At 37.2% G+C, this 144,179-nt stretch overlaps 5 protein-coding genes across 6 annotated transcripts; 2 read left to right on the forward strand and 3 right to left on the reverse strand.

The window, feature by feature from the left end:
• Window positions 1–20,290: 20,290 nt before the first annotated feature.
• On the reverse strand, window positions 20,291–47,473 carry LOC145787868 (DBH-like monooxygenase protein 1). The gene is made up of 14 exons (XM_082599706.1): window positions 47,461–47,473; window positions 45,153–45,240; window positions 43,944–44,116; window positions 43,544–43,618; window positions 43,370–43,373; window positions 42,610–42,791; window positions 41,962–42,061; window positions 41,575–41,750; window positions 40,789–40,883; window positions 40,445–40,601; window positions 24,817–24,953; window positions 24,516–24,621; window positions 23,518–23,607; window positions 20,291–20,580 (listed from the first exon to the last, which is right to left on the reverse strand). The coding sequence occupies exons 2-14, from the start codon at window positions 45,229–45,231 to the stop codon at window positions 20,452–20,454; spliced, it is 1,503 nt and encodes a 500-aa protein (XP_082455832.1). The 5' UTR covers window positions 45,232–45,240; window positions 47,461–47,473; the 3' UTR covers window positions 20,291–20,451.
• Window positions 47,474–62,016: 14,543 nt separating this feature from the next.
• LOC145787869 (DBH-like monooxygenase protein 2 homolog) lies at window positions 62,017–63,708 on the forward strand. The gene is made up of 3 exons (XM_082599707.1): window positions 62,017–62,121; window positions 62,415–62,525; window positions 63,532–63,708. Exons 1-3 carry the CDS (start codon window positions 62,017–62,019, stop codon window positions 63,706–63,708), a joined length of 393 nt encoding a protein of 130 aa, XP_082455833.1.
• A 1,678-nt stretch (window positions 63,709–65,386) lies between these two features.
• Window positions 65,387–77,624, forward strand: LOC145787986 (DBH-like monooxygenase protein 1). Its single transcript, XM_082599825.1, has 12 exons — window positions 65,387–65,485; window positions 66,926–67,098; window positions 67,453–67,527; window positions 68,038–68,142; window positions 68,751–68,850; window positions 68,950–69,119; window positions 70,960–71,054; window positions 71,455–71,611; window positions 72,900–73,036; window positions 73,487–73,592; window positions 74,286–74,375; window positions 77,329–77,624. The coding sequence occupies exons 1-12, from the start codon at window positions 65,407–65,409 to the stop codon at window positions 77,455–77,457; spliced, it is 1,416 nt and encodes a 471-aa protein (XP_082455951.1). The 5' UTR covers window positions 65,387–65,406; the 3' UTR covers window positions 77,458–77,624.
• Window positions 77,625–77,996: 372 nt separating this feature from the next.
• Window positions 77,997–80,614, reverse strand: LOC145787870 (DBH-like monooxygenase protein 2 homolog). Its single transcript, XM_082599708.1, has 5 exons — window positions 80,510–80,614; window positions 79,557–79,667; window positions 79,226–79,378; window positions 78,904–78,991; window positions 77,997–78,097 (listed from the first exon to the last, which is right to left on the reverse strand). Exons 1-5 carry the CDS (start codon window positions 80,612–80,614, stop codon window positions 77,997–77,999), a joined length of 558 nt encoding a protein of 185 aa, XP_082455834.1.
• Window positions 80,615–89,330: 8,716 nt separating this feature from the next.
• On the reverse strand, window positions 89,331–111,461 carry LOC145787464 (DBH-like monooxygenase protein 1). 2 transcript variants are annotated; one of them, XM_082599211.1, is made up of 18 exons: window positions 111,383–111,461; window positions 110,962–111,036; window positions 109,884–109,985; window positions 104,725–104,817; window positions 103,137–103,247; window positions 102,800–102,952; window positions 99,678–99,765; window positions 97,166–97,338; window positions 96,624–96,698; window positions 94,973–95,071; window positions 94,354–94,453; window positions 93,894–94,072; window positions 93,371–93,465; window positions 92,433–92,589; window positions 91,152–91,288; window positions 90,690–90,795; window positions 90,193–90,282; window positions 89,331–89,882 (listed from the first exon to the last, which is right to left on the reverse strand). In XM_082599211.1, exons 1-18 carry the CDS (start codon window positions 111,443–111,445, stop codon window positions 89,754–89,756), a joined length of 2,025 nt encoding a protein of 674 aa, XP_082455337.1. In that variant the 5' UTR covers window positions 111,446–111,461; the 3' UTR covers window positions 89,331–89,753. The 2 variants fall into 2 exon arrangements, with proteins under 2 accessions (XP_082455337.1, XP_082455338.1); XM_082599212.1 differs by lacking the exon at window positions 104,725–104,817.
• Between the last annotated feature and the right edge of the window lie 32,718 nt (window positions 111,462–144,179).

Genomic DNA, 144,179 nt, shown 5'->3' on the forward strand with positions numbered 1-144,179 from the left:
TTGCATCAACGGAAGAGCTTTTACACCTGAAAATCGCGTGTCTTTGAGAAACAAGATGAAAAGTTGATGAAACAGAACACATTTGCAAATCTTTATAGCTTTCTTTTTATTGCAGTTAGTAAACCGTTTCCTCTTTTGTGATGCCTACCCTCCACTTTGGTGAAAACACTGTGCTTTGCAGAAACCTTTTTAGAATCTTTGTCAACAAGGAAAAGGCTTATTATTGTAGTATGAATATCAACACTTAGTACACTAATGAATTGCAATGGCAAGATATTAAAAATCAACATTAACATGGCACCGTATGCTTGTTTCTGAACAACAAGAAGTTTTGTTCCTGCTTTTGCTTCGTACTCTTCAATGGATCTCATGGCATCTTCCACTGAAGGCAACCACTACAACAAAAAATAATTTATTTTTTATAAGCAATCAAAGCATTTATGCCATAGCCTAACAGTGAAGAAATGCAAATACTACACACATGCAACAAATCTGGATTTAGCGAGTATAAGGTAGCTGATAGTTTGAAGCTCCAGTTTTTCTTCTTTCCTTCTACTATAAATAGACTATTTCACCACATTTAGGTTTGTTTTATTCTGATGACAGCTCCTGATGAGTCAGTAAAAAAAAAACTGCAGCTTCGAGCTACCTTTTACTTGCTATTTTCAAGTTCTGTACTACCATTTACTATTATAGAAGAGTTCAACGTATAGGCTACCAATTGTGTGAAGTTGGAAACAGTAAAATAGTTGAGAATTGGTTGGTGAACTGTTGAAGGTCTTGTTGGGCCCTAGTATATTGCAGCAACTACATTACAAACCTGTACCAGTCCATGACTTTCAGTGTCATCACTTTCCTCAACTTCTGCAGAGCTCTGAAAATCACAAAGAACATTTGTAATGACACAATATCTTTTTAAACTTTTTAATTATGCTCTTTTTTAATCTTACTATGGACATTCACCTGACAGGGATGGCTCTGTGCATCTAGTTTAAGAAAGGTGATGCAACATCTAGTCGTACTTAAACTTGCTTTGTTTGTTTTTAAAGCCACTCGGAGTTGTTTGTTTAAGTCCTTTTTGGTTGTGGAAGTTTGTGTGGATACCTTAAAAAAGTAAAGGTAGAACACACTAGAAAAACTGGATGGTAAAATTTAAAAAAAAATTTCCTTCGTGTTAACATGATCATTTAAGCTGTAGAAAACCAATATCATTGAGTGTATAAGTTGAAGACACTTTGCAATGATACAAAAAATGTAAGAATTTAAAGATAGGCCTACTGGTGAAATCACACAATAGTATAAGTTACCTTATAATCGGGAAATTCAGCAATTTTCAGAAGTTTAACTTTGGCATTGCACTGATCCGTCACCATGACCTGTTAAACAATCTGTCATGAATCGTTATAAAATCCATAGGATAAGTTGATTTTACCTGAAGTAATGTAAGCGTGAGGCACTACATAATTTTGCTACATACCTGAGTACTTTGCTGTAAAGCTTCTTTTGGTCGACATTTGAACTGGACATATTCCAGCTTAATATATGGCGTATCACCTCGTCAATAAATCATGCTGTTTGAGATTTCTGCAATAATTGTAGTAATGTGTTTGGGTACCCGGACATTTTGCCGAAACTCATTTTGCCGAAAAGACAAATTGCTGAAATTATACAAATGTATTATCATTAACACATAAATATCATTCGCAAACAGATCAGTTCTTTCTGCAATTAGTCCTTTCGGCAAAATGTCCACACACGTGTGTTTGGCATGTTAAACAATATGCAAAATCAAAATGTTGCTTATCAATACACCCGGTAGTGCTTTTTTAATTATCATATCAATTTATTTTTTGTCATTAATGCATCCGGAATGAAAACGATACCATTAGTTGAGGTACCGTAGTCAATACCCCAGTATGTAAATGAAAAGGTGACATGGCCAGTGGCCACAAAAATCTGTCCGCCCCATTTGCTCAGTGGTTAAGCACCCTACTAAGACCAAGCGGCGCTGATTCGACTATTGAGATGTGTTCTTGAGCAACACATCGAAAGGACAACTGTCCATTCAGCAGAACCTAGTGGATGCTGCACAATCTACTTCATAAAACAATCTGCAAAAAACTCGTGGTATATACATAATGCGGTGATAGTAGCAACACTCAAATCCTGATAAAAGCACTTCTCGTTGACATATTAGCCTATAATACATTTTTATGCCACTTGAAAGTGAAGATACCACTTTTTGAAAAAATTGAGTACTTCTAAAAACGTTACTTCAAAACCAATACATCGAATTGCCGTAAAAAGATAACATTTACACAAGTTATGATAACATTATAGCCTGGCTAAATAAACTTTAAAATTTTGGATGCAACCTAGTTCGTACACTGAAAAAATAGAAAAAAAAAATAGCACAAAGCCGAAGTTGCTGATCGCAGTTTCCGCAAACAAACAAAAACTCTTAGAATCCTTACCGGAAATTTTAAAATGTTTGCGAAAACTCCGATCAACCATAACCCTTTTAAAATGTTTGTGGAAACTCCGATCAGCGACTTCATCTATTTTTAATTTTTTCTTCTTGATCTTTTCCTAACCCTAACCCTTTTAAAATGTTTGCTGAAACTGCGATCAGCGACTTCGGCGAACTCTAAGGATCATTACCGGAAATTTTAAAATGTTTGCGGAAAAAAGAAAACTCCGATCAGCAACTTCGGCTTTGTGGCAATTTTTCTCTTGATTTTTGCGATCAGTGGCTTCAGCTTTTTTTATTTTTTCTCTCGATCTTTTCAGGGTATGAACTGTTCAGGGTACGAACTAGGTTGCACCCAAAATTTCTACTGTCAACAAAGGTAAACCTCTACAGTTCAGTATGAATTTTGTAGGATGTTATGTAGCAAACAACATATACACACCATATGCTCGTTTCTGTGCAACAAGAAGTTTTGTTGCAGTTTTCTCTGCATACTCTTCAATGAACTTCATGCCATCTTCCACAGAAGTGAACCACTACAACAACAATAATAATAATTGTATGCGCTGGCAAATCAACACAGTGCAACCACATGCCATGTAGCTGACAACTGTTGAACTTCAAATACCACTACTTTAGTAAAAATATATAGCCTACTCAGTACTCATACTGTAAGATCTAAATCAAATATAAGCACTTTTTGTAGTATTAATAGTTTACCCTGAAGAATAGATCTGACTTAACTGGAACAAACCTTACCTGAGTTTCAGGATGATCATTCATGATGTGGGCTACTTGCGTTTTCCTGCACTACGCTGCCAGCTATGAAGATAATAATGCAAATGTCAGCTAATGCAAATGTCGTCACACCGCCAGCTATGAAACTAATGCAATTTTGCAAATGTCTTCCATTTGGGATTTCGCGCGTTTTTTATGATCACGTCACACAGAACGTAGCTTCTGATTGGCTCGAGGTTTTCTCGACAGTTAATGAAATTTTGCCGTTAAAGTGCTTACCAATTTGGAAGGGATATTACCAACCTGGCAACCCTACGCCAGAGTTGCCAGATCTAGATTTCACAAAACGCCAAATGTACCTCGAAAAATATTTAATCCAAGCGGTTCTTAAGCTTTCATAGACTTTCAACATTCATAGTTCCCTACTCATCAAGAAAAAAGCAAAACCTTTATTTTACCCTGTTTGCATCTATTATTGAATTTGTCAAGTTAAAGTGCAACTGCACGATCGAATTAACATTGGCTAGAATCCATTGCCAAGACATCCGGTACCTGTTGAAAAACTCACTTCCTTGCAATTGAAGCCCACAGCCGAGAAACCGACCCTTTTCCCACGCTCTCTAGCGCTTCTCTCTCACGCTACCTGGAAGTGGCAAACTCGTCAACGCCACCTAGTGATATGACGTCAGTTGGAGTCGAACTTAGTGGAGACCAAACTAGCCGAGATAGGCTTGGTTGATAATGAATGCGCAAATTTATAAGGTATCCATAATGAAGACGCATTTTTCGGCCAGCATTCTACAAATTTACAGTAGTTGTTCATGCCTGTGTGCCAGGAGTGGTTTGCAAAGCCCATCGCCGAAGGATAGTTTCGTAGATTACAACAGGCAAACTTGGTTATATCGAAAACATTTTGTACTGTATTATAGGACATAGTACAGTCGACTATCATGCGATAACGCTTTAGCATTCATTGGGACTGTCTTCGGCAGTGTTGACATCTAGATTTTTTAAAAATAATCTAGATCATGGCCACCTAAAGATACGGCCTGATTTGTCACGTTTTGCAGAAATTTCCAGGTTTTTCTAACTTTGGGCGAACGTTTAAATAAATTTTTCTAAAAATTAGATTTTTACGCTTTCTTTATACTTTTCCCCAGATGATACAATAGGTTTTAACATCCTCACATGTTGAAAAACAATGAAAATTTGATTTCGAAGATTTTAGTCAGACTGTTAATTTTCAATAACAGTCTGATTTTGCGTTTTTCAACTTACTTTTTTTCATTTGCTACTGCTTCCCCAAGGCAACAAAAAAGTTTTATGTCATTAGGAAACCGTACAAAGTAAAAACATCTCAGAAAATGTCAGTCAAGCACTAGCAGTAGCTGTAATCAAAATTTGCAAAATGTGACAAATCAGGCCACATCTCCAGGTGGCCATGTCTAAATGAAGCTAAAAAAAGACCAGAAGAAACCAAATTGAAGCAGAAATAAACTAAAAAATAAACCAACATACAATACTGATGAAAAATCGCATTACGACACACAAATCGAAAACAAACCAAAAAAAACACCAAATCGAAAAAAATAAACCAAACGGTTGCAAATAAACCAGATTTGGTTTTAAAAAGACTAAAATGGTAACACTGGTCTTCGGAACCCAGCATAATCTCCATCGTCGCTGGGGTATTTAATACTTTCTGCGGATGAAAGAGACAATGCAGGATGGCAGCACGACTCTGTTCGACTTGCCCAGAACTTCTCCATCCAACAGCCACTCCAGCACGTGCCTACAAGCGACCAACCTGAATTGCCTGGGAGATATAACAGCTTCGTGTAATAATGAATGGAACAATTACGCAACCAGCTCTTAAAAAGCTGTTGAACAGTAAACAAGCTCAAGTAAACTCACTCATTTGACAACTTTCCATCGCGTCCTCTGGACTTGCCATCTTTTTCCCAACTCTTCCTACCAACCCTGAAGAAGGTTTGTAGGACTGCTGGATTGACCATTGCATGGAAGTCGTCCAACACAGTGATGCAAGAGGTGCTCTCCGCCATGCCGTTAAGCACCCTTACACACTGCTCGATTTCGTGGTTTGAATGTCACATAACATTGGTTAGGACGTACCGTAGGCTACCTTACCTCGCATGGGCCCATGACAGCTTTGGTCTGTCACTTAACCTACAATTTCAATGGATACGTCAACAGACCTGGCTTATGTTTTTTAAACTCGAGATTGCAAAGAGCCTATAGGCTACTACCTTCCTTCACATAAAAAGCACGCGCAACAAGATCAAAGCAGCGAAAAAAAACCTCCTTCCTCTAGAGTCTAGACAGTGGTGGGCAACCTGCGGCTCCGTAGCCGCATGCGGCTCTTTAGCTCCTCTGAAGTGGCTCCCTCCAGATTTGACATGATTTGGTATAGCCTATGCGTTCGACTGTGATAATGAAACAAAAAAACGGCATCAAAACGTTGTTTACTAGTTGTGCAAGATGATGCAGCAATGAGCCAACTCTGATCGAGTGATACTCTGCCAGAAAATAATAGACTTTTTTTTACAAGTTTGTTCTTCAAGTTTTGACTTTATCAGGTCAGTTTATAGCTTTTGGCGTGAACACTGAACAGCATAACCTTTTTTATTAGTAGCCATGCACATTGCACAAACAAAAAAGAGAACAGTTTTAGGCGAAAACAGATATGTTACTCAGCATGGGCAATTGGACATAAGCATAAACTTTGCATTCAATGCAAATGATGGTGGCATATCTGCATGCTTAATAGCCTATGTGGGAAAAAATCCCAAAATAAATGACTTCAAAAGGCACTGTCAGAACAGCCATAGAGCATTAATTTTGCTGCACATTATCCCATTTTGGAGATGAGTTAAAGTAGGCAGTATTGGAGCTTATGCAAAGATCGGAGCAGAGTAAGGAAGCTTTCAATTTTGTGGCAGCTCAATAGATTGTTAAGCGAGGAAAGCCGTACATAGATAGAGATGACGGCATAAAAAAGAATTGTTCGGTAGCAAAGAAACTGTGGTCAGATCTACTTGAAACACATATATTACGTTTTGTGGCTCTCAGCTGGTCATATCTGCCAAAATATCTAACAGAATCGTTCTTTTGTTAAAAAAGGTTGCCGACCACGGCTCTAGAACAAACACAACTAAAGGACTTGCAAACAGTGCTTCCACTTTTGACAATTGATAAATCCTCTTCAGTTTCCTTTTTTATCCTGAAAAATCCCTTTTTTCTCAGTCGGAAATCCTTCAAAATTTCCTTCATAAACGAGGTTATTTTTGACGTTATTTAAGTTAAAAAAATGCCAATACAACTTTAAAGTTATTTTAATCTCACCTAAGTTACGTTTTAACCTGAAAGAACAGAAAATCAGTGAATTGAAGAAGTGGTATAGTATTCAAATCGCTACAAAAAGCAAAACCTTGCAGGCAGTAGCATGGCTGATTTAGTTGACAAACCCAATCTGATAACATAAAGTTGCTGAATAAATTAGAAAGGTTAGCTTGAATTTTTTTTCAGTAGCAACGGTATGTCGAAGCCACGCTGTTTTATTAGAACAGTACCGTAGGCTACACAAAAGCAGCACATATTTTACAATAACATGGTTTACTTCCTTTGTTCATTGTCCAGCCAAAAAACCGCTTGTCAGTTAGTCGGTTCTGGGATATTTACCACCTGGAGTCCTGGACATTATTTACCAACTCTCAGTCTCATCTTTCCCACACGGACTCTTTAACCTATCCCTAACACCGAAAATATACAGGTGGTAAATGTGCAGTAACGAATTATCCATTGATTAACAAATTTAATTTTGTGTTTAGTTCGGTTTTCCTTGATGCGCTAACTTGTTCAACTCTACAAGGCGAGGCTATCTCTTTTTTCTCCTTGCCAGTAACGTCTTCACAATCATCTAAGACTGATGAAAAACTTTAGGATACTAGGCCTATTCATGATACTGACTCAGTCTGACTGTGTACACCATACGGTACAATTATAGGCTACATGTCGTATACACAGCCTAGCTAACTCTATTATGGGTGCAACCTAATTCGTATCCTGAACACTTGGTATGGTACCCTCATTTCGTACCCTGAAAACTAACTCACTCACTGCACTCACGTCAAATTCCCAAAATGGCGAGAATAGAAATCAAGTGACGGAAAGGCGAGAATGGGAAAGAGAGTGAGAAGAGGTTTCGGATGGCGAGTGGCGATGGAAACCAGCTGATCATCGTTATTCCAGTCGTTTTTAGAACTTTTGAACGGAAATATTAATAAAATCTTCTTTAATATTGCTAAAAACAACAATTCCCTTTTTAAGACAAAATTTCCTTGTAAAATTGTTAAAAATCCCTAAAAAATCCTTCTGATCTTCATTTCCTTTTTTTATCCTTCGCAGCGTTGAAAAATCCCTTTTTCGGGATAAAATCCTTCAAAGTGGAAGCACTGCTTGCAAAAGCGATTGTCGCTTCAGTCTGACTCCAACTGACGTCATAATCCGCGTGTTGCGCAATGCAATCCGCCATTACAGAAACGTGGCCAAAAATACAAGCGCGTGGAGAACCATAGTTTTGATAATTTTTATTGAGATAAATATAGCCTTAAAAAGTAAGGGCGAGGTTGGTATTTATAGATTGAAACACGCTCTTTCAGATAAAGTGCAGTCAAAGTCATCGTGCAGTTGCACTTTAATGATAAAAAAAGCCTGTAGTGCCCAAGCACTTTCTCTGACGTCACGCGCGCTGGAATCCACTTGATTTGTTCAAATATCGTGGACTTTTAAGGCAATACCGCGTCTCGGTTAGAAATTTAGGGAATTGTAAGCAATAAATTTTTGGAAGAATGCCTAATCACATTCTGACTAGTGCTTCATGGACATGTAGTTTTGCCATTTTGTTACTTTGGTAACAAAATGACTAGGATCCTTCTCAAGCAACTATATAGCCTAACCATGGTTCCTGACTCACTGTTGTTACTTAGTCTAACTTTGCGGTATTCTGTTTTAATCAGTATTACTCAGAAGAATTCTTAATTTCTTAAGTCAAACATGTATGGGACGACAGCGTATTGCAGCCTAATCAGCACTCTTGATAACGCACCATGGCCGATCTTCATAGCAACTGTCAATACAAATCTTAAATATATCAGCTAAAGCTATGTGGGCTAATAAAGCTATAGCCTAAATATATGTTGTTTAGTTGTTTTTTTTTTTTTGTAACTTTTTATTTTTCCTTTATATCTTAAATTTTTCTGAAGGTGTGGCAACCGTGCCAAATTTCTTTCAACTCAATAACTTACTTCGGTCTCAAGCACGTTTTAACGTTCGCGTTTTGTCGCTTCTACCCTTTTCTCGACCTTTGCTATGTTGACGTGTATTGTTTTGATATGATGGTCAGAAATAAAAACAACTGAACTGAACTGGTGGTAGAATCTTTAGTTGTTCTGGTGTTTTCATTTGGTATTCTTGTTGGATTATGTCGTTCAGCCCTACTCAGTTAAAGTAAGTCAATAAACGAATCAATAGTGAAGACCTCGTGTCCCATTCACTCTTCGCTATTCAATCATGCCCAGGAGTGTCACCGTCCTACTGACGGCTGTGTAGCCTATAGCCTAGGCCTATGGCTATATGGGTGCCGGGCGGGCATGATAATCAGCAGTGTCCGCTGCAAGCCAATGAAGTAAAGTAAAGAAATAAGTGTCATTACATTCGAAAGGTGAAACCTAGCCAGCAAACAAAATGGGTCTCATCTGGGTACCAAATGGGAAATATGTTAAGCCCCAACTAGGCTGCCCAACTGGGTCCAAGATAAGTTTGTCCGTAGGCTCAAGTTCTTACAAACTGGGCAACCCAGTTCAAACATGTTTGAAACAAACGCTTCCGAGCCAGGGTTGTCAGACAGCTTTTGAGAAAAAGAGCCAAACAATGTCGAAAAAAGGGCCAAACTGGGTAAAAAAGAGCCAAATTGTTCAATAATGTTAATAACGTTGCTAATAAAACATAATAACGTTAACAACGTCAATAACGTTACAACAACATAGTCTACATTCTACAAGAACAATTCCAAATCTTCATCTTCTACAGTGTTTCCACTCGAATCTTTGGCATTGGCATAAACATTGTCAGCTAAACACTGTCTAAAAAATCGTAATAGCACTTTTCAGTCTCAATTTCCGAAAGACATTTATTTAAATAGCTAGTTTGATAGTATGTGCCAACTGCTTCCAAAAAGAGCCAAATATTGAAAACAAAGGGCCAAGGGGCCAAACAATTTTTTGGGGGGCCAACTATCTCTAAAAAGGGCCAAATTTCACAAATTTGGCCCCAAAAGGGCCAATCTGGCAAGCCTGTTCCGAGCGGTGTTGAACTCATTTCCTTTGCTATCTGGATCACAGAAAGATACGATGCGCTACTGAACCTCACGCCAAAAAACTTCGAGTTTAGAGAGGTAGCCTATGGAAAGCAGCCTTCTTGGTTGAAAGGTGAAAAAAATGCATAATATCTAAGTAACAAATGGTGCATTAATTTAAATTCCTAATTGGCCTATTCTTAACTAAAGTGGGAAATTCAAATTAGCTTAATTTAAAAACAACATTGTTCTGCAAATAGGCTGCCCAGTGCCCATGAGTGCCCACACTAAACTACATGAAATCTCCCATTAACCCTTGCAATTATTATTGGCAGTATAAAAACAATACTGACAAATTGAGTTTGAGGCTTTACGCTTTAGGCTTTAGGTTTACAGCCAATCAAAATGTTTTTTGTTTGTAAAAACATTTTTTTAATATTGAGCAACCCACCTATAGCTACCACCCATGTTTGGATGAATTTACAATTAGGCTAGCCAGACTCAACCCACATTAGTGCTCATATTTCCTGATTTTTTTTTTCAAGCAAAAAAAAAATAATAATAAGTTGACATTAAGAGATTGGGCTCGTTTTGGGGCCATTAATTAAACAAACATGGAAAATTGGACTTGTGTTAACACATTTATGGTCCATAAATAACCTATGCCCACAAGCTCAAGTGTCAACTTGATTTTTCACTGGGCTCTATAATTAGGTTTACTGGCTGGAAAAAAATTACAGTCAGTTCATTTTAAACGCAGCCAATGCGAAGCAGCTTTTTCTTGCACTCGACTAAATAGATTTGTCTACCTTCGATTCTGGCTTGCACTGAGCCAGGCGAATATTGCTGCATACGTGAATATGATTTCTAGGTTTTGTTTTCGTAAACAGCAGGCCAGATCCTGGTAGGCTATATAGGCTAGGTGCAGGGGCGCCGGAACGGTTTTTGACTGGGGGGTGGGCAGGATTATGAAAAATGGTACTTTTGTTGCTGTAAGGCCAATTTTTTTTTAAGTTTTAAGATAAGATACAGCAGTGGCCGAGTGGTTAGCGCGTTGGGCTTGCAGTCGAGAGCCTGCATGTTCGATTCCAGCCACCCGCACTGCTGTTGTTTCTCTGGGCAAGAAACTTTACGATAATTGCCTCTACCCAGTGATCGATTTCGAGTAATGGGTAGTACCAAATTTAAGTCATAAGCAGAGTAGACAACCGGAAACAGACATTGCCGTCGGCTGCAGCGTGGGTCAAGTGTACGTCGGAAGGCGTACACCGATGCATAGCGCTCAAGTCCGCTCTCCCGCAATGCAGGATAAAGATAAACAAACAAACAAACAAATAATGCTCATCCATCAGCTCATCATCGAGTAATGATACAAGTGTCCGGTATACAAAGAACAATGGCACGGAGGGCATCATACTATGTTGTGATGATGTAGGCTAATTACCTTCTGTGATACAGAATTTTGTGTCGTGAATATTATTTTGAGGAAGAAATGAAAGATTATAATTAGGCTAAAAGCTAATAGCTTAAATTGTTATATCGTATTGCGAAATGTGCAGTAGCTTACATGACTTTAAAAGGGCACCATTCCCCCCCCTGCCCCCATCCACAGAAAATTGAGGGCAGGGGGAGCATCCGCCCCCCTTGCTTCCGGCGCCCCTGGCTAGGTGCAAATTGAACAAAAATAGGCTTACCAAAAGTCTTCTTTGTAATCAGTAACCTACTAAGTTAGGCTATAGGCCTACATCGTCAATCAAGAAGAATAGTTAGAGAGCATTAGTTTTCTTATCAAATGTCAGTTTCATTTCATTTGAAACTTTGAACTACGTGTCAACTTCTTCGTTTTTGGCAATGGAGGGAATTCAATTGTAGGCTAGAACCAGTCTCGGTCTGAGCCATGAGACAGACAAGGTTGCGTCATTGAACCAATCAAAGACTCATCAAAGAGGATTTCAAGAAGCTACAGTATATGAGGCAAGTTTTGGTGTCAACTGGCAGAAGGGCAAGGGAGTAGTCCCTACGAAGTCACAACATCAATCATAAATTAAAGTTTAACTAGCGAATAGCGTATAATTAATTTTACGACACTTGCGTTTTTCAATTGTAGCTCTTGCGGCTTTTTCTTTGCGGCATTATTGTGTTCCCTTGTGTTAACGCTGGTTAGGTGCTTGTGTGCTTCTTGGGAGTTTGGAGCGCTAACTGGTAATTTTGGCGCGTTCTTGCGGTCGGTAATTTGATGCATAATACTGGTAGTTTTACGTCCTTTTAGCGTTGTGCGTCTTCTGCATGCCACAGTGCGTTTGTGTGTGGTGATTAAGTGCATCGCGTGAAGCATTCCTACCACACTGGGTTTACTCTTAAAGGCATACTAAATGAAATTTTCAAACGGGAATTAGGCATTAAAATGCGTAAACTGAACACTCAAGATAACATTTCATAAAAAATTACTGAAAAAAAATTGTTTTCAATGGCGCTGGCAAGGCGCAAAGTCCAGTGTTTTATTTGTTTTTTATTTTTTGCAAAATGATCAAAAAGTGGAAAAACTGCTCGAGAATACGTCACCAGCGACAAGCAGTAGCATTATCAAAAGTCTTGGGTTGAAGAATTCAGACGTGTTGCGTTCCAAAAATTTCACATAGATTCAAGGCTTGGACACTTTGAATCCATGTTAAAAATGCTGATTACTCCACGCCTTCTGAATTGCCTAGCTGAAATCGTTTCACATGCCTTTGTGGAGTTTGCCTTCAAAAACTTGTTTTTTACATTTTCATTTTACATTGATTGAAAGCCTGAATACGTTGAATCTATGTAAAAGAGGCTGATTTACTGATTGAAGAACCAAATCTGCCATTTGAAACTCACGCAGTAAAAACTCTTGCCCGATCAGCTGATTGCTAGTCGCTGGTGACGTAGACTGTATAATCGCACGCTTCGCTGCTCACGCCCATTCCGGTTTTGAAACCTCTGACAAAAGCACGCCCACAATGGTGGTCAGACCGCAATGGGGCAAAATTTTATTGAAAATCGTTTTATGGTAGTATGTTAAACACAAAGAACGTCGAAAATCGCCAAGTCAGGTTTTTCCTTTAGTAGGCTATGACTTTTAACCAACGTGATTAGCGTTGAATTTGATTATTATGATTTTTTTCAGTCAGTCCTACCATCACGCTTGGTTTGCAGTTATTGTACCAGTTCAGTTGTGGTGTCAGTTTAATTTACGTTACGAGTCATGATTTGACTCAGTCCATCACATTCTGTTAGTTCGGCATTTTTCGGTTGCAACCTTTTGAGTTAATGCGTCCTGATGGTTTGAAGATTTGTTTTCTGGAATAAACTCATACATGTAGACATCCAGACATCATTCTCGGATCATCCCCACCACCAACGTGCTCGGGATGTTGCTGTAATATTTACAGCTAGGTATGAACCATGGACTTCTAAATAGTAGCACCTGGACTGGACACGCAGTGGCCAACATGTGGCCAAACAGTTGGTACAACAGTGGGCCAACAGGGTTAGTTACTTGGCTGTTGGTCCACTGTTGGCTAACAGTTGTACCAACTGTTTGGCCACATGTTGGTCACTGCGTGTCCAGTCCAGATGCTACTATTTAGAAGTCAATGTATGAACGGATACTTTGGACTATTCGACGTCCGCTACACAATAGTATCATGAACAAGTTATAGCTACCAAGTGAAGACCTTTGCTCGTGGCCCTCCGAACAACGCTCCAAAGCCCTCTTGAGGGAGGCCGTAGGCCCCAGTTGAGAAGCCCTGATCTAATCTGGCCTATCTGTTGGAATAAAATATTTACAAATCTGTGAAAAAAGGTTTATAATGAGGCTGTAGTGGTGCCTTTATACGCCTACTATGGTAATTATGATCAAAATTGGTTACCATAGTGCCCATAGGCCTACTGTGAGTTTAAGACCACCAATAAAAATACTGAGATTTTGCACTGTTGTATCACATAGCAGCATCTCTTTGTTGTGACTATATCATACGTCTTGTTTTCAATTATGACACTCTTTAGGCATATTGTTTTACTGTTTTTAACATCTAAGGTGATGTCTACGTTAAGAAGTAGGGAGATCGAGTACTAAAATAACAGCACGGTGTGGTTGCAACACTCAATTTTTCTTCTTTGATTGTCATCATACAAATCACCATAGGTGGGCAAAGTTACTTTCAAAAGTAACTGAGTTACAGTTACAGTTACTTGGCCAAAATAGTAACTGAGTTACCGTTACAGTTACCGATTTTAAAAAGTAACTAGTTACCGTTACTAGTTACAGTTACTAGTTACTTTCAGTTACTCACAAATCTGAACATAAAATTCTGCACCTGGCCAGCTCTGCATGCAAGTCCAGTTTAACCGCAATGTTTGATATATGGTGTTAGAGCCATTCATGCTAACATAACAGCACAAATACAAAACCAACAAGGTTTTATTTAAAAAAAATACTCAGTGGCTTATATGTTTATTTCCTTTGAGAAATACGAGCATTTCAAAGTGCTCGTCACTCAGGCCTGCTCTTTTGGGCTTTAAAATGTCCTTTCTTGCCCAATCGTCGTCGTCGTGTGAGCCTCTGGGGCCGAGAGTCTATCCTTTTACCGCCCCAGATTCACAATGTTCCCGGACTACACTGGAAGGCTACTAGAGAGCAGTCAGTTTTTGGTTTCATCATTCATGACACGCAAACCTTCCACTCCGTTAGGTGGCTTGAAGATGTTACAGTCATTGCTGATGTCCGCCCTGATAGTTCAATTGGTTAGCGCGTCACTTCTGGAACGAAGAAGCTTCAAGATCAAGCGACACTGGTTCGACTCTCAGGGCATGCGCTTGAGCAACGCACGTTGAGGACTGCTCTCTATTTAGTGGCATCTAATAGATGGAATAATTTCCCAGCAACAAGACTTCAACAATCGGAAACTTCACTCTGTCAATCTCGGTGACCGGGCCTGCGTCAGTGATTGAAAGCCTTTAGTCTACAAGTATGCGAAACTGCCAGGATTAAGTTCTGCAAGAAGCTTTCCCAGTCCGAGGATAAAGATTTAATCAATCAATGATGTGGTTTGCGGTCTTCCTCGGCACCACATTCACAGGAGGAGGAAGAGGCCATTTCCCATTGGTGCATGGTAGAGCGGAAAAGCCCGACGCCCGTACGGAGACGGTTGAGGCGCACCCATGCCTGTCTTGGTAGTGTCAGGTCAATAGAGAGTGTGTCGGCGTCGGGGATGAACGAATAAAGTCTGGTGATGAACAAGTGCTGCAATGAAAACAATATTTCTACTGCAGCACTTGACGGAATGGGAGTGTTATGTTTTTAAAACAGTTTTTTCATCGGTCCAATTGTGAATCTGAATCCGCTTAACTTGTTCTCAGGGTCCGATTCCAAATACTCCTGTAACAGATTCAACGCGCATTGCTTTCTTTTCTAAGTTTTTGCGTAAAGTGGTGCAAAAAGTCCTCAGTGGCTCTACCTACCACCATCCACTTCAGTGTCGCTGCTACTCCCCTCTTCAGCAGAGCAGTTTGCTTCTTCAAGTGCTTGAAGCATGTTCTGTTTTATTTTGGTCTTCCATTCAGCATTGTCGCTTAATGATCAGGCATTAAACACGGATAAGTCTAAATTGTGGGTGGAATGCAGTCGCTGTCCTCGAACCAATGACCAAATCTGGTTTGTATTGCTTCCACAAGAACGTCCATCAACGGCAAACAAACAGCAATGCTGTTGCTCTGGTTTTAATGTCAGACAATCTTTTTAGAGGCATTGCAAGCGTTACACTAAATGCAATAGGCTAAATTTCAACTTCTTGAAGGTAACTATCTAACTAACTGACTATAAGCATCAACAAATTGCTTTTAATCGCTGCGTGTTTCTTGATGCTTATAGTCATTAGTCAGTTACCTTCAAGAAGTTGAAATTTACTGCATTTTTATAAATATTTTCAGGTTCCTGATGAGGGCTTAAGTTAAACCGAAAATGTTTGACTGTTAAACTCATTTGTAAATATGTACAGTAAAATATATTATTATAATGCTCAACCCTGTTGTATTGTTGTGTCTTGCCTGTCTTTGGTACATATTGATTAATCGCCAAAAACAATTAATTTAGCCAAATCAGTTATCAAAAATTGCCAAAAAAGAGCCAAATCATAAATAGGAAGCTAAACGTCTTAAAAAATCGCCAGATTTCTGGACTTTGGCGATAAATTCGCCAATATGGCAACCCTTCTCCACCAAACCACAAAACAAAAGTAGAATCGCGCATGCGCATTGCGCAGTGCTGCGCCGCTACCTGTGCGAGAAAAATGCATTATTGCGCAAAACGCAGCAAACACGCACTAAACAAGACACAAACACGTGCAGAGAAATAAACGGCAATTAAAAACTAAAATTTCAATACAAAAGTAACTTGTAACTGTAACTGTTGAAAAAGTGCTAAAATAGGAACTAGTTACCGCGTTTCGTTACTTTTGGAAAATAGTAACGAAGTTACCGTTACAGTTACTCAAAAAGTAACTAGTTACAGTAACTAGTTACTTTTGTAACTAGTTACTGCCCACCTCTGCAAATCACTTGATTGCGATTTTACGCTTGCCTCGAAAATGTATTACAAAATGTCTTACAACCATACCGTGTAGATAGGGGTGGTTGTATTCAAGGTGTAGCAGTTTTTAACCCTATTCGGACCAAGCTATTTTTGGCGTGTGGACTTATTCCATCCATACTTTCATTTTCTAATAACTTTTGATAAGCTTATAAAAACCGTTAAGAGGTTTCTTTTTTTCACAAAGTTAGATCAAAATTATTGACAAAATGGTTAAAATTTTAAATGGACACACATACTCTACTATAGTTTTTTGCTATTGCTTTTTTGCTAAAAGTAGTCAATATTTAAAAAAATTGTCTCATGTCCCCGCCATAAGCTCCTTGAAATCGCTAATCTCTTCGTTAAAAGCACGCACGGTCCAGTCATACTCTCTTGACATGACCTGCTTTCTTCTGACTAATGCTGACGCAAAATTCAGCGGTGGACTTAATCCCTCTTAATTCCTATTAAGTTTCACACTGATTAATGTTTTAGACCTACTAGTTTTGCAGACAATTTTGGGAGTAGGCTAGGGTGTCAAAAACTGCTGATAACTAAAAACTGTAGGCCTACTACAAAAAAATGTCATTTTATTATTAAACCAAAGATGAATAATGTTTAGGAAAAGTCATACAAGTGTAGTTCAGTAGCTATAGCGTAGCCAGAAATTTAGAAAGGAGAGGGGGGTTTGACGGCCGGCGGGCGAAGCCCGTCGGCGTGTTCGCTTAAGACGACACCCAGCGGCGGGGGTCTGGGAGGCTTCCCCCATAAAATTAAAAAAAAATTACTTGAATTTGGTGCATTCTGAAAACAGTTTCAACAAAAATGTTGGTATGAATATTTCTGTAAAATGGTGCTCTCCGGTGACATAGCAAAGGGATAAAATCATGTTTTCTTCGGCATTTTTCGGAAATAAAGCTAAGTCTCTATGTTTTCTTATTGCTAATTCCAGGCTGAGATATTTAAATGTTTGGTATTGGCAAAACTCGCTCTTTTAATGCAATTTCGTTTAAAATGAAGCAAACATTGTTTTAGAGACTAAAGCATCATTCTCAATATCGTGACGTCACACGCGTGCCAAAAGGGGGGGGGGGGGGGGGTGAAAACCCCCCTTAGCTACGCCACTGGTTCAGTTAATTTGAGCCAATAGCTTTTATGTTATCAATAAAAATTTTAGGTATGGACGGAATCCGTCCACCCGTCAGTCCGAATAGGGTTAAAGCGATAGCATAGACGCCATACTCACACAATCAAAAAATTAAAGGTCTCATTTTGTAGGCCTAAGCTAAGAGCAGTTGCTGTAAAGTTTTAAAAAAGGTGAACGGAAAAATTTGAAAATTGCAACGTTAATCCTATCTGTAGCGAAACAGGGTTTTATGAGGACGCCCCAATCGCCCCATTCTAGTAGTGAAATATTTCTCAGAAGGCGAATTTTTTAAACCTAAACTGGTCATTTTTCTACCTTCCTGCCCTTCACAACAAGCATTTCATCTCAGGTGGCTAAACATTTTCGTGCAATGCTAGATATATATAATTTAATGTAGGCTACAGTAAGATTAAGCACTTTTTGTAGTAGCCTACCGGTATTAATAGTTTGCATTGTATAATTTAATGTAGGCTAAGTGCAATATAAATGTTAGTACAATTACTTTGAAATCTAAAAACGCCCGAAAATGCCTTATATTTATGAGGAAAAGTATTTTGTTGTTTAGTTTAGCATTACTTTATGTTATATTTTAAAATTTTCAATTTTGAAGCTATTTTCGGGAAATTAGAATAAAAACCGACTTTCTGAGGTTTTTTCATCTCAAACACTTTATTTCAACAAATTTGTTGGGTAAAAATTTAATTTATATTCGCACAATACACATGGCTATTATCTTGTAAAATGTTTTGGCTCTGTGATTTTCATAGCTCCCGTTATTAGCGATTAATTAGCACGGGGCTAAAATAGCCCGTGACGTCCTTTCCGCGTACGAAAACAGCTCGTATTAAGATAGGGTTAAAGACAAAAAGTGTTAGTGTACTTCCATACCCGATCTCCCCTTAATATGATTGAATGTCTGCCTGGACAGCTTGGATCTCGGGAACATGCGATTAAGCAACGCATGTTTTACGACAGCTCTACATTCCCCGGCAGCAGAAGTGGGTATAGTACCGATCTACCTTTGTAGCGCCGCTTCTTTTTGTAATTGTAGCGGTAGGGGGCGCTACTTTTTGTTGCAATAGCGGTTAAAAAATTATTTCTATTGTAGCGGTAGTGTGCGCGCTGTCGTGTTCTCTTTCTTTTCTTTCAGGTCTAGGTTTATAACGCCATGCAAACAATAAGAAACAGTAGTGCGCAGTCTTCGTTTCATTTCTCCATTTTTCTCAACTGCTGGTGATAAAGAAAAAAAAACGACCGTTCCGTAACTACTGTAAACCAAACTAAAACTCTTTGAATTTTTCTCCACCTAGTCATGGACTTCTAAATAGTAGCATCTGGACTGGAAACTCAGTGGGCAACATGAGGCTAAACAGTTGGTACAACAGTTGGCCAACAGTGGGCCAACAGGGTTAGTTACTTGGCTGTTGGCCCACTGTTGGCCAATTGTTGTACCAACTGTTTGGCCTCATGTTGCCCACTGAGTTTCCAGTCCAAATGCTACTATTTAGAAGTCCATGACCTAGTCAAAAAATGAATCGAGTAACTTACAAAAAATGTGAGATCATCTGAAGGCAAGCGCGAGACTAATTTAGTTTCTCGCGCGAGCTTGCGGTGATCGAAGCCAAACGTCACAGTGGTGGAGAGGCGCTACATTTCTTCCAGTCGCACTCCCGTTACCTGCCACTTTCCAATTTAAATTTTAAAAATAACTCGCTTTTGGAGATTTTGATGGTAACAATGCGTCAAAAATCATTCGACTAGTTCAGTTCAGTTGTTTTTTTATTTCTGACCACGTTGATACCGACAAGAATAACACCAACACCAGTCACGACTTCAAGGGTGAGCTTTTGGTGTGTGAGTGCCATTGCATGAAACGTCGATACGTAGATAAAAGTCAATTGTGGATCAAGTCCTTGAGCTTTGCTGGTGCCAATTTAATACATTCTGTTCATTACATTTACATATAACACCCAATGGCAGCAGTGGCCGAGTGGTTAGCGCGTTGGGCTCGCAGTCGAGAGCCTGCATGTTCGACTCCAGCCACCCGCACTTGCTGTTGTTTCTCTGGGCAAGAAACTTTACGATAATTGCCTCTACCCAGTGATCGATTTCGAGTAATGAGTAGTACCAAATTTAAGTCATAAGTAGAGTAGACAACCGGAAACAGACATTGCCGTCGGCTGCAGCGTGGGTCAGGTGTACGTCGGAAGGCGTACGCCGATGCATAGCGCTCAAGTCCGCTTTCCAGCAATGCAGGATAAAGATATGAAAAACAAAACAAAACAAACAATTCCTTACAGGTGCTGCAGTGGAGAGACTTTTGTCCGTTGAAAAAGACGTGTCGAAGCCAAAGCGGGCAGGACTCAGCGACTCGCATTTTGAAATGCTGGTATGTTGGGAGATGCGTAGCAACAAATTTCTCCTACAACGTGTTTTCTATGACGACGTTGAAATGGCAGTGTAAACGAATGATATAATTCGTTTTCCGGCCCTGCGTCAAGAGCCTCTACAAGTATGCGAAACTACCAGGAATAACCTATCAGAGGCTTTGTCAGTCCGAGGATAAAGATTCAAAACCAAACCAAAGTCATTTTAACGTCACAAAGCTCTGTGTCAGTTTGAAATCAAAGTAGTGCGAGAGCGGTATCGCGCGCTACTTTAGTCCGAGTAGCTGTAATAGGTAGCGTGCTACTTTTAAAGTAGCGGATTACCACCTCTACCCAGCACCTAGTGGATGAAACAATCAGTGGTTTGTAGAATTTACAAGTTTACCAAACAGCCGGAAATAATTTTCAGAGGCTATTTGATTCCAAGGTTAACGATTCAAAACCAAACCAAAAAAATTTCCATGCACAACCGTATCCTGTTCAATGCAGTTTATTTTTTATTTTTACCAAAATAAAGCAAAATAATAATTAGCATAAGATTCCTAGGCCAACAACATAGTAGCCTAAGCTAAAAGCGTTGATAAAAGACAATCGCGTTTTACAGACAAAACTTTCTTTATAAACCTGCCTCTGGATATAATCTCCGATTGGTCAATCGAAAACTGCAGAAGAGGAAATGTCTTTGGTAGCACTTTTATTCACAATCTTCGAAAGTTTTAGACGTTTGAGTTTTTTTTTCCCTCAGTTGATGCCACAGGTGTCTGTTTGTACTTCTGTTGAAAATCCGGTAGACGGCGCCCTGCACACTTTGATTTCCGGTTTTTCTTCCAGTGGATATTTGATGTCGATTGGTTGACGTAAAGAAAATTTCTATAAATGAAACTATCTGGTTTAATTAACTATGATAACGCATTGGTCTCAAAATCAAAACATTTCCAGAAAAAAAAGAAGATTTTTTTACAAAAGAAAAAGAAGTGTTAGCAACGTCTTCCAGAAATAGATTTTTAGGCTATTCCCTAAAATCAGGAGGTTTTGCTAAAATTAAAAATGATTGAATGCAATGCATTAGATCCAAAAACATTACAGTGGTTCTTTTTACTTTTGGGACCCCGGAAAGTATGTGGGCCAGTGTTATCATGCCAAACAGGGTCACCGGAACAGTTTTTGACTGGGAGGTCGCAGGATTATGAAAAAAGTGCACTTTTGTTGCTGAAAGGCCAATTTTTTTAAGTTTTAAGTTAAGAAATAGCAATAATACTCATCCATCTGCTTATCATCGAGTAATGATACAAGTGTTGGGTGTACAAAGAACAATGGCACGGGAGGGCATCATGCTATGTTATGATGATGTAGGTTAATTACTTCCTCTGATACAGAATTTTGTGTCGTGAATATTATTTTGAGGCAGAAATGAAAGATTGTAATTAGGCTAAAAGCTATAATAGCTGAAGTTGTTATATCGTATTGCAAAATGTGCAGTAGCTTACATGACCTTAAAAGGGCACCATTGCCCCCCCTGCCCCCCCGCTTCCGGCGCCCCTGAGGCCAAGCTGGGATCCAAAAGTATCCTTTGGACGCCCCATTAACACTACTGAGTTTACCACATGTTATATTGGAAAAAGCCGGTTTAGTTACCGCTTTGAAATTGTAGGTTACCAATTTGAAGTTTATTAAAAGTCGCCTAAGCCTTTTAGTCAAATAAGTCTAATTAACTAGCAAGCTAAACGTATAATAATACTAATCATGTCCAGAAAATATCGAAAAAGTTCATGTGCAGTGACTTTTAGTAATCGAATATTAATTGAACTGCACAAAAGTGTACCGCCACTGATTCTCAAGACAGCTATACTGGCCTATGCCGAAAGTCAAACAACAACTAGTAATAGTAAGCATCTGTCCGCCCCCTTAGCGAAGTGATTAAACGCCCGAGCCTATATCTAGCGGCGCTGGTTGGACTCTCTGGGTGTGCACTTGTCAAAATCATGTCAGAAATCCTCTTCATTCAGTGGCATTTAGTAGATGAAATGATTCCTAGGCAATAACAGTTCCACTGCCAAACTCAATATCGTTAAGCTCACGTTTTTAATTTGTTGTATTTCTTAATTACGAATGCTTTGTTGCTTTATGGTGAATTTTTACATAACCTATCCACTAAACCAGACATGTGAAACCAGTGGCCCGCACTGCGGCCCGCCAGGTTGTCCCGTGCGGCCCGCGTGGTGCTCAGCAATATGTTGGAAGTTCATACTAGCCATCACTATTTGGTGCAGTTTTCAGCAAAGCAATGGGAATTTTCGCACGCTGTGTACAGAAATATTACATTGTGTGATGCGAGAATGCTGCGTTGCATAATTTCGCAATGCCAGATAACCACTTACCCAGACATTAAAATACGTCAGTTTTACATTGATTCAACGTCTACAAACGTTGAATCAATGTAAAACTGACGTACTTTGCTGTCTTGGTTAAAAAAAACTGTGTGGCATTGTGCAGTACCGTAGTTGATACTTAATACCGAAAAGTTTGGGTGTTCATCAGGACAATTATCGTTTCTAGCACTAGTTGCTACGTTCATCTGATGAAATTGAAAGTAAAATTAACAACAAACAAGATGGTTTATTGCTTCACTGACGTTTCGCGCACAATGACAATGCGCATCCTCAGAGCGAATAACATACAAAATACAATTTCACCAGGTTATATACTGCAGTGCGATTGAAGGCAAGAAAAAATAAAATAAATAAATAAAAATTTTTTAAAATATTGCGTGTTTTATTTTTTCTTGCCTTCAATCGCACTGCAGTATATAACCTGGTGAAATTTTATTTTGTATGTTATTCGCTCTGAGGATGCGCATTGTCATTGTGCGCGAAACGTCAGTGAAGCAATAAACCATCTTGTTTGTTGTTAATTTTACTTTCAATTTCATCAGATGAACGTAGCAACTAGTGCTAGAAACGGTAGTTGATACTTGATGGAGTTGTTGGTGCTACATAGATAGTCTACTGTTGAAAACGATTTGGTGAACTTCTATAAAAACTATGTTAGGTGGAAGCATCAGAATCTTGTCCACCATGTCTTAATAACTATTTCGCTTTTTCTGAAACTCATAAAATCTGGCAGATTGTACTAAAATGCCCTTCCATCAATGTGATCAAATTCAGCAGTGCTGTTTTTATTCAGCCTAAGTAGCCTAATCATGCTTATCCAATTCTGAATAAGATAGCTGTCTAGAGTTGGTAGATTCTTTTACTTTTTGAAGGGGCTAATTAGGTTGTACATGTGCCACTAAACAAAACATATGGTCCCAGTGTCATTGGAGCTATTAAGCAACCATTGTATCTTTAGGTGAAAAATGGAGGGCTGTGAGAGGTCACTTAATCAGCTTCAAATGACCTGAAATTTGAACTGGGTTATTTTTTTATAGATCCACAACGAATGAGAGGATGTGTAAAAGATTTTTTTTTTCTTTTAAACACCCTAGCCTACTATCCACGTGAATAGGGCCGTTGAGAAAATACCCCCTAGACCTCCCCTGTCAGCGATACTGCACGTGAACTTTTCAACTTCTTCAACGTTCTTCACATTGTATATACAAACAACCTGTTTTAGTCTGATGCTGCGGATTTGCTGTGATAATAGCGAATTACACTGGCTTTCGGAACACAGTTCCCTAGTCACGTGCTATGACGATGCTACGACGTGCTGCGTCATACTCTCATTTATTTTCAAATTTTGTTATTGTTTTTGTTGTTGTATGCAAACCTATGAGCAAGCAAATTATAGAAACAAGTGCCACTTTCGTACCTTTGCATCCAGTCGCATGCACGTTTGGAACATCTTGCTTTGACGATAAGTTTGGCTGAGATCATCTGCGGAATTTTGATCCCACTTGTACTGGAGGAATGAAGTACAATTTTACAAAGTAATACAATTTGAAATCAAGCAACATCCAACATTAATATCTATTGCAAAACGCTTGTGCTTAGTTAGTGTCTGGATTCTTTTATTTTGTTGACAAAAGGTTCGAGCGGTGAGACCGCCTTCATGATAATCCAAAAGATAGCTGTTCGACGAATGCCGAGAGCAGCCATTTATCAAGGACAGCCACGATAGAAATTGAACACGAATATTACTTTGTGTCACCTGTTTATATGTTTCTAGTTTTCAATCAGGTCGCATATATTCGGATGTGAAAAAACAACCAGTTTTGTTAAATATGTTTAGGCCTATGTAGTTTACATTGTCAATCATGGTAGTTGGCAGGTGTTATGAAAGAATCTGTTGTATCTGCTCTCGCATCATAATGATTAACGATTAGGAAGTTACTGTAAGAGTACAGAAAGTCAAGGAACACAATCTTTGTGGTCACTTTGAATGTAATTGTTTTCATGAAGACATAACCTCGTACTTTCAAAGCAACTTTGCACCAACATGAGAATGCTCCGCTAAAACATACTTATGGAGAGAATGGTGCATGCAGTAATCTGTGAGTGTGTCATTGAAAAGCAAACCAAAGAGCAAGTCATCACCAGCACTATCTACCGTGCTATAAACGTAATTCGTGGCCTTTGTCATGTAAACAACCAAACAACGTGGCCTGTTCTTACATTAAATCAGGGTTAAGCTATCTTGGTTTTAAAGATGCTGAGAAGGTAATTCTCTTCTAGCCTAGGACAGCTAAAGGAGACTTAGAATTTCAACAAAGAAGAATTTAAACTACACACACGTTGCAACAATAAAACAGATAAAGTAATAAAATTTATAGTTGGCATGCAAGCTACAAATCAATTGTGTCAACTTACGTTTGTAACGACGTCACCAAAACTTTGATTTGCCATTTCTGGCGGTGACGTAACAATGAAGTCATCCAAAGTAATGTCTTTCCAATTTTTGATAGAATTCTTGAACCTAAAAAAATTAAAGAAGTTTTTGAACAGTAGCAGTAGCGTATTCTCTATGGCGCCTTTCTCATAGTTCCTTTATTTCATTGCCATGAGCAAGTGTAGTGATTAGTCAGTTCCTCATGATTATGATACAGCGTTGTCAAAGTATTTTCTGTCCGCGCTCATATTTGATCCTTGTCAAAAACTTTCCAATCCTTACTTCCAGCTTGTGATGCCCAACATTGCTTCTAAAGGTTTTAATCCGGCTGTAGGTGCAGAAAAACACTGAGACAATGGGATCTTTGGGTAGTAGTGAAGAAAAGAATCACACATTTCTTGTGTTGTTGAAATTCCTCCCTAAAACATAATATTGATTATTATTAATAATAATAAAGAAAAAAAAAATGTTGTTGATATTTATTGTAATTTTGATTCCATAAAATTATTTTGTTTTCTGCATTGAAAGGCATTTGTGGTGATTAAAAGTAGCGGCCGATGTAATCAGTTGAGCACTTGACCACGTGGCCTCGACACTGTCAAGAAACATGCAGATTTCCTCCATTATGCAAAACCTTCTCGCTTATTCAAGTCCACTTGTGATACCAACCGAAGGCATCAGGCACGCACGGTTTCAACAATGAATTTAAAGGGATACAACGTTTTTCACTTCCCTTTCAAAAGCTAAGAAATTAATGTTATATTCTTAACAATTAATTTAACACAAAGTTCGTAGAGGAATGAAGTAAAATGTGCCTTGTACAAATGTACACTATATAAGAAAAGATTGGATGCCTTAAGCGGAATTTCAAAATTATACTGAAAGACTAAAACAACACCATGCAAAGGGTCAACAAATGAACGATTGAAATCCTTTAAACCAGGGGTGTGCAACCTTTATTACAGGAGGGCCACATATAAATATCTGTGTGAAACCGCAGGCCGCACGTTTATTTAACATATGCTTACTAGTAGTTGCAGGCACAAAAAGTATTTTTTTTGTTATTCATGTTTTTCTTATGACATTATTAGAGGTTATCTCTTTGCAGAAATAATAAGTTAAGACGCATAAATTTTTGAAGAAAACTGCTATTCAAATTTATTGTCACACCGACTACGAGTTCAGTGAGAAATTTGCAGCTGGTTTCTTTTCCCGACGACTTTTTCCAAATTTACTTTAATGGCAGTGCTCGCAATTCGAAGTCCATATTCCAAGTGTTCGTCAGTCAGAACCGATCGATAGGAAGATTTCATGACGCATAGTTTAGGAAAAATTTGTTCGCACAAATACGTTGAGCCAAAAAGAGCCATTTTTACAGCTATGAATTTTTTCAAATGTGGAAAGTCATCTTGGATGAGATGTTTTCGGTAAAAATAAAAAAATTCACGACTTCTTTCCGCAGTTCGCAAAATCGTCGCAACATGCAGCCTTTGCTTAACCAACGCACCTCGGAATTGTACAATATAGATCTTTATGTGTCATGTTGAGGTCATCCAGAAACTTTTGAAACTGACGATGGTTGAGCCCTCGTGCTCGAATGAAACTTACTGCCTTAATAACCGGACTCAAGACGTGTTTGAACTTCAAAGATTTTACGCACAGGTTTTGCTGGTGAATAATCAGTGACGATCGGTGAGGGAAAGCAAGGAAAGCAGTGCTTACCTGAGCGAAAACTATGCAAAGTATAATGATTGAATTCTAGGTTTAACTTCTTATTATTTTTATCATGTCTATTTTAACTTGAAAATTACTGTATTCGTGACTAGAATTACTCGTAACGCTAGTGAGTAGTCTAAATCCTCACCAAACCGCATGTCTTGCCTATAAATGCCAATTAACGCAAACGCTTCTGTCAGAAACAATCACTGAGGCTCCAAGGTAAGCAACTATCAAACTTGCTTACCCAAATTCAAAAATGTCAAAAAACGCCTTCGTTTTATCCAATCATCACTCGTTTTGCAAAACGTCACCAGCTGCTTAGCCAATCAGATGTGTTATGGTGAGACCAGGTGAGTCTTGCTTTCCCAGTGACGTCAATGCATACATTCGCTAGAGCGGCTAGACTAACTCGTCAGAATGGTGCTCGTCACGGTACACCGCACAAGCATCATAATGCCGAAATAATTGTTGCTGTTTTTTGATGTCTCCTCGCCATGTACTGTACTTTAGCCTACTAGCTTTCATAGTCATGCCTTTGCCCTTTTTACAGCGTTGATGTAACGTTACTTCGCCAATGAACGTTCAGGTGCGGGTGCAATATTTAGTTTGTTAAGCTTCTATACGCAGGAGGCAAACTTATCCAGCTTTTTGTACAAATTGCTTGCGGTTGTAATGTTTAGACCTAAGTGTTAGTTTTTGTAGTGTAGGCCTAACTGAATATCTGAGAATGAATATTCATGACGAATTAAATATTTAGACAACTATTATTCCATGTCTAACACTGGATTTTGGTCCTGCAACGTTAAAATTAAGATTGTTCATGACTTCTAAACATTAAATGGATGTATGATCACGACAAAGGCGAAGCACAATTTGACAGATTTTTATTTTTGATTTGTTTTGAAAATGCTCTCAGAGCGCACCAAATTGGAAGTGTTTTTCAAAAATTTCTGGGGGAGGCCCCCCAGACCCCCCGCTGGAAGTGTTGCCTTCGGCAACACGCCTTCGGGCTTCGCCCGACGGTTACGCCCTTCGTGCCTAGGCCTACTACCTTGCTGCAGCATATTTACAAGTTGCTTTCCCAACGGTTTAAGCCACCGAACGTCACTGTGAATAATACAATGAAACATTGCTATGTCATCATCGATTTTTCTCTTCCTCAAGGCAGACTTCAAGAGACCTATGAATCGAATGCCAGTTCCGGACATGAATCGAGCACCATCAGTTGCGATTCCGCATAAGCTGGACAAGTCCAGTTCGAACTTGTCAAAAGCATCAATTACTTCAGCGAAGATGTCAGCACCAGTTGTCGTGCCCTTCATTGACTGTAGTGACAGAATCTATTCCGTTTCTTTCAAGTCTTTCTCCACTCCTTTTACAAATATGGCCAACTGTGCTGTGTCCTTCTGGTCCGTACTTCCATCGATCGCAAAACTCCATAAAACAAAGTTCTTCACCTTATCCCTGAGTTTTTTTTTGTTTGTTGTGTCCAGGCTTACACCCAGTGGTTGAAGATTTAGATTAAGTGGAAGAGAAGGCAAGGAAGCCAATCTTCGTGACCACCTTCAGGCATGCCTTTAAGTGTCCTGCCAAAGACACAGTCGCATGCTCTTGAGCGGTGTCGAACAGGCGCCCTTTCGATTGCCGTTCCAGTGTTCTCACCACTCGGCTATGCAGCCGGGTTACTGAGTGTGTCACTAATATCACAAGGAAGATCATCGATAGCCTACACCTCGCTATCGTCCACCGTGACAGACTTATTTTTTCGCTTACTCTTCATTTTAGGACACATTTCTTCTGCGACATCGATAAGACACTGCTTCACAAAATTACCGTCAGAATACGGTTTCATAGTTCAGCTATTCTCTGTTCAATTTTGTGCCTCTGATCTACTGACGTTCCAAATAATTAAATACAATCGGATTAGCGGTGGCCGGTGGGAGATTTCTAAAATGGTTAACAGAAGGTGCAAAATCTACAATAATCCACTCCACAATGAATTGTTCACACGTACCAGACTAAATTAAATTATAGACACGTTTTGCGGGCCGCACACAATTCAACATTAGCACATATTCGCGGGTTGCGAAATATTTTTTCCCACGAGATTTCTGTCTCATTTACATATTTTGGTAAAACTTTGTATTAAAACCGTGTGAATGCAACATTCTCTCGTTGGCACGGTTGGTTCAGTGGTATCATCCTCTGCCTAGTAATCGTGAGAACGAGGGTTCGACGCCATCGAAGTCAAACTTTTTTTTTTCTTTAAATTAATTTTTCGGTGCACAACAGCTTTTCAAAAAAGTAGGGTTAGGGAAAGCTTATATTTTATTATCATTGCAGAATTTTATTGGCAAATAGTTATTTCGCAATCTGAATCAACCAATCTCTCAAACACTTTCGGAAAATCTTACTTTTAACCCTTAAACGCCTATGTGGGTCTCTAGTGACCCGAGCTGTCTTTATTTCCCCCATATCTCTTGGGACGTCTAGCCATATTCTATGTGACTTCCAGTATTCTCAAAGCATTTATTCTTCTCCCATTTCACATTTATAATTTTAAAAATATTCCACTGGTAAAATAGTTACTGCTGTTTTAGAAGAAAAAACTTATAGGGTCTCTAGAGACCCATGTTAGGTAATAGTGCAACTTTTTTTGAATAACAGTTTATTTTACCAGCAATTACTCTTTAAAGTAGGCTACCACAAACATTAAACTTAATTCGTATAATCAATAAACCATAAAGCAACTTCCTATCTTTTCAATTATTGGTGAAGGTTTTGTATAGTTGAAAATAGGCGAGAACTTCCCGTTGAATTTGCAACAAGAAAAACGAAAAGGGTTGGATCAAGCTTGTTTGGTTTTAGTGACAGGCAAGCGTTAGTATTGTATGTGCCAAGGAAAAACAAAGTTGTAGTTTTACTATCAACTATGCATAATGATAGCCAGAGCCGGATTTAGCTGATGGGGGGCCTGGGGCACTTTTAGATTGGGGGGCTCCGCGCAAAACAAAACACCTCTACGTCTACAGTAGCATTAATCCAGCACTGCACTGCACAGCATTTTGAAGAAACTTCAAAGGCTGAAAAAAAAAATAGTAATAACATAAAATCACATTTTTTCCACGTAGGGGGCCCTTCAAAAGTCGTGGGGCCCGGGGCACCTGCACCCTCTGCCCCCCTAAATCCGGGCTTGATGATAGCAAAGTTGATGCAGAAAAAGGTTTACCTGACATGATACAAGACTATAATGCTACTAAAGCAGCTGTTGACAAAGTTGACCAATTTTGTCACAACTACAGTGTGCAGAAAAGGACAAATCGCTGGCCACTTGACTACTTCTACAACTGCCTCAATATTGCGAGTATCAATAGCATGGTGGTCTTCCGAGCTAAATTTCCAGGAAGGGAAAAAGAAGCAAGTCATCGACACCGAATATTTCTGGCAAACTTAGGTATGAGTTTGCTTCATCCATGGCTACAACGTCGAGTGCAAGTAAAACAGCATCCAAAAGCTGCTAAACTATCGCTGCAAAAATGTGGATACAAAATGGAAATCGACTCTTTTCAATCATCAGCTACACATGGGGGTGGAAAGCGTAAAAGACGGCGGTGCCACATCTGTTCATCTTCTCTGGATCGTAAAACAACTCATGTGTGCGAGGAATGTAATGAGCCGTGTTGTATTGATCACCTACAAGTCACGGTTTTATGCCCCTATTGTGCAGCATGATTCTTGTGCTTAGTGTCATCATGGCTAGGCTACCACATTAGAGCACCTAGTAGCCTAGTAGAAAATTGCAATTAATTGCTTTTCTTTCACTAACTTTAGCATTTGTTGAGTTTTGAAGTTATAAGTTATAATATTTGAAGTTACATTATTTCAATTCTTTTCTGTTGTTAATAGTTTGCAGTGTTGATCTTAAATTCGGTTACTTTTGCACATAAAAAAATGTTGCATTTGCAATTATATATTGCAAATTTTGTTAGTTCTTTTCGAAGTATTATGCTTTGGAGTGTATAATAGTGAACTTGCAACACAGTGATTTCTTTCATAACCATATTTAAGAAAGATGTACAAATTGAAAGATAAAGCAATACCCTTTAACAGGCCGGGTCATTTGAGACCCAGATAGGTAACAATGGTTGGTGAAACACATAGGCGTTTAAGGGTTAAAGTGACTAAAATCAATGAGACAGAAATCTCGTGGGAAAAAAAATTTCGCTCGCGGGCCGCACAATTTTTCTTCGCGGGCCGCATTTGGCCTGCGGGCAGCACGTTGCACACCCCTGCTCTAAACCAAAACTTGTAACTCAAATTTTTGAAAAAAATCAGTTTTAAGTCAATGAATTTAGGCAAACACTAAGTGTGCGTCATAATCAAAAAGATTATATAACCCAAAAATGCACAAAAACAACCAAAAATGAGATTTAATGTGTGAAATTTTAAAAGAGGCAAGTCCCTTGACTTTCTATCGGGTTGTTTTTGTTGTAGGACTTCAAATTTTACATTGTTCATTGCCCACTGCCAAAATCAGTTTCTCAGATCTCCATGACTACTTAAGAGATACAGCCTGATTTGTCACATTTTGTAGAATTTTCCAGATTTTGCCAATTTTTGGCGACTGTTTAAATGAATTTTTCAAACATTTATATTTTTACGCCTTTTTTACTGTCTTCTCCAAGTGACAGTATAGGTTTTAACAACATCAGAAACAAAGACAGTTTGATTTTGAAAATTTTAGTCAGACTGTTAATTTCTCAATAACAGTCTCATTGAGCGTTTTTCAACTTACTTTTTCTCATTTTTTACTAATTTCCCAAGGTAACAAAAAGCTTTTCTATCATTACGAGACAGCAAATAGTAAAAAAAATCTCAGAAAATTTTAGTCAGATACTAGCAGTATAGCGGTAATCATAATCTACAAAATGTGGCAAATCAGGCCGCATCTCCAGGTGGCTATGGAATCCTCTACTGCATGTCAGGTTAATTAGTTTACGCAGTAGGACTACCCTTGTGGTACTCGATTTTAGACGTTTCTGTCCTGAGGCGCTTTGCACTGACGCTAATAACTTTGCACGCTTACTTTGTTTGCCACAGTTGAGTTCTGTCTTGTATGCTGAGCTGCAGTTGCTTTGTTTAGTTTAGATTTTAGTAGAAGTGTTGTTTGTTGAGTTTTGTGAGTTAACTTTAGTGTTTGAGGTTATGCAACTTCTTGGTTAATTAAAACCAACTTTGTTTGTGTGACTAAATGTGTGGTAGGCTACTACAAGCCAATTGAATAAAATGCTGAATTCTACTCCTAAAACAACACAACAGCTATAGTACAGTCGTGGGAGGTTTTTTGTGGGAAAATTTTTTTATCAAGCTGATACTTTTCTCAGACCTTCCCCATACTATGCAAATGGCTCAGAAAAAAATCCCCATCAATCGGATGATGGGAAACCCCCTTTTGGGCCCATTTTCCAAATGACGTCACAATCCCTTTATGAAAATTTCAAGTTTTTCAAAATAGGACATATTATACATAATTTTTTAGCTCTTTTTTCAAGGGGAATAACTTTTTCTATTAACAAGAACCCTGAAAATGTACAGAAAAAGAGTTATTACCGATTAAGCAAAAGGATAAATCCATGAATTCCAGGCAAATTTAAAATTATTCGTCACTGTTGGACTTATTCTTCTACATTCGTTAACAAGAATTAAACAAAGTAAGCGAAATGTAAATTGAAGCTATCATCAAAAACGACAAAGATGTTGCTTTCCTCCTCGTCTTGTCCCGTTTCATCTTTATTGTAAGAGCACTCCTCTTCGGTACCAACATCGACGTTATGCAAAAGTGAAAAAAACCCTTCATTCTTAAGTTTTTCGTCTAGTCTCTGGAGTATGTCGTTCATACTAATTATACTTAGATACGAAAAAGATGTGAAACTATCTTTGTATTTGAAGCATACTTAGGCTACTATGACTCCAGATATTGCTGATAATTGCAGAATTCTCTTTTCATTTATGGTTGTAGGCCTACGATCAACTCCTAACCGAGCAGCACACAGTAAAGAGGACAGCAAAAAGCTTCACCGGAATTTGGAAAGATCTTGCGATCGAGCAAGCTCTTATGCGCTCAATTAAGTCGCGTGGAAGATTGACGGAAGGAAAAGTATGCAGAAAGTGTTCGACATCTTTGGGTTTTTAGTGTGAGTCACTCGGCAAGTATTCATGAAGCAATGACGCAACTAAACAAGGCTCAGTTTATATGAAGTAGGCTAACCAGCATGAAGAGTTGGGTGCTTCAAGAAAAAAGAGGGATTACAAAGATTGTGAAAATTTCTGGCCTGGTTAACAACGAAAAACCCATTCTTGGTACCATATGTAAACCTATCTTCTCTTTCAAACGGTCTAGTGTCCATCGCTGGAAAAGATGACGTCAATTGTGAACAAGCGGAGCAAATTGGTCAAAATATCCAAAAAGGTTTAAATGGGGTAGCAATTACTATCGCATCAATCAAACCATTAGAATCCTTAATGGAAGTAAATAAAACAAAAAGTGGTGCAAGTGGTATTGGTTCGAAAGTCATGTTCAGTAGGATGTTTGCTGTTGCTGAAAGCGAGGAAAGCCTTGAGCAATTTTTCGAATTCGAGTTGACTTCAGAGCCAATGTCGATGTTCAAGGAAGGCATAATGAGAAAGCCTGACAAAACCTCTCTTCGAAAAGTTCTTTTGCCTGGTTCTTCGTCGCATGCCTTAGAGCAGGGCTTCCCAAACTGGGGGTCGCGACCCCTTGAGGGGTCGTGTAACGAACTTCGGGGTCGCAGAAAGTATACAAATTTTGCACAAAGCACTGCATATTAACACTTATGTGTAAGATGCTGTGAAAGTTATTAACTTTATTAAGAGTCGTGCACTCTATAGGCTACCCGTATTTTGTAAATTTATATAGTAAAATATGGAGTAGGAGTTTAAATCCTTCTTTGCTGCATTGTAAACGTGGATTTCAAAACTAAAGCCAATGCTTTAAAAAGTTATTAGGGTTAAAAAATTAAGTCGTGATTTTTCCAACGGAAAAAAGTTTAAACTTTGTCCGCCGTTTTGGTAAAGACGTTTTTGGAAAGGCTTTTCAAATGATGCTATTTATCAGGTTTGCTTGAAATAGGGGAACGAATTTAATTTGTCTTTCCAAAGAGAAAACATCTATATTTTTACATTGAAATCTAAAGTTGGAGCGTTCATCAAAAAATTAAATATCTAGAAACAAAAGATTGAAAATGATTTATATGAAATATTCTCATTTACTGAAAAGTTTTTGGCTAACAATGGCGTGGAATCATACGTTATTAAGCTTCTGGTTACCGACACTTGTCAAGACTGAATTGAAAGAGTTTAAAAAGTATTTTTATCTAGAATTGGACAATACCAATTTAGATTGGATCCAGAACCCATTTGCAATGCAAAAATAAAGTACTGAGCACCTCTCTTGCAAACCTCAGGAAAAATTTGTAGATCTATCTTTTGACTCTAAGTCAGTGGTTCCCAACCTGGGGTCCGCGGACCCCTTGGAGATCCGTGAGAAAGCATTTGGGGGTCCGTGATTACCTTGATGAATTTTGGAGAGAAAAAAAAACGAAAAGCAATCTTTTTACTTTCATTTCTCTCATTAAATTTGCTTACGTTGAAAAAGTTTCGGCATGGCACTTTGGGTCACCTTAATAATTAATATTTAAATACTACTGACATTTTTTGAACAAATCATTCATTTTCTTATTTGAGCAACTGTTTAACACTTTGCTCCTCAAAGGGAGGCCAGATTTGGCCCCCCCCTCATATTTCCTTTAATTATTTGAAGCACAGTAACGCCATGCACTTGGTTTTTCTTGACTTTTCCTAAAATTGCCAGGCGGATCTGATGATATTAAATTTGATGCTAAAAGTTGTGTAGTTTTCTTGTAAATTCAAGATTTTGGTGAATTTTTACTATTTCTAGCTAACTTCCAGCAAAGCGTGAAATGGATTACATTGCGATGACAAGCCATAAGCTCATAATTGCTTCGTGTATCGATATGCGCGAGCAGAGAGAAGCATCCTCTTGCTTTCTTTTGTTTGATTTGACCTCAATAATACAAAGCGCGTTATTTCTTATGCTACAAAGAAAAGCCAGTGATCGCAAAGCTGTTAATTAGAAACAATAATAGCAAGCTTTTTTGCGTTATCAGCTCTACAAAGAAGAATAGCAATCCACGATCAAAATAGTAGGCTATGGAGGCCACAAACTATTCAAAACAGTTGTTTCAAGCAGATAATATTCATTGACGAATAAAAAACGTTACAATAAGAAATCTTCTCTTGGATAAAGACACGAAAACCTGGTTTCGAAATAAACGTTCTATGGAAATGCTCTCATTGACAAAACTTGCAATTGAGGAAATGTATCACTGCAAATGCTTTTGGGAGAAGCCGGAGAAATAGCGTTTTTGCAAACAGTAATTGTGAGATACACTCAAAATTATGAGATAGGCTCCCTTTACACGTAGCAGCTAACTCGATGGCGTCCCTTCACTGCTTTATGTCGCCTACTTGTTGTTATGTCCTGTATTTTTGTTTCACAGTGCACTGTGTTTTGTTCCAAAGAGCGCAAAATAAAGATGATAATGCCTCATCTACATTACAAAATATTTTGTAATGTAGGCCTACAAACAAAATGTACAATGTACACAATGTACATTACAAAATATTTTGTACTGTAGACGAGGCATAAATTTAGGCGTCACATAAGACAAACAACAAATCAGCTTTCTTCATCATTGATTCAACATCTGAATACGTTGCGCCAATGTATAAGAGGCCGGCTATTGTGAAGACCCGCCATTTATAAACGATCCGATTATACCAAAAGTGGGACAAACTAGTGGATCAAAGAATGAATAAATAATGCTGAGAAAACTAAATCTAAGTGACGAACAATACCGATGTCTTCATTTATCTTGGAAAAATGCTGCCTAAACTTATCAACAAAAAATACAGTAAATAACGGCAAGGATCCCGAAAGCAGAATTTGCTCGACTTTGGCATGAATTTAGTCAGACATCTACAGTAATAATTCCACACATGATACATAATAATCAACCTGGTTCAAGGCGATTTGTGTAACAGTTTAGGGGAAGACACTACTTGAAATGATGCACCACACAAAAGATTTTCAATGAAGACTGAGTCTAAAAACCGATGTGGATAGTGCTGCACAATAACTTCAAGTTTAGGACAGAAGAGGCACAAAATATCACGATAAAAATAAAGACCTTGTGGGAAATTTTCGAGAATCATAACACGATGCAAATACCATAAACGCTTAGTTTGCATGCTGCTCTAAGCTGGCCGGCAACCACAAAGGTAGACAATAGCCTACAGGCAGTTTATAATTCGATAACAGCGCAATAAACATTATAAATACGTAAACCGACAATTTTCTTTTACAAACGTTTTACGTCTAATAGTAAATTTTCCCCCAACAATTTTTTGTGAAGCACTTGCAAACCACGGTTTTGTAAAATAATTCATCATTATTATTTTTTACTTCTCGGATATTGTAAAACGTCATCAGCAAAATCACAAAAAAAATTTCATTACTTCAATGTAGTAGGCCTAAGAATTTTTTATAGAATTGTAGCCACGTTGTTTCAACAAAGAAGACATTTTTTAGCAATGTAAAGTTATAGAAAATAATTTGCAATCATGCAAATGGTTGGAAAGAATCTAGGAAGTCTTCTCACAATCTGGCACAAAATGATTATGTTTATTGTATCTCAGTAAAATGTTTTTTTTTGGCCAGAAACATAATCACTGCCTTGCTGACGTTGTCACTTTTACGCGTATTTTTAGTGCTTCAAACAATAAGGACCCAGTCAGCAATCCAGTTCTTTTACATTGATTCAACATTTGTAAACGTTAAATTTATGTAGATTTGCTGACTGTGGGTTATTTCACATTTCCTTTGTTTACGCATGTTCCTCAATTCGCTGTTGCATTATTTCGACGCTGGCTGACTAAAAATGTATTTTCAAATTGATTGACACAATCTTCAATAAAAAGTGAGCTTCGAACTTAGCTTTGTTGATGTAAATGCTGTATTTTTTGTGGATGTAATTTATGAGTCATGTTTATAAACACCCGTAAGCGAAATGACTTATGATGTGGCCTGCATGATATTTGTGTTGCGACTTGACACAAATCCACAATTTCAAAAGCACCTAATTTGAACTTAGAAATTTCAGATTATTTCAACAACTTGTTCAATTGTCTTCTTTCTACTAAAAATATTCATTCTACAAACTCAATTGTAGACCTAAAATACACAAACGAAGATGTAAACAGCTATTCAAGCAGGCTAAGGTGTTACTTATGAGAAATTTGGTTCCATAAAACTAGAAGCTAGCCATGAGTTTCGGAATGCATTAGTTTAGGATAAAAATGTAAGACAACAAACGCAGTTTTGTTTTTTCAAATTCGTGTAACAATATTACTCTGATTGTAACTATTTTAGAATCAGTGAGTAGCTTACAATAAGATTTGCTCGCAAGTCGTAAATTCTAATCAATGCAATGATTCGGCACACCGCACACACACTTCGTGCGTTCGATCGAGCTCTTTGTTATTTAGAAGTTTGCATGAAATCGGATTAGCACGGTAATTAAATAGCGGCGAGTTAAATCAAAATTGTCGTTTTTGGGTACCTTTGCAAAAATTGAAATATCAAGTTTAACATATAAAATTTTAAAATAATGAGTTTTCAAACTTATAGACAAATGATTTGTTTTCACACCAGTGCAACTTCTGTTGAAATAGCATCAGCGGATAACTCGTAACAGCTGATTGAATTTGATCCAAAAACGGCCCCCCCTTGAGCAGTTAACTTCCAAAAAAACGTTGAAAAGCAAAGGGTTAACCTGATATTTGCCGCAGGAGTCATAGCGACAATGCATAATTATTACAATAGTCAATAGTATGTTAATTGAGATTCAGGCAAAATTTAGGTAGGGGTCCATAGAATTAATAATTTGTCTAAAGGGTTCTGTGACAACCAAAAGGTTGGGAACTACTGCTCTAAGTAGTGGCTTGAATTTTCTGGAAAAAAGTTTCACACTTTTTGGCTTAGACTAACGTTAGAGCGGAATATTCACCATTATAGGCTATGGCTTAGCAGCAACCGCACTTCTGCCGTTTGTCTCCACGTATATGTGCGTGTCAGTGTTTTCAATATTGATAAAATACCGTTCCAGCGGAAGTAACATTAAAACCGCCTTGAGACCAGCATTGACAAACAAACAAACATAGAGCGACTGCTAGACTTGCTTTGTAGCAGCGGAATGGCACGTTTCGGTGAGTCCGATTCGGTGAGTCCAATTCGGTGAGTCTGATCCCTTAACGGGGGATTTTTTCAATTTTTTTTTTTAATTATTGGTTACCGTAGCCTAATTATCATTGCCGTTTTAGGGTTAGGGGTTAGGGTTAAAGGTTAGGGACTCACCGAATCGGACTCAACGAATAGTAGCAGACCCTGTAGCAGAGAGCAGTCGCACCCATCACACTGAGTAAATGTGTTTACTTTTTGGTTTTGTTTCCAGCAGGCTACATGTAGCAAAGCAGTAAGCTTTGATTACGGATAGCTTGTTTTTAGTTTTCGTTTAAATTAAGCCTTTCAATAAATATCACAAACGTATATTTCGCATTGTTTGTCCTTTTAACCTTAAAGGGTCGCGGAAAATTTTAGGAGATTAAAAGGGGTCGCGAGCAGAAAAGTTTGGGAAGCCCTGCCTTAGAGGAAATCAACAAGCAACTTTTTTATCGACGGTAGTGCATTAGGCCTACTACATAAACTTTGCTGGAAAAAAGGAATGAAGTTTTCGGAAGTTTGAAATTGGTATCTGAAATATATCCAAAGCCATTATATCCATGCTGTTGTTGTGTTTGATGTCTGTCATGACGAAAGTAACTTACTAAAAGTCACGAGCACTTGCGCCGAAATTCCGTTCCACAGAGCACGTTTGTGAAAATTGATCCGAGTAAGTCATTTCCTTTCACTCAAGATCGCTACCTCAGCTGCATCGAAACCAAGGCTGAATACATCAAATTTGTTTCTACCCTTCTGAGACAATCCGAAGTTGAAGTTCACAACTGCTCTGATGATTTTACAATAACATCTACATTGAAAATAACTGATCTACACAATGAATATTGAAAAACGAAATGCACAAGAATGAAACTGCAAAGCAGAGAAGAAAGGCACATCGCATGGCGGTTAATTACGCGAGGCAAAATGCTCTGATGATGCTGACGGTTCCATTGTAGCGAAATCCCTTGATTATGCTTCTCTTCGAAAAGGTTCAGTAAATGTCATTGCTGATGATACTCATGTAGTTACTATGTTACTGCATCATTGGAAGACTGACACTCATGATGATATTTACTTCGACCAAGGAGCGCTTCAACAAAGCCTGGAGAATCAAAGAAGCCAACCCAAGTATTAAAGATATTAAAGAAGATCTTCTTTTCCTCCATGCATGGTCAGGATGCGATACAACATCATCGATATTTGGAAATGGGAAAAGAAGTTTGCAAAAATCAGAAACGCTGAAAGAGAATTCTGCAATTATCAGCAATGTCTGGAGTTCCAAAACGAGGTCGGAGAAGCCTCTATAACTGCATTCAAGATCTGGTATTGTGGCAATGAAGATTCAACGCTTACTAAACTCAGGTATGTATTTTTACATAGGGATTATATAATAATGTTTACACTTTTAAGATATTGTCCAATTCAAGATACCCTGTATGTAATATTTATCTTTGTTTACTTTTAGACATGACAATTACATGTATATGGCATGCGAAGGGATAATTGCACGGAAAAGCTACCACCGAGCCAAAGAGCAACCTACTTCCATGGGTTACGTCTTCAGAATTTAAATTCAATGTTTGTGAATGGGGATGGAGAAACAATAGCAACAACGAACTTGTCCCAATAATGACGGATATGCATATAGCACCAGAAGCATTGACCAAAGTAATTAGATGCAGATGTAAGAAATCAACAAAAAATCCATGTGGAACGAAAACTTGCACCTGTCGCAATTATGGAATGGCATGTGTTTCTTCGTGTGGTGAATGTCATGGTGTTGAATGTAATAGTATAGTAGCCTAAGTATGCTTGAAATACAAAGATAGTTTCACATCTTTTTCGTATCCAAGTAATAATTTGTATGAACGACATATTCCAGAGACAAGACGAAAAACTTAAGAATGAAGACTTTTTTTCACTTCTGCATAACGTCGATGTTGGTACCGAAGAAAAGGAATTCTCGTACAATGAAAATATGAAACGGGACAAGACGAGGAGGAAAGCAACATCTTTGTCGTTTTTGATGATAGCTTCAATTTACGTTTCGCTTACTTTGTTTAATTTTTGTTAAAGAATATAGAAGAATAAGTTCAACAGTGACGAATAATTTCAAATTTGCCTGAAATTCACAGATTTATCCTTTTGCTTAATCGGTAATAACTCTTTTTCTGTACATTTTCAGGGTTCTTGTTAATAGAAAAAGTTGTTCTCCTTGAAAAAAGCTAAAAAGTGATGTATAATAAATCCTATTTTGAAAAACTTGACATTTTCATAAAGGGATTGTGACGTCATTTGGAAAATGGGTCGAAAAGGGGGTTTCCCATCATCCGATGGATGGGGATTTTTTTCTGAGCCATCTGCGTAATATGGGGAAGGTCTGAGAAAAGTATCAGCTTGATAAAAAAATTTTCCCACAAACACCACTTTTTAAGCTCCCACGACTGCACTACTAGGCTTATTGAGATATTGTTTCATATGGGATTGTATTTTTTTCACACTTAATCATTCCTGAGAATAGTTTTTTGGCAGTTGTTAAGTGAAATTGACTTCAGGCGTTTTTGCTGAAATTAAGCAGAATCCCCTCATAGTCATTAAAATGTTCCAACTATTGTCAATACACATTGTAATGTAGGCCTAGTTCATACGCAGTTTTCTTTTGCAACAAAACATCAGCAAGAAATTATTAAACCAAACTATCGTAAAGTAAAGGAGAAAATGTTTTGAAAGAAGTCTAACGACTTCAGAATATTTCTTTCGATATTGTTTTAATTTTTAAACATTTTTCTAACAACTGTTTTACTGCCATACCAAAGTAGGTTGAGACCTTTCTGTGCTTGAATAATCGCAGACTATTTGCAATGAATCTCCTTTTTTAAAGTCTATTCCTGGTGAAAAAAGGTGACCACGATGGAATTCGAAATTAAATTTGTCATCTTTGACGAGAGGAGGAAGTTCCGTCCCGTTTCTGAAAACAATGGAATCGATTTGTATTCTTCATCAATACAGAATTCACTTTGCTGCCTAACTTTTGACTTAGTAGGGGAGAATTTGCTGTAGCTGAAAAGAGCAACGTTTAAACTACGTATTTTCAATTTCAAAAACATTAAAAACACGACCACAAAGTTACTGATATTTTAACAACCATTTCTAACCTGATATGTCTCAACTTTATCTTTCTTGCCAACACATGACCATGCAAACCAATTCTAAAAATGTTAATAGAACTTATGTTCTCTTGTTCCATACTCTGTGGATGAAGAGTGACGTGAATCATTATAAGTCAAGAAGTCATCCTTGGTTGGTTGGTTTTGAATCTTTATCCTCAGACTTACAAAGCCTTGATAGGTTATTCCTGACAATTTCGCATACTTGTAGAGGCTCTTGACGCAGGACCGGTTACCGAGATTAAAGAGAAAGCTACCAAACTTCTTTTCAATCTCGTTTCTTCAAACTATTTTTGATACCATTGTTCAATGGAGTGGCGCCTGACTTTGATATCACAAGAACAGCACTTGATTAGTTTTTATCATGTTTGTATGATCAAATTTAGTTTGTAACAATTGAAAATGCAATATCTTCGCAAAATTAATTAGTTCCAGAGTTACCCAAAGCTCTGTCCGGGGTCGGGTGTTACTTTTCTGAATTATCAAGGAATCCCAAGATTTTTATCTATAAGCTCAGGTGCTCAGAGTCATGTCTTTTCAATCATATCTAATTATTTTGGTTAAGTTGAATTGTAATTGTCAAAATTGATAAAAATATAAGCACTTTACGTGTTTACTTTTCGTATTATTCAAAATATTGGGAACAAGCTGTAACAAAAAAAAAATATATATATATATATATATATTTTCAACCATAGCAGCATATCTTCATAAAGAGAAATGTCTCCAAGCGTTTTTTTTTATTATTTCTTATTGTGTTCGGCCAATACTTACATCTCTAAAGCAAACTTCATCACACCCAGAATAAATTTTAAAAGAATCGATTCTTGGTGGGATGATTGTATGTATTGGAGAGATTAACCGACCAACTTCCATGACTCCTGCATCATACTTCCTCAGTGTTGGAGTGTAGTAGAATCTCAGCCCTGATGAGTCTTTGATCTCCCGAACTGAATAATAGACGTGGTGTTTTGGTCATTTCTATTTAACAAAAACAACATTTTCATTAAAACTATCTACTGCCTGCTTAATCTCTAATCTCTAAACGTGAACAGTAATAATAATAATCAATGAAACTCCAAGCCATATACATACACATTATCTATAACGTACGATGCCGCGGTAGTGTATAGGTGTTTGTAAGTTAGAACTAGTGCTTACCTTTCAATTCGTGGTTATGATAATGCACCACTAGTTTTAAATATTTGAATCCACCTGGCTCCCCAATAGAATAACCGGCATTTTCAGGAAACACTTTTGTCTAAAGCGGAACAACGCACATATCACTGTCATAAGCATAGAAACCGAATAAATAGCAAAAACGATAAAATTATTATCTCGTATTGCAGGATGTATAGGTTAAACTAGGCACTTCAATTATAGCAAAGCCAGTTATGAGCACTAGCCCTTGATAAATAGATGATATATAAATGAACAATTATATTATTGTTTATCAACTATTGTTGGGATATAAACCGCCTTTTGAAACTACCACGGTATAGGACTACTACTTTTCATAAGGACATTCATTTTTGAAAGTCTGTTGAAGGTTAGTGGTTGTAGGACATGTCAAAGTAAATATATAAAACACTAAGAAATTTTCATAACAGCGATACAGTATAAAATAGCATTCGTTTAGAGCCAAATCCAAACAAAAATTTTTTCAACATTAATAGGATTTGAATCTTCCTAAAGTCCTGCAACTTTGCTGTAAGTTATGTTGAAGTACAACATAACATATCTAATCAGTGAATACAAACAACTGCCAGATATTTACATTAAAATTTAGAAGAAATAATAAACACTCACTCCCTTTCCTGGCCCCCAGCCATCAACGAAAGCATGACAACTATGAAAGTCTGGGTATGATGTCAACCCACATTCTACACTTTCACCAGCAATGCTGCTAGTCTGGGGAGAAGTAGAACAATGTAGTAAAACGTTCAGATCAACTCCGACCCGTAGAATTGTTTGATTTTTTATCACAAAAGCTACACAGTTAAGACTGTTACTACACTGTTAATTCCATTGTTAATTTTTACAAATTAAAGTGCTGGTATTGTGCTATATATTATATACCGTATGTGTTAATGTTCTTAATTTTGGGTCTTTTGTTTAAATGTTTGGGTGGCAGCTGACTTTGGTGACCTTTTGGTCTTTCGCTGCTATCCTTGTTGTGCGAATTATTTGTGTTTATTGTGTTTTTGCTTTTTGTGTCTTTCTTTTTCGCCAACAAAACAAAAAATAAACTGAACTGAAGACAAGGTGGAGATTTCCAATCTAAACACTTTAAAAAACAAATAAATCATAAAATTTAATGATTAATAAATTTTCTTTGTAGGCTGTTATGTTATGTCTGCCTTATTTATTGTCTTAACCAAGAAACTAAGGAAGGCGATGCCTTTTGCATTTGATGAATTTGTTAAAGAATTAGATTTACAGATAGCACGAATGTGGTGGTGTTCCCATATATAAGAGCAGAAAAGTTAAGATTTAAAAACGTAATTTTTCTAGAACTATCCTAAATCTATCTAAACTAATTAACAAGTTCACCAAATTAATAATTTACCTGACTGCAGCATGACAGAGCCACAGCATAAGCATTGATTTCACTATTCAGTTCATCTTGAATATAAAAATGAATCTTTAACATTTTTCTATCAACCAATGCCATCAAAAAACTAAATCGTAAAACACTTGTTTTCAATATTGACAACAAGACAAGCTTGTTTTTAAACCTCACCTGTAAGTCGATACATCCGTATGCGTTGATGTGGTGAACCACAGAGCGGTGCTTGTCTTCTATTATTGGTTCTTTCTAAAATACGTAGCAGATATAGGCTAAACGTTAAAGTATCGTGCATGATGATACGGCAGTGCTGCCTTGCAAATTACCAAACAATAAATATTTTTGTTGCCCTTTCCAAAAATCACAAAGAATAGTTCATCTGCGTGATCCAATACATAAGCTACTGTAGTATCACGGTTGAATTTACATCACATGCAGTCACCATTCGTCAATACCCTTTACAAACTGTTTCACTCTTTATACAGTAATTAGAAGGTTTTTATTCAAATAAAATCTTTATTTTTTATCCTTTTTATTTTCTGGATTTCCACAACGTTGTTACTGTAACTAATACCTTAACGACATGGTGCTTTTTGTCAAGTTGAGGAAATGGAATTAAAGTGCACTTGTAATAAGTGAGTTGAATGGGAATGGCTGAATTATTTGCTCGAAATTCGTAAGTCAAAACATCGGTTTCTGTGTATTCTTTGAAAGCTTGTGGTTGGAATACCAAAAGAAACTTTGTACCTGAAATATTATTATTACCTCAGGAATGTTTCACCATACAGCATTGCGCTGGTGTTATTCAATGAAAAAACAATAAGAAAAACGAAAAAACAACACAACGCTTTTGAATGCACTAAAACCTTATCAGAAATAGGCTACATGTAGCATAATATTGTACCATGCACGTAGAGCTACTTTTAAAATAGTTGCAACAATGCAAGAATTAATTTGTTATTAATCCATCTAAAAATTGTTACAAATTATACAGGAATCACTATGATAAACATATATATAGGTCAGTTCTGCTATATGGTTGTGAATCCTGGACTGTATGCCCACAGATAGAAAAGAAGATCAACAGTGCTGAAATTTGGTTCATTCAAAGAATGATGGGAATTAACTGGATGGATGGATTGAAGCAACCCACCTGAATATGTTAATTGTTATTATATTTTGTAGTATCTGCATTTGTTTTTTGTTTTTTGTTTTTCTGTTCTTCCTTTCTTCTTCTTTTTTGTGTCAATTTGCTACAATATTTAAAAACGCAATACTTTCTTTCGTATAACTATTTGAATGAGAGAGTGCAGACTCGACGACCTCATACGCCTTCAGGGCTACGGTCTTTCGCACTCTCTCATTGGATGCACACTGTCAGTTTTTGTTTTATGTATGTTTCGGCGTTTCGCATCCAAACAAAAATAAAATGACCATCCATCCATCCATCCAGATCACTAACGAAGAAGTATGGAGACGCTCTGGGTGCACCCCTGGCGTCCTCATCACAACTATCAAAAAAAGGCAAATGACATTTATCGGGCATATCTACCGCAAACTCGGAATTGAACACTCGGCAATGATGGGGCCATTTCCTGGTCAGAGGCACCGGGGGCGTCTACGTTTGGAAATCTTCAAAAATCTTTCAACATGGATAAACCAAAATTTTGAAAACCTGATAAGAACTATGGACAATCGATCGTTGTGGAGACTCACGGTAGCCGACGCCTTATTCCAGGCATGGCTGATGATGATTGCTATTTGTAGTTTTGAAGCAACTCACCTCTGTGTTGGAAAGTATGCTTGTTTAAATTTCCATCCTGATCTGGATCAGCGTCATCATAATCGTATATCACTCTCATTGTGTCTGTCTGTGACGTACAACAAATGGAATGATATTTTATAGTAGGCCTATAATAATCGTGTTTTTTTATTTGCGCCCATTGCTATACATACCATACAGTAACACTGCGATCACAGATGCGATAGGCTACAACAGACGACAGGAAGCAGCGAAGGGACATAGAGTCTTCGAATCAGCTGCTCCCCTTATTTTGGCTCGCCATCTTTTGGCCAAATGATATCTAAATTATGTCATCTATAAAGCGTTTGAATATTTCTGCTTGTTGCAGTGTGTTGGAAGCTGTTTTGATGACGTAGTGCATGGCAATGTTGGCGATCGATACAGAATGGTTGTCACCTGTTATTATACCCTCTGATTGCTTATAGAAACTCTCACCGTTTTGCGTGATAACATTGTCAAGACAATACAACGTCAAATCTGTGAGTGTTTCTATTGCAATCCGAGGATATGTCGTGTGTTGATCCAAAGCATATTTCAGTGCCTCTTTAATTAATGATTTTTTGACGTTAGGATAAAGAGCTTTAACATCAGCCGCGACTAAATGTAATTGAATGCTTTCAAGCTTTTCTGTGATTTGGGTTTGTTTGTCACATTGCCATTGCATGAGTGTTTGTGCATATCTCTACAGAATTCATTTACTTCATTTTGACAAAAAGTTATGCTGATGGGTTTAAGCAAATGTTCAATTAAAGCGGTGATTCGGGATGTTGTGAGGTGATTGCGATGTGCCTACATGGAAAAGTTCATATGCGCCACCGGGTGGGCAAACCTGGTTTGACACCAGACTAAACTGGATACAAAAATTGTTATAACTAATTCCTGAAAGCACAATAAATGATTTAGACGCAGTACAGCTGAGCAAAAGAAATGTCTTCAGCATACCTCGGCCTATCAATATGATTATCTCAGACTGCCTTGTAGCGCTTATTTGTATGTTGTCCAAGGTTATGCTCGTCAAAAGTACACGGTATCCTTGCCAAGTAGGCTAGGTTACCCTAATTTTTGCGCTAGCTGTGTAGGTAGGCTACTAAGTACACATCCCTTTTCAGTAGAGAGCGTTGACGCGCTTACAGAGGTTTGTCAGAATTTTTTATAAAACATTTTGTGTTTGAAAAACTTTCTTCCAAAGAAGTCCACTCACTTGGATGGGGCTACAATTTTTCTAAAATTAGGGGAGTTAATCGCCTTTTTTTTTCAAATTCAACTTTAACTCTGGCTTTAGAATACAACAGATCTCTGAAAATTTTTTTTTGAAATTTTCTTCCAAAATCTTCCTCCCTCGCCTTGAAAATTCCTTTTTGCGTTTAATTTCCTAATAGGCTATTGTATGGACGTCACTTTGTGTTTATAGCATTTAAAGTTTAAATATTATTTGCTACTGTACTAAACCAAGTTAAATAGGTTGCAAAACTGCCGTAAACATTTTTCTGGTTTTCGTTTCATCATAAAACACGGGAAAGTGGTAATTTCAATTTGTGCGCATGATTAAGCGCATGCGCAAAAGCGTGAAATTAATGCAAGCAGTTTGTATGAAGCTGGTTGTATTTGAGCTGTAAATAAATTGAAGTGAATGTAGATTGAATGTAAGCATGACAGGTGCACTTAAAAAAACATACTTGTGTGGCAAAAGCTGTACAATACCCTTGGATCAATTTAATGTGGCAGCCTATTCTTTATTTCTTCAGTACAGAATATCTGTATTTTTGGTACGCTTTTGCGCATGCGCGTAGTCATGCGCACAAATCAAAATGTTCCCTTTCCCATGTTTTATGATGAAACCAAAACCAGAAAAACTGTTTGCGGTTGTCTTGTGACATTATTAACGTCTTTGAGTGCAGTAAAAAATAATATTTGAATTTTAAATGGCATAAACAAAATTGACGTCAATGCAATACAAGGCAATTTGACGCAAAAAGAATTTTTCAAGGTAGAAGGGGACGTTTGGACTGAAATTTCGAAAAAACAAATCCAGACGTCTTAGAATATACTGCTGTATCCTAAAATCAGGGCTAAAGTTGATATTAAAATTAACTTCCTCCTTCTACTAAAATACGAGAACCATAGAATCTACGTGAAGATCATTTATATTAAATTAAAAATAAAATTATTTTAAGCATGGCAGCTATACGATCCTTCAATAACTAAGCAAACTCAGGTGGAATTTTTTACTTATTGATTTATTACAGTATTTAAGAGATAAAAATTGTTGGCTACCAACAACACTCACAGTGATGGGTCGGTCCTGCTTCTCATCACAAGCTGCCAATTGTCTTATAAACTTCAAGGATGTAACTCCATCGCATCCCAACCGTCCAAAAGTTCCACATTTTGCTCATCATCAAAGGGAGGATAACCATTGTGATCCAATCCATGTCTGTCCTAATGTAAATGAACTAATCAGTTTTTAATTTTCTTTGGCAATCTTAACGTCATAGTTTAATGATTTCACTTCGGAGAAAGCAAATTGTTCAAACAGTAGAGTTATACCAAAATACTTTTACCCAAATTTAACACAAGTACACATAGACATACCAAAACAGCACATACAGTCACTCACTGTGATATGAGCTTTTCCATCGTCCACCCAACCAAGATGGATGTCTGCATCTACCATGTCTCCATCCGGTGAAAATCCAATTGCAATCCAGCCTGTGGTGTTAACTGTAAGCTGTGACATACGAAGAAAGCAAAAAGTAAGATTGTTGTGCCGTGGATAGATGTGCAACATGTACCATCAGATTATGCAAACAGAAAAATATGAAAAGAAACCTTTATTTTTTAATTTTAAGAATCTATTATGGCGCTATTGATACTAGCTATGCTTAGGTAGTCGTTTTCTACAGCAAATGGACGTAAATAGATTTGCTACATTTCTTGTACTGGTCATACGCTATCTTAGTGTACCTTACAGTATCTCAATAACTCTTTAAATGAGTACAATTTGAGCATAATCACCAACAGGTTTGCCGCCCCCAAAAAATGACAACTACAAAAAGACTATTACTCAAAGAAAGGTAAACTACTAGAAGTTTATCCAAAAAGTGATAGTTTTCATGAAAAGTGATTGTCTTCTAAAAAGAGTCTAGAATAGATGTATCCGCTTTATATCTCAAGAGGAAGTCAAATAACACGCGGGGTTTTCCAACCCCTACAACCATTTTAGGCACGTGACCAAAAGTACCTCCTGGTCATGCTGTAGAATTTTTGTAAAACAAAAATGAAAAAGAACAAAGTTTATCTGTATTTCAACTCAATTGAACATAAAAATACGAGAGAGCCATTTTTTAAAATTACTGAAAAGCACAAAATGAGTGATTTGCCAATGAACAAGCTCTCATTTTATTGTTGAAAATCTCTGATTCCAGCCATGCCCTACACCTCAGCTTTCATCAAGTGCAATCATAGACAGATTTGTTGTTAGCTAATTATCTTGTATTATTTTTTGTCACTGCTACCGTATGTCCAATTGCCCATCAATCGTAATTCTTTACTGACATGTATCTAATGCCACCACAAACAGCAAATCAATCGTTTTTTTACATTGATTCAACATCTGCAGGCGTTGTAACAATGTAAAAAATTACTGGTTTGCTTTCTGAAATAAAAAATACCAGTTTTATGGTTGATACATAATTTGATGTTGTAGAAGCAAAATAACGCTATTGTGACGTAAATACTTTGCTTGGGTTTGTTCTGGTGTTTGATTTAATTTGATTCAGTTTTTCAATTTCTTAATTGTTTGAAAAAACAATTCATTTATTGTCATTAGAATGTTACTGATGTCATTGAAATTTATGTCGCCGATAACCTTAAATGGTAGTAATATTTTATCCTCATTTTTATAGCCATGACGTACAAAAATTCCTTAGTGACTCTCTTACCTCAAAGATAATATGTGAGGAGTTATAACTCCATGACATCCTAAAATGCTCCTCAGGATCCAAATAAGTTTCTCTTGTATCACTTAGTTTCGATTGTGATGTCAAAGAACCATAACGGGAACAAACCAACATAAACAGAAAAATTGTTTTCGTCATTGTCGCTAACACAAAACTTACTCAGTTTGCTGAAAACAAAAATAATATTAAGTTGTCTTGTTACTCGATGAAACCAGAGTTTAGATGAAACTAATATTTGATCAAAATGTATTTATAGTATTTGAAACTGAAAATATAGAGCTTCTGGCTATAAAGGGCGTTAAGTGTTTTTGTATTAAAACCCCACCTCTTTTTAAACTGTACTGCTAAGCCACAGAAGTTATAATTCTTTTCGATCTAATTTGCAAAAAGCATCGAAAAACTCCTTTATTTAACTATGGTACGTGTCGAAAATCAGTTCACATCAAAATCAAATCGAAATCTTCAAAATCATAATCTTCAAAGTCAAAATCTTCAAAATCATTTTTGCAGCAGTTTGATGCTTGTTCCATCCATTACTCTGTCTGTGCTTCAGAGAACTGTAATTTTGTTCTTTCCATGTTAGAACTTTACTATCGGATGTGAGGTTTTGGAAATATTTCACCAAACAGGAATTATCACCATATGCGTCTAAGCAAGGCCTGCGCGCCTTCTCTAACTTTTCAATCAGGCTTGCGAAACCATTCCAATACATTTCCATTACAATCTGTGTTTCACATTTAGTGTAATGACGATTTTGGTGTATCACTTTGATTTTAATTCGGTAGCCAACAGACTTGCATGTCTATTGTATGACCTCATTTTCCATTCTCTAGGAATAATTGTCAAAAATATTTTAAGCTTTGTTGCATTGTTTCTACGCAATACGCATATTATGTCAAGGTTTGTAATTGTCACAAGTGAGTGTCTGGTTTGATCTTCTGTGAATGTGCGACTGAGAGTTCTGCTCAACATGCACTTTTGGTTTTAAAGTTTCAACGATATTTAGGGCTCTTGGGATTGTAGAATAATAATAATAAATAATAATCGTGTTTTATTTGCGCCCATTGCGATAACATTCAGTGCACTGCGATCACAGATGCGATACAACAGACAACAGGAAGCAGCGAAGTGACATAGTCTTCGAGTCAGCTGCTTCCCTTATTTTGGCTTGCCTTTAAGTGTCTTTGCCGAGACACAGCCGCGTGCTCTGGAGCGGTGTCGAACCCACGTCCTTTCGAACGTCGCGCAGACGTTCTCACCACTCGGCTACGCAGCCGACAAATGACATTTTTTTCCAAATTAGCTTTACATCTTGAGATATTTTGTATTTGTATTTCAAAAAAGTGCTGAAAATACGCTAGTTTTAACAATTGCCGTTTTCTTAATGCTGCAGTATTTCTGAGGCCATTATGTCTTTTCAAACATGGCCACACAACATTCTTTCACTTTTGGTGAGATATTATGTGACTCCCGAATCATTATCCCAGAGAGACTCTGATTGATTAATTGAATTTTTATCCTCGGACTGGGAAAGCTTCTTGTAGAGCTTAATCCTGGCAGTTTCGCATACTTGTAGAGGCTTTGAATCACTGACGCAGGGCCGGTCACTGAGATTGGCAGAGTGAAGTTTCCGATTGTTGAAGTCTTGTTGCCGGGAAATTATTCCATCGAATTGATTCCGCTGAATGGAAAGCAGTCCTTAACGTGCGTTGCCCAAGCGCACACCCCGAGAGTCGAACCAGCGCAGCTTAATCTTGAAGCTTCTTCGTTCTAGAAGTGACGCGCTAACCAACTGAGCTATCCGGGCGGACTTCAATACGAAAATTACATTGTCAGTAAAATGTAAAAAAAAGTTAAAAAAATTATTCAGTGGGGAAAAGATAGTTATTCTTGATAGTCATTAAGTCATATTCGCTGAGTTTCAGTCACCATTGCTGGTGATAAGTAGGGAGTGTTTTCATATCCTGGCTTAGAGTGTTTTCTAGGCTTTCTGTAATGTTGTTTGGTGGAAAATTTTCAATTCTTCCGCGTATTGTGCGGAAGACTCTGTTTGGCAGTTCGTAGGTGGTCTGGACTTTCTTATGAGACGGAAAAGCGGAAAGGTTTTAGTTGTTATCTGCCGCAGGATCAGGGTCACTCTGCAACTGCAGAAGACTATCACTAGTCTGTCACAAGCAAGTTTTGTAGCTTACTTGGTGATGGCTTTCTTTCTACAATAGAAGAAGAAAGTGAAATAAGAATATTTGTCTTAGCGTATTAACATCCAAGTTCAGAGCGACTTATGAAACCAGAAAGCTAAAAAAATCTTAGCACTATATGCAGTATGCAAATCATTATCTACAAAATCTGTTCAAAGTAAAACCAATATCCATTGTTAAACTCAGCTTCAACCTTTTTAGAAGGATATGTGTCAGAGGAGATTTCATGTCCAAGTCCAAATCAAGTTTGCTTATCTTTGCTAGAGTTCATCATTTAGCGGTTGTAGTTAATTTTAAAACCTAAGCATGCACGTCGTTACTCCAACAACACCATCATCACTGTATTTTGTTGGAACTAACCAGTGTCGGTTTGTATAATAAGTTATCTAGACAATTGTGTTTACATCAATAATTCGTTTACGTAAGTTATCTGCTGAAACTACTGTGCACTTAAAAAAAACTGGATTTGGGTTATTCCAGAATAAATACCTACAAAAACGGTATTGGCATTCATAATACAATTATTTTAGAAAAAAATGCAAGGAATTTGCACCGTAGGTATGTCTTATCCCTGTCAATAAACTAGACCCTTTTGTGCTTCATTCACGGTTTCAACAAGTTATGTTTGCGTTTGATTAATTCTTATTGGTGGTGGCTGGTTCTGCTGACAATCATGTTCGCAATAGGTAAGTTTTATGGAAATGTATTTGCTCATTCTTTCCGTTACTAACATTTTTGTTACAAACTTTAATTTGTACATTCAAAAAACAATTCTAAAACCTAATGTGAAAGCCAGCATGGAGTGCACGTAAAATCTGAGGGTAGACGTCATGTGACCCTGGAGACTGTGTGGTAAAGGTAAAGATGAGTCCCATACTTGGTCCAAGCATCGGAAGACGAGAAGATAAAGTTTTTATTATCTACTAAGCCAGGGGTCTTTTAAGTGCTAGAGACATAGCCATATGCTTTTGAACGGTGTCGAAACGGCACTTTATCGAAGGTACAACCAGGGCTTTCACCACGCGGCTATGTAGCATCTAAATCACGCATAAACCACTAAAATATCTTTGGTACGCAATAACTAGGGAAAGTAAATGTGCTTCAGTCACCAACAACCAATTATTTCAATATAAAAAATTAACCTGTTGTGACTTCTGTACCGTTTTTAGTTGTGTAGATTTGATTAAAGCGAATACCAAGATAAAGACATTTCTCATAACAATATGATGATCTTGTGTACTTTCGCCTTTTATCTTGCCTGGTGCGCATCACGACAATTGTCGTTCGAGCCAGTTGCTCTCACTGCGCACGACATGACAAAAGTCGATTTCACTACTTTGATCTTTTATGATTAATTAATTAATTAATTGAATCTTTATCCTCGGAGTAAGAAAGCTTCTTTAAGAGCTTAATTCTGCCAGTTTTGCAGTCTTGTTGAGGCTTTGAATCCCTGACGTAAGCCCGTCACCGAGATTGACAAAGTGAAGTTTCCGATTGTTGTTAAAGTGTTGCAGTCCGTGAACTATTCTACCCACTAGATGCCGCTAAATGGAAAATTTTCTTGTCTTGGAGTTTAATTTCGGTTCGTGCTGTTGGCCTTTGCCCGGATTGTACTATGGAGAAATCGAAGAACATTGTTTACAATGACAATTGCAGTGTAACAAAAATAATACAGTGATAATGCAATGATGAAAAATGAGACTTGAGAAAACAATAGTCCAACTCCAACTGTGACTTCTCTGGAATAGTCAAGACGACAAAATGAACCAACGATTGCAAAGCAAAATTAGTCAAAAGTTTATTGCCCTGCGGGCTGGGGACTCTTCAGCACTCTACGTCCGCCCGGATAGCCCAATTGGTTGGCGCGTCACTTCTGGAACGAAGAAGCTTCAAGATCAAGCTGCGCTGGTTCGACTCTCGGGGTGTGCGCGTGAGCAACGTACGTTAAGGACTGCTCTCCATTCAGCGGCATCTAATGGATGGAATAATTTCCCGGCAACAAGACTTCAACAATTGGAAACTTCACTCTGTCAACCTCGGTGACCGGGCCTGCGTCAGTGATTCAAAGCCTCTACAAGTATGCGAAACTGCCAGGATTAAGCTCTGCAAGAAGCTTTCCCAGTCCGAGGATAAAGATTCAATGAATCAATCAATCAATAATGCGACGAAAAATAACTGCAAGTCGCCAAATTGAATTTGGACAGTAGGCTAACAAGAAAAGCAAAATATATATTCTGCACTGAACGGGTTAAAGTACAGTGAATCAAGCCATATGTTACTTTATACAATTTATCCTCTTAGATGGCTAGAGATCGTGTCATCGGATATCAAGTTGAGGAAGTTAACCGGGTAATCATTTCAATATTTGTCTGTCCACGCCAACGCTTGTGTACGGATTTGGGAAACTTTTATATTTTAAACTGACTGTTTTGTTTCGGATCAAGCACGTTATAACGTTCGCGTTTTGTCGCTTCTACCTTTTTCTAGACCTCTGCTATGTTTGGCATATTTGATGTGATGGCCAGAAATTAAGACAACCTGAAGTAAAAGTAAAGTCTGTGTCTTTGGATAAAGCACCAGAATATAAGAACTGGGTGCCATAGACAAAAACGAGATAATTGATCAATCAGACCAGGGGTCACCAACTGGCGGCCCGCAAAGCTGTTATGTGCGGCCTGCGGAAGGTATCAGCGTACAAGTATAAGCCAAAATATTTTTCTTGAGGAGGTAAACAGCATGAAGGCAAAAAATACTTTCTGGAAAGCATATTTTCGCTTTGCATACGATTCCACCGACCGATCAATCAGATTGTAGTTCTAGGTAGGGGTCGCAAAGTTATTCCAATGCGATGTCCAACCACACTGTCCCAGTGGTTAAAACGTCTGTTTTCGAATTTCGAAAATGTCTGTGAACATAGGGTTGCTTATTTTAAGTTTGTAAATGTCCTGTAAACACTAGATTCAATTGAATTCAATTTATTTTTCTTTGTCAGAATGCAAAAGAAATGATATTATGAAAAAGAAATACAGTAACAAAACCAACAAAAGGAAAAGGTGGCGAAACCATAATGGTTTAAGACGTGCATAAAAGGATCTAATATTGCGGTAGCCTATATGCATCGATAAGTATAGTTAAGCACGGCCACCAAACCTGACACTAGTGTGCGTTTCACTGTTATTGGGTTTCACGAGCAGTGTTCTCTTTATGCAAGTTTTGTTGGCAAAATAGGTCGGTGTGCCAACTCAATTTATAATAAATTGGAAAAATATTATATATAAATTTAAAGACTTTTTCTGGTATGAATATATTTAGCTTAGTACTGCAAAATTTTGTTAATCAACAATCTTGCCATGCTGATGGGCACTGCAAGTGACAGTTACCTAATAAACAAGGAAAGACGGTTTTATAGACTCTCACAAAAAGGATGAAAAACCAACTCATTGCTTTTTTAGAGGGAACACTGTTCATGAGTTACGATATAAACGTTTTTTCGCTGATTTCCACAAGCGTTTGTTTCATGGTGCCTGGTTTCTTTCTCTCTGTTATTGGAGCCTATTTTTCACTGATATGTTTGCAGATCACTATTGTTGTTTGAATGCTTGTATTGCAATGTGTCAAACATTTCCATGTTTACTGAAACTGTTAACAACAAGATTTTTTTTGTGAAGCGAGGTGACGACACCACTCTTGCTTTGCGATAAATATTCTGATGAAACCGGTCGCCTCGCTATAAGTGCGCAAAACAATTAAAGTGGCCTCGTTTGTTAGGCAATGTTATTAAAGAAGTCAAAAGTGTTGTTGAAGGAGCTTAGCCTGGCAGTAGCCTTGTTTGACTAATTTTTTTTCTGCGGTATTCTAAGAAAAATATGAAAAACATGTAACGCTGGATACTGGGTACGAAATGCGTTCTTTTCTAGCATAAGAGTAAACCTACCTAAAATTTTATTAGTGCGGCCGCCACAGCCCTCCTAAGTGCCAAAGTGGCCCGCATGCAAAAAAGGTTGGTGACCCCTAAATTAGACCATTGGTCGAAACACAAGAATCTTCTTCGATTCATCTGAGATCCCACTGATATTGCCATCCAAGCACTTATTGTAATTAAAAGCGGATTTGGTGTTAGAAGTCTTGTTTCAGATTTCATAGAATTTAGACATATGAAGGCGAATTTATAAACACATCTACATTTATATTTATAAGAATCTGAAATTTGTAAGCTCTTTCAGAGCAATGATAAAGCGCCCGGCTCAAGATCACGCGGCGGTGATTTGGCTCTCAGAGTGCGCGCTTGAGCAACACATTTCAGGACTGCTTTCCATTCAGCGGCACCTAGTGGATAGAATAATTTCCCGGCAACAACAATTCAACAACAATCGGAAAACTTCACTCTGCCAATCTCGATAGCTGGCCTTGCGCCGAAAACCCTTACAAGTATGCGAAACTACCAGGAATGACCTATCAAAAACTTCATCAATCGGAAGATTAAGGTTCAAAACCAACCAACATCGTTTAAGGAACCGTTGGGCACCCTTTATATACTTGCAGGCATCTAACCGCTAAGTATCGTGGCTAAGAATAAACGCTGTCAGTTAATCAACAAACACTGATACCAAACCACATGTTTCATGTATATTCTTTAATATTCATTTACATCCGCTAGTGCTATTTGTCACGGTTGGATGTCATTTCGTTGCCTTGAACTGTTTCCAAAAATCTTGTTCTTTAGCTCTTCTCAGCCTCTACAATACAGTACAAGATAAGAAAGCCCAAAAATTTATCTCTCTAAATTTCTCTCTATCCTCTTTTACATCCTTTCCATCTATTACACCACCAACCAGAGCTTGATGCCGCTTGCTCGCTAATTCTCAAGATTGTCGGCAGCCGTGGCCGAGTGGTTAGCGTGTTGGGCTCGCAGTCGAGAGCCTGCATGTTCGACTCCAGCCACCCGCACTTGCTGTTGTTTCTCTGGGCAAGAAACTTTACGATAATTGCCTCTACCTAGTGATCGATTTCGAGTAATGGGTAGTACCAAATTGAAGTCATAAGTAGAGTAGACAACCGGAAACAGACATTGCCGTCGGCTGCAGCGTGGGTCAGATGCACGTCGGAAGGCGTACACCGATGCATAGCGCTCAAGTCCGCTTTCCGCAATGCAGGATAAAGATAAACAAACAAACAAACAAACAAAATTGTGTTTTTTAACAGGTGCTTTAGCGTTTGTTTTTAGATTCTGTGTACACACTCCATTGATGGGTAGTATTTTCTGTTAAATCTATCTTAATTCACTTGAACTGTCCATTTCTGCGTGAGGAAATTGTGCGAAATTTAAGCACTATAACACACAAATCCTGCTGAGAAGTGTTAGCTTCGTGCTTTTGATTTCAGTAGAATGAACATTTGAGCGTCTTGATTTGATAAGCACCGACTGAGTTTGTTTGCTTTTTTGTTTTGTTTTGTTCTACTTACACTTCAAAGGTTGAAATAATAAAAAGAAACTCTGTTTGAATTTTAGAAACATTTAAATCGATTGTAAAATATTGTTTCATGCAGTTTACTTTGTCGTCAGACCGTGCTATAAGATTTCCTGCACTACAGTGCATCAGTTCAAGACGGTTGGTATGACAAGACGGTGTATCGACAAGATCCTTCAAGACGAGGTTGAAGCTCAGCACATTAACTGTGTTTTTACCAATTTAAATTCTGGAGCATTTAAATTAGATCCTCAATCACTGCTCAAAACTTTGAATGCAATATAATGATGCTACTTTTATTGAGAAAGCGACTAGTTGACTGTGGCTTCTTATGTTTGAAAGTGCGTTAAATGGCAGCAAAGTGAAAGTAAGAGACGTTTTGAATTCACAAGTTTGTATTTTGATAATCGTATTTATGAAACAAAAAACAAGGATAAATTCAAGGATAAATCTATTCGTCATTACCTCCAAAATCTAAAAAAGGGTTATTGATTTAAAGGATTCTGATTGGTCAAAATCTTTGATGACGTAGTTGGTTGTTCAGGCAGAATTTAGATCCACCATTTTGTATACAAATAAACTATAAACAAGTGGGCTGCATATAGCCTACAGAGAACAATTTTATACTTGAGCTTTACGCGTTGAGATGTTGTTTTAGCCTATATGGCCCCCGGTTGTAGTAACGAAAGAAACGTGAAAGGGGTACACTTTCATCGTTTACCTTTGAATAATCAAGACAAGCTTAAGAAATGGATCTATGCGATGAAACTCAAAAATCCACCAGTCAACAAGCACTGCAGTGTGTACAACGACCATTTTCTGGCCAGCGATTACCAGCGTGATCTACGCGCAAAGCTACAGGGCACCACATCTAAACAGTTGCTCATCCCTGAAGCTATCTGTTCTGTCTTTGATTTTTCAAGGTTAGTAAAAGCTTCTGTTACTGCGGTGCCCACAAAACTTGATCAACTTGGGTCCCATGGGTCCACATCTCTGAGTAAGAGTGGGCGTTCGGATCGAATAACAAAGTGGGAAATGAACAAAGCTTTAAAACAGGTCAGTAAAACATTGGCAGGGTAGGCAACTCTAAACGCATAGTTTTGTTTCATATAAACTATTTGGTTCCAGCCAACTATTTTCTTGCACTTTTTGCAGCTTCACCAGTCAGTGGATCAACAATTGATAGCTACACCAATCCCAGATCCTGAACCAGTATCTTCAGTAGACTTCTGTATCCAGGCATATCTTTTCAAAGCTAGTGACCTGGTTCATGCATTGGAGGGCTATGTCCGTTTTAGCTACCACGACGTCAATCTCCTTACAACATTCATTTTCCATCATTGTTGGCATGATGACACAATTTCCACACCTACATTATTTCAAATTCTCCATCCGACTGCTGTTGGAGCTAGCGCAGTGGGAGCTCGAATCAGAATCACAGTCATCTCTGTCAAGGCGCTGTCTTTTTGGTTCAAACAAACATCCTTTTCTGGCTTCAGTCGTCTTTAAAGATTATGACTTGTGCAACACTTCCAGTGTTAATGTATGAAGTTGCCAACTGAGTGAACAACCAACTACGTCATAAGGCACATAGCGCCATCCGGTGGACGGTTTTCATTTCGTTATATCTACGAAACGGAAAGATATATCAAACAATTCTTTCAAAAAAGATGGTACTTTCGTAATAAATAATCACTCAAAAAATTTAAATTTTTCACTCCAGGTCTCCTTTAATATTTACGATAATAAAATATCAATCTGACTTTGGTTGTATTGAATTTACTCTTACAAATCTGCAAAGTAAACGGACCTTATCATGCCACAATTTGACTAAAATAATAGCAAATTAACTTGCCAAACTTCAACTTATAAACTCCAGCACAAATGAACTATGATTGCAACTCTCAGTCATGATTGATATTAAAACGCATCGCAAGAAAATCCAAAGTTTTCATTGTAATTTTTCATGCATTGTTGGTTATCGCCGACGTAGAATTTTGGCAACATTAATGAAATTACACAGTAACATCGCACCAGCAGAATTTGCACAATTGAACGGTTTTCCATAGCATGACGTCAGTAGCATGACGTCAGTAGCATGACGTCTTTAATGAGGTGATATTTTACCAAATTCTTCGTTGCTAGTTCATGAGTCGAGGGACTCTGTCTTTTATTATTCTTGAGACAGTGGCTGTGATTAGGGCTAGATGCTGGTACAAGTGGCGAGCAGCCACTGTGTACAGTGGCCATTCACTAGCCTACATACATTTCAAAGATGAAGCAGCTGAGCTGACAGCTACTCAAACCTGTCATTCAACTTTTTTGAGATATACAAACGTATGAAGTACAATATGTCAATTGAGCTACATTTGCTGGATTTTGACGTTAATGGTTTCACCAAGATCTGGAGCAGTTAGAAATGAAAAATGTATTCAGTATCTTAAAAGGAAAAAGTATACTTCCCAGGTAAATAGTTCAAACTATGATTCAATGCTTGGTGACTTTTGCTGAAGGGCTATGGGCGATTCTCAATAAATCTCATACTTGTGGCTGGTCAAAAGGCAAATTTTGTATCCAGTAGAGTAGCCTGCATCAAAAACTTGTATGTGGCAAATACTAGCATTTGTTGCCACACTGTGCTGGATTCTCAAAGCAAAAAGTGATTTCAGTGATTGTTGAAAAGTACTTCTCTGCTGTTCAACGAAGGGCATCGAGACGTTCCACGATGGACATTTGCACAAACTAATTAAAACTTTTGTGTCGTTTTAAACAAAAGTTATTTGGCACATTTAATTGACATTTTGGAATCATAAAAAATATGGAAGAAATACACAATAATCGTCTACTTTTTCTACGTAGAAAATAATATTGTAACAGCTGCTTTTTCATCTTTAAAACCATAAAAATAGTTCTTAGTGAATGATACAACCACATTGTTACAAGAAACTGATGCCAGCATCTCAGCTCAGGCGTTTGATGAGCAATTTCCTGAACTTAACATCCGACAATAAACTGTAAATGAAACAGATCAACTCCATACAGCCAGATTATCAGCTGCAGAAGCACCAGATTGCAAATAGTGGAAAAAATTAATTATTTTAGCATACCGTACAGCTTTCGGTTTGAAGTTGAAAAGGTTACGAAGCAGTTATTGTATTAAAAAAGAGCACAATTCAAAACAAAACCGTATAATAATATTATGTTTGAAGTTTGTAAAATCATTTGTGCGGACTGAAGAAGCATTGGAATTAGGCAACAATTCACTTTCGTTTCATCATCTCGTGGAAGACTAGTTTTTAGTCACTACAAGAGAACAAGAAACTTTAAGATGAACTTTTTGCCAAATAATCTCATTGTATTATTGCGCATTGTGCAAGTTTATTAATTAAAAGGAATCTTTTACAGAAAAAGAGCTTAGCCTACATCTTGATTGGTGTACGGTCGTTTGGTCGACAGACATTTGGTCGACAGGACGTTTGGTCGACAAGACATTTGGTCGACAGGACGTTAGGTCGACAGAACTATTCATTTTAGGGTTAGGGTTGGAGTTAGGGTTTGGTTAGGGTTACGGTTAGTTAACTAACCCTAACCCTAAAATGAATCGTTCTGTCGACCTAACGTCCTGTCGACCAAACGTCCTGTCGACCAAATGTCTGTCGACCAAACGTCCTGTCGACCAAATGACCGGGTACCATCTTGATTAGGGGTTTTCGGTATTCAATAAAATAAATAGTTGAAATATAAATCACTTTTTAAGCTAAAAATCTTAAAAACTAAAAACAACGTAAAACTTTGAACAATGGACAAGACATGAACTGAAAGCTTGCCATGTTGCAGTAGGAACCTTTACAACTTCTTAAAACGTTTATTCTGTAAAACAAATGCACCAAAAGACAATCAAACCTGCGAGCTATCAAGTCTTGTTATAAGTAGTTTTACTTTAGTGACAATAGGCGCGACAATTAACTTTGTGACCGTTTCCAGTTCTCAATAGACCTTCGAAAATACAAAAAGAAGTTTGCAAGACCATGTTTGAATAACGCTCTTCAATATTTTGAGTGAAATGGGCTAATTATCAAAACAAATAACAAAACTGTGTTTCTTTCGTTAAGCTCGTAAAAAGTTGCACATGTTGTATAATTTTGTAAAAGAAGCAATTTATATTCAAGTATCAAACCAAACATCAGAATTCAAGAAATAATAGTTAGGTTTGGCGTTCTCGATTATTTACGAGACTGCTTCTAATAGAAACAATCAGGAATAATTGCAAAAACAAGTTGGAAAGCTTTCAGACAAATCAGCAAGCAGCAATAATGTTCTTGTCTTTAGAAATCTAAGTTATGATTATAATTAAATAGATTATTCCATAAAATCACCATTTTGAAACAAAAATTATTCGAAAACCAAACGACATTTATCAAAACTTTCAACGTTGAAATCTCAAAGACATTTTTTAAATTTTCTCTGATGTTAAGAGTTGCTGAAAATTTGGATAAAATTGTTTAAAATGTTCATACGTTGTTTTTTAGTAAAACCTGGTTGTGTACCGTTACATTGACAAGTAGCTATGAGACCTTTAAGAAATATAGAAACAGTCTTCCTACTTAGTTTGCACATTATCTTAGCGTCGTTTCTTTGTCGTCATATGTGAAGCTGCTGATTGTTTTCAACGTTGATAAAATTGACACAAGATATATTAAAAATATGTTTCTTACTGTTGAACATCAAGCAAATATGGGAAGTTTAGCACGGTCTGTAAACGTGTTGGAAGTTATGTTTCAAAACTTTTTCATGTTCGAAATATATTTTAAAATTCAATAAACGAGCAGTGAAGAATAAGATATATGCAATAAACGTTGATAAACATTCAAATTACATCATGACAACTTCTAAATAATTAACCAATGCTCGCACATAACGATCGTTTCTTATCACAACTTCAAAAAAAAAATTACCAACTTTAAAACATTTTTTACGAAGTGTGGATTATGTTTGAAGAATTTGTGTATTTTTACGCTTTTGACTTTTTTGGAAACTTAAGGGACACCATTGTCAATACAAACATTCGGAGCAAAATTTAGTTTTGTGCAAACTTTAGTTTTCCACAATAAATTAACATTGTTTTAAGCTTCAAATGTAGAAAAGCTAAATATCTCTGTAAGCGATGATTGTGAAAAGTATTTTTTCATTGTTGCTATTTTGTTTGCATTGTATCGTTATGACGACACAATCTAACTTAGTCTATACAAGAGATACATACTTGGATCCGGAGGAGCAGTTTCAGATGGTATGGAGTTACAACTCTTCACATATTATCTTCGAGGTATGAACACTGATAAGGAATACATATTCAATAACAAGTTTGAAATTAGAGATCGAAATTTATTTCGGTTTATTCTTGTTTATCTAATCGAAATATAGAGAAACGTCCAGAGGGACATCAGTTCGAAACCCAATAAGAACACGATGCTACCGTTTCTCAATACCAATGATATTTTTGATAGAAGAAACAGAAATTATCTTCTTTCCACTTCATCTGATGTTTCATACTTCACGATTACGTTAAGATACGACAAACTACTGTCTTTCTGTATCTGCTTTTCTTACTTGTCACAGCTTAAAGTTAAAACCACTGGTTGGGTTGCAATTGGGTTTTCTCCGAATTATGACATAATAGATGCGGACATCTATCTTGGTTGGGTGGATAATGGAAAAGCTTATATCACAGTGAGTGACTACAAGTACTTTTGTGATTCTTTTCAAGGTTTGGATAAAAATATTTTGTTTCAACAGCATTTTAAATACGTTTCTGTCGATGGTATAATAACTTGATGAGCGAAGAGAAAAATAATTTATTGACTTTGAAAGGTCTTGAAAGAATATGATACTAATGTAGAGGAAACAAATTTGACAAGAACTAGCAGTAGGCTACAGAAGAAAGCTGCGGTGTGTTTGCCATTCAAAATTATTCTTGACTACAAGCAGAGGCGTTGACAGGGGGGTCTAGGTGGTACTTTTGGACCCGGGCCTGGAATATTTAGGGGGCCCGGAGTTAAACGATTCCCCGCGACTTCAAACATTATCAAGATCTTAATATAATCAGATTTAAAGGAATTACTATCAGAGCTTAAAGCAGCCACTTCAATCGTCAGATGGTAAAGTACCGGGCCCCCTTCCGGGTATTGTGATTTCCCTAACCACTAACTTTTTCAAAAACACGAAACATTTTTCTTCACCCATTCTTAAATTCTGAATATATACCGTATATATTTTTGGTGATAATCACTTCTAGTTACTTGCGTCTACTTTAAAAAGAATTAATTTCAGCAGAAAACTCCAACAACTTGAAACATACGGTACCGACAAAATCGTGATTGAGAGCAAGGATTTCGCGGTTCCTCTTAATTTTCTACTTTGAACGGCATGTGTCATCCTCATTTTAACAGCACATCAATAAAAGTTTGTACACAAACTTTATGTTCATAACATTGTCGATGAAGGGGTCCCGAAAATAACTTGATACCGGGCCCGAGAAATCCTGTCAACGGCCTTGACTACAAGACTCTATCTAATCACAAATTGCTTTGTTACATTAAATCGTTGACAGACGCCTACAATGAAAAAAGTAATTTTCTAATAATAGAAAGTTTATGATATTGTCGATTGTCACAAGGCAAATGCGAATCTAGCATCATAACAAGAATAATAAAATTCATCAATCTATTTGTATCAGGATAGGCATGGATTGGTTCACAATGGTTATCCTCCTCTTGATGATGAGCAAAATGTGGAACTTTTGGAAGGTTGGGAATGCGATGGAGTTACATCCTTGAAATTTGTCAGACAATTGGCTGCTTGTGATGAGAAACAAGACCGACCCATCACTGTGAGTGTTGTTAGAAGACAATAAATTTTACTTACGCAAATGCAATTCATCGACTATAATACAATGGTTTTTAACCTTTTTTTTTTATCGCGACCCTTATTTGTAGCAGCGGCGTTAACCCAAGTGGTGACCTCTTTAGTGGTTTTATAAAAGAATGTTTGGAGGGTACCAAAGTTTCAGAAAAATAAACTTTGAAAGACAAATGCATAATGTAAAAGGTATTGTGAGAAAAACAAGAAAGTGCAGCAAAAGTTTTGGGACTTGGCTCCAGAAAACGTTGAAATATTAACTTTGGTTTAGCGGATTTTTGGTTATATTTTTACCTAATTAGGCCTAGGTATTTTTGATCAAGACCTTCACTTTGTATTTGACCAATCCATAAACTCGGGACTTTCGTAAAAGTTCGAGTTACAAATTTTTGGTTTGAAATGATGTTACATTTCAAACTGTTTCACAATCGCAAAAGGATTTCAACACATTAATTGTTGATGTATCGTGTATCGCGTTGTGTAGTATTTCAATAAAATTTCAAAAATTCGATGGTAATCTCATCTTTCCTCGTAGGCTAAAGTATAAGACACGTTTTACCTCAACTCATATCTTACACTAAAGTACATAAATTTTATTGTTTGACTCGTTGAGTGAGTAGCCCAAAGCGTTGACTTCGGAATTTCGTATTACTATTTTATATTCTATGGGGCACGCAAATAATCTTCATCCCTTCAATTCACTGCTGAAACTGCGCTCATCTAATGTGGCCCACTTGATTAATAGCATTGGATGGAGCGAGTGAAGCAAGAGAGAAAATTTGCGATTTTAACAGATGCAGAAATATCTACTTCAATGTCATAACCAGGACCCAGTCACAACTGATTTTCGAGCGCTCCGCAACCCGACCTTGGATCGCGACCAGCGTTGATAGGGAGGTAAAGAGGATACTTTTGGACTCGGCCGCGGAATGATTTTAGGACCCCATAACCTTTCCAAGAGGGTTTGACAAAACTATGATTTTGTTGTTGAATAGTTTCCGTTTTTCTTAGAAATGTCTTGATTTGAGGCCCTCGAATGTCATTGGTACCAGGATCAAATTATTCTCTGAACAGCCCTGGTTGCGACCCAAGAGTTTAGATTTAATGATCTAATAAGTTCCTCAGAAATGTTAAGGAAAAGCATTCAAGATGAGAAATTGCGCAAATTTTGTTGTTATCATTTAATGTAAAGTCTGTTTTATTCATCGTTTTGCTAAAGGTCGTTTATAAAAATATATGTTTTGTAAACATGAGATGTGTTCCGTCAACATTCTGTTTGCTCAAGTGGAAAACAAGATTTGCCCAGTTATAGATGGATCATCCACTACTGCACTTCATTGCTTACTGCAAGTAACTTACTTTGCATGGAAAGTTCATTTTTGCCCTCTCGAAAATCCTGTGTCCGACTCAAAAATCTTCATGTTTCACCAAAAAGAAAATAGCCCATTAACTGCTGACGAACTGAGTTTATTGCATAGCGTAAATAGTAGATCTGTTTACATTTATTAACAATATTTATTGACAAAGATAGAAATTAAAGTGTTTTTTTAAAGCAACTTACGAAATTTCTTAACTAGTTTTCAATAACTGTTAGCAACTTAACAGGATTGAATTGCATAGTTCAAAAACAATACTTGTGTATAGTTTTCAATAAATATCATTCTATACGTGTCTTACGTCGCAGACAGATACAATGAGAGTGATATACGCTTATGATGACAATGATCCAGATCAGGATGGAAATTTAAACAAAAAAACTTTCCAACACAGTGGTGAGTCGGTCTTGGAAATCAGTCATTGTTTGAAATATTTGTTCCAATTAAGACATGAAGTCCTAGTAAAACTTTTTTGTTTTTTTCTGTCATCAATGCAATAACTCAAATGCGTAACCAACGTTTTTACATCTTAATTTTACAAAATTGCTGATACACTGATACAATGAGATAAACGGATGATGTTTATTTAAAGTTATTATATTGATAAAACATCGCCTGTAAACTGTACAGTAAGAACTGAAGGCTACAAAATTTTACAAATCTATACCAAGTATAGTTGGTTGATTTTGAATTTTGTCCTTGAACTGACAAAACATCTGATAGATCATTCCTTGCAATTTCGCATACTTGTACAGTAGAGGGTTTGAACCTCTGGGGCATGCCCGATAATCGAGATTGACAGAGGAAAGTTTCCGATAGTTGTTGAAGTGTTATTGTCTGTGAATTATTCCATCCACTGGACTCCACTGAATGGGGTCCAGTGAGTCTCAGAGAGTAGCCCTTGAAATACGTTGCTCAAGCTCACATCTCGAGAACCGAACCACCGTCACTTGATGTTTAGTCGAGTGCTTAACTTCTGAATCCAAATGTAACTCAAATGTAGATTTTGCTCAATAGCTATCCTCAAGGCATAATCAAGCACAATAATAAACCAATATGGTGCAAGGGTGCCCCCTTGTTGTACACCATTGGGGATTGTACAAAGGTCTGTTTGGCCATATTCGGTAAAAACTTCTGCTTTGGTAGTATGATATGACGCTGTTAAACATTTTTTGTCTCTTAATTGTATCAAATGCTTTTTATAAAATCTACAAATGTGAGAATAACACCAAGTATCCTGGCTTTGATTTCTTCAATGATTCTTCTTAGTGTTAGAAGTTGGCTTACAGTTGATGTTGATCGGCCTTTTCAGAAACATTCTAATTGTTTCTCAGGATAGGTTCGATTTGAGGTTTTATTCGAAAGAATCATATCATTGAAGACTTTAGCAGCAGTGGGTGTGAAACTGATACTACGGTGGTTCTTATCCAATTAAATTATTTAAATAAAGTAGTTCTGTTTGAAAAAGAACCTTCCAACCACCCCAACTAAGATATAATATGCTGTTAAAGTTTTCAGGTGACTAACAACTATTATCGATATAATTCATTCTACTTGGGTTTTGTGTTTGACATAAAACACTTTTTGTTCTTTATTGTTGACAATATTCTACAAACTAATAAAAAGATTTCTTTTTTCTTTGGTTTTACTCCCCGGATGTCGAGTCACTTGTAGCCTACATGATTTGATATTTACAATGTTTTATTTTGCCCATCTTACTTCAAATTTTCCAGATCTTCTTTTCTTTCCACCATTAGGTCTTTCTGTTGAAACGTTTTTCCTGTGCACTCCTCCTCCAAGTTTATTTATGTTGTTATTGTGACTTTGGTCTTTCAGGTTCAAAGTTCTTATTTCTCCTTCAGCCACAATGGAGCACAGAAATAAAGGATTCTAATGTTTCGACGTTTGATCTTCGATCGAATAAATCTCTCATTCCAATTCAACTCACTTATTACAAATGCACCTTAGTCGAGTTGCCTGATCTTGTTGCAAAGCATCACGTTATCAAGGTTGGTTGTTAGTGTGGGAATATCCTCAGTGGAATTCTCATCTGTTTATATAAGAAAATTCTCTGAATTCCTTACAAGACCACACGTAACGTTATGTCAGTGTAAAAAAAATTAAAACCAAGGAATTTGAATGGTGACGTATAACAGAATTATATTTCAGATTTGAGGCTTAATAATTCTCCCGCAAGCGGTTTTACTGTGGAAGGGATGGAAAGTTTCACCATCAAATAATCTTTGTTCAATTTGTTAAGTTTTGCCTGGTCTGTCTTTTCCTATCTAGTAGCCGGCACTTAGAAACACGTTTTGTGGCAATGCTCCGTGAATGCTTAAACTCCTATGTGCTACATCTTTTAGAAAGAGTCAATAATTGATGAAGAATACAGCTCTGTAGTTCACCACATGAACATATACGCTTGTACAGACTTGAAGGTGAGATAACAACATATTACTTTGTCAATAATTTTAATTTTACCAGAAGCCATTTTGAATTTGTAAATTGATTTCACTACTTTTTAAAATGACAAAACTTTGATACTATAAAGTAAATGTAAAATACAATATGTACATTATAACATAATCATAAAACATAAACAAGTTATGATTTTCAATTTATGAATCCATTTTGTTATAATTCTTAACGTATTTCATTAATTGAGCTCGTCTCAATACATTAAGGAAGAATTGTCGATTCATGTTTACTTCTGAAACTCTCACACTGAGGCTTCATGGGTACTATGGAAAGCCTCAATCGAGCCGAAGTAATCTTACAGGTTCTGTGTATTAAACATTTTCAATCTCATTGATCCTAATCTTATTTTGATAATTTTTGGCTTGGTTTAACTCTGTTGTAGGCTGTAAACAATAAATAAACAAATAAACAGATTCTTTTCAGATAGAGCCAAACTGAAATTATTATCACACGATTTCTATTTGTTTCAGGATAGCAGCTTTGTTGGGCAGTATGGACCGTGCTTCTTGGATCCACATCCCGACTTTAAAAGTTGTCACTTAATGATTTATGGATGGGCTATTGGCTCAGTAAAGGTGAGTGTTGGATGTTTGTTACCAAATTCTACTGTGGATTAAACGTTCTTTGTATTTACTTGTTCAACTCACTTGATTATTTATTAGATTCACTTCAAAAAGCATTTGAAATCAAGTATCAGTGTGACCCATAATTTGGACTTGTCAAATTCAGTGCTCTAATCTTTACTTGTAATAAAAGATAATGGCCCTTACACTTTTAAAATTAATAATAAAATTAATATGCAGGGAGTGAAATTTTGATGATGAAGGAAACGACTCTTCATGAAAAAAGAATATTAACAATTTTTTTACTCTTAATGAAAATAACGCGAAGTGATCGAAAACATCCCAAAATAAATGAAGAGTTGTTTGACTTAGAAGAGTATCTCTATACCAAAGTTACCAGTTTTTAAACAATGATTTAAACAATGGTTGAAGCGCCAAAGACACTGCATATAAGATGTGCACACTAAACGACTCTACTGTACTACTAGATCTTATATCGCAATATTTTTTTTTTCCATTTTGGAAGAGACCTTTTAATTAACGTTACACTGTTAATTTAGGAAAAAATTTGTGTCTTGCGGTTTTTATGCATATTTATATTATGGTTTGGAACATTTCAGGAACACACATTCCCAGAAAATGTGGGCTTCCCCATTGGAGGACCACATGGTTACAAATACATCAAAGTTTCAATTCATTACCATAATCCTCAACTGAAAGGTTTGTTGTGATTTCTTGCAATATATCAGATATTCGAATTTCTTCAAAGTTTAGTTTATTTGAATGTTTCAAATGATTGCTTTTCATCATCTGAATCAGAGATTAGAGATTCATCGGGAATGAGACTTCACTTCACACCAAAGTTGAGACAGTATGATGCTGGAATCCTTAAGGTTGGCCGATTACCCTCTCCAATACAAACCTTCATCCCACCAAGAACTGATTCTTATAAACTTTACACTGGATGTGATAAAAAATGCCTTGGAAATGTAAGTATTGCCTAGATATTGTCAGTAATAAAGAACTAAAAAGTTTGTTCAAGAACAAAGACTTTACCTTTGTATAATCATAACCATGTTTCATTTTTCTCCCATTGTGACAACACAGTACAAACACAACAGACCGCTGGAAGCAAGTAAGGGACCTGTATTCATCGAGTCAGCTTGCAAAACAGAATTATTCGAGCCATAACATTCAGCGAACTATAGCAGCTCCGCTCTATCACAAGTGTTGTGTACTACCCCTACACCTAATTGCCAAAATGATGTTTAAATACAAAGGTGAACTTCTGTCATCAATCTTTATTACGTACTTTTAAACATAAAATGAAATACACTACTATAACGCTCGATCTTCACAATAACGCACGATCTTCTCCAAAACCCACGATCTTCTTAACAGATGAATTATTTTTTGCCAAGACTTGGAACAAAGAAATCAAGCTCTAGCCTAAAAGTACAAAGTCTAAAAGCATTTAATGAAACCGCACACGAAACCTTCAGTGACAAATGTAAAGTACATTATCTAAAAACGATAACAAATCAGTTCCCAACAAGTAAAACAACTTGGGATACCACTACAAAATCTCATGCTGTTGGAGATGATTAAATCACACACTGATACGTCGTAATAATTTTGTTGCCATGAGCCAACTCGAGTGTTTTATTTAGTTCATTTTGTATTTTATGGATATGATCAGGCGCGTAGTTAGGGGGAGAGGGGCACAGAGGACAATTGTCTTACCCGAAATTGCTTAAATAAAAATTTCACAGTCTGTTACAGCATCATTTAGCAAGGTTTTACTATGGATTTAGGCTGAAAGTAAGCTACTCTCAGAACGCGCATTTCAAAGATATTTTTTTTTCAAATTTTTCTAATGGATGTCCCCAGATTTTCTATGGTGCCTTCGATGATTCGTTGCCAGACTCGTTTACATCTGCAAAAATACTTATTTGCGTCCCACGAAATTTTGTTCTGGTTACGGCCCTAGATATGACCAACTGGAAGCAGCTGACTAGATGTCCAAATGGTCTTTTGCTGCTGCAAACTAATCAGATTGAATTATTCTACACTGAGCGTACTTATACTTTCCTTTGTGTTTATAAAATTGTATTTTATTGTGATGTAAGCTTATTGTGTACCATACTATTATAAAATTTGATTGGAAAATGAAGTTATTGCTCTCTCTCAGCTGCCCCATATTATTTTGACATGTCATTAAATGCCTTGCGGAGACATGGCCACATGCTCTAAGGGGGCGTCGAATCGATATCCATTCGATCATCGTGTGAGTGCTCTTATAAATGAGCCATTCAAACATGTTACGATGTGCTGCACTGATTTAGAGATATCGAAAATTATTTCATTGGAGCTTTCAAGAAAGTTATAAACTTACAAATCTGACAAAGACAAAAATATTCTTTGAATGTCAAAAATTATAAATCTCTCACCTGCTTGCTTATAGTGTTGTTATAACATATTTTACTTTTATGTTTCACTCCTCCTGCAATGTCTTGAACAATATCATAAAATGAAGAAGTACTTTAACAGGTGAAACCTACCACAACGCTTCAGAGAATCAACCCGATTGCAAATCATTCACGCAAATATAATATATCCACACGTTTTGGTTCAATTTTGTTGTACTAAATTAGAAATTACAGGTTTCAATCTGCTGGGCAGGTTTAGTAACTATGTCAGCAACAAAAGACATCAACACGTATGAGATACAAACCTTGGCAACATTTTAGTAAAATTTTATAAATAGCTTGATTTTTTCGTTAACAACCATAAGCTAAGGTTCATTGTTCAATCATATGTCTTGTTTAGGGTATGGAAAAAAGTCGTTTAAATTTCCTCAAGGTTTTCCAAGTTGGTTTACATGCTCATGCGTTGGGAAGGAAAGTGACTTTAAGACATATCAGGTTACAAACAAGCCGTTAATGTTACAGTGTTGTATTTAAAAAAAATTGGTAAATTATTTGTGATTTATCCGATACATCTTTTTCTACTACACAGTGGTGCTATTGCAAATAAAGAATCACTAGAGCACTATTAGATCTCTTTTACAGCAACATTCATGTATATTAAAATACAGCTCATAACGTTTTTACCATAGTAAGAAATTATCGAATTTGTACGTAGCCTTTTAAAGTCATTTTTATTTTAAAAATCCCGTTATTAAATGCTATTAGAATTTAAACAACTGTTTTTCTAAAAAGCTTAGCAAACAGCTTGAACATTGTTCTCTCAAGTTGGTTAAGTCATTTAAAAGAATAAGCGTCATTTGAATGAATGTCAACAATCGACTGCATTATTCTTTAGGAATGGAAAGGAACTACCTTATGTAGCCCAAGATAATAATTTTATGTTCGAATTCCATCAAGGACACATTTTATCACCGGAAGTGGAATTTAAGAAAGGAGATTCTTTTCAATTGGTTTGTGATTATTCCAGCACAAATAGGTCCCAAGCTACTTTGGTATGTTAGTGAAAGATTCTATTACATAACTCTTTGTTTTGATGGGTATCTAGTGTGAATGTAACGTTTGCTTAACAAAAAATTATCTTAGAAACAATCTACTGTTAGCCAGCATGTGATCATGTAAGAAATATGTAAGCAAGCAATATAGCATGTGATCTGTTTTTTGTTTGTCGTATCCAGGCGTACACTTGGTGGTTGAAGATTTAGATTAAGTGGACGAGAAGGCAAGGAAGCCAATCTTCGTGTCCACCTTCAGGCATGCCTTAAAGTGTCCTGCCAAAGACACAGCTGCATGCTCATGAGCGGTGTCGAACCGGCGCCCTTTCGAGGGCCGTTCCAGCGCTCTCACCACTCGGCTATGCAGCCGACGCTATGTGATCTGAGACATGACGCTATGTGACGACGCTATGTGATCTGAACGGCTATGTGATCTGTTACAAGTCGAGACAGAATCGGCACGGACAACAACATAAAATTTTGCCTTTAACTCACGCTTCTTTCAATTCATTTGATATGTAATTGATCAATTTATAAATATAAAAATAATGGTATATCAAGTGATAATATGATAATATGATAATATATGATAATATATTGATAATATGATTTAAATATTTTTAGCGCAGAGCAAGCAGACATTGGTGTAGCAATTACAGGCATTGTTTACATGAAAGAACACTTTTTATAATTACATTTGGAAGTAATTATAATTATTATTATAATTAAAACCACTTCCAATGTAATTAATTACACGTTTCAACTACATAAATTAAATTTTTCAGTATTTATGTTTATCGAAGAATTTTCACTGTTTGATGTGATCAACGACAAATAGAATTGTATTTGATAAATATAAAGTTGCAATGTAAAAGTTCCTTTGAACCCAACTAGCAGCTTAACAGAAGCACTGATATCATGCGTGAAACTTACCTAATGCATTTTTATTTGGATCAAATTTGTTTTTAAGTACAATTCCTAAACAAAACAAAACAACAACAACAAAAAGACTCATTTACAATAATTACAATTACATGAAAATTTGTAGTTAATTCATTCAATTACAATTGTACATGTAATTGATATAACTCTGTTGCTTATACCAAATTTTGTTCATTGTCTCATTCAGGCTTGACTTTTTTTCAACTTCATTTGCAATCAATATTTTTCCAAGATATCACATGCAGAACTCTTCAAAATATAATAAAAAGTAACAAAATCATTTTCAAGGTTTCGGAAGTACAACAAAACATGTGCTTCGAATAATAATTGTTTTCATATTCTCAAGGGTGGTCCTGGATCTACACAAGAAATGTGTTTGTCTTTCATTTACTACTACCCAGAAATGTCAGTATCCGAATGTTATTCTGCACCAACAAATGGATTGACGCCTGTCAAGAAAATTATGGGTGTCACAAGTCTCAGGTAGGACATCATTTACTTATGTCATAATAATGTGCAGTAATATATCATTGTTACTTATGACGATGTTTCTACTTCATAGTACCATTAGAGATTTACCTTCGTTGTTTTGTGTGCTAACAATATAAACAGTTCTTAATAGATTTTAGTTGTTCTGCCAGGTGTAAACTTGTGAAATAGTTGTGCTTATTGATTACATTACAACCTTTCTTCAAACATCTATTTATCAGCTACAGCAGGAAGGTTTTGTGTAGAATTGCTGATAATGTAGTGTAGTGGTAATAAACCATTGCAGCAAAGCAAACTGATACGATTTCTAATTAACTGAACAAAACTACTTCAACATATGAAAATAAGTAGTGAATTGTGGGAATCATTTGCATGACTTGCATGATACATTATATTCTGCAATTATCTTCCATATAATAGCAACTGTACTATCTTATACTTTAGGAAAATCGATTCAAACAAGTTTATTAGTGAAGTTAATCTGAATGACTATATTGTCACGTCACCACCCGAAATGGAAAATCAAACTTTCGAAGACGTCGTCAATAACGTAAGTTGACTCATTTCATTAGTAGTTTTCAGAAAAACCACACCGCTATTTGGTGTGCGTGTTTCAGCATGCGTGTGCAGTTTTAAATCTCCCAAGTGAAACAGCAAATTTTTGAGAGTAAAGTATTTTTGTATTTTAATTACTTCCTCTTAACATCAAAGCATTGTCATATTTGTGATGTACAGTATAAAAAAGTGAAAATTTTTGAATGTCTTATGCAAGCTTTTGCCTATTTATCTGTAAATAGACGACCTAGATCCCATTATTTTCTAAGTTTGTTCATGTCTTTCTGAGTAAGCTCATCCTTACAACAGAAAACAGCCTGCTTTCGATAGATGATATAACAGAGATAGCTGCAGTGATGTGTGGCAATCATTCGACGTCGAAGCCCACAAATAAACGATTTCAAGAAAAAAACATTTTGCTTTGTTCCAGCAATTTTAACACTTCTTTTGTTTTTGTTTTTTGTCGACAATATTTCTGAGTGGTGAGAGCCCTGGTACGGCACTCAAAAGGACGCTGGTTCGACACTGCTCAAAAGCATGAGCCGGTGATTTTGGCAGAACAATTAAAAATATGCCCGAAAGTGGACACGAAGATTGGCTTCCTTGCCTTCTCATCCACAATCTAAATCTTCAACCACTGCGCGTGAGGTTGGATGAGATAAAAAGCTATTAATTTCAATTTCTTCAGTACAAGTGGGACCAACAATCTGCGGATAAGCTGAACCAAGCTGTGAATCGAAGCAAAAGACTCCAAGTGTGCGTCAAAACTAAATCGACGGTACGAATATAACAATCATGATACAACTTTTTTGTACGCAAATATTTAAACTGACAATGTTTATTAATCCTAATAAAGGAGAAGGAAAATAGGAAAAACACATAAAATTCAATAAAAGAAATATGAGTTGGTTTTATTCACATTTGGTTTGACGTTGGAATTGAACCAGTAATTAGGTAACTAGTTAGCCACTTAGCAAACTACCCAGACACCGTACCCGACCTGGTAAAGATTTGGACCTGATACAGTGGCTGTCCCAGTGTGGTCATCATCATCTTTGCAAGGGTGAAAGGGTGGATCCCTGGCTCTACATTCTCACACAAAAAGGAATACACAATAGAAAACTAAAACAATGAAAACTATTAATACTACAAAAAGTGCTCAATGCCAAGCAAAAAGGCAAAGCAGAGCGAATTAAATCAAATATAGTTATTACTATCTGAAGCCTTTACAAATTGTTTCACCTAACGGATCATCAGAAGGTCTGAAAAAACATGCAAACAGTAAAGAATCGATAATTCTGAAAAGATATTAAATATTACAACTGTAATTTAATCTGCCAAAAAAAATCTCTAAACCTGTACTTCCTGAGAAGATATTAAATATTACAGCTGTAATTTAATCTGCAAAAAAAACCTCTAAACCTGAATTCCTGAAAAGATATTAAATATTATAACCGTAATCCAATCTGCAGAAAAAAAACTTCAGAATTACTAAGGACAACCTCCATCCGCCACGACAAATTTTCAATCAATTTGTCCAATGGAAACCAAGCAACATGATGGCAACATCTATGACATCACAAAGAAGCAGAATGCATGTGTGATGATCAGCGCAACCTGTAGTAACCTGAACAAAATGAATAAAAATTGTTTTTAAACCTGTAAAAATTAAATGAGATTTATAACCTGTAAAAATCAAATGAAATTTCAAAATTATAACCTGTGAAAATCCCAAGGAATTGTGATGATGTAATCTGTAGTGACCTGAACAAATGAAATAAAATCTGTTTATAAACCTGTAAAAATTAAATGAGATTTATAGCCTGTAAAAATCAAATGAAATTTTTTAAAAAAACCTGTGTAAATCAAAAGGAATTTATTTAATTTGAAGTACTTGAGTTTAAATTTGTTTCTATGACGACATTTGCCGACCAGTTCCGAACGCTTGTTCAAAAGGTGGCCACTATCAGCCTTCAGAATGGCCAGCTTTTCAGCCAAACATAGGCCACAATTGTTACGACCACCTCCACTATAAGACCGAGCACAGCTGTGGATGGACCAAGTTATTTTAGGATCAACACCCTTGTCCTTAAGGTCCCAAACTGCCCTAGATAGTTCGGTGCTGTTTCGTTTAGACCTATCCATGAAGGTACATTTATGGTTGGAAAAACGTTTTTTAAAAGTAGTTTCACGACAACCAATGTAATTAAGAACCTTCGGGCTGTTATCAATGGTGGCTTTTTAAGCAACGGCCTTCTGCAAGCATTGCCCATTCAAAGGACAATCTGGCCTCACCCTACAATTGCAACCAGGCTGCGATGGTACATTATCAGCCTGCAATATTGCTTTATAATTGTGGGAAGATATGACACTTGCAACATTCGGAGTACAACTGTAGCTCAGCTTAATAGTATTACGGTTGAATATTTTGTGCAATCTATGATGGGGTGGAAAGTGTATAGAAACAAGTTTGAAAAATTCCTTAGCAATATTGCTATCAACCTGCAAGCTGAAAGGAGGGTTAAACCATAAAATTTTTCGGCTCCTTTTCCTAGATGTTCGTAAGTTATTAGCAGGGTTGTAGCAAACTCTCTCCGCAAAACCACTTTTCAAAAGGGCATCATTATAAACAGATGCGGTCTTATCAAATTCATTTTGGCAAAATGATGTGGCGGACAATCGCTTTGAAATCATAGTCGGGATGTGTCTCTTAATGTTGGGTGGGTGATTCTGAAGCTGGTCATTCTGAAGGCTGATAGTGGCCACCTTTTGAACAAGCGTTCGGAACTGGTCGGCAAATGTTGTCATAGAAACAAATTTAAACTCAAGTACTTCAAATTAAATAAATTCCTTTTGATTTACACAGGTTTTTTTAAAAAATTTCATTTGATTTTTACAGGCTATAAATTTCATTTAATTTTTACAGGTTTATAAACAGATTTTATTTCATTTGTTCAGGTCACTACAGGTTACATCATCACAATTCCTTGGGATTTTCACAGGTTATAATTTTGAAATTTCATTTGATTTTTACAGGTTATAAATATCATTTAATTTTTACAGGTTTTAAAAAACAATTTTTATTCATTTTGTTCAGGTTACTACAGGTTGCGCTGATCATCACACATGCATTTTGCTTCTTTGTGATGTCATAGATGTTGCCATCATGTTGCTTGGTTTCCATTGGGACAAATTGATTGAAACTTTGTCGTGGCGGATGGAGGTTGTCCTTAGTAATTCTGAAGTTTTTTTTCTGCAGATTGGATTTCGGTTATAATAATTAATATCTTTTCAGGAATTTAGGTTTAGAAATTTTTTTTGCAGATTAAATTACAGCTGTAATATTTAATATCTTCTCAGGAAGTACAGGTTTAGAGATTTTTTTTGGCAGATTAAAGTACAGTTGTAATATTTAATATCTTTTCAGAATTATCGATTCTTTACTGTTTGCATGTTTTTTCAGACCAATAGAAAATTAAGTATTCTATTTACAGTTTATAATATTGCTTGTAGAAAAAATCTTGCCTCAAGTGTTGGCACTCTGGCATGGGTGAAGTTCAATCGGATTGCAAATGAGATGTTTACTTCGTCTTGAATGGCTTCATTTGTTTGTGAAAGAATACTTGCAAAACTTTCACTGTAAAAATTCAACGCTAAATGAATTCTCGCAGACGCTTCCTATTAAACATGAGCACATTTTAAAAATCATAACAAATCATTTCATTTCTCAGAAAGTGTCTTTTCGTCGACCAATCGCCAACACATATCCAATGGAAGATAAACCAGTAATCAAAGTGTGCAAGACGCCATCTAGCGGATTTCCCACGGAAGTACAAACAAACACTTGTCGAGTCAACTGAGAAAGCATTGGTGGATGTTTGAACTTTGTTTGAAGTTTTAATGAAAATGTTTGAACTTTTGCAAACATTTGTCTTTTTAAGTCAATATGGTGCGATATTAATACAATTCTATACGAATAATTATTATTTTTATTTATTTGGATTGCACAAGGATGTTTAAAAACGAATAAAAAATAAACAAAACTAAAAAGGCATTCAGTTGTACACAAACAGTAGCAACGCAAAAGTAGCTAGAAAACAATTTAGCGCAATCACAGGCGGATACAAGACATGCGATAGGTTCAGCAAAACTTGACAAACTAACCTTATTATAATGTTTGTCGTATCCAGGCTTACACCCGGTGGTTGAAGATTTAGATTAAGTGGACGGGAAGGCAAGGAAACCAATCTTCATGTCTACCTTCAGGCATGCCTTTGTGTCCTGCCAAAGACACGGCTACATGCTCTTGAGCGGTGTCGAACCGGCGCCCTTTCGGTTGCCGTTCCAGTGTTCTCACCACTCGGCTATGCAGCCGACATTATAACATGAAGGCAATGACTTAATCACAAAGAACAAAAGTCACATATATGGCACGTGGAGCACATGTCGTTGCAGTGTTTAAAGTAGTTTGATTTATACAAAGTGTCAAAGGAATTAAATCTTTAAGTAGAGAATTGCAAGATTATAACAATTTTGTACAAAAGCATAAAGTGATTTTCGCAAGGCCGCTTCCAACGTTGTAACATCTGCTGCATCTTAACTAACTAAACTACAGATATGGTAAGAAACAAAAAACAAAGGTCAACAAAACTGGCGAGAGGTTTTTAAATTAATTATCCTCAGTTTTTCTCGCAATTCGTTGCATACTTCCTATTACATTTCAACCGCTTATTGTATTAAAAGTTACTCTATTGATCTCAGCAGAGATGTACGCGCATACAAAAAATATTGACGTCGTCAGCGTAAACGCAAACGTTCGAAAAACCATACGCTGTATGCGTCAACGTAACTTGTAAAAAAGTTGACGGCGTCAGCGTCAGCGCATACACTAGCGTAAACTCATTTTGTTTGCAAGGTGCCAAACATTTACACGGTATAAACCACTCGAAACAAACAAGTTTTATTTTGAATTTCCACGAAGAAACACAAGCATCTGAAAGGGTTCATCTGACATTTTGCTGCATTTTGGTTTCAATATGGTTTGTCCATTGAAAACATTCTTTCAACTGTTGCGCTGGAAGGTATTGACGTGTTATAGCGAAAAAAAGACATTAAAAAGTATGCGTTGACGCTATGCGCTAAAAAACCGCGAAAACTTTACGGCGTAGCCTCAAGCGCAAACTATCCAAAAAAATGTGGCCGCAAGCGTTAGCGTAAACAAAAAGTCTACGCCACAAGTATGCGGCGTAGAATTTGCGGCGTATACGTACATCTCTGGATCTCAGTAATATCCTTAAAGGACTCACCTCTGTGTTGGAAAGTGTGTTTGTTAAAATTTCCATCCTGATCTGGATCATCGTCATCATAAGCGTATATCACTCTCATTGTGTCTGTCTGTGACGTATAACAAATGGAATGATACCTTACTAGTTAAGATGTAGACGATTTTAACGTAGATATGTACCCCATAAACATTGGCTCGTAAAAACACGAGAAATATACGTGTATTACACGAGTTTCCTCAAAATTTTACGTGTTTTTCACGACCAATGTTTATGGGGTAGACATTCAGTAAGATTTAAAGTAGATTAATTGCTTTTACATGAGCTTTTACAAAAAAATACTCACAGTGATGGGTTGGTCTTGCTTCTCATCACAAGCTGCCAATTGCCTGACAAACTTTAAGGATGTAACTCCATCGCATTCCCAACCTTCCAAAAGTTCCACATTTTGCTCATCATCAAGAGGAGGATAACCATTGTGATCCAACCCATGTCTGTCCTGATGCAAATAGATTCATTAATTGTTGCATTTACTTTGTTTTCCATGATTAAACTTCGCATCAAATGAACTTACTTCAGACACTCCAAACGCAGTTGTAGTTAAATGCTTGATTTAAATCTTAATCAAAACAACAACGTTAGGCATATCAACAAAACACAATCATGCTGTCACTCACTGTGATATGAACTTTTCCATTATCCACCCAACCAAGATGGATGTCCGCATCTACCATGTTTCCATTCGGTGAAAACCCAATTGCAATCCATCCAATGGTGATAACTGTAAGCTGTGACCAATAAGGAAAGCAATAGAACAACAGTGATTTGTTTCTGTCTGGACATGCCTAGATTATTTTTGAGCATAAATAAGGTTGCGCAATTTTATTTCAACCATAAAATGTTTTTTGTTAGACGTAAATAGTGCATTTTATTATTCTTGCTAAATTGATTACTCTCCAATCACATTTCAAATTATATTTTCTTTATAATAGAAATCAAGTTTAAATCCTTGAGAAGCCTCGATAGGATAGGAAGGAAATCCCCACGCTTGTTTTTGGGAAAATTGACAATACAGCATTTGGTCCTCGTAGAGGAGTCGTCAGGGACCTACAGTGTTTCCAGCAGGATGGTGCCCCCCCAATCCCAAATTAATCATTGTCATGGCTACAGCAGTGTTTTTCTGACCGACTGATCAGCCGCAGGTGAGACCCGGAGTGGTCGCTGCATTCACTGGACTTGAACGCCCCAGATTTTTATCTGTAGAGATACCTTAATGGCAGGGTGTATGGCAACAATCCCCAGACTATCCCTGATATGAAGGCTGCAATCACAGCAGCAATAAAACAATTCCAAGGCAAGAATGCGGGAGGGTCATCAAGAACTTTTTCTTCTGGATTAAAATGTGCTTGCAGCACCGGGAAGCTCATTTAGAACATTTTTAGAGCGCCAGTTAAAGAGTTTTTGTGGTCCAGACTTGAAACTTTGGAGATATCTGCTACATAGACTTAACCTAACGGAGCTGAATTTTTGTGTTAATCTTAATAAATTTTGAAAGTTATTCGACTTTTATTGATGAACGTTTTTTTGTGTCACCAGGTATGATAATGTTACTCTTTAGTGATTCTCTTACCTCAAAGATAATATGTGAGGAGTTATAACTCCATGACATCCGAAAATGCTCCTCAGGATCCAAGTAAGTATCCTTTGTATAGATTAAGTTGGATTGTGACGTCATTAGGATACAATGCGAACAAAATAGCAAAAATAGAAGAACTATTTTTGCCATCGTTTCTTACAGAAAAGAAACGATGTTTGAAACGATGGCAAAAATAAAAGAGTAAGAAACTTCTCAAGTTTGCTGACTTTAAAAGTTAAAAGACGTAGGGGAGATGCAGGACCTATTATACAGAAGGACCTATTATACAGTGCTGTATTTTCTTTACTTCAAAATAAATGTTTTCGGTTTTTATGGTTTTGAATCGAGATTTTAGTCCAACTAAGTTGTATGAAGTTTCGTGTGATAAAAGCTTTCGGTTCAAGAGAAACATAGGATTTTCCATTTTAGGGTCAAAATGTAAATTTTTGGAAGTTTAGCAATAAGGCAATAAATTGTGTTATTAAAGCTCTTTGCAAAAGTTTGCAGTTATTTACGGTTGTGTGGTGATTAAGCTAGGTTGTCACAAAATTTCAGAGTGATTGCTTGTGTAGGTACTTTTGTATTAACTAAGAAATAAAAATGATTCCTTGAAGGACCTATTATACAGTAACGTCCAGGACCTATTATACAATGAGTTAAGGCACTTGAAGAATTAACTTTTGTATGTTTTAAAATTAAGCCTTACTTTTCTAGCAACATTATATTACACGTAAGCTCCAAAAGTCATTTCAACAAAAATAGTGAATTTTGGCCGTGGTGGAAAAGAGTTTAACACCCCCTTTATGAAGACGCCTCTCCCCCAATTAAGAGCTATTGATGTAATGCTAATCGATCTTACTTTGGCAATTAAAGTGTTTATAAACACTAAGTATTATTATTTCACATTTGTATGTGCTTGTTTTTGATATGAAAGTGAAAAAACATGTTTTGTTTTTCAATGTTCGCTTGTGTATAATAGGTCCTGCAGGGGCAGGACCTATTATACACTCTTCAAAAAAGTTTGTATAAGCTCTAACTTCACAAAATTAAATTCGATTATCAAGATATTTATACAGTCAATAACCATTGACCTTGGCCGTATTCTGTAAAAAACTTGTCTAATTTTGATGTGAGCTGAAGAAATGAGAGCAAAAAAGAAAAAAATGTATAATAGGTCCTGCATCTCCCCTAGGGTATTAAGTTATTCTGTTTTTCCTTGAGTTCAAAAATTCAACTAAAGAGCTTGAGAGAACAAATATATGGTTGATTAAATACCACATTTCGTCCTGATAGCTCAGTTGGTTTAGTATCTGCCTTTGACAAATAAAGTTGTAGCCTAAGTTCAAGCAGAGCTGGTTCAACTTTTGGGGTACCGTACATTTTAACGATAGCTCTCCATTCGGTGGAACCTCGTAAATGGAATATTTTACAGACTACAACGTTTTAACAATCAGAAACTTTATTCTATTTATCTCGACAACTAGGCTTGCGTAAGTTGGATGTCGCGACCGTGCCAAATTTCTTTTAACTCAATAACTTACTTCGGTCACAAGCACGTTTTAACGTTCGCGTTTTGTCGCTTCTACCTTTTTCTCGACCTTTGCTATGTTGACGTGTATTGTTTTTTGCAATGATGGTCGGAAATAAAAACAACTGAGCTGAAGTTGTTCAAAGCCACTACAAGTAACAAGTAACAAGCGAAACTGCCAGCATCAAGCTCTCACAGGATTTCTCTATGCAAAGATAAGGATTCTCACAATGAAACATGACACTAGACCAAACTACCCAGTACTCCACAACCTCCATAAGTAGCAGTCTGACGCTTTTTATTGATGGTTTCACCATCGGTCAAACAGCTTTAGTTCTTGTAAAACGGAAAAATTCGTTGTCGGATGTGAATTACAGGAAATTTCTCATTATAACGGAAAGTATTGTGGGACAGCTGTTAACATATGTATTGCATCTACGCTAAGATAGTGAATTGAATTTATTGTAACAATGTAAGTTTGCATTTTTTACCGCTCTAGCTACAATCTGGGACTTGCAATATTGTAGTAAATGAAAACATTCAGCTGGTATTCTGCCTAATCCCAAGACACTCAAACCTAATGGCGATCAATAGCCAAATGCACAACGGAAACAGGCATGCGAAAGCTCGAAGTTGCTAGTGCGGACTCGGCACGTTAGTGGTGGTAACTTGATTCAGTTGCTCTATCTTCGGATGAAGCTGGAAAGATACTAGAAAGCAGTTATCACGACTGCGCAGCCCTTGTTAAAACCCAGTCTACTCACTCTGAATGGAGAAAAACATAATCTGCTTCAACAACCTGTGTGGAAAGCCGCTCCAGAAGGTTCACCTTACTTGCGGTCGAAAAACGAAATATTAACCGTTACCATGAAGATTGGAACCTGGAATGTTAGATCATTAATGGATAATTCCAACTCTGATAGACCGGAAAGACGTAATTCTATCATTGCTCGTAACCTACAGTGTTTCAATTTGGACATCGTGGCTTTTAGCGAAACCAGGAGAGCTGGAGAAGATCAACCAAGAAAAAAATGAGTTAATTTAACTTTTTTCTGGAAGGATCATGATCGCTTACATCCGAGAATCCACGGCGTCAGTTTTTGCGATTAAGAATTGTCTCCTTTCAAAATTGACAGAACAGCCAGTTGGAATAAACGCTCGTCTGATGGCGCTCCGAATTTAACTAGTCAACAATCAACACGTAACTCTTTAGTGCTTCTGCCCCCACACTTGGTGGAGAGGATGAAGTCAAGGAAGCTTTCTATAGACAACTTGATTAAGTTCTGTCTCACACATTACGAGAAGATAAAGTTATTCTTCAGGCAGATTTTAATGCAGGAATCCTAAAAAAATTGGATCTTTGGAGAGGTACAACTGGAAACGAAGGAGTGGGGAAGGTCAACTCTAACGGAACCCGTCTTCTCACAAAGTGTGCAAAGCACAACCTGGTGATAACCAACACTTTATGTCGCCAAAGAAACCGCCTGAAAGTTTCTTGGCAACATCCGCGGTCAAAACACTGGCATCTCATCGACTATGTAATTGTAAGATCTCACGACCAACAAGATGTGCTCCTTACAAAAGCTGTCACTGGAGCCGAGGAGTGCTAGACAGACCATCGTCTCATTGCATCATGATTAAGCAACCTCATTGCAACCCCCACATTACAACCTCACTGGCAGATCACGTGCCTCTCGTCGCCAATGCCCCATTTCAGCAAATGCCATCGCCTCACAACTTGTGAAAAATGGAGTGCACAGAACGAGAGACCGTGAATCAGACAAGTCCGTCCTCAAGGAAATGACGGACCTCTGGAAGGTCCCAACACCTGTCGAGGGTAACATTTCTGGTGAGTTTACCCCAGAAGAATTTGCCTCCGCCCTCCAGCACCTAAAGCCAGGCAAATCCCCGGGCCTTGACCACCTATGCCCGGAACTAATACTCCAAGCTGCCCCCTCTATGAAGTCTTGGTTAAAAGAATTCCTTTCTTGCTGCTTGCGTCACCTGCGCATCCCAAGAATCTGGAGAAGAGCCCTAGTGGTTGCAGTCCCAAAGCCGAAGAACCCCCCAAGGGATCCGAAGAGCTACCGCCCCATCTCTCTCTGTATCCTCTTTGTAAAACGAAATCTCTCTCTGTATCCTCTTCAAGATACTCGAAAGACTTATCTACGCCCGTGTCGAACCGATAATAGACCCTCAGCTCCCTCGGAAACAAGCCGGCTTTCGCCACGGAAGATCAACTGTAGACCAGGTCACTCTGATGACCCAAGACATCGAGGACAGCTTCTCGGCAAAAAAGAAGGCTGGCGCCGTGTTTGTCGATCTCACGGCTGCCTACGACACTGTATGGCACAGCGGCCTTACCTGCAAACTACTCCGTCTCCTTCCTGACAGGCACATGGTCCATATGATTATGGAACTTGTGCAAAACCGCAGCTTTACTCTTTCCACCGGTAGCGGCCGACGAAGTAGACTACGTCGACTCAGGAACGGCGTCCCACAGGGCTCTGTCCTGGCTCCCCTCCTCTTTAACACTTACATCTATGACCTGCCTGACACCATCTCCAGGAAGTATGCTTATGCAGACGATCTGGCTCTCCTGCATCCAGCCGGAGATTGGCAGTCAATGGAGAGGAACCTAAGCCAGGACATGTCAACTATATCAACATATCTCCAGAAATGGAAGCTACAGCTCAGCAAGGCAAAGACAGTGTCGGCGGCCTTCCACCTAAACAACAAGGAAGCAAAACGTGAGATCAACATTACCACCGATGACGAACACCTCCCCTACTACGCCGAACCCACCTACCTCGGCGTAACCCTGGACAAGTCACTCACGTACCGACGACACCTGGAGTCACTGCGCAAAAAACTATCTGCGCGCGTTGCACTTTTGAGGCGGCTGGCGGGTTCCGGCTGGGGAGCTGATGCGAAAACCCTTCGCACAGCTACCTTGGCCCTTGTCCATTCTACCGCTGAGTACTGCGCACCAGTGTGGTGCCGCAGCTCTCACACCCGCCACATTGACACCGCCATCAATGACGCACTACGCACTGTGACTGGATGCCTGTGTCCCACTCCAACGGACTGCCTTCCCATCCTTGCAGGCATCCAACCTGCTGAGCTTCGCCGTAAAGGAGCCATGATTTCCCTTGCTCGTCGCGCACTGGACCCCGACCACCTCCTCCACAGTACATTCCAGCGCCCACCTGGAGGACAGCAGCGACTGAAATCAAGACGCCCATTTGTGCCCGCCGCACGACAGCTTCTGAACAACGTTGAAGATCTTGGAATAAGTGCGGCACACTGGACGAACTACACATGGAACATGGAGTGGCAAAACAACACCTCCCGACTCCGTGATTTCCTACCCGACGTCGATCCCCACCCTCAGGGAATGTCCCTCGCAAGACTTGCGTGGGTCCGGCTTAACCGCCTACGAACCGGCGTCGGTCGCTTTCGTTCAGACATGTGCAGATGGGGCCTGGCTCCCTCACCGGGATGCGAGTGTGGCGCCACAGACCAGACAGTAGATCATGTCGTCCATGACTGCCCAATCCATCAACCACCACATGGAGCGCTTGGACTGAAGGCCCTGGATGACGAGACTGTCGAGTGGCTGATGACATCATGCCCAAACATATAGTCCAGAAGAACAGCTCATACGACGAAGAAGAATGATTAAGCAAAAGTTCCACAAAAATAAAATATTCAAGCTCTTTCGGATATGAAGTCACGTGAGGCATTTCAACAGTGTCTTCAGACAAGTCTTCAGAAAAATTCGATCTCTGACTCTGTTGAAGACTGTTGGAATCACCTTAACCGTATTCGGACCAAGCTATTTTTGGCAGCTAATGGCCTGACGTGTGGACTTATTCCATCCACACTTTCATTTTCTAATAAGTTTTGATATACTGTAAAAACATTACGAGGTTGCTATTTTCGCAAAGTTAGAGCAAAATTATTGACAAACTGGTTAAAATTAAAGTGGACACACATACTCTACCAGTTATTTGCTATTGCTTTTCTGTTGGAAGTAGTCGATTTTTTTTTTTTTTTAATTTGTCTGATGTCTCCCCCATAATCTCCTTTAAAGAGTTTTGCAGACAATTTTGAGAGTATTGTGTAAAAACGGCTAATAACTAAAAAACTACACTACAAAAATGTCATTTTATTACTAAACCAAACATGAATAGGGAAAGTCATAAAACTTCAGTTTATTTGAGCCAGTAGCTTTTATGTAATCGATGAAAGTTTGAGGTATGGACGGAACCCGTCCACCCGTTAGTCCGAATAAGATTAAAGTGGCTATTTTCGACACATGCAAAGAAAATATTGGTCATAAGAACCACCGAAACTGTTTTAATGAGAAGGACAATGTTCTTAGGGAACTAATCAATAGAAAGCGAGAAGCCTTTATCACGCTCCAGAATGACTCTCAATATGATATAAACCGTGACTTATAGAAAAAATGTAAGGATGGAGTCCAAAGAAATACTCGCACTCTTAAGGATCAGTGGTGGTAAAAGCAAGCTCATGAGATGCAACAGCTGGTAGATTCCAATAACACACGTTCAAGCATGGACAATCCCCTCTGAGAAGTAAGTATAGAGAAACGATACTTAAGAGTGAAGCCGAAATACGATCTCGACGGAAAGAACATTTGGGGGCTTCTCTACCATACAGTTGTTATCGACAAATGTGTGATTGACATCTTAACATGATGCAAGAAGATTCTCTTTATCAGACACCATCTCTCGGAGAGGTCAAAACTTCCATCATGGCCAGGCCCGGATTTAAGGGGGGGGGGCAGAGGGGGCAGTTTCCCCGGGCCCCCCGACTTTTGAAGGGCCCCCCTATGTGGAAAAAATGTGATTTTGTGCTATTTTTTCCTTTTGGCCTTTAAAGTTTCTGCAAAATGCTGTGCAGTACCGGACTGATGCTACTGTAGACGTAGAGATGGTTTTTCGCGCCGTAGGCGCGAAAAATTTTTTTGCACGGGGGCCCCCCGATCTAAAAGTGCCCCGGACCCCCTATCAGCTAAATCCGGCCCTGATCATGGCCATGAAAACCAACAAAGCAACAGGCCCTGATGGAATTCCAGCAGAGATTTACAAACTAGGTGGAAGTTTAATCCAACATGACCTTCATCAAGCCCTGATCTGAACAATTAAAATTGTTCCATCTGATGCCAATATCCTCACCATATACAAACGCAAAGGTGATCACAATGTGGAAATTATCGTGGAATTTCTTTGTGAGCAGCTGCTGGCAAGATCTTAGCACGTTTTTTGAACAATTTCTTTAACTGATTTGCAAGAAGATTCTTCCAGAATCCCAGGCGAGCTTCGGGCCAGGCCATTGCGTAGCACCAGGGACATGCTACTGTATTTTTTCTCAGACAATCGCAAAAAAAGTGTTGTAAACAACATCAACCACTGTATATGGCTTTTATTGACCTCTCTAAGGCCTTCGCCCGCATCTCAAGAGCTCTTGTAGAGTGTACTTTCTAAATAGGAATGTTATAACAAATTTCTTCGTATCTTGTGTCTTCTTCGTGACGGTATGATTTCCAGATTCCAGACCAGCAACAACAGTTCTGAACCTTTCCTGGTTAACTCTAGAGTGAAACAAGGCTGCGTAATAGCACCAACTATTTCTGTAATTTTCATTGCATTTATCTTGAAAATAGTCCCCAATGACCTCCCATCTGGCATTGACATATCTTACCGCATGGATGGAAAGCTTTTTAACCTCGCTCGCCTCAAAAGTAAATCAAAGACTACAACACGGAGTATCATGGAATTTCAATATGCCGATGATAACTGTGTAAAAGCACTGAGTGAAAACCACCTATACAGCAGACATTGGAGGTTTTCCTTCAAGCATACAAGAGGATTGGACTTAGCGTCAATATTAACAAGACTCAAGTTCTCTTTCAACCACTTTTTAAAGATCGTAAATGTGCTCTGCCAGAAGTCCTTCTTGATGGTACACCTCTAATGAATGTGAAACACTTTTATTATCTAGCAAGTGAAATTTCAGATAGCGTTGACTTTCAGGTAGAAATACAACATCATTTAAAATGTGCTTGAACTGCCTTTTGAAAACTTCAATAACCAATGTTTGACAACCAGAACGTGCAAAAAGATATAAAGCTTACTGTCTACAATGCAATAGTTATCACGATATTACTATATGCTTCCGAAACCTGGACCACCTATCGAAACCATATTACAATTCTTGCAAGCTTTCAACAACGCTGTCTGCGCAAAATTCTGAATATTAGCTGGAAAAAAAAAGAACAAATTTGAGCGTGCTAAAAGCGGCTGAAGCAACAAGCAATGAGTCCGCATTATTCAAAATCAACTCATGTAGTGTCACATCAACAAACTACAACTCAGTTTGTTGATGTCTGGGGAGGATGCGGTGTGTCAACTACACCGCATCCTACCCAGAGATCACTTCCTACACAACATGTTGATGGAAAAAAGGAATACCGAGGAACTTATGAACTTGCTTGGGTTGAATAAGAATGTTGATAAGCTGGCAAAGGCAAATGGAGTGAGATGGTATGGATATGTTTTGAGGAGGGAAGAAGACGATGTTTTGAGAAAAGCACTGGAGTTGCGAGTGGATAGTCGTAGGAAAGAAGGAAGACCCAAGAAAACGTGGAAAAAGCCAGTTGCGGAGGAAAGCAGCAAGGCTGGCTTGATAAGAGAGGATGCTTTAGACAGGTTGATGTGGAAGCAGGGTGTAAAGACGATTGAGGAGATCTGTGGAGCACGTGGAAGAGATCCGCCACCCATGGTAACCTGGAGTCACCGAATTAAAACTGGACAACTACTAATGCTACATGTTCCTTTAGGAATACGATTATACCACTAACCAATGCAGACGGAAGTACATGAATGCAATAAGTTGCGAAATGACTGGATGCAAGAGAAAGTCCCGGTTGAAGTGCTGCAAGTAGGCCTATCAGTTGTGTCTGTGCGTTGTAGGTTCTTCATATTGCTTTATCAACTTTAATGTAAATTAAAGCACTACTTTGCGTTTATTTGTGTTCAAAGCTGTGTTCACAAAAATAAACGCTTTAGATGTTGACATAACTTTCAAGTTGTTCTCTTTTTTAGCAATTACAGGATAAACAAATAAAATCATTACCTTGGTTTACAATAGAAAAATTTTCTAGCGTCAAACGACCAATGTCCACATATGTAGACGATTTTCATCTCTTTTATTTCGATAAATTTTGTCATTGTAAAAGCTAAAATCTTGTCACTAAGTGTGTCAAACTTGATTGAACTTGTTTCAACGAACGTAAAATGCCAGGAAAGTACCACAAGCACTTAAGGGTTAACATAGGACAATTATCCCTTTGAGCCAGCTGACTGTACCAATGTAAGCTATCTAGTACTCCACCATAAAGTTGATTCTTGCTTTGAACTTTATTGAGTAGTTGCAGAAGAAAAAAAAGTATCAACAATGGTGGGAATGGAACCCACGTTATCAAATTGGCTACTTTCCTAACTCTCCAACAGCTAGACCACGCTGCTGACGGCGAACGTTCAGTTAATTTAGTCACATTACTGCAGTCAGCTAATTTAAAAAATGACTTTTGATTGGTTGATAAACCTCATCCGCTGCAAATACGTTAGCTGAGTGGGTTAGGTATGCGAAGGTTCGGACTTTTGAGTTTGCAGTGTTTGTTCAATTGACGTCACAAATGTTAGTTTGTAGATCCGTGGGAAATCCAGTAGATGGCGCCTTGCACACTTTGATTTTAGGCTTCTCTTCCAATGGATGTTTGATTGGAATTGCTCCCCGCAAGGAAAAATGCTGTGAAACAAAATCATATATGTCGGCATACGTTCAGGAAGGTAACGCCTCGGACATTTCAAATAATCGTAAATGCTTCTAGAAGAAGATTTTCAACTTCTAGTTTAACAGTCAACTCAAGATAAACTATGATTGTCTTTATTTTTCGATTGTTTTGATCCAATCGTGCTGTGAAAAAAATGTGCAGTATTCACGTAAAAGAAGATGAATGTTAAAAAGTTTAGATGTTCATTAGAAATATTGTTTTTTCTGGCAATAATTGAAGCTAAAATTCAAGGTTGTTATTCGTTTCATCATAAAGCTTTCATACCTTTGAGGTGGGATGGACGCACACTTGAAACCTTTTGCTTTGACGCATAACTTCGCTGAGGGAATCGGCAGATTTTCTGTCCCACTTGTACTGGATAATCGAAAGAAAAAGCAATGTAAATTAAATAAAGTAAGAACAAAGCCTCCTGCACAATAACATCAACATATAATTTATCAACATTTATCAAAAACTTGTAGTAGTGATATGGCCGACATTTTAATGACACGTTTGAAGGTGGCCAAAAATTTTGATTTTTTTTCTTTTTCATTTAGTCCATAACACTTTTAAACTATCAGATATGAGTTTGCACATAAAACTTCCACTAACTGTTGTAGAGCAACTTTGAAATACCTGCACAAAGACAACAATGTCTTGTTACAAAAGGAAGCATTTGCAAGATAAAACATGCTTCACACTCAAACGTTTTCTTCAACTAGAAATGGTCAAAACTTCATACACATTGCAACATGATTGCAAACAAAAATAACTTAACTTACGTTTGTGACGACATCATCGAGACTTTGATTTGCCATTTCTGGTGGTGACGTAATAATGACATTACTTAAACTGAACTTACTGACATGATGGCTCAAATTGGTGTAGCTAAAATATATATCAAAAGTTAATATATAGCAGTCTAGCAGGTGTTATGGGTAACTTGCGCAATTGCTACTTCATTTCGCCAAATTTGGTTACACCAAAATGCACTCGTTGATACGGTCAATAACTAAGATTTATAAGCAATGCCAGTTTAAGCGTTTATTGTCATCTATAGCAAGACTTTTCAATCTTTGCTATTGCGCGACATAATTTTAGAAAATATTTTTTATGCCAACTTTTAATTTGTCTGGCGACCTTAAAATTGTAATTTGTTACCTCGTTCAAGTGTCGCCCGCTATAGTTTGGAATGTCCCGATCTATGATACCACGTGCTTTGATCAATACTTTCTACTACTTACGTCCAACTTTCAACGCCCATCATTGTCGTGAGTGGCCTCAATCCAGCTGTTGGAGCAGAATAACACTGAGTCACTGGGATTTTAGGATAGTAGTGAATGTAAAAGAGACACATTTCTTGTGTTGTTGCTGGACCTCCCTTCAAATAGAACAACACATAAAAATATACAATAGATGCTAAACAATAAATACTATTAATACTACAAAAAGTGCTCAATGCCAAGCAAAAAGTCAAGCGAACTAGATTCTATTTGAATAAGGACCTTTTGATGATCCTCCTTTTAGGGTGAAACAGGCTGTCAAGGGTTTAGAGACTAATAACTATATTTGATACAACAAATGATATTAATACTACTAAGTGCTAAATGCTAGGCAAAAACATAAGCGGAGCGAATTACATCAACTACAGATGCTATTCACTGAACACCTTGACAGCCAGTTTCTTCTATATTAGGTTCATCTGAAGGTTCTTATTCAAGTAGAATTCTATTTGAATAAGAACCTTGTGATGATCCTATTAGATATAGGTGAAACTGGCTGGTGAGTTGATTAATGAATGATATCTGTAATTGATATAAAAATATACAGATGATATCATACGTGTCAAGTCAATTTATTTTGTTTTAATATCGCGACATATAAACAAAACAATCAGAGTAAACGATAAGTAAAAAAAAGTAAATGCAACCGCTATTATCCACGTAATATTAATAACTTGCTTCACCCTTGGTGGGATTACTCGTCTTTTATATAAAATATTATTGCATCACAAAACTTTTTGTTCACGAAGATTCATCAAATCATTTCAAAGATAAAAATTATCGGTTAGAAACTTTTTGTGCTAAAAATAAAACAAAATTTTAGTGCATGGAAAGTGGTTAGAAAGGAAACAATTTTTTCGGGTAAGTATTAAACGAAGACTAAACAAAATATAACATGGCTCATTGATTTAAAAAACCCAACTACTTATTCTGTGCTTGTTCTGTAAACTACACTAACAAGTTTCTTTGTGGCGAGTTCAAGGCACATTTTCATACAAGCTGAATTCAAAGTTCTGAAATCACTCATTGTGATTTATATTAGAGATGCCAATTCGATAAAGTGACGACTATCCCACGCGAAACAAGCATTTGAGCACATTTCTTGGCATTATTCATTTCATACTTAGTGTAGGATTAAAATGTCAACCTTTTTGTTAGCTTTAACATCTTCAATAACCTGCACATACTTGGCTGTATCATGAACATTGTAAGGCCTTGTTTGCAACTATTGCATAAACATACCAAAGTGGCTCGAGATCTTCCGGCGGTTGAATATTCGCAAACTAATTGAAAATCGTCTTCTTTCCTAAATTCTACTTCCTGTGGTAAAATGAAACCTTCATGAAATTCAAATTGAAAATTGTCATTTTTGGCTGGAAGAGGAAGTTCTGTTCCATTTCTAAACACAAGCGTATCCATTCATGTCATCAGTTGTTCATTATTTAGTTAATATTTGTTTATTAGGTAACGTTCAGTAATTAGTTCAAGCCTCCTCTGTGACTCAGTGGCGCCTCCAAACTGGAAACATGGGTTCAATACCTCATCGTATCATACCAAAGACTTTTCAAAAGTAGTAATCGGTCTTGTTTCTGTTTTGAGATACAGAAAAGGAACGGATTATTCAACGGATATACTCACTTATCACACTATTATAACATTTTTAATTTATTTCCCAATTTTGGAGTAGTTCTTGGAGAGGTTTAGCCAGCTGTAGCGCAACCTTTAAGTTATTTGTTAGTTCTAAATAAAACTAGCTGAAACTTAAACCCTTCGTTATGTACAGTAATAAAGAATACCTTAGGCCTTACTATCTCATCTAAATTATACGAAAGCATCAATATAATAACATAACTGAAATTACAGAAAACAAAATTGATCATGTACGTTTCAGATTTGGAGTTTACAGACTGCGAAAGAATATGTTTGAGAGAGATGTTCAGAAACACATGAGAGTTCGGATGAAAAAGATTCAAAAGCGTTTTACAGATTTACAATATTCTAACACTAATATTAAAATCAAGAAAATAAATATAACCTTGTCTCAAAGAAATAAGATGTTTGGTTAACAATATATACTGTATATATAATATATAAAATAATAATATCAAAGATTATATATAATGCACAAAATCAAATTAAAATACACAAAATTTAATGACATGTGAAAACGCATTTCAAACCTGACATGTCTTAACGTCAGTTTCCGACCTGCAGTGTGGGCATGCAAACCTATTCTGTAGATTTTGATGGAATTTATATTCTCTTTTTCCATACCCTAATAATAAAATATAACCTAAATTTGCCAGGTTTGGGAACTTGTATAATACATTGAGAAAGCTTTCGTCGTCGTGAAAGTAGATTCTTCAGTATTTGGAAAACCACAAGCAAGTAAAACCCCAAAAAATATTTAACTAGAGAAATCTACTGTGAAAACCATTAGAACAACTTTGAAAACTATTTAACACAACAACGTCTTAACAGCCCTAAGCTGCATAAGATTCATTGCGAAAGATATCATGGAACAGTTTTACGGAATGATATTCATAGAATCAAGGTTTTTGACTTTTTCATTGTATGTTTTTTGTGTATTGACTAGAAAGCATCAAGAAAATAGTATTATTTGGTATCTTTAAACAAAATCAACTATTTAACTAAGGAAAAACTGTCTGTCTTATCCCTTATCTGTGATTATCCAACACTTACATTTCCAAAGCAAGCATGGTCACAGCCAGTATAAAGTTTATAGGAATCCATTTGTGGAGGGATAAACGTATGTAGTTGAGATAATAAGACTAGTCGACCAATTTCCATCATTCCACCATCGTACTTCCTCAACGTTGGAGTGTAGTAGATTCTTAGTCCAGACGAGTCTTTGATCATCTCTGAGATAATATAATAAAACATTGGTCACTTTTATCGTACCCCATTCTGTAAGAACCACTGCGCAACAAAATGTGTGGAACACAATCTGTTAATTATGAGCCGGTAGACGCACAGGGGCAGCTAAAGGGGCAATGGAAGGTCAAGATGGTGCCACCAACAAGTGCGCACATTTTTCCGACATTCTGCAGCACATTTTCCTTCAGATGGCTTAAATTTCATACGGCCATACAATAAAAAAACAAAATAAGATACTTTATGTTTGTAAGAATTTTCTACAAACCTTTCAATTCGGGATTATGATAATGAACCACCACTTTTATATATTTGAATCCATCTGGTCCTCCAATAGGGTTACCTGCATTTTCAGGGAGGAGTTTTGGCTGAAATGAACAGGGCACAAATCACTTCAAAGCCAGAGAGTAAGAGACAATATGACTGATCAGCTGGTGACATAGCCTACTGCATGATCTTATGTTTGGTGTGTTGCATTGTAGATAGCTAAGTCCCAAACAATATCACAATAATACTAAGAGGGTGAGAAAATAAACACAACCAGTCAAAAAAATGACTCTTTATTTAGTGACATTTTAATAAGAGTAGAATAATAAGGTTCAACTGACTGAAAAGAGCTATAGCAATTTGCAATAAACTATTAAACCAGGTGGTTTATTTAAGTGTGATTTGCATTTAAGTAAGTTAGTTTTGTTACATAACTGCAGACAAGACGCCACTGTTTCGACCTTTAAAGTCTCAGTGCAGTAAATCGTTAGTACAATATAAATAATGCAGGGTGGGGATTTTTTCCAGTTGTGGTACGCAAGGAACAACATTTGTTGTGTCCAAGTAAATGCAACAAACCAAAAATTATTAAAACTTAGGAAAGAATGGGAAATACTCACTCCTCCTCCAACGGCCCAACCATCAATCATTGTATTGCAACTTTGAAAGTCTGGATGTTTGTCCGAACAATCTACACCATGACCAGCTATTTCGCTACTCTGCAGAACATATAATATTGCATCAAGTTTCCATTCCAACGTTGAAATAAAACTGTATAATTGTGTAACGTTATTAAGATCACGATCGAACGAAAATGGAAGTCGATGTTCTCGAGTTTTATCATTGTTTCGTCATTGTTTCATCATTGTTTCATGATTGTTTCGTCATTGTTTCATCATTGTTTCGTCATTGTTTCGTGATTGTTTCGTCATTGTTTCGGATCATCAGTGGTGCATATGTCTTGGCGGGAATCGATGGTTCAGACCAAGGAACAGAGAGTGTCTATTGACTTGTGCTTCAACTGGTGAAAGGTATTACTCATCCAGAGTTGTCATACTCATGTTTCATTTCTGTTTGCCAGTGCCACTTCCATTTTTGTTCGATTGTGGTCTACATGACTTCTACAATTCTTAATGACTTCCACAATCCACATCCCTATAATTATTAATGTTAGCACAAAAGGAAACGATAGATAAAACACACCGGAAAATCATAAGCAATAAAATTCAAGAATGCACGCACACACAAATGTCAGCAACAATGAAATGCTGACGATAAAATATTTTTAAGGACTCATCCGTAAATCTATTGTCATAGACTTTATTATCAAATAAAAGTACAAGGCATCCAGGCCGGATAGCGACTGTCAAAACAGCGACTGTCATAATGGCGACTTCATAATAGCGACGTAATGAAGTGAGCGACTGTCAAAACAGCGACTGTCATAATGGCGACTGCATTAAAACAGCGACTGTTATGATAGCGACTTAACACTTTAAACCGAACCAAACCGAACCCAGCTACTACAAGGCAGAGACCTGACTCAGCGAATGAAAAGATACGTGACAATGAACACACGAATCACTGTTGTACAGCAAAATCGAGGCCAGTATGATCTGCGGCAGTTCCTTCGAGCCCTTGCTCACAATTTAGAAATAAACGTGGCTTGATTTTTATTGCAAGACTTTTGGTTGTTTTAAAGTCCCTTTTGGTTTCAATCTTTTTCTAGACCCTGAATTTTATTGCAAGGCTTGACGACTTTCTGTTGTTTGGCTTGACTAGCCTATTTCTTTTTAAATCATGTGACTTCTATGGATAGTCCAAATAAAATGTTGTTTTAAAGTCCCTTTTGGTTTCAATCTTTCACTACGCAGTGTTTGCCTATTTGTGCGTGCATACGTGTGTAGAGAGGTGTGGGGGATGGAAGGTATGTGTGGAGGGGGTGAAAGAGTGCGTGTGCGCGTAAGCCTTGGATTTAATAAAAGAAGTGAGGTCGCTGTTGTGGCAGTCGCTGTTTTTGATGAATCGCTGTCGTGTAGTCGCTCTATTGACAGTCGCTGTTTTAAATGAATCGCTGTCGTGTGGTCGCTCTATTGACAGTCGCTGTTCTGACAGTCGCTATTTGGAACCCGAGCCAAGTACAAGCACCCTCATCTTGTTAGAGAAAATGCAGACGTCACTTCAATTTTAACAAGCAATAAAGTAATTCATTATTGCTAACGCCATGTGACAAATATGACCAACCAATCAAACAATGTCTTTGGTTCTTACCTGCAGGTCATTGCAGGCGTATGTGTCTATATGGTGAACTATCAAGCGATAGTCTTCGTCTATTATTGCTTCTTGCTAAAATATATCACAGATAAACTAATAATGAAACAATACTTTAAATATATTACAAGCATCACTATGCATTTCTTAATTTGTTATATGAAAGGGAAAAAGCTAGCTGCAAATTAAGTAAATTGATACATTTTTTAGACAGGTAAATTTTTTCGGCACAAAATATTTTAAAGCATGTTTATTAACTTGCAATTTCAAACGAGAAAGCAGCTTATCTGCATCACCGAATTGACATTTGCTTTGCTTTTAACGTACAGTCCGTAGTTCAAATTTCAAAGATCCCTCATTTTCGAGATTGTTTTGGATATTTGTAGAATATCAAAGCAATTTTCTAACATGTACAGATGAACCTTCTTGTCACGGTGTTGTACCAGACAACCACTTTATCTGGTTTAGATCTGGTGAAGATCTCACAAAGATCTGGACCAGATAAAGTGGCTGTCCGGAATGTTTCCAAAGTAACAACCAACCTTAACAACATGGTGCTTTTTATCAAATTTAGGAACTTCAAGCAAAGTGCATTTGTGATAAGTAAGTTGTGTTGGAATCACTGAGTTGTTCGATCGAAAATCATGAATCAAAATGTCGGTTTCTTTGAACTCGTCGCTTATTTGCGGTTGCAACAGAAAGATAAACTTTGAACCTGAAATATAATAATAATAGTCCTATTTTTACTTGCGCCCATTGTGATAACATACAGTACACTGCAATCACAGATGCGATACAACAGACGACAGGAAGCAGCAAAGTGATATATGGTCTTCGAGTCAGCTGCTCCCCTTGGTTTGGTTTGCCATTCAGTGTCTTTGCCGAGACACAGCCGCGTGCTCTGGAGCGGTGTCGAACCCACGTCCTTTCGAACGTCGAGCATACGTTCTCACCACTTGGCTACGCAGCCGACATTAATAGATCTTATATTATGAAATTATTTGAGATGCTGTTAACATATCTTATTAATTTACCTCTACCTTCTATCCTCTACGACCCCGCATTGGAAGAAAACAGGCTACGTAGCAGTTAACCTATAGCTTCTATCAAAATATTACGAACATGGCTATCCTAAAATAATCCTGAATTGCTACGTAGTTGACAAGTGAAGGGTGAGTATCGTGGATTCTGTCAGATATGGCCTATACAGAGTTGTCAAAAATTGAGCTGCTGTGTACGATAGAGCTCTTCAATAAAGGTTCTGCAGAACATGGTTGGATTCACCGAAAGTTTCTTGTTATATTATGGAAAGCTATTTGCTTCAGTATATTGATGGGTAATTCCCCATTCGGTTTGAAGTATATCTACCTTCTCATCGAATACAATGCATATTTTACCTCATTGCTAATAATATTGAAAAATAATAATAAAAAGCTAAATAGTTTAGTTAAAAATATACAGTAGGCTACTTACTGACAAATATTGCATTATGTTTTAGTTTCTGTCCGGCATATTAAAATATTTATTTAAAGTATACCAAATCCGGAAATAAGTCGCCGCCCTAATGGAATGGGTTGAACAAGTGAATCGCACAAAATCAAGACAAGTTGCATGTTTTTTTTTGTATTTTGGAGTCATGTGACCAAGCATCGCTCCCGGGGAAACTACTTGGTAAAAGACAATCGGGAAATATGTTTGTAACCGCAGTATATGACACTAAGTAGCCTACGCAGACAAAGACATCGTTATTTGGTATACAAAAATCAAAGCTACAGTCTGTCTCGTCATAATGTAGTTGTCTTTCAATTAAAATGAAATAATTTTCTTTTAACGTTTAGATTCAGAGACCAAATTTATTTATTAGGTTCATTGTATTCATATACATTTATATAATATCTTCAGATGGTTGCTCAAAAGTGTAATTAGGATTCTCGTTAATCTATTTCAAAGCACTGCGTTTGGTCATTGCAATGAAGGTTTTTTTAAGTTTAAACAAGGGATGGTATTAGTAAAAATACATGATTTAGATTAAACGTGTCTACTGATAAAACATTTTATTGATGAAAACTTTATGAAACTGAAAAGAAATTCATTTCCTAACCCTATCTTAGTACGAGCTGTTTTCGTACGCCGAAAGCACGTCACGGGCTATCTCAGCCTCGTGCTATTTAATCGCAAATGACGGAGCTATGAAAATCACAGAACCAAAATATTTCACAAGATAATAGCCATGTGGATTGTGTGTATAGATATTAAATTTTTACTCAACAAATTTATTGAAATAAAGTGTTTGAGATGAAAAAACGTCAGAAAATCGGTTTTTATTCTAATTTCCCAAAAAATAACTTCAAACATGAAATTTTTGAATTATAACTAAAGTAAACAAAAAATTACTTTTGATCATTAGTATAAGGCATTTTTGAACGTTTTTACATTTCAAAGTAATTGCACTACCATTTATATTGAACTAGCATTAACATATATATAACTAGCATTGCACGAAAATGTGTAGCCACCTGGGACAAAATGCTTATTGTGAAGATCAGGAAGGTAGAAAAAGGACCAGTTTAGGTTTAAAAAATTCGCAAAGAATAAAAACTAAAAGTCAAGAAATTTCACATTTTTAGCATATTTCCCTCTATGAAATATTTCACTAATAATGTGGGGCGTGCTCATAAAACCCCTTGTCGCTACAGATAGGGTTAAAGGAAAAAATCGATATCAGCAATAATTTGATGATTGTTTCCAGAAAAAAAGCAATACTTCATGTAAATTGAAAAATCTGCTTGTAAAGACTTCTTTACACTGCATCTGGGAGCTAGTAAGCTACCAACTTACCTCTGTGCTGGAAAGTATGATCATATACTAAGTAGGAACCTATACAAGTATACATTACAAATCACCAATGGGGTATGATTGGATGTCCTCACACCAAGACCAACTCACCTCTGTGCTGGAAAGTATGATCATATACTAAGTAGGATCCTACACAAGGATACATTACAAATCACCACTGGGGTATGATTGGATGTCCTCACACCAAGACCAACTCACCTCTGTGTTGGAAAGTATGTTTGTTAAAATTTCCATCCTGATCTGGATCATCGTCATCATAAGCGTATATCACTCTCATTGTGTCTGTCTGTGTCGTATAACAAGTGAAATATTTCATTGGAAATAATAATTTGATGAACAGTGCTTATTATGTTGCGACCCAGTGAGTAGCAACACGACTATACACAGCTTTAATCCTGACAGTGGCATCCCGAATACAAAGGCGGTGGGGAATGGGATGACTTCAGAATGAGGCCAGTACTTTTTGTAAATCAGTTTATTGCGGTAGAAAAGAACTAATCGTCTTCATCAGAACGTAAAAAGAGCCTGGCCGGTCTGATACAAAATACATCATGAACAGAACGTAGAACAATGAACGGCCACACCACGAACTAAACTTAAGACTAACAGTAATAATAATATAAGTTATATCCATACCAAGACATACTGGTATGCTGTTACGTGCTTCTCAGAGCATTTAGCCACGACACATTGATTGCAATGCGGCATGTAACAAAATGTGCGACGTAAAACAGACGCTAAACCATGTTTATGTATCGATGCCCCAATTGCAAGAATGCAACCAAGCACTCTATGCATTCCAATCCTGAGGAGAGTAGATAAACAAAAGTGCGTAACTGACCTATGGAGAGTCTGCAGGGGGATATACAAACTCTAGAACAATAATAAGCATAGAAAGCGACTTCAGAAAGTGTAAAAACGACATACAGTAGCTCGCAGGAACAAAGCTCGCAAGAGGTACAGTTTTGTGAAACCTTTTAAAACAAACATAATTTTTACAATAGCTTGTCCTGCACTCAAAGTGACATACCATCTCTGATAGGCAATAACTCATTTCATCAGTACAGTGTATCCTATTAGTAGGGGCATCATCTTCCAAACAAGCTATAGAATGGTTGTTGAGTGTTTTTTAATAAGAATACTGCCTATAAGCAGCTGCTGAAAATGTTGCGTGTTGTTTGAAAAGTAAGTTTCGATAAAGTTTTACAAAAGTGTAAAACTGATTTAGTTTATATTTGTGTCAACCACGAGTCCGATGAAACTCAAAGTCGAACAAAGACAAATAATCTTGTTCTACTTTTTCTTCTGGCTTTATTCCCACTTCAAGTGGAGTTTCCGGTGTAGATTGCAGTCCTCTACCACTCCTTCAGCAGCATCTTCTTCCTTCACTTCAACTATTTCAATATCTTCTATCACACAATCTCTCCATTTTCTTTTCGTCATTCTCGCTTACTTTTACCAAATTGTCTTATTCTTCTCCGACATAATATTCGTCTCTTCGTAAGACGTGACTCAACCATTTAACCCTCTGTCTACCGTGGGGTCCAATGGACCCCAAAACAAATTTTGTTCTGCGATTTCTCAGGACATATAGCAGATGCGATATTGATATACCTTGACTTTTCACAGCTTTGCTTGATCTTTAGGACAATATAATAATTATTGATCTGAAACAAAAGTTGGTAGCCTAGAAAAAAATAACAGCATCTTGTACCGTGGGGTCCAACGGACCCTAAGCCTGCTGCATTCGAAGTAATCTTGTATAACAACAGCACTAAAAGAGTAGTCGACACTATTGACAGAATGGTTAGGAAATACACTTCCAAAAGAATGACGAGAAGATGGCCGATAGCTCTATTTTACAATATGATCGATGTCACTGCTGTCGATGCTTTTGTGATATGGCATCAATTGCAAGGCAAACATAGCAGCACAACACTGAAGCATGCATGCATGAAAGAGAAAAAGCGTTTAGATCCAACTAGGAAAAGAACTTGCTGGATTACCAGCTTCGACTTCAATATCAACAAGACATCTAAATCCGCAACAAAATAAAAGAAACAGCTGTTGAAGATCAGGCGGTAAAATCAAAGAAGGCTAGATGCTATCTTTGCGAAATACACAAACATCAAAAGTGCAGACAATTCTGTTCTACTTGCAAACTCAACGTTTGCCAAGAACACTCGCAATTCATTTGCAATGAATATATAATATATATATACTCAATAATATATAAACTCACAATATTTCTTGTGAACTAATATGTAGGCCTAATATGCATTTTTTAGCCAAATGTCTCAATAGTGTGGCCATTGCTCAAGAATAGACCAATTCCGTATCCGTTTGCTTTGTGCAAGGTCTACTGTATGACTTATTTCTTAAATTTCGAGTATTTTTGGTTTTTCTACAGTGTTTATAAGTTATGATTTTTGTAGTCTGTTACGTCCTTTCCTATTGAGCTTTAATTTCATCATCGGAACTGATTTTGTTTGTTCAAAACAAGTACTTTAAAATTTGTCCATTGGACCCCAACGGTAAAACTTGCATATTTTTTTTTCGGTAGACATAGGGTTAAAGCATGTCTCTCTCAGCTTGTCTTCGACAGATGGTATTCTACTTGCAAAGTTCTATTGATGTGATTTATAGCTAGGAAAAGTCGGAGAGCTGTTTGTTTGTTTTTTGTTTGTTTTTTCATATCTTTATCCTACATTGCGGGAAAGCGGACTTGAGCGCTATGCATTGGTGTACGCCTTCCGACGTACACCTGACCCACGCTGCAGCCGACTGCAATGTCTGTTTTCGGTTGTCTACTCTACTTATGACTTAAATTTGGTACTACCCATTACTCGAAATCGATCACTGGGTAGAGGCAATTATCGTAAAGTTTCTTGCCCAGAGAAACAACAGCAAGTGCGGGTGGCTGGAGTCGAACATGCAGGCTCTCGACTGCGAGCCCAACGCGCTAACCACTCTGCTACTATCAGACTATCAGTGATGAGATTGATGTTACCTTAGACATTGGCATACGAAAGTTATTAAATGCTTAACACCTAATGATATTAACCAAATGATAGAAAATATTTTTGGAAAGCAATTAATGACTTTGGTATCAACTCCTTTCTAAACCGAAAAAACCGTAGTTCAATGCTAAAAGAATACTGTATGTATATAATTTTGAGTGACATAACTTTGACATATGTGTACTAACACTTATATATTGCTAAACTGCACATAACTGCAGCAATTACCAAAGCAGAGGACAACGCAAAATTTGAATAACAATGCATAACAAGAATGCATTGTCTTCTAACAATACTCACAGTGATGGGTCGGTCTTGCTTCTCATCACAAGCTGCCAATTGTCTGACAAACTTCAAGAATGTAACTCCATCGCATTCCCAACCTTCCAAAAGTTCCACATTTTGCTCATCATCAAGAGGAGGATAACCATTGTGATCCAATCCATGCCTATCCTGATACAAAAAAATTGATCACTCCTCACATTTCATTCACGATCCTAACATCACGTTTAAATGATTTCACTTCAAAGAAAGCAAAGTGTCCAAAAATTCTTGTAGCTTAGTCTTTCAATTTGAGTTTAATCACAAGCACACATGGACAGTACACCAAAGGAGCACATGTACAGTATCCACTCACTGTGATATGAGCTTTTCCATTATCCACCCAACCAAGATGGATGTCCGCATCTACCATGTCTCCATTAGGTGAAAATCCAATTGCAATCCAACCAGTGGTATTAACTGTAAGCTGTGGCAAAAGAAAAATAAGAAGGAACAAGCTGTTGGTATTTTCAGGCTCACGTCTGGAGCTTGATATTATAATAGCCTAATACTGCTTTTGTAACTTAAAAATATACATGTATGCAGAGATGGGCAAGATCACCAGTTTGGTGATCTTGAAGATCAAGATCACCAAGAATAGGTGATCTTGAAGATCAAGATCAAGATCACCAAACTATGTGATCTTGAAGATCAAGATCAAGATCGTGATCTTGAAGATCAAGATCACTTTTTGTGTACTTGAAAAAAAATAAAGTTTTTGATCAATGATGTTGCAAAAAATAATTGCTATAAGCAACCTGGCTAAAGGTATACAGTTGGTATTGCTAACTCTTATTTTAACTACTCGATCACTGGTCTAAGAATTGTAATAAGTTAGTGACTGTTGCTATTAGGCCTATCAATTGCTGACGTAGTTTGCGTAGAACCGCAACGTCACACCTAAGGCCGAGGTTAATTACAGTAGTACGGTACTGATAAAGTCGCAAAATTTGCAATTAGTTTTATACTTTTTATTCATAATAAATAAAAAAAAGTTTGAACTGCATCATTTTTTACCAAATTTTTGTCTGGTTCATGTGGGAGTTTTTATTCGTGTTACTAAGTAGTTTTAACTTTCACTTCATTATGTCAATGTTTATTGCACTATTTACTCATCTGGCAACATTGATACTGTTGTCTGCTTTCAAAAACGTTCAGAGGTTTGCGGTGAGACAAACCACTCCATACTCAGACCTTAAACAAGTCTTGGTCTGGTTAATTTGCTGCAATAAACCACTTTACATGCCAAAGTCGGCTAGAGTCCAGATTTTTTAACACCGCCATTCTAGACTTTTGAAACATCTAAAATTGAGTCAAAGAAAGCAAACATTTCTATAAAATTCACACATGGAAATTGTGAACAAAGTTAAATCATTTTTTATTATACGTCAACATAAAGTACACGGAAGTTGACTTCTTTATTATGACCAACACAGAAAACTTTTTCAATTTTGAAATGGTAACGCTGACCAAATTAGATGGTGATTTTAAATCGTCTTTTGTTGGACACATATTATATTAACAGTGGCTTAATGTTAATAGTTGCCACTAACTACTTTGTACAGTATGAGTTCTAAAAAAATGCCTCTATCTAGTAAGTAAACTTCAATTTTAAAGTGATCTTGATCTTATTGTTTTTCAAGATCACACAAAAAAAAGTGATCTTAGATCAAGATCAAGATCACCAAAAAAAAAGTAAGTGATCTTCAAGATCAAGATCACGCCCATCTCTGCATGTATATTATCACGTTTTGACGCAGTGAAAAATACCTATTTTGCAATCATTTTACCTTTTAAAATTCCTTAACGTTTTATTTATCTCTATTGAACGGATTTTAACATGTCATTTTTGATTTTTAAATTATGCTTTCTTATTAGATATCAGTCTTTGGTAACTCTCATACCTCAATAGTTATATGTGAAGTGTTATAGGTCCATGTCATTTGAAATTGCTTTTCATAGTCAAAGTAAGTCTCTCTTGTGTAGCGTAAGTTCGACTGTGAAGTCACAAAGATGCAATGCAAACACAATAACAAGAATACAAAAATAAAATTTACAACCATCACTTATGCAAAAGTTATACACGTTTCAAGAAAGTAGCATATCAGCAAGTAGCTGGAATTGGAAGATGATGAAAATGAGCAAGTAACAACTGAGCGAGCGGAAACTTGGCATGTCACAAGTCAGCTGCGCTAATTCAGTTTAGCAAACGATGACCAAGCAAGTCCGATGCTAGCTGAAAATTTCATTTGCTGACTTGCCAGTAGCTGAAATGTACTTGCTGAGTTGTCGCATACCGAGTGGTCAGACGACCGTTCTTTTTATTTTATCGATGAATTGAAACGGTGATAAACTGTTTTATTTAGATCAACAACGCACAAGTACAAACTAATTGACACGGCGAGAAGAACACAATAAACATAGCCAGGTCAGAGACTTTAAAGAACCGGCCTGCGCCTGCCACGCCCACGCCCGGGGGAGCGGAGTGATTTTGGGGTGGCGATGCCCCCGGAAGGGAAGTCCACCAGCACAGGTCGCGGGATCAGGCTGGGGAGTCTAGGCTTTACATCAGGGATCGGCAAACTTTCTGTACTACTGGGCCAAATCTACAAACTTCCGATAACGTGCGGGCCGCATAAATTTCAACCTATAAACAATCGCCACATTATCCTTAAAATCATGGCGCACCTGCAACTCTTATTCCTGTGTCAATTGCACAATGAGACGTGTTTGTTGCCGTTTCATATTTATTATCAAACACGTATTAAAACGCAATGCATTGTTTTTATTTACTTATCATTTATCAATGTGAAGGATGATGTTGTTTTTGTGTCATGGCCAAGGTGTTTAAACCAACTGGCAACTTTGTTGATGATATTTGCAATACGTCATTCAAATGACGATCTGACAGGCGAGTGCGAAGTTTATTCTTTGAGTAATTCATTTTTGAAAAAAGCTGCTCACAGCAGTGTGTGCTTCCAAACATGCACATTACACGTTTTACATGAGAGTTACCGAGTAATGTCGGACACATGTTAAAGGGCTTTTTGTTATGATATAAAATAAATTCATGCATAGATAATGATGAAACTTTAGTTTATGAACTAAAAGTAAGATCGTTCGAGGGCCGCAAAAAGTTTGTCCGCGGGCCGCATTTGGCCCGCGGGCCGCAGTTTGCCGACCCCTGCTTTACATGATAGTATCACTTTTCTCTGGAGTCAAGTGTAGCAAGAATTAACAGCGATAGCCACGTCTTTAGCCCATAAGGCCGGGCTCATCAGTATTGCACCACTAATTCATGCCACATAGTTCTCTACCGCTGGTTTTGTCACTGAATTGAATCCTTGCTTTTGTGAAAAGAAAACAACTAAACTAACTCTAGCCAAAGATATGCACAGTTGAGAAGAAGCGATCTTCCTGGCGTCAGCACTACCTAACTACTGCTCGCTGTTCTATAGTGAGTATAGTCAGGTAGTGCTGACGCCAGGAAGATCGCTCCTTCTCAACAATGAAAATATGAGCTATGATGAAACTGTCTGTACAGCAAATAACTTTAGATTAAAGAGCAAAAAAATGAACCGCTGAATATTTTTTTTAGCTTAAGCAGAAATTTAAAAGTTTCCGTAATGGTTTCCTTCCTTCCTTTCTTTTTTTTTTTTGTTTTTATTTTTTTTTCTCGCGCAACGCTCAGAGTTCAAGATGGATACCACTACATCTTGCAGCTTTACAAATTGTCCATATGAAATGGATTTGTTTCCTGTGTGATAGAAGATTTTCTGGAAACTTACTTCCTTTCCATTCCAAGATCCAGTATTTCATATTTCTCAGTTTTAGATTTGTATCAAATCTATTACAGTTTGTTCTTAAATCAGTGGATAGAAGTAAATGTAGGTTGCAAAAAATACCTGACAGTTAAGTCAGTGCTTTTGAATAAGACATTTTTTAGGCAATGAACACCAAAGTTTATCCTTTACTGGAAATATAACTTGTGGTATCTCCAGAAAGCAAACAAAGTACTTTGATGTAGTTCAAGCTAAAAATATCCTCAAAGCAACACAGGCTGCCGAGCGCGCTTGTTTACTTTGGTGCTATTGTGGAAAGTTAAAGTTGTAACATCTCACCATAATGAAACCTGCGAATTCAGTGCTTTGGAACTGTGTTCGTATGACAATTAAAAGGTCGTCGAACCACAGTTCTGAAAAATCTTTGTCATCAGCATAAACAACGATATCGAAACATGAACAGTGAACACCACATTTATTGAATTTTAAAGTAATGCAGCTGGGTGTCCAACGTTTTTTTCGTAAACAGTTGCAAACATGCTTCTTCACCATGCTAAGTATAAGAAATTCAAATCATTTAACTCTATTTGATTAATTTCCTTTCAGTCTGATGCTTCTTATTCGGTCTTTTTATGACAAAGAAGACTGCGGAGAATTATTTTTTATGCCAGAATTCTTCGTCGTAGGATGTGATCTTCAGGATATAACCTTGTTAATTAAACGCGAATTTTAACACGACTCTGTGACCATATGTATCTATCCTATGGCTTAAGAGGGAGAGTTGAAGTTATGTAACAAAATTATTGCCCGCATTTGTCTTGTTTATCCTTTGCCAGACCTCACTATGTTACACGCTAACAAGTCTCATGGCTGCAATTGTACTCGCATTCATTGTTTATTGAAATTCTCAAGCAACTAAAATTAATATTCCTAAGAGCATGATTGGAGAAGTCAAAGGGGCAGAAACAAACCAGATATCATCATCAGTCGTTATCTCCGCCTGCGGCAGATTGCGCATCAACATGGCTTATTTGCTTCCAAGAGTGGCGGTTTTGAGCCAACGCGCCCAGTGTCGTCAAGTGGAGTCCGGTCCATGATTGGATGTTGTCTGCCACGTTTTCTTTTTCCTTCTACTTTGCCTTCTGTGCAAACTTTGCTGATTCCGAATTGTGATCTTTTAGTGTGGCCGAACAGTTTTAAAACTTTTGATTTTATTATTGCTGCAATTGGATGTAGTTTTGTCATAGTTAGAAGATCTTCTATTTTTGTGTGATCAAGTAACCTTTTGTTGGTCATGCTTCTCATGATGTGATTTTGGAAGGTAGTGAGTTTTTTCATTGTTAATGATGTCCAATTCACGCATTCTAGACCGTACAGCACGACTGGTAAAACGTAGGTGTTGAAAATTTTTGCTTTCAGTTTGATTGGGAGTCTATTGGATGTTAGAATCTTTTTGTTCTTTTCAAATGCTGCCCAGCCTAAGCCAATTCGGTGTTGCACTGCAGTCTTTCCATTGTTGGTTGCGGATAGTCGGTGGCCAAGATATATGAATTCTGGTACTTGTTCTATTTGTTTTCCATAGAGAGTGCGATTGAGTGTGTTGTTAGTTTTGTCGGTTGTCATACATTTGGTTTTGGACACATTTATTTGGAGGCCGAATTTAGCAGCATTTTTTGACAGAGCATCTAGGTATTCCTGCATTTTCAGTTTAGAATTATTCAAAATGGCCATATCGTCTGTGTAGCTTAAGTTGGATATTACATGACCGCCGATGGTGAATCCAGTTGTACACTTATTTTCTGTTTCTGAGATTATTGCAGCCGCTACGATGCAAAACAGGATAGCAGACAAGACATCTCCTTGCTTAACACCTTTTATAATATCAATTCGTCTGGTTGTTCCGATGTCTGTTTTGATTAGTGCTTTAGAGTCGTCGTACGTTGCTTTCAAGAGGTTGATGTATTTTTTGTTGATGGAAGTTTTATCCAGAAGTTGCCAAAGGTAGGGTAATTCAACACTGTCAAACGCTTTTTTGAAGTCAATGAAGGTGATATGAACGGGATTGTTGAATTCAATAGACTTTTCTATGATTTGTTCCAACGCTAAGATTTGCTCGATTGTTCCTCTTCCTGGTTGGTAGGCTGCTTGTGTAGGGGGGAGGGATGCATATAGGTCATTTTTTACGCGTGCCGCAATGATAGTGATAAAGAGCTTGTATACATGACTGAGTAGACTTATTGGACGGTAGTTGCTGCAGTCGAGTCTATTGCCTTTCTTGTAGATTACAATTATTAGAGCTTCTTTAAAATTGCTGGGTATCTTTTTCGTTGTTAAGATAGAATTGAAGAGATGAAGCAGTGCTGTGATTAGAGGTTCGCCTCCTGCTTTGAGGTATTCCGAGTAAATGCCGTCTATACCGGGAGATTTGCCATACTTTAAGTTGCTTATAGCATTAGATATTTCGCTTCTTAAAATAGATGGGATTTTGTCAGAGGCAGAGTCATCGATGAGTATCTGTTGCGGATTGTCGTGATAGAGTTCTTCATAGAATTTTGCCCATCGTTCGAGGATACAGCTTTTGCTCGTGAGGATGTTTCCTTTTGCATCTTTAATTCCCCAACTGATGTTTTTAGGTTTTGTTTTAAGCTTCTTTATGGCAGCATAATAGATTTTGTGTGGAGGTAGGGTATTGAGTTCATCGATTTTATCTTCTAATTGCTTCATTTGATCTTTTTTCACCCAGCATCATTTTAAAATGATTTGAGGTTTAATGCTAAACGCCCAGAATCATTTTAAAATGATTTGAGGTTTAATGCTAAACGCCCAGCATCATTTTAAAATGATTTGAGGTTTGATGCTAAACGCCCAGCATCATTTTAAAATGATTTGAGGTTTAATGCTAAACGCCCAGCATCGTTTTAAAATGATTTGAGGTTTGATCCTGACCTTAGAAAATAGTAACTGAATTTGATGGATTAAATAAGCCATACTGTATACAGCAACTATAATACAACAACGTCATCATAATTGGCTAAATGTAAACTTCTTGAACTTATAGTGTGATACGAAACAACAACTAGCCCGGTCAACAAGATGCAATGTGGTTGGTATTTAAAAGATATTAATAGACACTTATGAAATGTTTATTCTGAGAGAGAAAAAAAAACAACTTGTTTTTGACAAAGTTATTAAATCTCAATAGGAATTCATGAATCCCTGGTTCTCAACTAGTTGCTAAAGTTAACAAACAACCAATCGATACTCATAAAGCAAATACTAACCTCGGTTCCAATAGCCCAGGCAAAAATCATCAAATGGCAACTGTCAAAGTCCGGATGTGGGTTTGGAAAACATGGTTCGCTGTTTCCAGCAAAGGTGCTATGCTGCAAAAAAAAAAATTATGGAAATGCTAAAGCAACTAAATTTTAAGAGGAGTTTTCTTCATTCAGCCCAATAATGACCCCTTGACTTTGCTGTCGTATTTCGATTTTTAATAAACTTGAATTGGTTAAAACGCTGCCGTTTAGGCTTCAATGTCCACAATGGTTTATTTGTTAAAGATGATATTTTGTTAGTATTTTATTTGCTTAAATGTTTTTAAGCATACAAAAATCACCTATAAAACTAACTATAAGGGATTGTCAGAAACAGGTAAATTTTCTGTAGTTTCTGTGGCAAGAACATTGCAACGATTCCAATGATGTTGTGCAATGACGTGGGAATTCAGAATACAATGGAACCATCAACGAACGTTTATGTTGCTCACGTGTGCAACTAACGACAAGCAAACTTGACAAGTTGGTTTGACTTTGTTATTGAATGATAGATGTTAGAGAAGGAAGACTTTCCCTGCTGTAGATTGTGATGTAGCCTATGTTTTGAGGGAAGACAATGTTGAGTACAGACAGAAAAGTGAAACTCATATTGGAACATGTTTGTACAGAAACAACAAGATTTAATCAGTGTGCATTGTGATGTTATAACGACGTTGATACAACACTATTGTCAAGTCAAATTACAGTTTCATGGCTACTAGAGCTGTTCAAAACAAACTTTTGTTTGTCGAAATGCAATTCGTTGCAAAAAAAAAATCCATTTAAAACAAAAGAACTTATTTTTAAATTTTAAAATATTATATAAATTTACAATCTTTGTGAGATAAAGGTATCCCGTAAACTTTAGGGTAGGCTACATTATGCATAGATTTGTCATTTATTTATTTATTTGTTTTAATCCCTTTAGAAGATTGTAGATTAAAGATTATCGTTTACATTTTAAATATTAAATCATTATGTCAGCAAACTTTAAAAATTGATGGTGAAATCTTTAAAACAAGTCAGTGTAGTGTTGGAATCTTACCTCCAAGTCAGTGCAAGCATATGCATTCATATGATGAATTATCGAGCTGTATTTTTCTTCAACTATTGGTTCTTTCTAAAAGCCATAACAGAATTTTAAGCGTCAATTATTGATCAATGATTTAGTGTTGTTGCAACCACAAGATACCAAATCCATTACCTTAACTGGAAAACTTCACATATTGAAATGAACTAGCATCTAAACAGACAAGCAAATTGTCCTTTCGCAAATATTCCTTCATAGCTTTTTTTAAATAAAATTACCATTCCAAGCTTATGTCGGCCTTCAAATTTAGAAACTATTTTCTCAGGTTTAGCACAACGTTTTAAAAGTGGTCCGAAAAGCAAAGAACCGAGTTTCTATTCTGGACAGAAAAAAAAACATCTTGGCAATACTGTTTATTACTCAAACCACAACTAACCTTGATTATGTGATGCTTCGTATCAAGTTCAGGAAGTTTGATTAAAGTGCATTTGTAATACATTGGTTGGATTGGAATTGCTGAGTTATTTGCACGAATTTCAAAAGTTATAGCGTCAGTTTCTTTGAATTCCAGGTTGGGTGGAGGTTGGAGTACAAGAAGAAATTTTGTACCTGACGCATGATTGGTTCGAATATAGCACATCATTTAGGTTTCAGGGTAACACCATATTGATAACGATATTGTGATCTTACTTTATTTCATCAAAATATACATGTTTAGTACCAACAAAGGTATTGCCTAATACAAATATTTAAAAGATATTAAGCTTGTTGGACAAATTTCCATCATATTTGAATCCAGAGCCAGTATAATGGGTTAGGGTTAGAGTACATGCCTATTGTCAGGAAGGTACCAATATAGGCTTGAGGGAACAGTATTTCTAAGCTTCCTTGAAGAACACCCGGTGAAAAGCTTCCACAAACAACCCCTGAGAAAAAGTCCGGGTGCTTTTTGTTTAATCCTACACGTGATTAGCCTAGTGTACTTCGTCTAACAACACCAGTGTTTGAATTTGAAATATTTTTGATAATTTGGATAAATTTTGTTTTGAAAAAGATTAATATGGCAGCAAAAAAGTTTGAGACGTTTCCTGGATTGTCAGATCAACAACTTTTATCTGATTTGGCGCTTCACTCAAAGATTGTTAATGACGTATGATACTAACCTCTACATTCATAATATTTAGTACAAAGAAAAGTTCCAAAGAAATCACGATATTTAAATATCGGTTATTCATATTTTTGCTCATAACACATTTGCAAGCGATTTAACAGCAGGTTGAAATTGATTACTTTCGACTGTAGCTGATAAGGTTGAACTGCGTCGAGTGAAAATAAGTTCGAGTTATTTTGTCTAACTAAAGCACTGTGGCAGGGTTAGAAGATAAATCTTTACTTTTCTTTGATGACACAATACTGTGGATGAAAGCACTCATGACAATAAGTGGCTGACAATTGATTTTGAAAACAACAAACAACTATTCAGTTTAACTGGTAGGCCTAACACGAGTAAAACATCTTCTCTTAGTATTTCCAATGTTACTCCATCCATGGTGGAAATCTAAAAATGAAACTTTAATGTGCACAGAGATTATTTAGAGAGAACGATGGTGCTATGAGAGATCTCAGCCAGTAAATCAGTTTTTATTACATTGATTCAACGTCTGCATTCAATATAAACAACCACTGATTTATTCTCTAGGATTCTCAGATGTGTCCCTGAACTACGGATCAAGTTTTTTTTATTTGTTTACAAACTGGAATGCAAATAAGCATGTAAAATCGTATTGCATTACCGATGTTGTAAAAATGATTGCCACAGGGATCGTGAGAGAAAATATAGTTAAAACAACATCAAACTACGATCACTAGACGAAATGTTAACATTGAGAAAAACTGAAGTCTCAAAGGAAGTCATTGATTCATTCGCTGCTTTCAATAAATTTCGATCATAAAAGGAAATTAGTCTTGAAATCATGAACACATTGTATGGATTACAGCAGATGTCGCTTCACAATTATTTCCCTGAGTTTGCTCTTAACCACTTCAGATGAGCAGTTATCCCAATTGGAGTCAATCAATCAAGCAACCTTTTTACCGAAGAAGAACAGATTGCTGTTGATTGACATTAACTTTTAAAACAACTCTTTTTTCAAGCATGGTTTTCCTTAAACCGCTTGGATGAGTATTAACTATTTGCGTATTGATCCTATTCTTATCAAAATAGTTTTGCCACTTGCATTTGTATGGCACTGGAAATACAGATTTTTGGCTCTGACAGTAATGAAAACAAAAAGTTAGAGAGGATCCTTGGACTTGATTGAGAAATATTGAAGTTGTTAGCAACAACAAAAAACTCGCTTCAACGTATTTGTTCCCAGAGCATGCATTTATCATAATAAAAGTTGCAGTATAAAAAATGTTAAAACACCTTTATTTTGTAGCAAGAGTGGGGTTTAATAATCGAAACAAGGATAAAAATCGAGTATGGCCTCTTCCATTGTCGATTGATCCTGGCCTTTTAATGACTTTACTAATCCTTACATCCTTTTTAATCGAGTATCACACAGAAATGTACATTTCAAACCACAACTGATATGATATGATGGGATGTACTCACATCAAGATCGACTCACCTCTGTACTAGAAAATATGATCATATACAAAGTAGGATTCTATAAAACACATGTACATTACAAATCACCACTGAGGTGTCGGCCGCATAGCCGAGTGGTGAGAGCCTTGGAACGGCAATCGAAAGGGCGCCGGTTCGACACCGCTCAAGAGCATGCGGCTGTGTCTTTGGCAGGACACTTAAAGGCATGCCAGACGGTGGACATGAAGATTGGCTTCCTTGCCTTCCCGTCCACTTAATCTAAATCTTCAATCACCAAGTGTAAGCCTGGATAAGACAAACAAAAAAACCACTGATGTATGGTTGGATGTCCTCACACCAAGATCGACTCACCTCTGTGTTGAGATGTATGTTTGTTAAAATTTCCATCCTGACTTGGATCATTGTCATCATAAGCGTATATCACTCTCATTGTGTTTGTCTGTGACGTAAAACAAAAGGATTGATATTACATATACAGCACGTCCGCACATAAAGTAATACACTATTCACAATAGACAATCACTCCTTTTGTCAGTATCGTCAGTAGCCTACATAGCATCCCATCAATGCGTTATCTTATTTCAAGCAAGTCATAGAACGGTTATTTAGCTGCCATAAAATTTATTTTTCAAACTAAGTATTGCCAGCCAGCAGCTGCTGAAAATGCTGTATGTTGAAAAACAATTTAACCCTTTGAAGGTTTGCAGGTTGGGGCTGTCAATTCAACTTTTTTGTATCAACAGCTGTATTTCTAAAACCACTGAGGCTGCGACTACGAGATTTTTTGACTTTTTCTAACTTTTATTCACCTCTATTGAGCTGAAATTTTGAGCAAATAAAGGTTATAAATTGACAGATATAAGGCATTTCTCAGCACATCCTCTGAAATATTTCATATTCTATCGTTCAAAATTTTCCCACCAGCTGAATGAAAATAATTAATTTGGCCCATGTCTCGTTAATCCTAACTGTTTCACAGCGTGAAACAGTTAGGATCAACGAGAAAAAGTACTCTACCAAAACATAATGTGTAAACTCACGCTACAATTGCCTTAATTGCAAAATAATCCAAAAGGCATAAGTCACCTCAACATTTCAACGTATATGAGCAGTTATAAATTTCACATAGTTTTAATTTTCGGATATGCTCAGCGTGAATAATTTTACAAAGTGAATCTCAAATTTTGAAATCGTGCCTTAAAAAATAACAGAGATATCACTCCTAAAGCATAAGAAGAATCGACAGCCCCCCCCCCAAAACTGAGCAAGACTCCAGGGGCCTAACCTTCTAAGGGTTAACTTCTATCCAAAGCGTAAAGAATTGTGTGAGCGTAGTTCTATCAAGCAAAAGAAAACGTCTGAAACACACTTTTTAAATAGAAACGACACCAGTTTGAAATATTTACTTGTAGCAAAACTCTTTATTATTGCTGCGCCAGTGCGCCACAAGTAGTATTTTTACAGTGATTCGTTTAATCATTTGATTATAATTGCATAACAAAAATGCATTGTTTTCTAACAATATTCACAGTGATGGGTCGGTCTTGCTTCTCATCACAAGCAGCCAATTGTCTGACAAACTTCAAGAATGTAACTCCATCGCATTCCCAACCTTCCAAAAGTTCCACATTTTGCTCATCATCAAGAGGAGGATAACCATTGTGATCCAATCCATGCCTATCCTGATACAAATAAATTGATTTGTTTTCACATATAATTGGTGATCCTAAATTAAAATTCGCATCAAGTTCTTTATTCCGAACACTGTAACATGTTGAAACGAAAGTTATACTGAATCGCTTTCTAATCCTGCAATCTTGGTTCGACTCCCGGCTTCAGCTAGTTGTTGAAAATTACTACTCCCCACTACTCAAGGTCTAATTAATTGGGTGAGTAAAGTTGCTAAAGGAAAGGCGGTCAAGAGGAAGGAACTGGCCACCGTATTCTGATTAGTGACAAAAAACTTTAATATAGTAAGTACTTTATCTTCTCGTATCCCAATGCTTAGATCAAGCATAGAACAACTTTCCCTCATAGCTAAATACTTTTACCCAAATTTAATCACAAGCACACATGGACAGTTAGACACACCCAACGGGCACATGTACAGTCACTTACTGTGATATGAGCTTTTCCATTATCCACCCAACCAAGATGGATGTCCGCATCTACCATGTCTCCATTCGGTGAAAATCCAATTGCAATCCATCCTGTGGTGTCAACTTTAAGCTGTGATCAATAAGGAAAACAATACAACAAAAGTGATTTGTTTCTGTCTGGACATGCCTGGATTACTGTAGTGTAAGTGAACGGGAAGACAAGGCACCGAATCTTCGTTTCCATCTTCAATCATGCGTGAGATGTGTTTCTACCAAATAAGGCGTGTTTTCGGTAAGTGTGATGCCGACATTCTTATGTGTCAGAAAGATTTTTGTGATAGTCGCTTTCATTAGTTAGCCTAGCAGTTTACGACACTTCTTGAAAGTGAAACATGCAACATGAAACACTTGAAACATGGCACTTCTTGACTGGAGTATCATGCAATAAGAATTGGCTTTCTTTTACTTTTAAAAAGTGAAAAACAATCTTTCTGATAACAAGACTTGTGTTTCATAAAGTTCTGCGGTAATTCCATTCATATGAATCCAGTGGATATATTTTGGCTATAATCAAACGTAAGCCTTCAAGGTCCTTAGCAGCTTATACCACCATAATGGTGAAAATAAAAATACCAAAACAAACAGGAAAAAAGTGTTAAGATCAACAGCCGCCTGATAAACAAGTTATTGAGAACAAGAAAAGACATTTGTAGCAATGATTGCTGCCAAAGTTACGTTTTTTCAAATAAGTGAAATAAACTGAAAACATGTTTGCTTTTCTACGTGGGTCAATTAATTCTGACCTGTCATTTTCTGTAGACGAAATTACGATCCACATGTGTGTTCAGCGATCCCCACCCTCCGGGAATGTCCCTCGCAAGACTTGCGTGGGTCCGGCTTAACCGCCTACGAACCGGCGTCGGTCGCTTTCGTTCAGACATGTGCAGATGGGGCCTGGCTCCCTCACCGGGATGCGAGTGTGGCGCCACAGACCAGACAGTAGATCATGTCGTCCATGACTGCCCAATCCATCAACCACCACATGGAACGCTTGGACTGAAGGCTCTGGATGACGAGACTGTCGAGTGGCTGATGACATCATGTCCAAACATATAGTCCGGAAGAACAGCTCATACGACGAAGAAGTAAGTGTCAAAATTTTGACAACAGAATAACATTGAATTCGTAGGCTAGGTCTCTTCAACTCAAGTAAGCTTTGATTTGATTTTCTTGAACATTCCCTGCGTAGTTTTTGTGAAAGCAGACATTTAGGGTTGCCACGCTCTAAACACATTATTAAACAGTGTGTTGCAATGAACTAATAAGAAACGTTTAAACGGTTGGATTGGATCCAATCAAGTCCGAAACTCAAATATTTTATTATCTTTTGAGAAAAAATGTCTTTCGATACAGATTTCACAAGAAGTGATCTTAAGCACTCCGCGCTCCTCATTGGCAAAAAGATCTCTTACTGAAACTACTCCTCGACTAAAGAACTTAGCCAGTTCTGATAACGCCAGTTCTAACACTTCTGCATGCGGTAGGTGTCAGACAGAAGGAGTTTTTTGTCTTATTCAGGCTTACACCCGGTGATTGAAGATTTAGATTAAGTGGACGGGAAGGCAAGGAAGCCAATCTTGTGTCCACTTTGGGGCATGCCTTTAAGTGTCCTGCCAAAGACACAGCTGCATTCTCTTGACCGGTGTCGAACCGGCGCCCTTTCGAGTGTCCTTCCAGGGCTCTCACCGCTCGGCAACGCAGCCGACGAGTATTGAACAAGTAAAAATACGTGTCTCGTGCTTTATTTAAACCGAATAGCACCCACAGCAGAACCGTGTTCACTGACCACAGAAATGTAGTAGGCTAGTAACAGGAGTAACACAATAGCTGTGAACAACACTATACTCGCAAAACGAGCTATTCAGTGGACTAATAGCGTATTCAACCAGCAGTCATTTGTATTAGAACTTCAAGCAGTGTTAAAATCACAGAAATAAAATAAAAAATTGTTACATAGAAATTTTATTGTTTTAATAACAGAAGAAGGCAAAAACAAATTGTGACACCTCATCAGAAGACTCGGGACGAGTTCAGCTTGGGATAGTAATCATGTTGATAATACGTAATGTAACCGTTTAAACAACGACAGCGTGTTCAAGTGTGTGAAATTTTGATTTTTTTCCCCTTCAAATCTTGTTATTTTTAACATCTGGTGTGATTCTTCAACAGTGTGACGCGGTTAACTGCGCTTAACGTTTAACTGTTAACTGACAGCAGACTAAGGTGTCTCCGTCTAGAGCAGATATTATGATGAACAGAAGAACTGTGCTTTGAAACAGTAACTAAGTTTGGAAGTGCTTTAGAATATTTGCTACAATCAGTAACAATATTTAGAGTTACGCAAACGAAATCGATACACATGGTAGTCACAGGTGGTTGCAAATGTCGGCACGTTTAGTGATCAAGCGCTTTTGCTAGCTTGGTAATATAGCTTTAGACATTTTGTGTCTTTTCTTCTTCAAAATGTAAACAACTTTACAATCAAAATTGTGTTTCACAATAAAACTACCGAAATGTTTGCACTACAGACACTTGGTTAGTTTCTTGCCAATATAAAATACAGAAGTGCTTAAAAAATTCTTTTGTTTGTTTATGGTCCAGCCGAGTCACCCCATAAGTTCATCCAAATCTTAGTGACAGTTTCTATCACTCACCTTGTATTATATATGATACAGTTTTCAAAGCATCCAACTATTTTAGGATGTTGCCATTTTCACAACCCACATAGTCAAAATGTATCGTATATGATACAAAACGTTTCTGCCTAATGTGAACTTTGCAGCGTATAAAATTTTCTGACTTTTTGTCAGTGCGCTCCAATCAGATAGTCATAAATACTTTAAATAGATACTTTACCTCAAAGATTTTATGTGAAGAGTTATAACTCCATGACATCAGAAACTTCTTTTCAAGATCCAAGTAGGTTTCGCTTTTATCGCTTTGGTTCGATTGTGATGTCACAAAGAAGAGAAAACACCATTGGAAGCAAAATAAAAATAGTTTCATCTTTACTCAGCAGAGTTTATAAAATCGCTAGGCCTATATGTCGCCCTGCTGCGCGATAAAACGCCCCTTGAATAGACCCTCTTGCTATTACATCATACTCTTGATCTGCATCACTACCAGTCTCGTCATCTTCACTTTCTTCCTCAAAAACATCTGTATCGGACAGTTCCTCCTCTTCCAAAGGCAGTTCATCAACACCTAATTTGGACTTACATTCACTACTACTTGTGGCCTCAGCATTAGTGTTGCTATCAACATCATCAGAAGTTATTTGCAGGTGTCTTAGGGCCTCTTGAAATGAAAATCTTCTTTGTCTGTCCATCAGTAAATTTGACCCTTACTGTAATTAACCAAAACAACCATTGAATTTCAAATTTCAAATTGAATTTTCAAATCTGAGTTATATCAACTGGCAATTTAACTCCTCCTAGTGACTAAAAATGGGAAAAACCAACTGAAAAAGGTGATCTGGTACTATGACACTTCCTCAAATAGGCGATCGGTTCCATAACATAAATTAAATCTTATTGAAATACTATTGTGAGTGTTAGCCTGGTCAAATGTTTTAAGGTTCAGACCAAGCAAAAAAAGCTATTGATTTATTCTCCTAGTGACTAGGAGGAGCTCTGCACTTGGACCTAGTCAGACAGCGATTTACTAAATACACGTGCAACTTTCCTGTAAGTCGCCGGTTATCACTTTGTGATAAAGCTAGCTACTGCATAGTGGCTTTAAATTCCAAACTCCTATTGTTTTTGATTGTTGACATTTTGTCAACAGATGTGCCGATTAAGTTAAAACTCAAATAACTCATTGTGGAAACAATTTAACGTTTTGAAATCGCTACAGCAGTAAGCTACTCAGAAGCTCTCCTTCGTCACTGGATGTTACTGAACTAGTGCATAAGGGGCGAGAACAATCTCACACAAAAAAGTCAATGTTGACAAAATGTCAACGCATGTGCTGATAAGGGTTAAGAAAACTTTTTCTTCTAAAATGTCCCTTCAACTCCAGGATTTACTAAGGACACTTCTATAGCTTTAACCGTATTAAGACTGGGCTCTGAAGGGATTCCCTGAGTTGGGGGGGGGGCATAAAATGCCCACGGTTTTTGAACGTTTATTACGCCTTTGATATGCATGCTGTCAGTTAGATATTTTACCAAGTGAAAGAAAATTTATCTGACTTTCCAACAAATGTAAGCTTGTCTTCGAATCATGTGTATATCTATAGCTATAATAGATTTATTAGACAGGCATCAAATCGCCAAAGTTAGATGTAAATTATAATAAAGAAACAAGGCTTTATCTTGCTCGGCTTGAGATAATGAGGTCACGGTATTCCCACGGTAATAACACTTTGCGTTATGTCTCTCAAACTAACAACCGTAACTGCTCATCAACTGCCGAGAAACTATTTATTCTGTAATCATCCAGCCGGCAAAAGTGCGACATTATTATATCGACTCAACGTTTGGCCACAGTGCTTAGACGTAAAAATTGTTTATTTGACTTCAGTTTGTTTGAAAAGATGCGAATATCGGAAACAATTGTTGCTTGAGATGTAGGCAGATTTGGCTACAAGCAGCAAAAAATATATTCTTACACTGCTAACCATTCCACTCCTTTTGCATTGATTCAACGTCTTTAGTCGTTGAATCGACGTAAAAATAACCGATTTGCCAGTGGAGAACAAGCACATGGAAACGATTTTATTTCTGTTTGTTTCAATCGCAGCAACGTTTTTACGTCGTTTGACGTTGGATCTGCGTGACAATGGTGTAACTTTATCATTGCTGTTGTTTTCCGACAAAGAAAAATAAATTTAATTGAATTGAACTATCAAATGCAAATGAAATCAAAATACGTTGATTCTATTCAATACCGTATTACAGCGAGCGAGTTATATCGATTGAACATCTGCGTTACATCAAAATCATTGAACAATAACCCCGGTTTGTTTTGTAGTTGCATGATACAAGCTAATAGAGTCGGTTTACAATGTTCTTCTCCCCGTACTGTTACCTTGCCGCGGTGGGGAGGCTTGAGTACCTCAAGAATCCTGTGGGCTATACCGAAGGGGGCTCGTAGCCCCTGGCAGGTTTAACCATGTCGGGCAGGTTAGAGGTGAGAGGCCAGACAAAAGACAGTACAACAGACGGAGCCCGTCAGCCTTGGACGGCAGTTCGTCTCGGGGAAGGCAAACCCTGATTCAAAAACCTCCGCTGTCTTGCGGCTATATCCAGTCCTGGGAAAGGCTACGGGAGACAACCCAGACAGAAAATCCGGAGTGGAGTACGTGAGGCGGTCGACTGTCAAACTCTGACATCCTTCCGGCAACTCCTGCAGCCAAACCGTCGCCGAGTGTCACGCTTTGCGTTCCCTTGGACCACGCCGGAGAGGCAGAGAGGAGGGTCCTGTTGTGTTTTTGGGCAGCGCAAGACCTCCATACAGACGCCCAGGCCAGCACTCTGGAGAGGCCACTCCAGTCGCCCCCCATCCCTGGGTGCGAAAAACAAACCGGAGGACAGCAGTCTATGGGTTATAAGTCAAACAACAATGCGTAGCGACCGCCCGCGTTGTGAAATCTTTTATTTGGCATCACAACACTCGACTAAATTAATTTTGATGGTTGTTCTCTCGCGCCAGTGTAAACCAGCTTATCCTTATGCATGGCTTGATTGGCTTGTGTACCGTAACCTCCGTTAGCTATGCATTTCAGAGTGAAAAAAGAAACAAATCACGTTGTTACTCGATCTACACGCTGATACACAGCTCGTACAATTTGTCATATTTATGTTGATTCAACGTCTAGCAACGTAGAACTAATGCCAAACTTATCGAGTTTTCGAGCTGGGTATAAATTGCAACAGTTTGCCGATGTTTAGAACAATCCAATTAGCGAAATCAGGAATTGTTTATTTACCACGTTTCTGCAGAAACAGATGCAAAACAAAAACGTAGTGCGAAAATATAAAGTTACAAACTTTTCGCATTCTATACCCACGAGTTACGTCATTTTACATCGGTTCAACCATGATGATAATAAATCAAAGCTGAAACAGCAGTGTGCTGTTCTAACGCTTATCGTTTGAAACATAACAATAAGCGACGTCCACTTGTGCAGTCATTGGAGGCAGCCAAGTTTACGATAAATCAAACTCGTCTAACGTTGATTCGATATAAGAATCCTATAGTATAAGCGATCGTGTGCAAGCATTCTCTCATCGCAAACTTGTCGATTATTAAATCGATTCAACAGCTGATGATATTGAATCGATGAAAACATGGCACTTGCTGCCATCAGGCTTGTACGAGGTTAGAGATATATCATTCATAGCATTATATACCATTCCCCAATTAGTAAAGTGATGCACTTGACTTGTATTAGACAACTTATCTAGTTCGAAATTCCTTCATATACATTTGCGAATTCATTTTCAAAATACATTTCATCAACATATTGTTATTTTTTTCTGTCGATATCTGCTTCATTTCGCCAATTTCACATTAGAGGGACATCTAAAGACTGAAAACTGATAGACAAAGCAACCAAACTTTGAAGTAGGTTATTCCAAGAAGAATATATCCGTTGCGTAAAATAAATGGTTTTGTTTCAGTCACAGACAGAAGTAATTGTATGCAATTTACACCAGACGCAAATCATCATGCAGTGTCTTCTTCACAACTAATCAAATTACACGCGCGATAAACTCATTAGGCGACTCGGCTTGGCGCCTTTGAATAAACGATCGATGATCTGTCACTCTTTTTATAAAAAAAACCAACCAAGCGCAATCTGCTCTCACTCCAGGAGCAAATCAATGAAATATTTCAAGGTACAAGCTAAAAACAGTAGAATATCTCCCAAACTGAATCAGGTATAGCCACGAAACTTTAAATACGTTTAGCCAAGTAATATTTAGGAAAAGTCAAGAAATTTCAGCTTATTAGCACGTATGCCCATTAAAATACATTCGTTTGAAATTGGGGTGGGCACATTATGCCCAACCCCAGTCTTAATACGGTTAATGATTTATACAAATTGTTGCAACTATAATCTTTCTCCTTAATTTGCTTTTAACTACAATTTTTTTGCATTTTTATCAATTCAATTTTGTTTTATTTTTTTATAATCAATTCAATTTTTTTATTTATTTTTTATAGCTATTTATTTTTTTATCACTACCTTTTTGGTAAAAATATAATTGCATTTAAATCGCCATAAAATTATTTCACTTGTAACTTTTGTAAAACTTTTGGGAAAGTGATATTGATTGAACAAAGTTTATTTGAACAGAAGTAGTATGTCTCTATTTTATTCTATCTCTATTTTCATATAACTTTTTTCTGAATCCGCATGGTCACACTGAGCCGGTTTCCTGCAATGTTTATTATTCTGAGTCTTTTGTGACATCACAACCAAGTTTTTGAATGCGAGACTCTCAAAGTAAAACTTCGGGAAACTTGTCACTTTTTGAATTTCTTTTGTGTTGAATCGCCCTTGTTGCTCTTGCAAGTGTTAATTGTAGGTCTATTTAACAATCGAAGAAATAAAAGTTTTCTTTCTTCGCTTTCTTTTCTAGGTTTGGTGGCTGTGCATTTTTATGATTATGGTTTTCAAACACTGTTTTATTGATGCATATTTTAAACCTTTTGGTTTTGTCATCTTCTCCTTTTTTTGGTGAAAAATTCGTGTGTTTACTTTATCGTTTTCTACATGTTCGCGCCAGCAATGAAAAATAAATCGAATTGTAATGAATTAGTTTTCTAAATTTGATGTGATTGGTAGAGAAGACAAAATTATTTTCTAAATGAGGAAATACTTTGAAGGGAGCATGCAGTGCAATAACACCAAAATCCAAACTCTTGAAAAATATTCACCAACAAATTTGAAAGTAGACATCGAAATTTATTTCGGTTTATTCATTTTCACCTAATCGAAATATTGAGAAACGTCCAGAGAGACATCAGTTCGAAATCCATTAAGAACATGATGCTGCAGTTTCTCAATGCCAATGACATTTTTTATAGAAGACACAGAAATTATGTTTTTTCCTCTTCATCTGATGCTTCATGCTTCACGATTACGTTAAGATACGACAAACAAACATATTTGCTTTCCTTACTTGTCACAGCTTAAAGTTCACACCACTGGTTGGATTGCAATTGGGTTTTCTCCGAATTATGATATAATAGATGCGGACATCTATCTTGGTTGGGTGGATAATGGAAAAGCTTATATCACAGTGAGTGGTTACTGTAGGCTGCATGTGTTTCTTTGTTGTGTTCTACTGTCCATGTGTGCTTGTGCTTCTGTGATTCTTGTCAAGACTTGGATAAACATATTTTTTTCAACAGAATTTTAAACACGTTTCTGTCGGTGGCAAAATAACTGGATGAGAGAAGAGAAAAATAATTTATTGACCTTTGAAAGGCCTTGAAAGAATATGATACTAATGTAGAGGAAACAAATTTGACAAGAACTGGCAGTGCAGAAGAAAGCTGCAGTGTACCATTTCAAATTATTCTTGACAACAAGACTCTATTTAATCACAAACTACTTTGTTACATTAAATCGTTGACAGATGCATACAATGAAAAAGTAATTTTCTAACAATAGAAAGTTTATGATATTGTCGATTGTCACAATGAAAATGTGAATCCGGCATCGCAACAAGAATATAGAATTAATCAATCTATTTGTATCAGGATAGACATGGATTGGATCACAATGGTTATCCTCCCCTTGATGATGAACAAAATGTGGAACTTTTGGAAGGGTGGGAATGCGATGGAATTACATTCTTGAAGTTTATCAGACAATTGGCTGCTTGTGATGAGAAGCAAGACCGACCCATCACTGTGAGTATTGTTAGAAGACAATAAATTTTACTTACTCAAATGCAATTCATCTGTTACAGTGGTTCTTAACCATTTTTTTTACCGCGACCCTTATTTGTAAAGTCAAACCAAGTGGTGACCTCGTAGGGTTTTTCTAAAAAAATTGTTTGTAGGGCAACAAAGTTTCAGTAAAATAAAATTTGAAAGACTAACGCATAATGTAAAATGTCTGAAAAACAAGAAAGTGCTGCAAAAAGTCTGGGGACTTGGCTTCCAGAAAAGTTTGAAATATTAACTTTGTTTTAGCGGATATTACGCATTTTTAAGCCCAGTTAGATATTTTTGATCAAGACCTACACTTTGTAGTTGACCAATCCATGAACTCTGGACTTTCGTAAAAGTTCGAGTTACAAGTTTTTGATTTGAAATGATGTTACATTTCAAACTGTTTCACAATCGCAAAAGGATTTCAACACATTATTTGTTGATGTATCGTGTATCGAGTTGTGTCGTGTTTCAATAAAATTTCAAAAATTCGATGGTAATCTCATCTTTCCTCGTAGGCTAAAGTAGCCTATAAGAAACGTTTTACCTCAACTCATATCTTACACTAAAGTACATAAATTTTATTGTTTGACTTGTTGAGTGAGTAGCCCAAAGCGTTGACTTCGGAATTTTGTATTACTATTTTATATTCTATGGGGCACGCAAATAATCTTCATCCCTTCAATTCACTGCTGAAACTGCGCTCATCTAATGTGGCCCACTTGATTAATAGCATTGCATGGAGCGAGTGAAGCAAGCGAGAAAATTTGCAATTTTAACAGATGCAGAAATATCTACTTTAATGTCGTAACCAGTAGGGTGGCTCGTTTTTGAACTTTTTTTTTTAGTTCTTTCGGGGTAGTGGGGAAATGGTGCCAATGAGTGAGAAAACGCTCATGACAAAATTTGAGATTCGTAAAAAATTGTCTTCAGCCTCCTCATGGGGCCCAAAAATCGAAAAATGGGGTCAAAAACGCAATTTTTTTCAAAAATATTTTTAGTTTGGGTAGATACAATATTGTTTAGATATACCTAATTAGCCTAAGAAAAAAAATTGGAGTCATTTGAACTATTCCTTCAGCTTCCTCACAGCTTCTGAAAATTTCCATTTTGCTGAAAATTTCGCATTTTTGTGGGTGGTTACATGATACATGCGGTGGGATGGCGCAACGGATAAGGCGTTGGCTTTCCAATTATGCACACCTGGTTCGACTCCCGGCTTTAGCTGGTTGTTGAAAACACCGCTCACCTCTACCCAGGGTGTAATAAATTGGGTGGGCGTAGTTGCTGAAGTAAAGGCGGCCAAGAGAAAGGAACTGGCCACCCTCCTCTCCTTAGTGCCGAAGGCTTAGTACAATGAGAACCTTATCTTCTCATACCCGACACTTGAATCAAGTATGGGACCTCCCTTTACTATGCGGTGGGATGGCGTAACGGATAAGGCGTTGGCTTTCCAATTATGCACACCTGGTTCGACTCCCGGCTTTAGCTGGTTGTTGAAAACACCGCTCACCTCTACCCAGGGTGTAATAAATTGGGTGGGCGTAGTTGCTGAAGTAAAGGCGGCCGAGAGAAAGGAACTGGCCACCCTACTCTCCTTAGTGCCGAAGGCTTAGTACAATGAGAACCTTATCTTCTCATACCCGACACTTGAATCAAGTATGGGACCCCCCTTTACCTTTACATGATACATAATTGCGTTAGACATTTTGCCAGCTATAAAACGTCATTGTATTTCTCTTTATAGACCTGCCCTGAGCTGTTGCGTCATTTTTTAATGAAATTGGGTTAATTGGTAGGAAAAAGTGACGTATTTTATTTGAATTTACGTCACTGACGAAGTTTGTAGTTATGTAACTACAAATAAAAATGCGAAATTTTCAGCAAAATGAAAATTTTCAAAAGCTGTGAGGAAGCTGAAGGAATAGTTCAAATGACTCCAATTTTTTTTTTTAGGTTATTTAGATATATCTAAACAATATTGTAACTACCCAAACTAAAAATATTTTTGAAAAAAATTGCGTTTTTGACCCCATTTTTCGATTTTTGGGCCCCATGAGGAGGCTGAAGACAATTTGCTACGAATCTCAAATTTTGTCATGATTGTTTTCTCACTCATTGGCACCATTTCCCTACTACCCCGAGAGAATTAAAAAAAAAGTTCAAAAACGAGCCACCCTAGTAACCAGGACCCAGTCACAATTGATGTTCGAGCGCTCCGCAACCCAACCTTGGATCGCGACCAGCAGAATTGACAGGGGGGATCCAGAGGGTACTTTTGGACTCGGCCTATGATTTTAGGGGCTCGTAACCTTTCCAGGGGGGTTTGAATAAACTATCACTTAGTCTATAAATATTGTTCGTTTTTCTTAGAAATGTCTTGATTTGGGGCCCGCAGATGTCATTGATACCAGGCTCAAATTATCCTCTGAACGGCCCTGGTCGCGAACCTGGGGTTAAGAATCACTGATCTAATGAGTTCCTCGGAAATGTTAAGGAAAAGCATTCAAGATAAGAAATTGCGCAAATTTTGTTGTTATCGTTAAATGTAAAGTCTGTTTTATTCATCTGTTTTTGCTAAAGGTCGTTTATGAGAAAATATGGTTTATAAAAATGAGATGTGTTTCATCAACATTCTGTTTGATCCAGTGGAAAACAAGGTTTGCTCAGTTATAGATAGAACACATATCGTTCACTACTTTACCGTATTGCCTTTTGCAAGTAACTTACTTTGCTTGGAAAGCTCATTTTTGCTCTCTCGAAATTTCTTTGTCCGACTCAAAAATCTCCATATTTCATCAAAAGAAAATAACCCACTAACTGAATGCATGTGTTGACGAACTGAGTTATTTCGTAGCGTAAATAGTAGATCTGTTTACATTTATTGACAATATTAATTGACAAAGATAGAAATTAAAGTGGTTTTTAAAACAACTTACGAAATTTCTTAACTACTTTTCAATAATTGTTAGCAACTTGACAGGATTGAATTGCATAATTCAAAAACAATACTTGTGTATAGTTTTCAATAAAATATCATTCTATACGTGTTTTACGTCACAGACAGATACAATGAGTGTGATATACGCTTATGATGACAATGATCCTGATGAGGATGAACATTTTAACAAAAAAACTTTCCAACACAGTGGTGAGTCGGTCTTGGAAATCAGTCATTGTTTGAAATATTTTTTTCATTAGAGACATGAAGTCCTAGTAAACTGTTTTGGTTTTTTTCTGTCGTCAATGCAATAACTCAAATGCGTAACCAACATTTTAAATCTTAATTTTACAAAATTGCTGCTACACTGATACAATGAGATAAACGGATATGTGTTTATCTTGACATGAAATTATCATATTGATAAAACATCGCCAGTAATCTGTAAGTACTGAAGGCTACACAATTTTACAAATCTATACCAAGTATAGTTGATTGGTTTTGAATTTTTGTCCTTGAACTGACAAAACATTTGATAGGTCATTCCTTGCAGTTTGGCATGCTTGTACAGTAGAGGGTATGAACCATTGGGGCAAGGCCGGTTATCGAGATTGACAGAGTGAAGTTTCCGATAGTTGTTGAAGTGTTGTCTGTGAATTATCCCATCCACTGGACCCCACTGAATGGAGAGTAGCCCTTGAAATGTGTTGCTCAAGCGCACATTTCGAGAACCGAACCACCGTCACTTGATCTTTAGTCGAGTGCTTAACTACTGAATCCAAATGTAACCCAAATAAAGATTTTGCTCAATATCTATCCTCAAGGCATAATCACACACAATGATAGACCAATATGGTTCAAAAGGTTCTCCATTCAGCGGCACCTAGTGAATAGAATAATTCCCGGGCAACAACATTCCAACAATCGGAAACTTCACTCTGCCAATCTTGGTAACCGGCCCTACGTCAAGAGCCTCTAAAAGGAAGCGAAACTACCAGGAATAACCAATCAAGGATTTGTCAGTCCGAGGATAAAGATTCAAAACCAACCAACCAAGAGTGTCCCCTTGTTGTACACCATTGCGGATTCTACAAAGATATGTTTGGCCATATTCGGTAACAACTTTTGCTTTGGTATTTTGATATGACGCTGTTAAACATTTTTGTCTTTTAATTGAATCAAATGCTTTTTATAAAATCTATGAATGTGAGAATAACACCAGTTTCCTGGTTTTGATTTCTTGCATGATTCTTCTTATTGTTAGAATTTGGCTTACAGTTGATCTGTCTTTTCGAAAACCATTCTGATTGTTTCTCAAGATAGGTTCGATGTTGAGTTTTTATTCGATTATCTCATTGAACACTTTAGCAGCAGTGGATGTGAAACTGATACCGCGGTAGTTCTTATCCAATTAAAATATCAACCCTTTAATGCCCAGAGTAGCCAATTGGCACACCTTAATTGAGGGGCCCCTGTTACTTTTTTAAAAACAAATATGTTTCCATGTCATGGTTTAATCCACCATTTTATCTCTTGTGAAGACAATAAAAGCAAAGAAATTTAATGGAAACACTAATTACCCACAATTCCCTCCCGAAGAAAGTATGGTGATTAGGGTGGGCCGTTTTTGACTTTTTTTCGAAATTTAAAAACGGCTAGTCATAAAAAGTGGCACATGCATGAAAAAATTACGTGTGCAAAATTTCATCAGTTTGGGGGTGCATCTTCTGCCCCGCAGGGGGGCAAACTTTCAATTTTTTTGAAAAAAAAGGGGAAATTTCACATTCCGTTTTAACATAATTTTTTTTATAATTTTTTTACTGGCTAGTTATAAATTGTAAGTGGGATGTACCCAGAACTTTCCTATGTAAAGGCATGGTCAAAGCTTAAGGTTTACTGCCCCCGCAACGACGACCAAAATACTGAATTATTACCAATTTGAAACGCTATTTTGTCATTGCTCAATAAACAAACTTGTCGCAAAAGGGCGAGATGGTGTTAACGCTGTACGCTCATTTAAGTTCTGTTCATTAACTTTGCAGGATGATACGAATGAGGTACGAACATCAGTACATATTTATGATAAAGATTTACAAAAAAAAAAAAGTATAACCTTTTGAAGTCAAATTCTAGAGGTGGGCCTAAATTTCAGCAAAATTTGGACCAAATGAAAGAATCTGCAAAGCAAAAATATTTGAAATCGGTTGTTGCAGCCTAAGTGTTCCAATTTTCTGCAATGTACTTGCCCGCAGGAAAATCGTGTCCCTGTTACAGAACAACAGTTCCTTCTTGATCAAAGAACAACTCGCATAATGGTGATTGATAAACATGATAAATCGGCCACGAAGTCTAATTTTAAACGTTTTCTGAGGAGAGTCGCAAGATCAGAACAATTTCGTTGTTTACGTGAAGACACAGGAGCAGGTACAACTAGCGCTTTGGTTAAAACACCTTTAACTTCTTATCCAAGCTCAGAAACTTTGTCATCCAATGAAGAACGCTGCGAAGATTTTGATTATCAACCCAGTTTTGCCTCGAAAAACCCCAAAAAAAGCAAGGTTACTTCCAGTTTAGTAGTATTTGCTGAATCATGCGATCGTACTGGTATTTCAGATAGGTCTACAGCACTTATTGCTTCATCATTTCTACAAGATGCGGGAGTTGTAACGGTTAGCAAATCTCAGTCAGTCATAGATAAAAGCAAAGTAAAAAAAGCGAGAAAAAAAATGAGGTTTACAACTCAAATGGAAAGTAGGCCTATCATGTGCATAAATTTGCAAAGCATATATTTTGATGGCCGAAAAGATTAAACCATCAAACAAAATGAAATTGATGGGCGACTTCGAAAACATTTCGCAGTTGAAGAACACATTACTTTACTTGAGGAGCCAAGTTATCATTTCATTGGTCATTTTACTGCTGCCAACTGATCTAATGTGTCAATAGCTACCGGTATTCTTGAATATCTTGGATCCAATAAAATTAGCTACGATAATGTAATGGCAATTGGATGCGATGGAACCGATATAAACACAGGTCAAAAAGGCGTCGTGATAAAGCTCCTGGAAGATCATTTCCAAAAGCCACTTCAATAATTAATATGCCTACTCCATAGTAATGAATTGCCTCTTAGGCATCTTACAAAAGATATGGCAATACTAGCAGACCTGATAGCTTCACTGGGCCCATTATAAAGCAGCTAGCCACTGTCACACAAATAGATGTTGTAAAATATAAAGCAGTTCCGGCACCAGAGATTGAAATTGATGGAAATGACCTCAGCACTGACCAAAAATATCTTCTACACATGCACAGAGCAGTGAAAAGTAGAGATATATCAATTCATTTGTCATATAGGAGTCCAGGTATGATGAACCACTTAAGATGGTTGAACACAGCCAATAGAATTCTACGTTTATATGTTGCATCTAACGTGTCAGCTGTATTGGTGGAACGTGTGGACTATATTATAAATAAAGTAAACAATATCACACCAAATCAGAAGAATCGGTTTATTTAAATACAGAGCTTTCGCCACACAAGTGTGGCTTCATCAGTATAAACTGCAACAATAATAAAGAATGATATACTATTAAGATGGTTATAAAATTTAATGAAAGTGTTAAAAAAGTAGATAATATAGCCTAGTAAAGAAATAGAAAAGATCAAATATTATACATAACTATAAGACTTTAGATCAATACACTAGATAATAAGATGATAATCAACATGTAAAAATTCAAATCTATTAAAATTGTAAATGGAGAGAACTTTTAACTATAAAACTAGTTTCTACGTATTGTAGCTCCTATCATTTGTCTGACTTGTCTGACTTCTAACGATGACATAGCCTACACTATTTATTATCGTGATAGCAAGGAATGAAAACAAACTGAACTGCTAATTCAAAGAATGTTGAGATGCAAACAAACTGAACCGCTAACTTAAACAGAACTAAATTCTAAGAATGTTGAGATGCAATGACATTGGCATAGCAACGATAGGTTAAAAGTAAAAATGCATTTCAATAATGATGTCATAATGAAAATTTTATATTAGAAATGAATTAAAAATGAACAAGGGAGTAGTAAAGAAAAAAACGTATTGAAATGAAAAAATGTATGTAAAATATGAAAAAAATGTATATTATAAATGTTTATATTCCAGTATGGTTTGTCATTATAAAGGAAAGCAATTTCACTAATGGCCAAAAACATTTCTTTAAAATTCTACACTCTGCTAAGAAGCTATCGAATAAAGCTCGCAATATCCTTTATAAAGTAATATAGAGGAATGCGTTTTATACCCATCCTGAAAACATTTTTATTGCAATCATATGTTATACCAAAGAGTATGTAAGGGAACCAGGATGGAGAAGAATTTTCAATTCAAGAATATTATCATCTCACAGCACTCGTCAGCAAAAATTCACCCTGTCAATATTGCAGTTCAGTTCCGAACGTTACTTTGAGATGATAGACTGGCAAAATATTTCAGTTACGGAACCCCCAGTGATGCGTGGTGTTGACAGCAATGTGATAAAAAAGCACATCAAAACAAAGATGCCTTCACAACAGTTGTTTTCTACGTTTTCTCTGCCACACACAACAGATGCTCATCACATGTGGTGGACAGCGTTGAAAGAGATGGGTAGCCTACAAGCAATATTACAATCAAGGAAAAAAAATTCTTAGGTTCCAGTCGAAACAAGATTTTATGATTCACTGGACTTCAGCCAGAACTAAACTTGAGCATTAATCTGGGCAACTGGCTAAAAGACCTTGTTGTTTGTTGTATTTTTGACACAATTTCGTTTTTTTTTTTTTTTTAACACAAGTTCTTTTTTATCGTTACATTGCTGTCAAACAAAGTTTACTCTTGTATGTGGTTCTGTAGTAGCCTATCAAGTGGACGTTTAATGGTTTGTAAATGACAAATTTGTGTAAACAAAATCATGATAACAATTCACGTGGAACTGTACAGTACATTCCATTTACGGCACCTGCAGATCATATTGCTTTTATTCTGAAGTAAATTATAGGTTGCGTTTTATAGCTGCAACTGATCAAACGTAGGCTACTATGGCTTTTAATTTAAGCAAGACTACGTCTTATAGTTTGTCATTCGTATCATCCTGCAAAGTTAGTGGACAGAACATAAATGAGCGTACAGCGTTAACACCATCTCGCCCTTTTGCGACAAGTTTGTTTATTGAGCAATGACAAAATAGCATTTCAAATTGGTGAAAATTCAGCATTTTAGTCGTCGATGCGGGGGCAGTAAACTTTAAGCTTCGACCATGCCTTTACATAAGAAAGTTCTGGGTACATCCCACTTACAATTTATAACTAGCCAGTAAAAAAATTATAAAAAAAATTATGTCAAAATGGAAAGTGAAATTTCCCCTTTTTTTTCAAAAAATTGAAAGTTTGACTCCCCTGCGGGGGCAGAAGATGCACCCCCAAACTGATGAAATTTTGCACACGTAATTTTTTCATGCATGTGCCACTTTTTATGACTAGCCGTTTTTAAATTTCGAAAAAAAAGTCAAAAACGGCCCACTCTAATGGTGATGAGGTGATCATTGAAAAGTTGAAATAGTCAGAAAATGAGGCAGCTTCAGACCACTGCAGATGTGTTTATTTGAAGAAATGATTGCACTTTTGTGTGTTTTCACAAAGTCTTTTCAACAAACAACTAGTCTAAACACTTTAATTTTGAAGTTAATGTTTTTAATCTTAGTTATGTTACCCGAAATTTTGATGTAGCCAAATGGCTACATTGGGCATAGAGAGAGTCCAAATTCCATGGAATAGAATAAATTTCTGAATTTTTTTTACTTTTTTATGCAGATAAGTTATTTTTTTGTAACTCTTCTTAAATTATTTACAATTGATGAAAATAATGTAGATTTGGTGTTGGATGGGATATTGGGATAGTTGTGCCCGCTGGTAATATTTAAGAGTATGAGGATGAGTCCGATGAAGATGCGGAATGCCTTCTTATTCATCAAGGTTATCTTCTGCGCCTTCTGCTACAAGACAGGCACAAGTTGAAGTGGTTGAGAAAAGTGTGAAAGAGGTTCAGCCGACAAAACCGACAGACAGACAGAATCCGAACCGGAGTCGGTCGCTTCCATTCCAACATGCACAAGTGGGGTTTGGCTCCCTCACCGGCCTGCGAATGCGGCGCGGAGGAACAAACTGCTGACCATGTTGTTCTCGAATGTCCGATCTATAAGGCACCAAATAGAACGCAGGGTATAGCAACGCTGGACGAAGCTACACTCACCTGGCTCTCCATCACCTGCCCTGAAATCTGATTTGATCTAGTCTCAAACGAAAGAAGAAGAAGCCGACAAAACGCTCAACCAGTAAAATCACAAAACGCCAGTATACGTGGAAGAAGAAGGTATTTAAACCCAGTTTGGATGTTCAGTGGGAGGATCAAGGGTATATTAGAGCTGGAGAAGGTCAACTAAGGAAAAAATGAGGGAATTTAACTTTTTTCTGGGAGGATCATGATCGCTTACATCCATGGCGTAAGTTTTTTCGATTAAGAATTGCCTCTTCCCAAAATTGACAGAACAGCTGGTTGGAATAAACGCTCGTCTGATGACACTCCGAATTTAACTAGTCAACAATCAACACGCAACTGGTTAGTGCTTCTTTTCTTCTTGATTCTTCTTAGTTCTTCTTGATGGACAAAAGGAATGTCGAGGAACTTATAAATTGTCTTGGGTTTAACAAGAATGTTGAAAAGCTGGCAAATGTAAATGGAGTGCGGTGGTATGGATATGTTTTGAGGAGGGAGGAAGACGATGTTTTGAGAAAAGCACTATAAGAGTTGCGAGTGGATAGTCGTAGGGAAAAAGGAAGTCCTAAGAAAACGCGGAAAAGGCAAGTTGAGGAGGAAAGAAGCAAGATAGGCTTGACAAGAGAGGATGCTTTAAACAGATCGATGTGGAGGCAGGGTGTGAAGGCAATTACGGCACTTGGAGGTGAATCCGGCCACCCATGGTAACCGGGAGTCACCGAATTAAAGCTGGACAATTAGCCTACTAATGCTACATGTTCTTTTAGGAATCCGATTTTACCACTAACCAATGCAGATGGAAGTGAATAAATGCAATAAGTTGCAAAGTGACTGGATACACGAGAAAGTCCCGGTTTAAGTTCTCCAAGTGTCGGTTGTCTCTGTGGGTCGTAGTTTTTCATTTTGCTTTATCAACTTTCATGTAAAATTAAAGCTCTGCTTGGCTAAACTGCGTTTATTTGTGTGCAGAGCTGTGTTCACAAAAATAATCGGTTTAGATGTTGACATAACTTAGTTGTTTATCTTTTTTAATAATTATAAGTTACACAAACAAAACCATTAGGCTACCAATCTAGGTTTACAATAGAAAATTTTTGTAGCCTCAAACGATCAATGTCCACGTATGTTGACGATTTCCATCGCTTTTATTTCGATAAATTTTGCCATTGTAAAAGTTAAAATCTCGTCACAAAGTGTGTCAAGCTTGATTGAACTTGTTTATTTGAACTCAAAATGCCAGGAAAGTATCACAAGCACGAAAGGGTCAACACCACCCGCCTCGTTAACTCAGTGGTTACGTGCCCAGCTCAAAATCACGTGGTGCTGGTTCGACTCATGGGATGTGCGCTTGAGCAACGCACTTCAGGACTGCGTCCATTCAGCGGCCCAAGTGAATGAAATAATTCCCTGGCAACAAGACTTCAACAATCGAAAAACTTCACTCTGCCAATCTCGGTAACCGGCCCTGTGTCAAGAGCCTCTACAAGTATGCGAAACTACCAGGAATAACTTATCAAGGATTTGTCAGACCGAGGATAAAGATTCAAAACCAAACCAAGACGGCAGCAATGTAAGCTTTCTACCACTCTACCAAAAAGTTGATTCTTGCTTTAAACTTTATTAAGTAGTTGCAGAAGAAAAAAAAGGTAATAGCAAGGGCGGGAAAATTGAACTCACGCTATCAAAATGACTACTTCCCTAACTCTCCAACAGCTAGACCACGCTGTTGACGGCGAAATGTTCAGTTAATTTACTTTCTGACATACACGAGTCACATTACTGCAGTCAGCTAATTTAAATCATAACTTTTGATTGGTTAACTCCTTGAAGGTTGGAGGGGGGGGCTGTCAATTCAACTGTTTTGCATTAACAGTTGTATCTCTATAACCACTGAGGCTGCGACTACGAGATTTCTTGACTTTTCCTAACTTTTATTCACCTCTATTGAGCTGAAATTTTCAGCGAATAAAGGTAATAAATTGAGAGATATAAGGCATTTCTCAGCACATCCTCTGAAATATTTCATATTCTATAGTTCAAAATTTTCCCACCAGCTGGATGAAAGTAATTAATTTGGCCCATGTCTCGTTAATTCTAACTGCTTCACAGCGTGAAGGAAATTGGCAGTATGCGTGGACCTTTTGTTCTCACCACGGCTTATAAGCGACATCGATACAAGAAAAGCTTCAACTTTGATACGATGAGTTACCGTCGCTTGCGGTTGAAATTGCGTAAAATTAAACATAAGACTTGGTGCCAATGCATCTAGAGCAAGAATTGTTTTTCGCAGACAATTTCAATCAAACAAAGCATAGGCTACAACATTATTGCAATGACTCAGCGTCATTTGAAGTAGATTTGAAGTAAAATGTGAGATAAGTATTGAAAGTGATCGACTTGTTTTGTTTCACTCTCATTTCTCGTGACATATTCAACGTTGTGGACTGTTTTTAGATTGTTCTGTTTGGGCCACAACGCTTTTTTGAATAATTAGAAATTACCTACTATAGAAGCTGCGCTGTAACATATTATGATTTTGGTTTCAAATCTTTCCTTTTGTCCGACACACTATCAAAAGCAGAAAAGGCGTCGATGTTCCCAAAGCTTCTCACATATACTTGTAAACATTAAATCAAATATAGTTATTACTATCTGAAGCCTTTACAAATTGTTTCACCTAACGGATCATCAGAAGGTCTGAAAAAACATGCAAACAGTAAAGAATCGATAATTCTGAAAAGATATTAAATATTACAACTGTAATTTAATCTGCCAAAAAAAATCTCTAAACCTGTACTTCCTGAGAAGATATTAAATATTACAACTGTAATTTAATCTGCAAAAAAACCCTCTAAACTTGAATTCCTGAAAAGATATTAAATATTATAACCGTAATCCAATCTGCAGAAAAAAACCTCAGAATTACTAAGGACAACCTCCATCCGTTACGACAAAGTTTCAATCAATTTGTCCCAATGGAAACCAAGCAACATGATGGCAACATCTATGACATCACAAAGAAGCAAAATGCATTTGTGATGATCAGCGCAACCTGTAGTAACCTGAACAAAATGAATAAAAATTGTTTTTAAACCTGTAAAAATTAAATGAGATTCATAACCTGTAAAAATCAAATGAAATTTAATTTTTTTAAAATTATAACCTGTGAAAATCCCAAGGAATTGTGATGATGTAACCTGTAGTGACCTGAACAAATGAAATAAAATCTGTTTAAAAACCTGTAAAAATTAAATGAGATTTATAGCCTGTAAAAATCAAATGAAATTTTTTTTAAAAAAACCTGTGAAAATCAAAAGGAATTTATTTTATTTTGAAGTACTTGAGTTTAAATTTGTTTCTATGACGACATTTGCCGACCAGTTCCGAACGCATGTTCAAAAGGTGGCCACTATCAGCCTTCAGAATGGCCAGCTTTTCAGCCAAACATAGGCCACAATTGTTACGACCACCTCCACTATAAGGCCGAGCACAGCTGTGGATGGACCAAGTTATTTTAGGATCAACACCCTTGTCCTTAAGGTCCCAACATTTATTTCCAAGTCGACATGTAAAGATTTGAAATGCAATACGCTTCTCATTTGTGTAGGATAAACCAGAACATAATGCTTTTGTGAAAAGGACGATCGTTCCACCACGTTTATACGTCATGCGGCTTAGTTGAATCAATATATTCGAGGCTTCTTGTACCAGGTTCACTGTCACTGATAAACTAAACCGCAATGCAGTACCTCGCAAAGCAATTGTAGCGTAACATTTCCATGTGCTATAACTCGTCATAAATTGTGAAAACTTGTGTATTTACTTGTCAAGTTGTTTCATGTGAAATATAAGTTTACATAGCAATGTCACAATGAAATCTTTTCTCCGTTTACCAAACTAAAGATATGAACTTATGCGACGTCTTGCAACGTTGAATCGACGGAAAGGCGGGTAACTGCCAATCTGAACTGAGAATGCATGAGAAAAATCGTTTATTGTCGAATGGACGTGACGTCAGAAAACGATGAATCGACATAGGCTAGCGGCGAGAGATATTTTGGTTAGATAATGACACGCGGCAGCGTTTACGTTGAATAAAAATACCTTTATTTTATCCATTTCTATTTCCATTCTTCCTAGTTTCGTCTCACAATAACAAACAGATGAAGTTACGCATATTTACTAAATTATTCATTAAACAATAATGCATCATCCAGCATTATGTCAGCGCTGATTGACTAGACATATTCACGAGTTGTGTGAGAATTGTATTCGATTAATCGCATTTTTGTTTTAGGTAACACCTGCAAAAATTCAAGTAACTGCAGACTCTGCCTTCATAAGTGTAGTTTAGAAGTAGCCAACTCATATTGAGCCAATCGAATCAATGTAAAATAGAACGCTTTTACTTGATAGCGCGTGTGATATATAGGTTTTATCTAACAACTACTTTCAGTTACATTGAAAGTGAATGAGTAAGCATTATGCAGTCTGTGACAAGGACTGGAAATGTATAATCAGAAAATATAATATCATAAAGTATATTGCGTTATGTACATTTAGTAATTTTTATGAACATGTTATCATTTTACAGGCAGGCGTTTTTATAGGGAAACAAACTTATTCCATAGTTTGATTTATGGCACTTATCCAACTGTTTCATAATGCGAATAGCTGTTTTAGTTGAATTTAGAAAAAAATATAACTTATAACCGCAGACAGATGCAACTTTTTTCATGCTTTAGGCAATCGGCAGTACGGTGAACTATAGTGGTACATAACATAACCCATATGCGGAATAATCGCAAGGGTCAACCCAAGTAATGGAAAGGTTCTTTTTGAATTATGGTGATGGAATTCTTGTAATGCTATTGAACTTCATCTTGTTATGAAAAACTTATATTGTTTGCATTTGTAAAAAATATCAAACTTTTGGATTTTTTTTATCACTGAACTGTCCGTTAGTAGAATGTTTCTTTATTACCTTAGTTAGGCCTATTGGTAAGTCAGGAAAGTATTTGTTGATGTGACATATGAGGATATTCTAAGAGACCGAGTTATTTTGTAAATAATATTTGATTTTTGGACACCATCAAAATTTTCACACAATACACAAATGCGCATCGAGATATAGTGCTCATATTAGGGAAAAGTTAGATTGTGAATTACAACTTGCCTGAGTAGGCCTACAGCAAGGGACAATAAAAATAAATGAAACCGCATTCATGATAATATAGACGTTTTGCAAACTGCTCTTTTCATTTTCAATATAATAACAAGAATGACAGCTTATTTTCACTAAACATATAAACAAATATCAAAAATTATGGATGAACAGCGCATCTATATTTTTCGGTTTAGGTTCAACAATGCATTCTAGCCGTCAAAATGATGGAATATTTGGTAATTTTGTTGAGACATACCATTGCCCAATCGTTGAATTTACAGTACATCAGAGATAATTTTATTAGATAGATTATCAGTTTCATGCACATGGTTTCATTTAGCGTTATAATGTTGTTTTTCAAGCCTCTTGGCGTTCATGGTCATAACGCAACATTGCAGAAACAGCCAATATTGATACCAGGTAGGCCTACTAATTATTACGCCGCTTTCGTCGAATCTACGTCGCTAAACGACGAAATTGTGCAAACGCCTGTTGGATTTCCCTTCTACGTGTAGTTTATCATAAACGTGAAGCATTGCTCAAGAAGCTAATCTAAATCACCATAGATAACCATAACATTCATATAGTTTCATCATCAGTAAACATGTAAAGTGCACTTCACAATTTTTGACAACGGTCTGACAATTTATTATATTGCAAAGTTTTGGTTTATTCTTGACTTTTATAATTCTGTGTAACAGTTTTTTTCTAACTAGTTTCTATGTGACTAACAATTTGTTTCATTATACATTTTCTTTAGTATTTTAACGCCATTATTAAAAAAATTACGTCCTTTTCACTTTTAAATAAAACATGGCAAGGCAAGGATTCAGTGCTGAAGAAATATTGCAACATGTTTTACTGGATTCTGACGACGAAATCCAGGCGGATGATTTGGAGGATTTATGGCACTCCGATTCAGATGAAGAAGCGGATTTTTCTCCGTCAACTTCCGCAACAGCGATTCTGATCGAGATTGACGACCAGTTACCTTCCATGGGCGATGTTCAACCGGAGTTTGCGCCACCACAACGGATTATAACATCGAAAAGACTGGTTAACAGCATAGATTCCTCTCTCGACATGAACAACTACGATGCTGTTGAGTTTCCCGACACACTGAAGTCTTATACAACTTTGTAGAAAAGCCAAAGAACAGACAAGAGGGCGGCGTCAGCATTACTTGGTCTAATGCGAGACCGGTGCACAATGGGAGAAGGGGCCGGGCTAACATTATATCTGGCCCGATTGGTGTTAGAGGAGAAGCCAAAGAAGCCAAGACTCCTCGGCAAGCATGGGAACTATTTTTTTCTTTAAACATTTTAAACATTATTGTTCAAGAAACAAATAGAACAATTGCCACACTCATTTCTCAATTGCCAGAGAGAATTTTAGATGACAGCAGGTACTGCTATTTTGGCCCAACTAACAACGAGGAGATGCTGGCCTTTGTTGGATTGGGGTATTTTCGGGGGCTTTTAGAACAGGCTGGTCATTCCACGGATGTATTGTTCAATCAACTGCAAGGACATCCCGTGTTTAGTGCAACAATGAGCAAGAACCGCTTTAAATTTTTATTTTGGAACATTTCGTTCGACGACCAAAATACTAGGCCGCAACGTTGGAAGAATGACCGGTTAGCCGCATTTCGAGTCGTTTTCGAAATGTTTAACGAAAACTGCGGCAAACATGTCATTCCAGGTGACTACTTGTCGTTGGACGAAACGCTATACCCCATGAGGACACAAATTGCCTTCAAGCAATATAATCCAAACAAGCCTGCGAAATATGGCCTTCTGTTCAAGTCGGTAAACGCCAGCAGATTCCCATACACATTTGCGGCATCGGTCTATTCAGGTAAACCGAAGGAAGAGCCATTTAATTTTTACGTTCGTGGAACAGAAGAACTGGTAAAAGGAATGGTGATGAGCCTGGAACAACACGGTGACCTTCAAGGTCGGAATATTTTGTATGACCGCTTGTACACCTCCATACCACTCGCGCAGTGGTAGCTTGACGGGGGTATAACGTCAGCTGGAACCCTCAACGCTATACGTAGAAGAATACCCCTGGAAGTGAAGCAAGTGAGTGGTAGGGAGAAATTTTCGTACAAAATTTATTGGCAGATGAGTGAGGCTGATCTCAGCCTATATTCTTACGTAGTAATTACGAAGAACTCTGGCATGCGGAATGTGTTGATGTTGACGACCATGCAACCTCTATTGGGGATTACCAAGGATGACGGCAAAAAGAAGGCAGGCTTGTATAAGCTTTACGACTTCACAAAGGGTGGCACCGATATCATCGACCAAAGGATGGGTTGGTTCATTCACGTGCAAAGCGAAGTCCTCACGGTGGACAACTACTGCGTTTGCTTATTGAGAAGGTGTCAAAGTCAGAAAAAATAAACTACCAAAAAACCGTGGCCAATGTCAGTGCTGTGAAAAGCCTTTATGCCCTGCACATTCCATACGAGTATGTCAAGCTTGCTTTTGCGCAGAATAAACTATTTGAATGATTGCGGTTTTATAAACTTTGGCTTCAACCACAGCCTAAATAAAACACGGAGCTCAATGAAAGATTTTCCTTTTTTCCTTTCATTACACAGATAGCTATTTTTACGTTGATTCAACATATCAAGACGTTAAATACTTGTAAACATGCGCGGTTTTGCAATTAGATTGCTTATCAAAATCATCTATCCTTTTTTGTATAAAAAGTGGGTCATAAAACTAATCGTAATACTCGATGTAAAATTCAGCATTTTTATATGCTGAAACAGTATTGTATTCATATTTTATAAATCTATTTTCTATTTAGAAAATATCAATATAATGCGGTTTGAGCATAGCTGAATTTTAGCACGGATACAACGACTGATTTTATGACTTTTATACAAACAAGGACAGAAGAGAAGTAATCTAATTGCAAACCTGCGCATGTTTACATTGTCTTGCAATGTTGAATCCACGTCGAAATGATTGTATTAGCGTTGTATTTAATTCCTCGTATTATCGAACTGTAAATGTGCAGCCACTTGTAATTTCAATGTGCCTCATTGCATATTCCTAAATATTTCTGAACTTGTGTGTTCATAACCTAACAGAAGACAGGTTGCTTTACCATTGAATCAAGTTGAAAAACGTTGCTGCAAGAGCCTTGTGCCAATTGCTGCAGTCCGGTATTGCTGTAACCAAATCAAAATACTTATCAATATTTTGCTTCCAAACTGACATTTTTATCGCATAAACACCCATTAGGCAGCTAATTCTTTGTAAAGCATTTCTCCACGCATAATAAATACTACTTTGAATAAATCTAAATATTGTTTGGATTTTAGTGTGTGGCATATGAATCTTAGAGAGCTTATTGAATCCACAAGAAAATGACCCGAGGCATTACAGATTTTCCTTTTGATGAAAAGCGTTGTGACGTTCTGTTAATTAATGAACCGTAACTGTTTTATTTTGAATTTCTTTCTGACTTCTGTTTACGTAGAGCATCATCGACTTTATCGGGTAATCTTACTCCTAGTACTAACCTTGTATGTAGCCGAGTTCACATTGAACTTACATTGAGAGACGCTGTTGCAACTACAATACATTGCATTTAAACCGCGTTTTTTGTCGCATGATCTTCCATTCGTTTCGTGGATTACATAATAGTATTTGATAAACGCCACCCTGCTTCTTCAGCTGGTCTACATTTGTTAATAAAGCGTAGGAGTTGCTGTTCTTGGAACCGAGGTCACAAGATCATAATCCAAATTGGTGTGACACGCGTTCAGAAATCTCATTACTGCATGTAATTGATGAAGCATTGTTCTTTTAGTCAAGGAGCGAGCTTTATTTTGAGCGTGGGAAAAGTTATTATTTTGCATGAAAAATATAAATTCAAATTGAGATTATGTAAAGAAAATTTAATCACAACATTGCAATGCATGTTCTTCATTACTCTACCAAAAAATAATGTGTAAACTCACGCTACAATTGCTTTAATCGCAAAATAATCCAAAAGTCATAAGTCACCTCAACATCTCAATGTCTATGAGCAGTTTTAAAATTCACATAGGTTTAATTTTCGGATATGCTCAGCGTAAATAATTTTACAAAGTGAATCCCAAAGTTTAAAACCGTACCTTAACCCTTTGAAGGTTGGGGGGGGCTGTCAATTCAACTTTTTTGTATCAACAGTTGTATCTCTAAAACCACTGAGGCTGCGACTACGAGATTTCTTGACTTTTCCTAACTTTTATTCACCTCTATTGAGCTGAAATTTTGAGCGAATAAAGGTTATAAATTGAGAGATATAAGGCATTTCTCAGCACATCCTCTGAAATATTTCATATTCTATTGTTCAAAATTTTCCCACCAGCTGGATGAAAGCAATTAATTTGGCCCATGTCTCGTTAATCAAATGATTTAAATAAAGATTATGTAAAAAAAATTTAATCACAACATTGCAATGCATGTTTTTCATTACTCTATCAAAAAATTGTCCGCCCCGATAGCTCAGTGGTTACGCGCCGGGCTCAAGATCACACGGCGCTGGTTCGACTCTCGGGGTGTGCGTTTGAGCAACGCATTTCAGGACTGCTCTCCATTCAGCGGCACCTAGTGAATGGAATAATTTCTCGGCAACAAGACTTCAACAATCGGAAAACTTCACTCTGCCAATCTCGGTAACCGGCCCTGCGTCAAGTGCCTCTACAAGTATGCGAACAAGTACCAGGAATAACCTATCAAGGCTTTGTCAGTCCGAGGATAAAGATTCAAAACCAAACCAAACCAAACCAATACCAAATAATTCAAACGTCATAAGTCACATCAACATTTCAACGTATATAAGCAGTTCTAAAATGTACATAGTTTTAATTTTTCGATATGCTTTGCGTGAATAGTTTTACAAAGTGAATCCCAAATTTTGAAGCCGTGCCTTAAAAAATAACAGAGATATCACTCCTAAAGCATAAGAAGAATCGACAGCCCCCCCCCAAACTGAGCAAGACTCCAGAGAGCCCAACCGCCTAAGGGTTAAAAAATAACAGAGATATCACTCCTAAAGCATAAGAAGAATCAACAGCCCCCCCCCAAACTGAGCAAGACTCCAGGGAGCCCAACCTCGTAAGGGTTAATAAACCTCA

Source organism: Aplidium turbinatum, chromosome 18, assembly GCF_918807975.1.
Source record: "Aplidium turbinatum chromosome 18, kaAplTurb1.1, whole genome shotgun sequence".
Classification (NCBI taxonomy): domain Eukaryota; kingdom Metazoa; phylum Chordata; class Ascidiacea; order Aplousobranchia; family Polyclinidae; genus Aplidium; species Aplidium turbinatum.

Coding starts and splice junctions, on each gene's coding strand:
- LOC145787869 (XM_082599707.1), top strand. CDS start 62,017: ATGACGACACAATCTAACTTAGTCTATACAAGAGATACATACTTGGAT. Junction 62,122..62,414: donor CTTCACATATTATCTTCGAG/GTATGAACACTG, acceptor TACTTGTCACAG/CTTAAAGTTAAAACCACTGG. Junction 62,526..63,531: donor ATGGAAAAGCTTATATCACA/GTGAGTGACTAC, acceptor TATTTGTATCAG/GATAGGCATGGATTGGTTCA.
- LOC145787464 (XM_082599211.1), bottom strand. CDS start 111,445: ATGTATTACAAATGCACTTTAATCAAACTTCCTGAACTTGATACGAAG. Junction 109,986..110,961: donor ATGCTTGCACTGACTTGGAG/GTAAGATTCCAA, acceptor TTTTTTTTGCAG/CATAGCACCTTTGCTGGAAA. Junction 89,883..90,192: donor GCGTCCATCCCACCTCAAAG/GTATGAAAGCTT, acceptor TTTGTTTCACAG/CATTTTTCCTTGCGGGGAGC.
- LOC145787868 (XM_082599706.1), bottom strand. CDS start 45,231: ATGAGAGTGATATACGATTATGATGACGCTGATCCAGATCAGGATGGA. Junction 41,751..41,961: donor TCATAACCACGAATTGAAAG/GTAAGCACTAGT, acceptor TCTATTATTCAG/TTCGGGAGATCAAAGACTCA. Junction 24,622..24,816: donor TTGGGCATCACAAGCTGGAA/GTAAGGATTGGA, acceptor TAATTTTTTTAG/GTTCAAGAATTCTATCAAAA.
- LOC145787986 (XM_082599825.1), top strand. CDS start 65,407: ATGAGAGTGATATACGCTTATGATGACAATGATCCAGATCAGGATGGA. Junction 71,612..72,899: donor ATAGGTCCCAAGCTACTTTG/GTATGTTAGTGA, acceptor CATATTCTCAAG/GGTGGTCCTGGATCTACACA. Junction 74,376..77,328: donor GCGTCAAAACTAAATCGACG/GTACGAATATAA, acceptor TTCATTTCTCAG/AAAGTGTCTTTTCGTCGACC.
- LOC145787870 (XM_082599708.1), bottom strand. CDS start 80,614: ATGACGTCACAATCCAACTTAATCTATACAAAGGATACTTACTTGGAT. Junction 79,668..80,509: donor CCTCACATATTATCTTTGAG/GTAAGAGAATCA, acceptor TATTGGTCACAG/CTTACAGTTATCACCATTGG. Junction 78,098..78,903: donor ACACACTTTCCAACACAGAG/GTGAGTCCTTTA, acceptor CTCTACTTAAAG/ATTTAATTCCTTTGACACTT.